Genomic DNA, 115,424 nt, shown 5'->3' with positions numbered 1-115,424 from the left:
AGTTTTTCTTGCCTATTTATTATGTACCAATTTTATAGCAATGTTTTTTAGTACTTACACAGTACATCGAAAAGATTTCCGTTTCGAAATGTGTCTCCTATTCAAAGTATACACCTTGCCTGGATTCGCTGATGTATTTACCCATACATCCTCAAATATTTGTGAATGTAGTGCGCTCGAAGCACAGGAATACCACATGGCGCAATTAGTTTTAAAAACGCTCATTCTTTTAAAAGTAATTCAACTTCGTATGGAACTAACTTGCGAAAACGTACATAAATACCCGATATATCGTAGATGCGCCTCATTTGTAGGGTAACTTATGAGTATCGTACCTGACATCACTTGTACATATTAGGGACTTTAATGAGCTCAACAAAATACGTGTTAAATGACGTTCCATCCAGGTGCGTTCTTAATATCCCGCTCCCGTTGCATATTTGCATCATATGCGAGTTTGTTTTCAGTGGTTGGGGGGTGGGTACTCTCGTTGCTGCACTTCATAACCAATCATAAATTCAAAATTAGTTTTTATTTAAAAAAATGCAAACAAGTCACAGCACATTTTGAGTGGTTCTTGACCAGCCTAAAGAGAAATGATTGATTCAAAAAATTCCAGAAAGTGCCCCTACCCTAATACTGCAGTATTTTAATGATTCGTCGATCATAAATGAACTATTTCAAGCTATGTCTTTCTGGGAAGAGATGCAGTAACATCTTACCCTCAAACGTAAACAAAAAAAATCAAGCAGAAGTGTTTCAAATATAGGTACGCACACAATGATTAAATTATGGACATTAATCGGTTATTAACTTACACAAATATTTGCACGCTGTTTTGCAGGGATACCTGTAAGTTTTTTTTGAGACTTTACAATTCTCAGAACACAGCATGTGTTTTCTATTGTCGGTACAATGATATCCAGGCACATTATAAATATATGGACTATATAGTTTGTTCAATATTTATGTGTTAATATATTTGAAAATTCAGAAGAAACGCTGCGGGCGATACTACTAGAGGGAAACCAGATTAACTTTTTAAAAATATATTCCTGCAAAAATGACGTTAATTTGAACACTAGCTATAGCAGAAGTTTGACATTTCAATTTGCTCGACTTACACAATACTATTTTACTCTTAGTCATCATGTATTATAATCATTTGGTGTAAACGGGAATTTAAATTCCAGTTCCAAAAATGAAAGGCTACAGCTGTCCTCGGTAAAAGACTGCGAGAAACTTGTAAATCATAGGAATGTAACGAATGAGCATTTTGATATACAAGTATAGGATTTATTATTGATTTAAATACCAAAACGAGCAATGAAAACATTTAACAGACAAAATAATTGGTATAATGTTGAATTAGTTGCCCCAAAGGAATAGAAATATTAAATTTATTTTCAAGCACCTCAGCTCCGTTTACAGATTTGCATGCTTATATCGCAACAAACTGCGAATATGATCGCTATAAACTGCGTTGGATTTGTGCCACTTAAAATAATTCCGCAAGTAAAATGTTATAACTAACTGGATTCCTGGTACAAGGTGAAATCTGGTGTACGCCGGACGTTTACAATCTTAAACTACATAGTGGATTACATGAAGCATGTAAACGCTATAGTTTCGTTATAACTAGTATCTCAACCTCGAATTAAAGGAAAGTACCTTTATTTCTAAACACAAAAATCTCTCCTTCCCAGCTATTTATTATTAAAACACGCGAGATTTAAAACTATCACAACCGTCAACCAAAAGGCACATTTCAGATTCTGCAAACATGCAATACGAAATCAAATCTCGCCGCAAAAGAAGGTGAAGGAATAAAATATTTCCAAGTCTACACGGATTCCATTCTTTTTATTAGTTTTCTTTACACATGAATGTATACAAACTGGCAAAAAAAAACAGGATCTGTGACATTCACTTCACAGACGGAACAGAATGAAAGTATATCCATATACAAGCACGATAATATCTTTACAGAATAGACAAAATTTACATATCAGCCCTGAAAAGCGTCATAGAATCACACGCCCCCTCCTATCTCACCCCAAAACCCCATTGCAAACAGATCATAATATACTCCTCGGAGGATCTCTGTCACTTGAACGACGTGGCAACTTCAGGAATTAAAACTCTAGAATCCTACGTTTCTACAAAACGAATGCATTAAAACCTATTCTATAATCTGAGCCGTCTGGAACAAATAACGCAAAACTCTACCATTTAAAATATTCTGTACATGTGATTTATATAGAACCGCTTTAACACCAACGATAAATGTTGGCCACATAGGAATTGAATCGAAGTTTCCTGTACAGAGATGATTTACATACCCAAATTTCAATTGAATTACGAAGTGGCGGGGAGGGGGAGGTCTGTATAGATGAACACACGGATTTTAAACTTCACTCATAATTATTTATCACATTTAAACACTGACGGGGTTTACAAAACACCAGTCTGTGCATCCGAGCCCGGGATTACCACCGTAAACAGGCATCATCACCACAACCAGAGAGGAAAGGGGCGTCTTTGTGCAGCAAAGCCGTTCGCTGATCAAAGAGATGGGAGCTGGTGGTGTGGGTTTTTTTTTGGCACTTCCTCGGAGAGGCGAGAGAGTTGAGGGGCGGGTGGGTCCTTCCCGCCCCGGCCAGCCCGGAGGGAGGCCTTTAGGCGTGAGAGTAGAAGCCGTAAAAGGCCATCTCCTTGGCGCAGTTCTTCTCGCAGTCTCTCGGGGTCAGCGCCTCGCTCTTGAGGGGAGACGAGCTCTCGGGGGCAGCGGCCGGGGCCGGGGCTGGGGCGGGCGGCGGTGGCGGCGGCGCGTCTGCCGAAATGCGCCGCCTCTTAGCCTGCTCGTAAATGCCCGAATCCCCGGAGTCGATGGACTTGATGGAAGACTGCGTCTCGATCCAGGCGGCATCGGGCAGATCCTTTGCTTTAGTGTCCTCGGCCCCGGCCGCTAGGGGCGAGCGATCCGCGCCGGGTCCCGCGCCCGGGCCTAGGCCCTCGGCGGCGGCCGCTGCGGCCGCGGCCGCAGCCGCCTCTTCCAGGTAGGAGTTAGTCGAGGCGCCGCGGCCCCAGGGCAGCACCGAGCTCGATTTGCACGAGTACTGCGGGCTGCGAGCACCCCAGCCCGATGGGTCGGGATAGTAGCCGAGGGGCCGGGTGCCAGCCTGCAATGGCAGAGCCTTCACCCCTACCCCGTACGACAGGATGGCGTTGCCGGCGAAGTCGGTGTCGTAGGCGGAGAAGTCGAGGCGGTTGTTAGCGGGCTGCTGGAGCGGGGTGACGAACCAGCGCTGAGGCGAGGGTGCGGCGGGTTCTTCGGCTTGCTGCGGCGAGAGCAGCCCGTTGCTGTGGGGGACGCTGCGCTCGCCACCCCCGGGCCCGCCGTGGTGGAAGCGGGCCTTGGCGTAGTTGTTGACGAACTGCTCCTGCAGGAAGGACTGGGTGACGGCGTAGCGAGTGCCCGGCACGATCTGGGAGCGCGGCGAGTCGCTCGGGGACGGGGTGAGCCGATCCACCTCGCAGCCCGTGTAGATCCTGAGGGGAAGGGGAGATGGGGGGGGGGGTGGTAAAGAGAGAATGGTGAGTTCTTGTTTTACTGGTGCTACCTCTAAACCAACTCAAACTAATCTCGCAAAGGATTTGGCTTGTTGTCCAAATCAGTAACTAAGCACCCCATGTTGATTTGGTCAGTTATCCCCGGAGCACCTTATAAAATATTTAGAAGTAGATGCGAGTCAGCCTTATGCATTCCTGGACTATTATTGCTTATTGGCATTGAAGGTAACCGCACAAATACAAAACAGATTGCATCCTTTTAGCTTAAATATTAGACGTATTCAACATTATCCAAAATAAGTTCATAAAAATAAAATGCAAATCACTTCCAAAAAAACAATAGTAACCGCAGACCCTAATATTGAGAATATCGACAGACAACAGAATAAATTCAGCAGTTTTAAATTAACAAACTTACGTGTCATAATTATCTCTGAATCCTTTGGCAAAAGGATTGTGGTCTATTTTCAACTGTGTGATCTGTTTAAAATATAAAAAAATTACATTTATATCAAGACACTAGTGACACCAGTTTCTTAGGAAACAAACTATGTGACAAAACATAAGGTATTTGTGTAAATTACGTAAAAGTAATTTTTATAGATTCGTGGGATACAGATATATAATACAGGCTTTGTTCCCCGTGAGATTTTATTCCCTGACTCAAACGATGACATTTTGTAAGTGTAAGAAGTGGAAAACTGGGTAGAATTGTTTTTGTCTTTACAATACCTCATGTACTGTTCAACATTAAGTACAGTTTAACGTTCGGCGTTTTGAGTTAAAAACACTTAAAACAGAGGGAACAGACTAAAATGGCTCATAATTATATACGTTTTTTCTCCTGAAGAGAACTATTCAGCTTTAATTTCTATACTCTGCATTCCCAGTTATCTCCTTACATCTGTATTTTGATATGCTGTAACTGCTATGAACTGCGTTTCTGGAAAGGTGAATGTTTGAACCCTGCCGGGCTGGTTAGAGTCCTCCGCTCCGTCCTCATTGACTTCAACTACGTGTAGTCTTGGCTGGTATTTATGTAAAGACTGCAGAACCACCATCTGTCGGTAAAACAACAGGCAACTGCATTACTTTCATTTCTTAAAACCCATGGCCAGTTAAGCAAAACGCTTACTTTCTCGATATTTTAGCTGCTAAACAATATTTCGTCAAAATAGCACTACTTCCCGCGGATTCAAATCTCATTTAATAAATGCTGAAATTAGCTTTAAAATAAATCTTATCACAGAGAGAACAACGAAATTGCATAAAATAAATCCATTACCTGACCGTTATTGTTTGATGCACCCTTGTTATTGGTCAGCTTTAATTTTCCAAAGGAAATCTCTTGTCTCATCCAGTGAGCACCCGTGTTTGGTGAATCTGGGTGCATATAGATCCTATTGCCTATAAAGGATTAAGAGAAACAGCCGAATAATAGGAGGCCCCTCTAATAAAAGAATAATAAGTACAACAAAACAGTAGATCTAACACGTAACAGGTCTGATTGACACTTGGGGAATAAAAGACAACTCTGGGAAGGAGTTACCAAAATAGTTCGATTGCACAATTAAGTTGTTCCAATTGCCGAACCAAAACTAAAACATTATTGGAAAAACCTGCCTTGTACATTGGTATCCGCTTTTCCACAAGGTACCCATTTTCCTCCTTGAAATCGCCAGTGATTGGGATCGGCTAGAATTATGTCAACAAAAATGTTGTAATGTGCAGTCGGATCTAAACCAGAGATGTTAAAACTCAAAAATGGAAACATCCGCCTGAAATAGAAGGATCGAGATGGAATCAAAAGAAATAAATCAGAAAGGCATTAAAAATTTAAAATATAGATGTGTTTAAGCTTGTTTATGTCAGGGCACATAGTATCAACTCACTGCATTTGACGTAGCCTTGATTCCTAAAATGCTAATACTTACAGATGCTTTTCCAAGAAGTGAAAGAGATGCTACAATAAAACCCTTTCACCGTTGTTAGAATTGCAAGTTTCTTTGCAAAAATGCATTCAAAGACTAGGTAAACAACTCTTTGAAAACAGAATAAATTTTTAAGTACTAGCAGCTGGGGACTCTTGTTCAGACTATCGGCAAATACATTACATGTACATAAATATTTCACAATTTCTATCAAAAATATCTGGCCTCTTGAAGTTCCATTTACCATTGCTTGTATTTCAAATTAATAAAAGTGATCATGTCTGTAAAAATGATTTAATTCTCGCAACTAAAATAAGTTAGTGTCCTGTCCCCGACGTGTTTTAAATACTGGTGACTTTGGCAAGAAATAAAAAGGTCCACTTACCTGCCTTGCTTGGTGATGATCATTTCCGTTTGATGCCTGTGGAATTTAAGCCACAGCGGCCTATTACATAAATACACCTGGGCTTTGCCGGGAACCAGTCCTGGTTGACCAGAAGAGAATTGATAGAAAGGTCCTCCCTGGTAGCTGTGTCCGTACTGTTGAGGATAAGGGTAACCAGTGCCCGGATAGCCTTGGGGAGAAGAATTGGACAGAATGCTATTGTAGGCTCCATTAGTGATTACAGGATGGTGAGCCATGTACCTGCTCGGACTGCTAATGGAAAAAGCAGGATGTGTTGGTCCATGCTGGCCAGTGTAAGGAAACATAGCACTGGGAGCAGCAGCCGGTTGCTGTGGTTGGCTCGATTGTGACAGGATATATCTGTCTGCCGCTGATCCATCGAAATTATGACGAATTTCAGAGACCCCGTCCAAAACAGGAGAGAGCTTGCTTCTCTGGACGTCCCCCGACGCGTCCTTGGAGTCAGGAAAATTGTCTGCCTCTGATTGATTCGTCATCCCCCTGGTAATTTTTTTCAGAGGTGAACTTCTTTCGAGGTTATCACTGGCCGAGATGATGGGATCGTGCAGAGCAAGCTCACTGTTGGGATAAGTGCTGTTCACATTCAGAAATTTCTTAGAGAGCATTATAGATGAAGATAAGCAGTGCTCCAACTGCATAGCTTTACAAGCAAGCACTTCACCCTATAGAAACCCTCAGCAACAGCTAAAACCCAACCCGCTTGAAAGCAATTCTTTAAGCACTCTCACAAAGGGCTTGTACTCGATTTTTCTCCCAAAAGCGATTGGCCAATTGACAGTTTGCAGTAGTAACGAAGGACTCACTTTTGATCTCCCCGGTTGCACAACTAATGAAACGGCTCTTGCTATTGGTTAACAGCTGACAGTAATTTAATTAGACAGACATTAATTAGGATAATCACCTGAGTCCTAATGGCAATGATGGCAAATTGCAAGATGATCTCATTTCAGAGACAGTTTGCGTGTCACTAACAAGGAACTATTCCGCGTTTTTTTGGACAGAGTGGAGTAAATTGTAAAGAACGAGGATCCACTTAAACTGTTTTGGAGTTTGATTTTACGCATTCTCATTGCCTCATCATTAGTATATCTAAAGCGAAACAGACCAGCTGAAGGATAAAAAAACTATTTTACTAAATGGAGACAATTATCCCATGCCACTTACTTGGTGTGGTACTCTTGCAAATCAGAATTGTTCATCATGTGTGCTCTGTACAGAATACTTTTGAAATGCGATAACAGTTTTTGACTTCCTTTATACATGCCGCATAAGCCAATGTTTAGGACTTGCATGAAGTGCTTTAAGGTCTATGAGGGCATCTTCTTTGACAACTTTTTACCAAATCGATGTATTTATGAATCGCAAAAGAAATCTTAAGAGCCGCGCCAGCGATTATGCTGGTTTCTAAATCATTTTGGAAAGAAGTTATTAAAAGTTACGGAAGAATCGCGATTTAAAATAAACAATTAACACAAATGAATCATAGTTTTCAATAAATGAGAAACTATGAAAATGCAAAGTTGTGAAAGAGTACGTAAATGTGAAAATCTAAAGAAATATCACAGCGACGTTCGATTTCTTTCCTTCCCCATGTCCGGTAAAATGCAGGGAGATGTAGTGCGTGCTCACGATGGCGATTTTAAGTTGCGTTTTATATATAAACTCCACCCGAGCAGTTTAGAAAACGTTGCTCAAATAGATCCGAATAATTCTTGTGTATAGTGAGGTCATCAATGGAAACACGTAGATAAATAACACTTTGCATATCTTGTTAGTTACATAGGAACCTGTAAGGTGAAGGTCCTTTAAGTATACTTCATGCATTGTCAAGCATTACATTACTTCAATTACGTTCAATACAAAGTATTATTGATAGTTTTAAATACTGGCCTTTAATTCACTTATACCAAATTTCTTATTTTAAATTACTTTAAATCCATTTTTTGGAATTTTAACTATGCAAGACAGTATTTGTTTCTGATCTTTTCGCCCAAGATAAAGTGAACGCAATCGACTGAATAACCTAATTTTGTTTGCTTTACTAAATATTATTTAAACGTTGCATTCTTTTTTTTTATCATTGTGAAAGTGAAAACCTTATAGTCGGTGAAAATGGTCTTTTAATAATTGTTCGTCGTGGAAAAAAACAGAATTCCCCCGTGATGCTCGAGCTTGAAAAGGGCCAATTATTTTTCTGTATGAAAGTGTCCGTGATAAGGTGAACAGTGACAGTTCTTAATCACTAAAAACTAAAGAACTAAAATGGTATTTGAAATTACTTTTCAGCTGCACCAGCTCCACAATGAGCGTACTGAATGTAGTACGTTCAAGTTCATAACATTATTTTTTTTTTAAAAATCAAAACTTGTCGGTTTTAAAAAACTAATGGTGATTAAAAAGTAACTAAATAGTCGATGTAGTATGGAATTCAGAATCCTTTGCCAACACACTCGACCACCCATTCTCGAAAAAGGAAAGCAATCGTAATTCCCGCGGCCCATAAATATCAGAGTTGAAATTGTCGTTTCGGGATCTTCGTCGCCATCCCTCAGCATTTCAGAATAAATAGTAGAAATCATCAGCAGCGCACCGGAATGAAATAATAAAATCTTTTGTCAATCATTATTTGCCTTTTAAAATGCTTACATTGAAATTTATGAGTGATTAAACCACAACGCTTTCCCGATTTAAGTTGGGGTACAGCAGTTCGTGAATTACAAGCAGAATTTGCTGTTTTGACTCCACATAGTTCAGAGAACTGATTATAAATAATTACTCGCGCACATTATAGTTTCTTTTGTGAGCTTTTTTCAAAATCAAAGTATTTTAATCATTGGTATAACTACCAATAAAAGCGATTGGAGGATGTGTCCACACACACGACTGGTACATTAAGATTTTCTAGATATATAATGAAATTTCATCAGTATCGGAAACAAACCTATTGCATGAATATTCGTACCATTGTCTCCAGCCCATTTCGACACATTACTGTTGCTGAGTTCCCTATCAGTACCGGGGGAGGGAGGGGTGGTTGAAAATATCCACCAGTAGGAGAGTTGAAGGCAATACTTTTTACCTCAGAGAGGCTAACACACGCCTTCATGTAAAGCATATTCAGATATTTCCAAAATCTTTTATTTTAAATACGGTCTCCAAAATTAAACTTATTATGACGAATTTCAAATACAAGACCTTAAGGATTTTCAGTGTTAAAAGCGCCGACGAGACACTCAAGTGCTCATTACATAATATGCAGAATGTCATTCTCACTGTGATTGAATAATTTTACCACGGCGCCAAAACCTTCGATATGCCGATATCCACTGCACCATATTATAAATAAGTTTATATCCTTTCCGTAAATGCATTTCAATTAAATTGCGATGTTTGCTCTTTATTCCAATAAACTATTTATGTTAATATCTGAATAATTGTTTAAAGTATGCAAGATACCGCAAATACCAAATGCGTCAGATGTGTAACTCCAATATACATGTAGATGGTTTTAGACTCTTTATTCCCGCTGATGCAAATCATCAACCCATTACAAATAAATGATAGGAACGTTTTTTTTTAATATTATCTGTGATGAGTATAGAGCTTAGTAGTTTAAAACTGCCAGTCATTGCAAGTTATGGCTGGATTGTATCAAGGTTAATCAAAACATAACATTCTCAAAAAAATCTTGTGCACCTCTTATTCATGAATTAGTGGGTTAATGTACCTTAACGTTTTCTGTGCCAAGCAGTTGGTTGAGAAATGTCATTCTTCACATACGAGATTCTAGTTTGACCTTAGCATCTGCCATATTCACAGCTACGACCCTAGAGGTGTTAGACATGTGCTACCTCTGCAGCACTAAACAACTCTTAATAAACAAGGATGAGAACATCTAACTGATTTTATCTAGCCGAGATTTTAAAAATCCTGCAACGTATCATGTTGAGATCTTCATGATAAATGATAAAACCATTTTTAAGGTAGCACAAATCTGTTTTATGTGACAATAGGAAGTCACATAACAAAGACAGATCCAACTTATTTTATTGACAGTCTGAGATCTAACAATAATATACAAAATGTGTGCAAATACCAAAATCAAACTTGGCCACTCGTTTAAACTTTAAAAAAAGAAAAACAAACTGTATTTGTCCTGACAAATGATTCAAAAACAACAAAGGCATGTACTGCATGGTTGCTCTCAGCTCAGGATGTAATGATGTTGGAAGTCTCTTGTTTTTAAGTAGTCTTCAGCAGCCTCAGCATTACCGAAATTTGAAGAGAAACTGCACACTAAAAAAACAGAATGCCTTAATATCTTATAACATTACAGTTCACTATTTAAATACAACTGTATCCAACATTGCTGCTAAGCACTGTACAATATTTGAAGTCATTACAACATCCACATGCTCTTCCAAATGGCGTTTTGGATCCTAAAAGACAAAAAAAGCGAGCTGTTAACAAAAAAAATCTCCAAGCAAGGTAGTAACTTTGTAAAAATGTCATTTTTTTTTTCTAGATTATCACAAGCTGTGGACACAATAACCAGACCATTATTGTTTTTATTTTCCAGCAAGATGTTAGTCCAGTTTTGTACCACAGGGAAGTGTCTTACAGCTTTAACAACAGTAATTACAAAGTATTGAAAGAGATACTTTAACTGAAAAATTATATTATAAAGGGAAATAGTTTGTGAACATTTTTAATTTCCCCTGGTCTCCAAAATACATCTCAAACAACAGTGCAGAGAAGGAATCCAGGTGGTAGTTCCCAGAAAAATAGATTAATTATACCTGTAATTTAGAATTCAATGAAAGGAGACAGTTTTATTTTTCTTACAGAAAAAAATGTTTTAGTGAAATTATGGAGCAATCAATTTTATTAACTTCCCTATTTCTCAATAACATTCAAAGTGCACAGAACTAAAATTCACATAGTAAGTTAATGAATAGTGGTAAGGTGTACATAACATTTCATTTTTTAAAAAATTGAAGAAGCATTTCTAAGATAGTGTCTTCATGTAGAGTGCAATTTTTTTTAAAAATTTAACTATTTTAAAAAAAGATGATGACATGTTTATGTGATCCATATTCAGTCATTATGCTCTAGCTGTTCAATCACCAGAAAAATATAATTTTTCATTTGAATTTATTTCACAGGCATGGCCAACATTTTAACACCAAACCGGGATTGTAATTTTCCAGAGCTCCAACAAATCTGTTGTTGTTCATATCCAGATACAGCCCAGCTGAACACCTTGCCATGAGACAGATTCCTTGGCCCTGGAAGCTCAATCCACAGAGAATCCAGGTTTAAGTCCAGATGCTGAGGCTCCATTAGACACCCCCATTTACCTGGTGTGGCAGCCCACTCTTCTTCAGGACTTTCACTCAACTTACCTTACTGAATCCACTCCATGTCTAACAGGTCTGCTCAGAAGAAATCACTTACCTTCCAGTCTAGATGGGTCACTATAGGACTCTCAGGACTGTCCAGACACAGCCACTGAGCTCAAAAGCTGGTAAGAAGACTGGGCTGCAGGTGAGACCGAAACAGCATGGGTTCAAATTTCCCCTCCCCACTAATGTCCACGCCACTGAGAACAAAGTAGTTGATGTAAGAGCAAGAATGGCCTACCAAGGAGAATTGAGGGACTGATGTGTGCTATGTCTCACTGAAACGTGTTGTACACCTGTTTCACCTGACTGTTCCATAAAACCTGGGGGCTTCTCAATTCACTGGAGCACATGGTATCCAGTTAAAGGTAGAGTAGTCTGTTTCTAAATCAACACCTCATGGTGTGCGGATGTGATGGTCCTGGCAACTTCCTGCTCACCCAGCTTGGAACACCTAACAGTGAAATGTTACCCATACTACATGCCATGAGAGTTCACGTCAGCTATCCTGATGCTAGTCTACATCCTCCCCCTACCTAGGCAGACATGAAACATGCACTCAAAGAACTATAATTCTTAGTCAACAGCCTTGAAACAGGATACCCTGAGGCTCTATACGTCACTGCAGGTGACTTCAACCTGGCCGACATCAAGTGCAAAATACTACCAGCATGTGTCCTGTCCCACCAGTGGTCCAAACACTCTTGACTATTATATTTACAAGATAAGCATATTGGTGAGAGTCCAGTGTGGCAGGAATGGAGTTTTTGATATGTGCCATTACCAGCCATTCAAAACACTTCATGTTGTTCGGTGTCAGCGCCATTGAGCAAAATGTTCAGTTTAGTTCTGAAAGTGTAGAGTTCTTTGGTACAGGGATGATGGTGGCTGATTTGAAGCATGTGGAGACAGCAACCTGGATGAGTGAAGTGTTGAAGATGCCCGTGAAGATGTCAGTGAGCTGGTGTGTACACTCCCTGAGTATTTGGCCTGGGATGTCGACTCTCTGCAGAGTCCTTCTCACATCTACTGCTGTTGCAGACATTAGCTGTCACCTCAAAGGGAGGTGGCTTTTGTGACCTGTGTTGTGTTGCATGCCTTGAGGCATGCGTAAAAATTGTTTTATGCATCACTGAGCCTCAGGGAGGGAGGTGTCAGTGGTACAGTCATTACTGGCACCCCTGTTTTCCCTTGCATAGTCAGTAATGCCCTTGATGCCCAGCCACGTAAGCCGGGGATCATTATCAGCTAGATGTTCCTGATTTTTTTGTGTGTAGGGGGTCTTTACCCTTGATGCACAAGATGAGATTTCTCCTGGCTGCTCTGTGAGCTGTTCTGTCTCCAGACTTAAAGGCAGCAGCGTCCCAGGCTTTCAGTACAGAGTGCACCTCTGCGTTCAGCCAGCGCTTCTTTCCTTGCCACATGATTCCAACTCTGCATGCCTGCCTATCTCCGGTAACCTTTCACCACCTTGTAGAGCAAAATTTATCCACCTTTGCCTTAAAAATATTCAGAGTATATATATATTGCCCTTTGAGAAAATCCTTCTTGACCTCAAGGGAAGAAAAATCTATCCTAAATGAGTGAGACCTTATATTGAAAGAGTGATTACTATTTCTAAATGTGTTCACAAAGAAGCATTCTCTCCACATCCACCTTGACAAGGCTCTGCAGGGTGTTATCTATTTAAATAAATCTGCCTCTTGCCCTATTAAATGTCAGTGAATATAAGTCTCACATAATCCATCTTTGCTCACAAGACAATCTGCTCCTTCTGAAACATTTCTGAGTTGCTTCCAGTGCTTTAACACTCTTCCTTAAATAAAGAGATCAATGTTGTACACAGATCTCTGGATGGTGAACATAATTGAAGAACAACCCCTTTATTTGTTTTGATTTACCAAAGTATTAAAAGATTAAATTGTTAGCATTCCTGATTATTTGCATCCTACCCTTCTATAAATCTAGCATTTGCACACCCATATCCCTATGCCTTACAAAACTTTGTATTCAAACTGATTAGAACATATACTTTTCTTGCTCTTTACAGTGAAAATGTACATTTGCATTTTCCCACACAATGTATTCTATTTGCCTGATCTTTGCCCATTCACTTAACCAATCTATATACCTCAATATCCTTATGTCCTACTTGTAACATATTTTCTTACCTATCTCATTATCAGGAAATTTAGCAACCATACCTCCATATCTCCTAGTGGCTTTGCTTTACATATTGTCTTCTAAAACTGTAACGTGCCTTGTGACATCTTAATATGTTGTCACTGTTCCCTTTCACCAAAAACCCTGGAGGTCTTGAAAGGATTCCTGTGGCAATATACTTGCAAGTTTTCTCCTGACATCTTCATTGTTTTGATATCCTTTAGTGTGGAAACTAGAATTTCAACAATGTAAATTTAACCATACTTCCCTATATTTGCATTTTATCCCTCTAAAAACATAGCTTAATGCCTATTATATCCTTTATCACTTTTGTTGCCATTGTTACTGATTTAAGATTCAGTCTTCCCACCTGAGTTTCCATTAAGATACCTTATCTTTCATATCAGCTTGCACTTCATCTCACTTGCCATTTATCCATTTACTCCATATACTCATTTTTATATTTTGGAGTATTCTCTCCATGGGGGTGGTAATAGGGACAAGCTCCCACGACCTATTTATTAAATGTTCCCAATGGCATGCACCTCAAATAGCCTCTGATAACCAGCCAGCTCCTGGCCTTCACATGTGGCAGAACTACGCCCGGCGGAACTGTTTCTCTGACAGGAGAAGGGGCAAAGGTGGGCTACTGACGCCTTAAAGCCAGTTGCTTCGGGCAGATGGGGCTCATTAGCCATGGTTGGCAGCTCAGCTAGAAGAAGAAAAACTCTGATCTCAAACCTCTGCTGCCTTGAGGCTATACCCACTCATGGGGAAGGCTTCAGGTGTAAACCCCGAATGAAAAATCCAGAGCTGGAGTCCCTAAGGCAGTCCCACATTGAGTTAAATGCTAACTGGCAAATCATGTGACGCTGCTGGTACCAAACTGTATTGGTCTCTGCTGTTCCTTTGAGTTCATCAGATGCGTGGAGAGGGGGAGCTTGCTACATGGGCAACAGCTTTCTCTCCATATTGTACTACCCAGGATGCGAACCTAGACAGCTACGACGCAGTATCCATGGTCAATTCTGACGGACGGAGGCCCTCACTCTCCATATTATTAGTTCTACCCACAAAATTTCATACATTCTACAACACTAAAAACTGCAGGCTGCAGGCTTTCATCAACCAGTGCCTGCGAAGAATCCTAAACATTAGATGGGCTGACAAAGTAACCAACCAGATACTGTGGGAAAGCACCAACCAGGAATCCATACAGATACAAAAAGTAAATGGAAATGGAGGAGGATTGGCCACACCTTGAGGAAGTGGCAACATCAACATCACTGGGCAGGTATTAAAATGGAATATCCAAAAGAACACATGGAGGAGAGACATCAAGGCTGAAATGAGATGATGAGGACATTCCTAGCCTACCTTGAGAAACTGGCTCAGAAAAGAGTATGATGAAAATGGGAGGTCATCAATGGCTTATGCTCTTATGGAAGCTAAGGACCAGGACTAAGACAACATCAGAACACTATACCTCAAAAATGATCATATCATTTATTAAATTATTTACAGAAATAGTGAAGGACAATATGATTTCTGTTGGTCTCCAGGTACAGCAAAGTGCTAAATCCATCAAACAATCCATTCTAATTTGCCCGCAGACTCTACCCACCTTGATCTTTGTTACAAGTAACTAGTACCTTACTGAAGGCATTAAGAAAGTTAAGTGGTACTTACTACACTGCCCTCGGCCCCATTTACATCATTGAAATAATTGAGATAAAATATTTTTAAACCCAGTATCTTTCCACCACTGCATTTAAGACAATTAATGAAGAATTTCCTAAAAAACAAAAGGAAAAACTGCAGACACGAGAAATCTAAAATAAAATCAGAAAATGCTGAAAAGACACATGGTCACACAGCATCTCAGAAAAGAGAAACAGTGAATGGTTTAGGTCTGACACCCTTTGTCAGAACTGGAAGTTCTTTAAGGGTTTTCTCAATTACCTGGATCCCATCTGAAAATAGAATTTACAGCTGCGGGTCATTAGTCCATATAGTTTACTAAGTATCTGGGAAAAAAAGTGCTACAAAGGCTGAGCTTGTTAGGCTGCATTTGTGGAGAAAAGACAATATTTTCTGTCAACAATCTTTCAATGGAACTTTTGTTTCTTCTCCGCAGAAATTTTCTGATCAGCTGAGTATTTTTACTATTTTCTATTTTATTCCTTTTATGATTGTCACATCTGTAAAATGCTGAACATGCTGAAAACACTCAAGTCAGGCTTTATATGTGGAAAGAGAAACAAAGTGAAAATTTCAGGTCAAATATTCATGGTCATAATTAGGAATGATAAGAAAATAGGTTACTTTTGCAGTAAGGGTGGTGAAGGAATTGTGAACAAAACGAGGGAATAAGACAAAAGTGATTCAGTTGAGAGGCTTATGGGGTCAGTTAGAGAGATATGAATTCATAAGCTTATGAAGGAACACAGAAATATGATATGAGAGAATTTACTCAGCTAGATCGATAGGAAATCCCCAGCAGGAGACACAAGAGGTTGTAGATGCTGGAATCATAAGCAACAAACAATTTGCTGGAAGAGCTCAGTAGGTCAAGCAGCATCTGTGGGAGTATAGGAACTGCTGACATCTTGGTTGATGTAGTGTTTTAATCCAAAATGTTGAAAATTCCTTTCCTCTCAGAGATGCTGCTCAAGCTGCTGAGTTCTTCTAGCATATTGTCTGGAAGTCCCTAGCAGGTCAGGCTATATTAAAGAAGAAAGAAAAGCTGGGCCAATATTATAGGTGGATGACCAAAAACAGAAGTGGTTCATGGAAGAAAGTTAAAGTTGTAGAATTTGATATTGAGTCTATAAGGCTACAATGAAACCAAACAGAGGAGGAGCTATTCTTCAAGCTTACAATGGATTTTGCAATAGCAGTGCTGAATGGAGAATGAAGTGTCAAGCTGCAAGAAACGCAAACTCTCCCCTGTAAGCTGAATTCAGGAGCTCTGTAAAGTAATCATCTAATCTAGAATGTAGAACACACATGTACAACACAGTATGGGCCCTTCAGCCCACCATGTTGTGTTTTGCATCTCCAATGTAGAGAAGACCACACTGTCAGCAATGAACACAGTACATTAAATTTGAACAGGTCTTAGATTCAAGATTGTTTATTGTCATTCTTCAGTACACGAGTGTAAAGGAGGACGAAATGATTATTGCTCTGGATCCAGTGGAGCATTAATAAAACACAATAAGCATGAAGAACATAAAAAAAACAAAAAACAATATAAATATAGAAGCAATCTTATAAAACACAATGTACAACTGACTGTGGATCGATTAGCTTGTATACATAGACACTGTATTCACATAAAGTGACAGCAAGGGCCGGAATGGCTGATGAGTATGTCGTGGCGGGGTGGGTTAATGGGTGAAGGTATTGATCAGCCTGATGAATTGGTGGAAGTAACTGTTTCTGAGCCCATGGTCTTCGTGTGGATGCTCTTTCCTGATGGGAGTGGGATGAACAGTCCATGAGCAGGGTGGGTTGCTGGCCTTTTTCTGGCGCCTTTCTGTATATATGACCTTGATGGCAGGTAGGCTAGCTCCTATCCACTGCAGCAGTTTCTATATTACACAGTTTTGCAGCATGTTACGATGCTCACAACTGCGCATCTGTAAAATGTGATTATTGATGAGCATAGTTCAGCTCTTTGCAGCCTCCTCAGATGGTTAATTTCTCAGAACTTAGGTTAAGGTTAAGTGTGGAGTAATGCCTCCACACTTGTTGAGCTTACATACTGGCAGAAAGCAGCAGAATATATGATGTAAAACTTCTTTCTGCCTTTGCATTGCCAATTTACGTTGGAACAGGAGTCATAGAGTCAAGGAGCAACACACGTGGATACAGACCCTTCAGTCCTTGCCAACCACAGTGCCCACCCAGCTAGTCCCAATTCAGCCCATGTTCCTCCAAGCCCTTTCTCTGCATGTAACTATACAAGTGCTTCTTAAATGACAGTATTGCACTTACCTCAAACATTTCTACTGGCAGCTCATTCAAATACTCACCACCCTCTGCATGAAAATGTCCCCTTCAGATCCCTTTCAAATCTTTCCCTTTTCAACATAACTCTGGGCCCCCCAGAGTTTAGACTTCCCTATCCGGGGAAAGGACTGCTCCTTCTCACATTATCTCTGTGTTATGTCATTTTAAACATTTCTCTAAGGTTACTCCTCATTCCCCACGTTCCAAAGAATAAAGACCAAGCCTAGACAACCTCTCCCTATAACTCAGGCCCTCCAGTCCTGTCAACATCCTCATAAATCTTGTCTGCACTCTTTCCAGTTTAACTTATAACAGGGTAACCAAAACTGTACAGTGCTCTGAGTGCAACCTCATTAATGACCTATACAACTGCAACATAATGTCCCAACTCCTACATTCAGTACCCGTCTGATAAAGGTCAGCGCGCTAAATGCCTTTTTAACCACTGTCTACCCTTGATGCTGTTTTCACTGAACGATGTATATGAACTCCTATTCCATTATAGACTCCCCAGTGCCCTACCATTCACAGTGTAAGCCTACACTTGTTTGACTTTCCAAAACACATTAGCGCACAATAATCTGTATTGAATTTCCTTTGCCACACCTTAGCTCACTTCCCTAACTGATCAGGATCCATTTATAATCTATGATAATCTTCTATAATATCATGACCTAATCTCATGTCAATCACAAACTTACTGATCAAATCTTGTCAATTAACATCAGTTACTTTCTCTTTCTAGCTACCCTTATGTTATAGAACCTCCTGGGATTTTCCTTAACCAAATCCATCTCATACCCTCTTTCTCAACTTTTTTATAGCCAAGGGATTCACTTGATCCTGACCTCCTAAATCCAATGTATAGTTCCTCCTTTCTTTTTTGACCAGACCCTCAATGCCTCTCGTCAAGGTTCCCTGAATTTGCCAGGTTTACCTTTCATCATAACAGGAACATGTTGCTCTTCATCACTTGCTATCACAGTTTTAAAAGCCTCCCACTTACCATTCATTCCTTTCCCATCAAACAGACTCACCGAATCTGCTAGATCCGGTCTAAATTCCCCAAAATTAACCCATGCTACAGTTCAGGACCCTAATCTTTTCACCTGCCCTTCATAAATATCATAAAACTAATAGAATTATCATCATTAGAGCCAAAGAGTTCCTGACTGCCACTTCAGTTACTTGCCCTGCCTCTTCCCTAAGAAGAGCTCCAGTATTGCGCCCCCTAAATAAGGCCCTCTATGTACAGTGCCTATAGAAAGTATTCACCCCCCTTGGAAGTTTTCATGTTTTATTGTTTTACAACGTTCAATCACAGTGGATTTAATTTGGCTTTTTTGACATTGATCAAAAGAAAAAGAAACTCTTGTGTCAAAGTGAAAACAGATCTCAACAGAGTGCTCTAAATTAATTAAATAAAAAACACAAAATAATTGATTGCAAAGTTTCACCCCTCCTCCCAACCCACCCCACCCCACCTTGAATACAAAACACCAAATCATCACTGATGCATCCAATTGGTTTTAGAACTCACAAAATTAGTTAAATGGATATCTGTGTTTGGAGGCCTGCATGCAGTCAGTGTTTCAATTGACTATAGTAAAAATACACCTGTATCTGGAAGGTCCAACTGCTGGTGAGTCAGCATCCTGGCAAGAACTATCGCATGAAGACAAAAGAACACCCCTAGAACGTCCACAAAAAGGTTATTGAATAGCACAAGTCAGGAGACAGATACAAGAAAAATTCCAAGTCACTGAATGTCCCTTGGAGTACAATCAAGTCAATCATCTAGAAATGGAATGACTATGGCACAGCTGTAAATCTGCCGAGAGCAGGCCATCCTCAGAAACTCAGTGACCCTGCAAGGGGACTAGTGAGGGAGGCCACCAAGACCTATGACAACTCTGGAAGAGTTACAAGCTTAGTGGCTGGGATAGGAGAGACTACACATACAAAAACTGTTGCCCAGGAGCTTCACCAGTCACAGTTTTATGGTACAGTGGCAAAGAGAAAGCCACTGCCGGAAAAAAAATTCACATGAAATCTTGGCTACTTTTCCAGAAGGCACACTACAGACTCTGAAGTCAGCTGGAAGCAGGTTCTATGGTCTGATGAAAACAAAATTGAGCGTTTTGGCCATCAGACTGAACGCTATGTTTGGTGTAAGCCAAACACTACACATCATTGAAAACACACCATTCCTATCATGAAGCATGGTGGTGGCTGCATCAAGCTGTGGGGAAGTTTCACTGTAGCAGGCCCTGGAAGGCTTGTGAAAGTAAAAGATAAAATGGATGCAGCAAAATACAGGGAAAGCCTGGAGGAAAACCTGATGCAGTCTACAAGAGAAATAAAACTTGGGAGAAGATTTGTTTTCCAGCAAAATAATATCCCTAAGCATAAAGCCAAAGCTACAAAAACAACAAAGTTAATGTCCTGCAGTGGCCAAGTCAGAGTCCAGATCTCAATCCACTTAAGAATTTGTGGCTGGACTTGAAAAGGGCTATTCACACACAATCACTAGGCATTCTGACAGAGTTTGAGCAGTCTTGTAAAGAAGAATGGGGAAAAATTACAGCGTCCAGATGTCCAAAGCTGATAGAGATCTATCCACACAGACTCAAGGTGCATCTACTAAATACTGACTTAAGGGTGAATCTTTATTCAATCAATTATTTTGTGTTTTATTTTTGTAATTAATTTAGATCACTTTGTAGAGATCTGTTTTCACTTTGATACGAGTCCTTTTCTGTTGATCAGTGTCAAAAAAAAAGCCAAATTAAATCCAGTGGTTCAATATTGTAAGACAATAAAACATGAAAACTTCCAAGGGGGGGTGAATGCTTTTTAAAGGCACTGTATTGACTCAGGAGACTTGCTGGATAAATTTGACAAATTCCACCCCCTTCAGGCCTTTTACACTGAGTGGTCCAGTCAACACCAGGAAGAACATCTCCTATTGAAACAAGGCAACCTACATCAAATGCTGGAGGAACTCAGCAGGCCAGACAGCATCTATGGAAAAGAGTTAACTGTCAATGTTTTGGGCCAAGACCCTCATCAGGACTGGATCTAGCAGAGATTGATCGGGTGAGTCTGTCTGAAGGGAAAGGAATGAATGGCAAGTGGAAGGCTTTTAAAATTGTGATAGCAAGTGTCCAAGAGCAACATGTTCCTGTTATGATGAAGGGTAAACCTGGCAAGTTCAGGGAACCTTGACTGACAAGAGGTATTGAAGCTCTGGTCAAAGAAGGAACTATAGAATGGTGCTAGAAAGTTGGTGAACCCTGTACAATTTTCTCTATTTCTGCATAAATATGACCGAAAATGTGGTCAGATCTTCATGCAAGTCTGAAAACTAGATAAAGGGAGCCCAATTAAATAAATAACACAAAAAACATTATACTTGCTCATTTATTTATTGTGAAAAATGATCTAATATTACATGTATTTATTGGAAAAAGTATGTCAACCTTTACTTTCAGTAAATAGTGTGACCACCCCCCCTCGCCCCACCGTACAGCAATAACTTCAACCAAACATTTCCGACAACCACTAATCAGACCTGCACATCAGCTTGGAGAAATTTTAGTCCATTTCTCCTTACAAAACTGCTTCAACTCTAGGATGTTGGTGGGCTCCCCTGCATGAACTGCTTGCTTCAGGTCCCTGCACAACATTTCTATAGGATTAAGGTCAGGACTTTGACTCGGCCATTCCAAAACACAAATTTTCATCATTTTACACCATTCTGTTGTTGATTTACCTTTCAAAGGTGCAACTTAATGTCACAGAAATGTATGCAATATACGAAGTGCTTTTGAGGCATTTGCCTTCATCTTTCTGATCATTGTCTTGTTGCATTATCCAACTTCTATTAAGCTTCAGGTGATGGACTGCTACCCTGACAATCTCTTCTGAAATGTTTTAATATACTTTTGAACTCATTGTTCCCTCAACAACTGCAGGCGGTCTAGGCACTGAGGCAGCAAAGCAGCCCCAAAACATGATGCTCCCTCCACCATGCTTCACAGTTGGGATGAGGTTTTGGTGTTGGTGTGCAGGGCCCTTTTTCCTCCAAACATAGCAATGTGCAGTTCTGCCAAAAAGTTCATCTTTTGTCTCATCTGTCCACGGAACATCATCCCAAAAGCATTGGGGAACATCCAGGTGGTCTTTTTGCAAACTTGAGATGTGCAGCAATATTTTTTTTGGAGAGCAGTTGATTCCTCCATGGTGTTCTTCCAGGAACACCATTCTTGTTCTGTTTTTCTTATAGTGGAATATGAACAGAGACTTTAGCAAGTTGTAGAGATTTCTGCAGGTATTTTGCAGTTCCTCTTGGGTTCTTTTTCACTTCCTTCAGCATTGCATGTCGTGCTCTTGGTGTGATTTTTACAGGATGCCCACTCCTAGGAAGAGTAGCAACAGTATTGAATTTCTTCCAATTGTAGACAATTTCTCTTACCGTGGACTGATGAACACTCAGGTCTTTAGAAATGCTTTTGAAGTCTTTTCCAACTTCCTGCATCTCTACAATTCTTCTAAGGTCCTCTGAAAGTTGTTTTAATCGAGGCATGGTGCACATGAACAGATCTTTCTTGAGAAGAACATGCTCTGTCAGTAACCTGACTTTGTGTGTCTTTTTTTTAATATATATAGAGATAGATAGATAGATAGAGAGAGAGAGAGAGAGAGAGAGAGAGAGAGAGAGAGAGAGAGAGAGAGAGAGAGAGAGAGAGAGAGAGAGAGAGAGAGAGAGAGAGAGAGAGAGAGAGAGAGAGATAGAGAGATAGAGAGATAGAGATAGAGATAGAGAGAGAGAGAGAGAGATAGATAGATAGATAGATAGATAGATAGATAGAGATAGAGAGATAGAGAGAGAGAGAGAGAGATAGAGAGGCACCTCTCCAATCCACACCTCCAATCTCATATCATTGATTGGAACACCTGACTCCAAATAACTTTTGTAAAAGGCATTGCCCCAGAGGTTCACATACTTTATCCAACAAATACATGTAATATTGGATCAATTTTCCTCAATAAGTAAATGAAGAATAATTTTTGGTGTTCTCTTATCCAGTTTTAGGACTTATGTGAATATCTTATTACATTTTAGGTCATATTTATACAGAAGTAGAGAAAATTCTACAGGGTTCACAAACTTTCTGGCACCATTGTACATCAGATTTAAGAGGTCAGGATCAGGTGTATTTGTTGGCTATAAAAATGTTACTTAAATGTCAATGAGTCCTGATGAAGGGTCTCAGCCTGAAATGTCGACTGTTTACTCTTTTCCATAGATGCTGCCTGACCTGCTGAGTTCCCTCAGCATTTTGTTGCTTTGGATTTTCAACATCTGCAGATTTTCTTGTGTTTGTGTTCCTATTAATACAACCCCATTATTCTTATAACCATGAGCAATTTCAGAGCAATAGCACTGAACTTAATAAAAGTAGGAAGGTTGTGGTATTGCTTTTAAAAAATGGTTAAATCATAGTTGGAACAGTGTGTACAGTCCCAGTCACCACTCTAGATATAAGAAAGGTGCAGAAGAATATACCTTGGCTGATTCACTTATGAGGAGAGGCTGGGCTTGTTTTCCTTGGAGCAGGGGAAGAGGAGGGGCATAGAGAGAGTAGATAGCAGGATCTTTCTTAATATATAACGCAGGTGTTGTAAACTAGAAGGCAAGGAGAAGTTCCCAACCTAGGGTCCAAGGACCCCTCGGTTAATGGTAGGCGTCCATAGCATTAAAAAGGTTGAAATCCCCTGACCTAGAGGATGGATGGAACCGGAAGTGCAGTGCCTAAATAAGTGATGGAAGTTGGTTCTCTCACACTTATTATCTAGACAAGCACTTAAATTGCCAAGACATAGAATGCTACAGACCAAGTGCCAATGGTCAGCATAGACATGATAGCCAAAAGATCTGTTTCTGTGGTCTATTACTCTACGATCATCAGAATTAGGAAAACTTCAAATTGCGCATAATTTGGGGGGAATGGCCCATATTAGGGGTTCCTAATTTTTTTTATGCAGTGGAGCCTTACCATTAATTGAGGGGTCCGTGGACCCCAGATTGGGAACCCGTGGTCTAAATGGAATGGTACTGAAGGATGTCAAACTGTAAAACTAACCAAAAAAGGACAAGCATTCTGGACTTGAAAATGAAGACAAACGGTGAGAGAAGTCATTATTTATAAAATTTTAAAAGTAATGAAACCATATGTAAAGCACTATCAAAGAAAGACAGATTGCTCAGAATGAGCATCTACATTTCCTTGAAAAGATTTGCAATAACATGATAACTTTCACAACAGCAAAGAACAACATCAAGATGAAACAAAAAGTTTTGTTTCAAATCATTAAGGGTACCGACAGCATGAAAACGCACAGGCTATCTTTCTGTTGTTGATGTCAGTAATGAAGTTTACTCAACTAAAATGCATGGCCAGGTGGTTAGAAGTATTCTTAGAAAACTTTAGTACAGAATAAAATGTTCTGTCTCAGAGAGTATTTCAGACAATAGGGTTTCAGGAAGTTCTCATAAAATATATGAAGTTATGATGTACTGGTACATCATCTCACCACACCAACTGTTGTAGGTGTTATGAACTTATTTTGAGGCTAAAGATTACAAACTTAGATCAACTTCCATTATACAAAAGATCAATGTCAAAGAAGATTTGACATCTCTAGTAATAATGATGATGGTTGGAAGCACTCCTTTCAGAAAATTTCCTGCTCAAATCCCAATCCAGAAACTTGAGCAAAAAAGTCTAGGCTGATGCTCAACTGAGAAATAATAGTGTACTGTTACACCAAGGGCCCATCTGCACTGTCATGTGGACTTAGAAGATCTCATGACACTATCAAAGAATTGGGGAGTTGTCCCCTGAGTCCAAGATAACCCTTATCCCTAAAGCAACATTCCATTAACAGAATATCTAGCCATTATCACCTTGCACTTTATGGCGGTTTGTTGCATGTAAAATGTACTTACAATACTTCATTCAATAAAAATGCTTTGTGGTGTTCTAAAAGACGTGCAAAATGCTCTACATAAATGTACATTACTCATTGTTTTGTATGTTAAGTTCATACAATTTTCATCCAACGTTTTAAAAGTTCAAGGGCTGCATTCAAATACAATTCACCCTAATCATCAAATTGTGTACTATTAAACTGATAATGTGAAATTATCATTCAGATGGTCCATACTCACTTGTTTTCCAACATTTTTAATTGCTAGTTGTTCAGGAGTCATTTTATCCTCTTCTTCCACAGCCTGTCAGAGAAAAATATTTAAGTGTACATAGTTTATCTCAAAACATCCTTTAAGGAAACTTACTGTAAAGTTCAAAAATAGAAGAGGAAGTATTTCTGATCTACAATATATTTATTCTACAGAGCAGTGTAGGATTTCTTCCTTTACCTTATTGTAGTTCTTTGCCAATTCTAGCATTTCTTTCACAACAGTTTCATTAAGTTTACAATGCTCACTGTAGTCCTGAAGTGTCAGTCCTTCCATCCAACTTTTTTTATGCAAGTTCAACAACATCTGCAGTGATGAATAAAAGCAAAGGTAACCTATTAATTGAACAGCAGGAAAGAGAATTTCAGCACGAATAAATTTTTAAAAAAATGTTAAATAATTCAATGATCCCATGTGCTCCTAAACACAAATTCTGTATACAGTTGTGCAAAACAAGATTGTTGTTTTAGTGTGCCAGGTAATCAAATTCTTGTGATGATAATCAAGGAATATTGTGTACTTTACACACCACTACTTTTAACCATCAACACTAACCACTAAATCACTGTGTAGAAAAGCCGATATTGAACAGCCCACATTCTGCCATCAGAAACCTTACTTATCAATTGTCTCGAAGTGCAATAGAAGACAATTGTCTCCTAACCATAATGGAAGCCCAGCTGTGAAAAAAAGTTGTAAGGAGTTGGGGCAGGTTAGTGAGGGCAGGAGGGAGGGGGTGAGTAGGCAATCTGCAAGAAACTGGGCAGTTGCATGTGGGGTTGGGAGAGTGGAAACCAGTGGGATGGAAGTGTTGCGGGGGGAGGGGGGTAGCAATGGGAGGGCACAGTGGAGGCCATGCATTTGTTGGGATGGGGCATAGGCTGTGGATGCCTGCAGGCAGGGGAAGAAGGAGGGGGAAGAACAGAGCAGGGGATGGGAGGGAGAGCACACATAGTTAGATGGGGAAGGAGGTATGTGCATCCTTGGGAAGGGCCATTGTGTGCAGAGAAGGAATATGTGGAACAGTCAGGAGCAACTCTTCAGTTTAACAATTCTAAAACTGTAAAATGGGTTCTGTTGACTAGTCAGAAGAATTACCTTAATTTTGGTTGGTTGTTGTCTATTTTGTTTTAAATTAGACATTGGTCTTATTTGGTCTTTATCAATACAGGCAAAACATAGTTAAGTTAGCAGTAATTTTAAAGTAGCAAAAAGCAGATGTACAGCAGAGATCTCGCCAATTTTCTGTCTGGCCAGCTGAGTGCCATTCTTCCTTCTCTCAGGGAAAAACTGAAGCCACACTGGATTTGATGATTTGTATTCCCTTCACATTTCCCTCTCCATTTGTTCATCATTGCTTTTCAAAGGGCTACCAATATCTGCCTCATATTAGACACACGGTGATTTGTTATGTTTAACAACTTTGCATTTTAGGGCATTGCTTCTGTACTGCATTTCAACATTATTAAGTGTAAAGATCACTCAGAAAATGGAAGTATACCAAAAGTCATCTTGGGTTAAATGTTGGTCAAGATGGCATGGTTTATAATACTCCACTGAAATTAGTTTCCATTCTTTCATGAGGTTAAGACTCCGGAATTATACTGCTTACTTTGTACAAGGTTAATAAGGGTGGGAGGGTGCACCCTCATATTAACTGCAGGCCAAATCTCAGCCAACCTCCCCTCCTGCATTTAACCAATGTCTATTTACTGGGATTGCTGCTACTGCTGCGACTTTGCATTAGTGGTGGAGTGAGTAAATGACTGTGGATGTGATGTCTACCCAGCTGGAGGCTTTGTCTGTATGGTTCTTGAATGCTGAAGTTGCAATCAGCCAGGCAAGTGGACACCATTCCATCACACTTCTAACTTGAACTTTATAGATGGTGGACAGGCTTTGGGGAATTAGATGAGTTACTTGATGCAGGATTCCTAGCCTTTGACCTTCATGGGGCTACATTGTGTAAATGGCTACTCCTGTGCAATTTATGGTCAAAGGTAACCCCCAAGATATTAAGAGTGGTGGTAATGCAATTGATGGTATCAATGATTGTAATACCATTGAACATCAGCAGCTAACAGTTGCACTTACACTTGTCACTGCCCGGTATTTGTATAGCAAAAATATTTCTTGCCATCCATCAGTCCAGCCTGGATACTGTCCAGGTCTAGTTGCTTTGCAAGTGTTGAGTTGCTGAATATTGTGCAGTCATCAGCAAACACCTGACCTTATAACTGAAGGACGATCATTGATGAATCAACGGGAAATGGTTGGGCCTGGGACACTACTTAGAGGAACTCTTACAGAAACATCCAGTGCCAGAGATGATTGACCCACAACCATCTTCATAAGTACTAGGTTTGTTTCCAACCAGCAGAAGGCCTCCCCAATTCCATGACTTTGGCAAAAGCCATTGTTAAGCAAATGTCACTTGATGGCACTATTGGTTATCCTTTCCATTACTATGCTGATGATAAACAGCAGACTAATGGGATAGGAATTGGTCAGCGTGGGTCCTGCGTCTTGTGGATAGTTTTTCTCATTCTCAGGTAGATGCCAGTGCTGTAGCTGTTGTAGAATAGCTTGGACAAGGGCACAGCGAGCCCTGGAGCTCAAGTCTTCAGTATTATTGCCGGAATATTGTTCAATAATAAGCCTCTGCTGTTTCCAAAGCCTTCAGCTGTTTCTTGATATCACATGGAGCAAAGAGAATTGGCTGAGGACTGGTATCTATCATGCTGATGATCACTGGAGGAGACCAAGATGGATCATCTACTCGGCACTTCCTGGCTGAAGATGCTCGCAAATGCTTCAGCTTTCTCTTCTGCACCCATCTCAAATTTCACCTAATGACAAAGTATTTGTAAATTGGGATACATATGTATTTATATCTCTCGTTTTCTAAAAAACAATATTAATGCAATCATATGAAAATAGAACATATATAGTTGAAAGAAATGTTTGTGAACCATTTGCAATTACCTGGTTTTCTGCATTAATTACTCGTAATTACCAAAATCTCATCCCAACTGTGAAGCATGGTGGAAAGCGCATCATGGTTTGGGGCTGCTCTGCTGTCTCAGGGCCTGGACAGCTTGCAATCGTCGAGGGAACAATGAATTCAAAATTGTATCAATATATTTTACAGGAGAGTGTCAGGGTAGCGATCCTTCACCCGAAACTTAACAGAAGTTGGATGATGCAACAAGACAATGATCCAAAACACAAGAGTAAATCAATAACAGAATGGTTAAAAAAGAAGGAAATTTGTGTTTTGGAATAGGCAGGTCAGAGTCCAGGCCTTAATGAGATGCTGTGGCATAACCTGAAGAGGGCTGTTCATGCAAGGAATCCCAGAAATACTGATGAACTGGAACAGTTTTGTGTGGAGGAATGGTCTAAAATTCCTCTTCGTCGTTGTGCAAATCTAATCCGCAGCTACAGGAAATGTTTGGTGGAGGTTATTACTGCTAAAAGAGGTCCTACCGGTTCTTAAATACAGGGGTTCACATACCATTTTTCAGCTTGGATTGTGAATGATTAAACAATGTGTTCAATAAAGACATGAAAAGTACAATTACTTGTGTTATTAGTTTAGGCAGATTGTGTTTGTCTGTTATTGTGACTTTGATGAAGATCAGACCACATTTTATGAGCAATTAATGCAGAAAACCAAGTAATTGCAAAGGGTTGACAAACTTTTTCTTGCCACTGTACTATAAAACAGAATGAGGCTGAATCTTCAAAACATCTCTTTCCACAAGCACAGAGCTTTCAGAGGATTGACTATTTTTCCAAAAACTAATGCAAAAAAATTTAGGAATTAAAAAGTAAAAATATTACAAGAGTTTTCCATGATCTTAAGGAAACAAAGAGCAACAAATTCAAAAGAAGGCAATTCAGTCAATTATTCTTTATGGGACCTTACTCTACTTCTCATTGCTCTGAAAATATTTCATCTTCCATTTTTATTAAGGTCTTCATAAGAGGCAATCAATGAGCTTTTTTCCAAACACATATCTATCAATAAGATCAAAACACAGAGGTCTAACTGTACAAAATGGACTCAATATTACATTTCAAAACTTTCTGGAGCTATACAGGAATGAATTAATTAATAGAACAGATTAGGAGAAATGGGGGAATTGAGTGGGATAAGTGGTCCAAAATTTTTAAGTATTTAATAAATAACTGTTAAATTACTAATATCAAAGCAGCCACCATCATGCCAATCATACAAATTACATTGCTCTCATTTCTTAAACTTTTTCCTTTCGTGAGTATTTATTCAACTACAGTGGATTCCAGTTAATTAAGCCATCAGTTAATCAGGCCAGCCACTTAGGCTAAGTCCGCACTATGCCGGATAATTTTGAAAACTCCGGTTTCGAGTAAAAACAACAGGCGTCCACACTAAGCGTTTTTCAAAATATCTCTGTCCACATTAGACGGATGTTTGGGCGAATCTCCTCCTACTGGGCATGCGCAGGACACACAGAAAACAAGTGAAGAGGAAACGGTATACTTGGTGCATGTTTGTCCAGTTACAGAGTAGAAAAACTTAAAAGGAATTGCTCTTGGCTCTTGCGCAGGAGGACTTAAAACTAAAAAAAAAATACTGGAGCGTATGGAGGCAACCGACAGGGAGTTCATGGACAGTATGACCCAGCTGACGACGAACATTGAAAAACTGACGAACTCTGTTGCATTAATAAAACACCTTGTTAAATGTATAAAACATGTCTGCATCAGTGTTATCTTGTATTTCCACACAATGTTACATTAGGCTGTTACACATCTATTGTCAGAGAAGTATTTGCATAAATAGGTAAACCACCTTGGTTCCCCATGGAATTTAAACTGGAGGTGGCAGAGGGTGTTTTCTGTCCTTACCAAGCAAGGACAGAAAACAGGGCAAAGTGAGTATACTTATTTGTTCTGTAAGCTATGCGTCAAAGTACTTGGTGAGTACATTTCTAACTCTTCTGGCTTCAGTCTCATTCCGTCTGTTCTGAAATTGTTAGGTTCTGCGAAGCGCAGAATCAAATATCATTGTGATGATTGTATGCTCTAGTACCAATTGTTTGGCGACAATAAAGTAATAATAATAATAAGAAGAAAACAATGAAATGCTGCGCTGCTGCCATCTGTTGCAGCACGTCATGACAGCGGTTTTAAGAAGCTCCGTTTACCATGTCCACATTAGGCGTTTTCAGATTTATTCACTCTGGAGACCGTTTCTGAAAATCTCCGTTTTCGGGGGATGAAAACACCATTTTAGTGTGGACAGAGGGTCAAAACGAAGAGAAAAGGCTTCGTTTTCAAAATTATCCGGCGTAGTGTGGACGTAGCCTTATTTGGGACAACTCTTAAAGAACAGACATTTATCAAGAAAATAGCTGGGATTACCTTCACTTATTTGGGACACAATGCGCCACTGGGGCAGGAGACTGTTGCCAAACAGTTTCTAACTAGCATCAGACATGCAAACTCCGTGACAGTTTGATACAACACCGAACTTAGAGGGAACATTTTTAAAATAACAACAGTTGCATGTGCTTCTGCTTAAAAAGCACTGATTTTTGTCACTGATAGTTGACAAGAAATTAGCAGTAGACAATTCACAACTGTTTTGCTCACTGCAGTTTCAAGCATTCAGGTTTGACAATGCCAGAAATGGGCTGGAGTGAAATTGAAATTATTTCACTCCTTCAACAAGTTAGGAACTATTTAGAATTTGAAGGCATTGACAATCATGTTGAATGAAGATTTGGAGGATGCAATCGTCAAAAGCATTACATGAAGGCACTGTCTGTATCGCTCCTGGCTGAGCATAGAGGACCAATGATCCATCTGTTTCTATATCAGTGCTGTGATCACATGAAAAGAGGCAATCGTTCTGTTCCATAATGGTCATGTTTCCCCCAATGCATGGCACAAAAGTATTAAGCTCTACTGAGCAAACAGCCATTTCTTTCTGGTTGTCTAATCAATATCCTCCTGAGAAGATAACACTCTAGCTGGATTGGTTCCAAGGTGGCCTTTGAGAGACTGGCAGACTACATTATCCAAAATATGATTAAGATATTCTCACATCATTCCATTCTATTGCTTATTGACTTGGGGGCATGGAATCATTACAAAATTGCAGAAATAATCTCATTCATAAGGCCAGTGATGTTGTGGAGATGGAACTGGACTCTCTCACGGTGGTGTCTGAAAAGAGGATACTGTCTAAGTTGCATGCCATTTTGGTCAATGTCTCCCATCCACTACATAATGTACTGGGTGGGCACAGGAGTACATTCAGCCAGAGACTCATTCCACCGAGATGCAACACAGAGCGTCATAGAAAGTCATTCCTGCCTGTGGCCATCAAACTTTACAACTCCTCCCTTGGAGGGTCAGACACCTTGAACCAATAGGCTGGTCCTGAACTTATTTCCTGGCATAATTTACATATTACTATTTAACTATTTATGGTTTTATTACTATTTATTATTTATGGTGAAACTCTAACAAAAACCAATTTCCCCCAGGATCAATAAAGTATGACTATGACTATACTCAAAAAAGGTACAATGATTCAAAATACACATGCACAAGGAACTTATGTTATTTCAGTTAATGACCGTCTCTTCACCGGTTATTTCATTTCCTTTCAAACAATTCAGATAGTGGGAGTGGTCATTGGGTGAGCGGGTCAGTGTTAGAGTGGGGGAGTTCAGGATTTTGCTCATATAGGTGTAACGCCTTGGTTAAGATTTTTACTGTTATGCTGTAGGTATTTCATTTTAGCAGTTCTATAAGAGCTGTCTGTTCTGCTTTCAGCATGTTTAGTTTTGAGCTAAAGATAAGGGGTTATGATGTTCATGCTTAGGAACGTAGTGTCATCCAGTCAAGATGGTAGAATTGGAAGAAGATTCTAGAGAATGCTGGGCAGAGGGGTTTTTGTGACGTACACTGGTATGGGTCAAGTTTTTTTTGGCAGGAGCTGGGAGAAGACAGGAAGGAAGATGGCTGAGGATATGGTCCCTGTTGCACAAGGTGCTTTGTGCAGAGGCAAGGCTTCAAGAAGGAAGGACCAATGCTCCTGTGGAGGAGTCCGTTTGTTTGAGATGGATTTCGAGAAATATTTGGAAGGTGGTGTCCGCTTTCATGCAGACTATGGGTCTAGTGCGCGAGTTAAAGACAACTTCAAGATGAGCTCCAAGGTAAGTGCATATTAGGACTGTGTTAACCGTAATGGGCCCCTTTTTATTTTTTGCGTCTTTTTCTTTTCCTACTAACTGTTCGATAAAGCCAAAATTTGTAAATATGCTTTCTTTATAATTGCATGCAGTGTACTGTTATTTCTGGTGGGTAATTGCAAGTGGGCAACATTTACACAGTATTCCCTCAGATTGCGGTGCACAGTCAACACATCCCGGCTCTCCTGGTCTGGTGGGCCCCAAGTCATATTGACCTTAGACGTATGGAATTTGAGAAAAGTGGTTTTCTCACCACTGAGTCCATTGGCCTGTCAGCAAGGGGCTGACGACCTGCATCTCCAGAGATGCCCTGTAAAAAGGGGTTTCACAGGCATTGGCAAGGAGAGGCAGCAGCTGTAGGTAGGTTTTTTTATTTTAAATTTTCTTTCTTTCTTATTGCACAGTTAGAACAGGATACAGACTGGAGAGTTCATCTACCGAGGCTGTATGGGTAAAACTGAGGAATAAGAAAGGGAGGACGGCATTAATAGAATTATGTTACAGACCACTGAACAATATGTGGGATTTAGAACAGCAAATTTGTAGAGAGATTGGGCACTGATGCAAGAAACATAAGGCTGCGATAATAGATGATTTTAAGTATTGACTGGGACTCCCATACTTTAAAAAGGCTGGGTGGGAAACAGTTTGCCAAATGTATTCTGGAAATCAGTAAATAGATTGCGATACAAGATCTACTATTAAGGCATGAGACAGGCCAGGTGACAAGTTTTTGTAGGGTAACACTTTGCATATAATGATCATAATGTCATTAATTTCAAGATAATTATGGAAAAGAATAAATCTGGTCCTTGGGTTGCGATTTTAAATTGGGGAAAGGCCAATTTTCATGGTATAGGAAGGATCTGGCAAATGAGGATTGGGACAGGTTGTTTTCTGGCAAAGGTGCACTTGGTAAGTGGGAGGCATTCAAAAGTGAAATGTTGAGAGTACTGAGTTTTTATGTCCTGTCAGAATAAAAGACAAGGATAAGACATTTAAGGAACCTTAGTTTTCGATACTGAGTCCCTGGTTAAGAAAAAGAATGAGGTGCATTGCAGTTATAGACAGGCAGGAACAAATGAGGTACTTAAGTATAAAAAATGCAGAACAGCACTGAGGGATGAAACCAGGAGGGTGAAAAGAAAGCATGAGGTTGCTCTAGCAGACAAGGCAAAGCTGAATCCAAAGGGATTCTACAGATATATTAAGAGCAAAAGGATAGCAAGTAACAAAATTAATCCTCTGGAAGATCTGACTGGTCATCTATGCAATGAGCTGAAAGTGATGGGGGAGGTCTTAAATAGATTTTTTTTCACCTGTATTTCCTCCAGAGACAGACACAGAGTCTATAGAAGTAAGGCAAAGCAGTAGTGAGCTAACAATAGACAATAGGTACAGGAGTAGGCCATTCAGCGCTTCGAGCCAGCACCGCCATTCACTGTGATCATGGCTGATCATCCACTATCAGTATCCAATTCCTGCCTTATCCCCATAACCACTGATTCCGCTATCTTTAAGAGCTCTATCCATATCTTTCTTGAAAGCATCCAGAGACTTGGCCTCCACAGCCTTCTGTGGCACAGCATTCCATATATCCACCACTCTCTGGGTGAAAAAGTTTTTCCTCAACTCCGTTCTAAATGGCCTACCCCTAATTCTTAAACTGTGGCCTCTGGTTCTGGACTCACCCATCAACGGGAACATGCTTCCTGCCTGCAGCGTGTCCGATCCCTTAATAATCTTATATGTTTCAATAAGATCCCCTCTCAGCCTTCTAAATTCCAGAGTATACAAGCCCAGTTGCTCCAATCTTTCGACATATGACAGTCCCGCCATCCCAGGAATTAACCTTGTGAACCTACGCTGCACTCCCTCAATAGCAAGAATGTCCTTCCTCAAATTTGGAGACCAAAACTGCACACAGTACTCCAGGTGTGGTCTCACCAGGGCCCTGTACAGCTGCAGAAGGACGTCTTTGCTCTTGTACTCAATTCCCCTTGTTATGAAGGCCAGCATGCCATTAGCTTTTTTCACTGCCTGCTGTACTTGCATGCTTGCTTTCAGTGACTGATGTACAAGAACACCTAGATCTCATTGTATTTCCCCTTTTCCTAACTTGACTCCATTTAGATAATAATCTGCCTTCCCGTTCTTACCACCAAAGTGGATAACCTCACATTTATCCACATTAAACTGCATCTGTCATGCATCTGCCCACTCACCCAGCCTGTCCAAGTCACCCTGCATTCTCATAACATCCTCTTCACATTTCACACAGCCTCCCAGCTTTGTGTCATCGGCAAATTTGCTAATGTTACTTTTAATTCCCTCATCTAAATCATTAATATATATTGTAAACAGCTGCGGTCCCAGCACTGAACCCTGCGGTAGCCCACTGGTCACCACCTGCCATTCCGAAAGGGACCCGTTAATCGCTACTCTTTGTTTTCTGTCAACCAGCCAATTTTCAATCCACGTCAGTACTCTGCCCCCAATACCATGTGCCCTAATTTTGCCCACTAATCTCCTATGTGGGACTTTATCAAAGTCTTTCTGAAAGTCCAGGTACACTACATCCACTGGCTCTCCCTTGTCCATTTTCATCGTTACATCCTCAAAAAATTCCAGAAGAGTAGTCAAGCATGATTTCCCCTTCGTAAATCCATGCTGACTCGGACCAATCATATACACATTACAGAGGAGGTGTTTACTGTCCTAAGGCAAGTTAGGGAGGCTAAATCCCCAAGGCCTGTCAAGGTGTTCCACTGGACCCTGTGGGAAGCTAGTGCAGAAACTGCAGGGGCCCTAGCAGAGATACTTAAAAACATCCTTAGCCCTGGGTGAGATGCTGGAGGATTGGATGATAGCTAACGTCGTTCCACTGTTTAAGCAAGACTCTAAGAATAAGACAGGACAATGAGCCTGACATCAGTGCTGGTTAAGTTATTGGAAAGTATGCTAAGGGACCGGATATATAAGTATTTGGATACACAGGGACTGCTTAGGGATACCAATCTAATAGAGTTTATCGCTGAAGTTACCAGGAAAGTTTATGAAGGCAAGGCAGTGGATGCTGTCCACAATGACTTTAGCAAGGCATTAGACAAGGTCCTGTATGGGAGGTTGGTCAAGAAGGTTCAGTCATTTGCATTCAAGATGAGGTAGTAAATTAGATTAGAAATTGGCCTTGTGGGAGAAACCAGAGAGGGATAGTAGATGGTTGCCTCTCTGACCAGAGGCCTGTGACTAGTGGTGTGCCGCAGGAGTAAATTCTGGGTCCATTGTTGTTTGTCTTCTATATCAATGATCTGGATGATAATGAAGTAAACTGCATCAGTAAGTGTGCATTTGACACCAAGACTGAGGGTGCATTAGACACCGATGAAGACTATCAAAGCTTGCAGTGAGATCTGGACCAAATGGAAAAATGGACTGAAGAATGGCAGATGGAATTTAATGCAGGTAAGTGTGAGGTTACTGCACTTTCAGAGGACAAACCAGCGTAGGACTTGCACAGTGAGCAGTAGGACACTTCGGATTGTGGTAGAACAGAAGAATCTCAGAATATAAATCCATAATTCTTTGAAAGTGGCATCACAGGTTGATAAGAGTCGTAAAGAAATCTTTTGACACATTGGCCTTCATCAATCAAAGCACTGAGTACAGAGGTTGGGATTTATGTTGAAGTTGTAAGGCCCAATTTGGAGTACTGTATTGTGTGCATTTTTGGTCACCTACCTACAGGAAAGATGTCAATAAGATTGAAACAGTGCAGTGAAACAGTGCACAGAAAACTAACAAGGATGTTGCCAGGACTTGAATTATAGGTAAAGATTGAAAAGGTTAAGATTTTATTCCCGAGAGTGTAGAAGAATGAAGGGAAATTTGATAAAGGTATACAACATTATGAGGGATATAGACAGGACAAATGCAAGCAGGCTTTTTCCATTGAGGCTGCTGAGACTACAAGTGGAGTTCATGTGTTAAAGGTGAAAGGTCAAAAGTTGAACAAGAACACAAGGTCGAACTTCACTCAAAGGATGGCGAGAGTGGAACAAACAGCCAGCAGAAGTGGTGGGTATGGGTTCAATAATTTCAACATTTAAGAGAAATTTGTATAGGGACATGGATGGGAGGGGTGCGGAGGGCTATGGTCGGGGTACAGGTTGATGGGACTAGGCAGATTAATAGTTCGACACGGATTAGGTGGACCGCATCACCTGTTCTGTGCTGTGGTGTTTCACCACTCTGTGGCTCTAGTGAAATATCCAAATGAAGGATGGCTGATCATTGTAAGTTAGGACACCATGTGGAATCTGCTCTTCTTTCATACTGCATCATTCATTTCTAGATCAGCTGAAGAATTGTAAATCAAGATTAACAACTTCTCTGTTACTTGATCAAGGAAACAGATTAAGTTTTCTCATGGTACAAATACTCGATCCTAAATCTACATTAATACCAAACTTCTGGATAACGTAGATTATTTCTAGTTTATTTGGCATCAAATCTTTTTATTCACTTGGCTTTAGAAGACAAGTTGTTGTGAAACTTAAAGAATTCTCTGTAATCTATTGTACAAGATGGCGCCAGTGAACAACGTAACTAATGGTGACATTGGTGTAAGTGTCTTGGGTCTTGGGCAAGGCTTGATTGGCGCTGTTTGTGGAATGGAGTTGTTTTTAGTGGACACTGCAGTTCATGTTATACGTGTTTCTGGTTACATCTTTTTTTAATTGCTATTTTGCATGAATTTGATCAGGGCATTTCAACACTGACTGGCTCTGCGGTCTGCACTCAACGAACGACACACTGGTAAATTGAATTGAACTGAACTACACTGAACATTCCTGGGACTCTGCAGCTTGATGTTTAATATTCTGTGTTATTCGCTCATTTTTTGCTGTTTGCACAATTTGTTCTTTTTTTTTTGCACATTGGGTGCTTGATACTTTCTTTGAAAAGGTTCCATGCTCTTTCTTTGTTTCGTGGCAAGACCAATTTCAGGGTGGTATACTGCATATATACTTCAATTATAAATGTTCTTTGAATCCTTGTATGAAACACAGTGCTCCGTGCTCTATTTTAGTACTCTTCCTTCGGGCTTATAAAGTATGCTATGTACACCAAGCAGAGGTAGACTTAGAGCAATTTCCATTCTTGGTTACTCAGAAAATCCACTGAGAGTCATTTGTAACCCAAAGGTGACCAACAAGATTTTCAACAAAATTGGCCTACAACCTATCCTAACTATATTGGACAGTTACAGTCATCTGCTGTTGGTTACTCTCCATGGCCAACTGAAGACCATGGTGCAGAAAAAGATCAATGTTCCCAAACAGCTACAAGGCCAACGAACCACATAAGAAATTCAGCTCTCTCATCATTAAATCAACAATTGTTTTTTATGGAGAATCCAGCTCAAAGTTGTTATAGTCATAAAATCCAGGCTGAGATCCACAGATGAGCCAGGCAGCAGAGGATCTGCCTACCTTCACCGGAGAGTAAACCCATCGCCATCATGAGAAATCTTGTTCATCGGGGAAAAGAAAATAAATTATTTAACAAGCACCTGAGTGTAGAGATCCAGCAGACAGCCCAGACCTAAAGTACAGATGATGAATGAGGAGCACACAGAAAAGTTATCACCTCACCAACAGCCTTTGCATGCACAAGCCCTTCAGCCCCCACACCCAAGGTCCCATCACACTGACGGCCAGAAAAGTGGGAGGAACTCATCAGGAACTGATGGAAAGAACATTTCTAAGACCTTCTCAATCATACTCTGTTCTTGATTCCAGTGCACTTGTCTCCATGGAGGCCTACCTGGACGAGGCTTGTCCTTACTCCTAATTGATACTAAGTCAAAGCCATATTCTATCAAAAAAATACCATAACCTTGAGAGCAGACAATATCCCTGCTGAAACCTTAAAATTCAGCATGGAAATACTCAGTCACAATTCCATAGTTTCATTGCCCATATATGAACAGAAGATCACAACCAACTTCAAGAAAGAAATTAAATTTGACTTTAGGAACGACACAGGAGTCTTTATGCCTACAAAAGGGAAAATGATTGACAGGTTTGCCACTAACAGTCTTCTTTCAGTGGCTGAAGGATTGTATCCTGAATCACAATGTGGATTTCATCCATCATGAGCCATAGTGAATATAGTCTTCGCTTCATTACAGCCTCAAGAGAAGTTGCAAGGACCAGCACCGACTGGTCTACTCTACACGCTGTCTTCGACCTCACTAAAACCTCGACTCCATCATTTGGAAGGAACCACAAAACATCCTCATCAAATTTGGCTGCCTAAAAGAATTTGTCTCCACCTTAAACTTGTTTCACAACAGCATACAAGCCACTTAACTGGAGCCATCCTCAGTTACGACTGGTTTCAAACATACCTTTGTCATGGCCTATCAGTATTCTCAATTTTTCATGCTTTAACAGTGCACATCACTTTCAACAAGTTTCCCCACAGAAGTGAAGCTAACCTTTTGAACTAATGGAAAGCTGTTCAATCCAGAACCAAGGTTACTTCAGTAGCCAAGCTGCCCCAGCTCATAACTACTCAAAGTGGAGAAGATGCATCCCAGATGGTACCCTGAACATCAAGGGTAAATGCTGGGAGTGCACTGAAGTGGAAGGAGACAGACAAATTGCCACCCACTCCAGCAGCCACCTCCTGCCCCAACTGCAGAAACACTTGCAGTTTCATCACTGGCTTCATTAACCAGATCATAACCCACAAAACTGAAGTGACACAGGTGGGCCACCTTCAATCTTGATGGGCTACCTAAGGGAGAAAGGAAGGTAAGATAGAGCACCTGCTATTACACGGCAAACCTAGCGAGTTTACGGTCATGTGAGGTGCGAAAAGCCATTCATTGTTAACTTCTTGGCAACCTAAAATACTACATGCTAAATGTGCTAAGGAATGCAAATATTAAAAATACATATCAAAAGTACAAAACTAAAAGTAATAATGAAAATTACCTTTTGCTCAAGTTCATTCTTCCGATAATTGATGGTAATAGAGTAGTAGTGTCTGTTTAATCCGTGAATCAATGCCTAGAAGTACAAAAATCACAACTTTACAACTGAAATGGGAACGGCTACATGACTAAGCTAACCTGAATATTTTGGTTATTTCAATTTATCTGCTGAAAAAAACTGACAGAAGGTGTATTTGGCAACAAATTGATGCTCAAACACGTTTCAAAAGCATACACAATTTGTATTTCTCACATCAAATTTGCAATATCACAGTCAATTATGACCAGATTTGAAAATAATTTGTACACTGAAATTCATTCATAAATTCATTTGAGATAAAAATCTGAATTTATGCTATTTAATGTATTTTAAAAACCCAGAGCTATTTTGTCTACAGAGGGTTACTTGGGTGATATATTTTGACTTTAGATTAATACGCTGAACCACACAACCCCAAACTTCTCTGAATCAATGATCGAGGAGTTGGAGGAGGATGCATAAATTGTTCTTTAATTTTTTCTTTGCCACAGGAAGCATCTGGCCTCACCAGAACGTGGTCGGGATGAAGTTTCCATTGAATTGTGCAACAAGATCCAGCAGAAGCTGAAAAATATTCATCCTTTCAAGTATACAGAGAATGTTTTTCCCCTTTCTCTGGAGACTTGCACATCATGACCCAATAAACACAAATCCATCTGGATCTCAAAATGTTAAAAAAGGTCCAGGTGACCATATCAGTATAGAAGGGAAATACATACCTTACCATATTTACTCCACACCGAGAGCACTTTGTACCTAGTGACCAGGTACTTGCCTGCCATTGAGAGGAAGCACCACTCTCATGTCTTGAACCTTGTTGGCAGTCTGCTCCAGGTAATCTTTAGCATACACCCTCAACTCCTCCAAAACATTCCTGCCAACTTTTAGTAGTCAGGAAAAGAGCAGTGGTCATCCAGATGCCAAAAAATGCACCTCGTTCTTGTAATTGGCTCTGGCCCTGGTATTGTCACCATGCTTATGCACCTTTGTCTGTAAAACTCTTTTAAGGTAAATACAGGCTGAGGTAAAACCTGTCCCTAGTGTAGCAAAGGTTGAACATTGCAGTGGAATATTCCATTCAGCTGTACCTTACTTGTCATTCACAGTACAAGTTTCTGCAGAAACTTTCCTTTGACCGCAAATCCATCAGGCAGCAGTCAGCACAGAAATTCCTGCAGGACACATAGGAGATGGGGACAATGGATCTTGCGGGATGGTTTTCCAGGCAGAATGTCAAAGTCATTAGGCAGTATGCCTCCCCATAATACATAAAAGACTTTGGTTGGGTGGCAGTGGGAGAAGCCCCATCAGATTCGTCCTGCACAGTTACAGTCTCATTCCCAACTCTCTCCTTTTTTTGCCAAGTTGATCTGGAGAAGGATACAGTGACCTCTGTTGAGGCATACTGTGTGCACTCAGAACTCCAGGCTCTTCCCAGGAAAGCATACCAAGATAAACATCAACTACTGCCGGAAGATCATCAAATAGGTGCAAGCTATTTTGTTCTGCACAAACTAGCTGACCTGTTCGCCTAGGGCACCTGAAAGAGTGAGTGTAGTTAAACTTGGTCCAGCCACAACAAAGGCAGGTCTCAGCCCGAAACGTCAACTGTACTGTTTTCCATAAATGCTGCCTGGCCTGCTGAGTTCTTTGTGTGTATTGTGTTGTCTTATGTGTGTTGCTTGGATCTCCAGCATCTGCAAATTCTCTCTTGTTTGTGAGGAAAGGAGTATAGCATAGGGTCCTCCTGCCACTGGACACTGAGGGGACGGGCTCTGTGCAACAGCCAAGCATACATTTTATGGGTGCTTTGTTTAAAAAGGAAACATGACTGGCATTGGAGCAATGTAAAAAAAATACTGTAATGATGTACTGATGCATTTCCTGTATATATTTCTTTTAAGAAAAAAGTACATTTATTGAAATAAAATAATGTCTTCAATGGAGTGCCTCAAAGACACTCAAACTGGCCTGTTACAAGGCTTTTTAAAATGCTTGATATAATGCTAGTTATACAATGTGTGAAGCTCACCAACAAATTGCCGAAAAGGGAGTTGAAAATAGTTCCATTATACAATGTTTTTAGTGAATTAAGTTTAAAGAATAACCTAATGCAGTTTAAATATCATTTTTGCAGCCGAGATGTGTAACTCACATACATGCCATTATTTACCAATAGCACAGTAGAGTTGTCTACGTCTATTTTGCAGGCCGAGCTGCTGCAATCACAGATCAGGAACTAGGTCAAAACATTGACATTGACAGCAACAGCAAGCTATTTGTAAATATTGATGTGTGGAATTCTTTAAAAAGTGTAAGAAATAATTTTAAGACATTCCTTGAAAAGTTGTGCTCCATATATCATCAATAACTTTGTTAATCTACCCGTAGAAAAAATTAAGTAATTGTTTCTTTTGATATCTTACAGGGTTGAGACAATTTCCTCCTGTATTAAGCAAAAAACTTCTTTTCCTGTTAAAAATGCTAAGTTTAACATTTAGTTTATAGCATAAGCATCAAGTTCATGCTGCGGAACAAGCAACCTTTAGGAATAAACCAGCTGTGCACTGTAAACAACACAAAAATAGTTTAATTAAGTGATGATCCAACTGCATAAAATGGCTTTTCTACTTGTATACAGATACACAATTCAATTAGTTTAGAATAAATATCCAGAGGACAAGGTCCTAATTTCAATGATCAAACATATGCTCTTTCCGAAAAGTTTCTGTTATTGTAATTAATGAGTAAAATTGATGGAGGCTTTCAACATTAATTACTAATGGAAGTGGTGTGAAAAATATCTTTGCAAATACATTCACACACGTTTTAATTACAATTAATCCATTGCTTTGCCGTTGACTAGTGAGGCTTATTGTTATTGGATCTACTTGGACTCTTCAGCACAACTCACAATTCACCATAAAATTTGGAATATGTGCAAGATATTAAATAAAATCAATTAAATACAGTGGATTCCTGTTAATTGGGCTATCGGTTAATCGGGTGGCTGCTGATTTAGAACAAAAACAAATTGAGAAAACAGCTGGGATTCCCTTTTTTTTTATTTGGGACATGAGCCCCCTTAATTGGGGCAGGAAACTGTCAGTGACGTGCACTTGTTAAACACTGCACTGTACTTAGACCAAGCAGTTGTGTAGGTTGAGTGTGCTTGTGTTATGTTATCCAATTGGGCCAAGGGTCACCAACTCAAAAAGCAGTGATTTTTTGATAATTTTTTTAAAATTTTGACATAAAAACATTTTTGAGATCCTTGCCAAAATGCCATGAAACGATTTGACACTAGCCAAAAGAGTTACCCTACTGGTCCAAATTAAAAGCCATATGCCTAACACCACTCATCATCACATGGCAGAGATAACTAAAGTGCTGAAATCTACAATTGCACGCTTGATACATCAGCAAGATAAACATAAGAAGAATTGGGCATTATGCAGAAACAACAAGAACATCCCAAAAACTAAAGAGTGAAGGTAAGGATCCAGGTGTTGAAGAGGCTCTCAATCAATGGTTTCCCATTGTAACTGGACAAGGTGTGCGGGTCAGAGGAGCTAACTAAGAAGCTGAGTCATGAAGACTTTAAAGCAACAGATAGTTGGTTGCCTCGTTGGAAACATAGGCAGCACATTAAAGTCAAGAAAGCATATGGCGAAAAAGGTATTGCTGATGCTGCAAGTGTAGAAACATGGAAATCTGTAAAACTCCCTGAATTGCTTCAAAATTTTGTGCTGATGATATTTACAATGTCGTTGGAACAGGATTTTTTATCATGGCATGCTGAACCGTTCCCTTTGCTACAAACATGCAGCACGATCAGGTTCCAAGAAAGCAATGGATCGCATAACTTTGTTGTATTGCTTAAATACGTCAGGAATTGATAAAAATAAATTGTTGGTTATTGGGAAAAGCATTAAACGTCGACACTTTAAGGGGCTAAGAATGGATAGTTTACCAATCGAGTACTATGCTAGTAAGAATGTGTGGATGACAAGATGATCCTAGCCACCAATGGCAACATCCTGCAGACACCTCACAAAACTACTACTACCACAACAACTACATCTTTTGAATATACTTCTCCTGAACTGTGATCAACTGCACCCTGTAACTTCCATTTTGCTGATGTATTTTTTGGGCTGACTGAGCGATCTGGTGCTTTTGCTACCTCCTGGGGAATTCGCATAGGTTCAGAGCAGAGTGTGGTAGAACGCAAACCCAAGATTGGCTCCATTACTCCTCGCCAATGAAAGCGATGAACAAGATTGAAATTGACAAGGATAAGAGCAGAAGGCGAGCAGGTGTTCAGCACCCTCTGCCTGTGTTTGACCGCTTTCCCTCTTGCTGCTGCTGGAAGAAGGTTCAGGTTCGATCGCCTTGACAGCATGGCTCATGGCTGTGGGCCTTTGCGGTTCATAGTTTAACATCCTCAGTGCTGAACGCACTCCGCAGTTGTGGACTTGTTTTTGGAGGACTCTGCAGTTCACGTTCCATGTGTTTCTGGTTTCTCTTTCTTGCTATGTGCGCGGTTTGATCAAGGCACTCTGGCACAGAATTGGCTCCGTGGCTGAGACCTGCAGTTGTTGACACGCCACTAAACTGAACTGACTCATTCCTGGACCGTTTTGGGTACTCTGCAGCTTGATGCTCAATATTCTATGTGTTATTTGCTAGCTTTTTGCTGTTTCTGTGATTTGTTCTCCACCCCCTCCCCCACAAGTTGAGTGTTTGATGTTTTCTTTAAACGGGTTCCATGATGTTTTGTTTGGTGGTTGCCTGCAAAAGGACGAATCTCAGGGCTGTATACTGCATACATACTTTGATAATAAATATACTTTGAATGACTTCCAAAAATTTTAAGAAATGGCTGATGAGTTGGATATGGAGCGGAAATCAAGCAAAATTCTTTTGCTTCTTGACGATTGTGCAGTATACCCTAACGTAGAATGTTTGAGAAACATCCAACTGGAATTTCTGCCTGCCAATACAACACCTTGGTGCAGCCAATGGATATGGGAATCAGGAAATTTATTGTTGGATTACGACACTACTTCATGCAGGAAGGCAATGAAGGCAGTCCATTATCTGCACTAGGTGTCTGCACTGATTTTGTTTATTTGCAAGTCAATCAAAAGAACATATCAGTGTACACTTGATGAATTCCTCCATCAGTAACCATTGCGAACAAATAGTTTTACAGTACTCTAGTAATATTGGTAGTGTTCTAATTTGTTCTGTATTTCATTTAAAACCATACTGTTCCGCACCAGCGCCGGCAAAGGAGTTACCACTCAGTGCTGAACTTAACATACGACTGCCTTAGGAACTCAAGCTCCAAATTTCCCTTGGGGTTTACTCTTGAAGCCTTCCCCATGAGTGGGTATAGCCACAAGGTAGCCGGTTTGAGATCAGAGTTTTTCTTCTTCTAGATGAGCTACCAACCATGGCTGTCCAAAGCAAGTAGCTTTAAGGCACCTTAAAACTGGTTTTGCTCAGTGTCCTATCAGTAGAAATGGTTCCACTGGGCTGAGTAGCTGAGCTACAAGTGAAAACCAGGAGATGAACTTGGTTGTTAAGTGGTTATTTGAGACTTATGCCATTGGGAGCATTTAATAAATAGTGGGAGCTTATCCCCACTACCAGCCCCAGTTATAACAACCTTAAGAAACTTGTTTTCTCCATAATGAGACTAAGACAGGAGCAGAATTAGGCCACTTGGTTCATCAAATCTGGTCCGCTGTTACCCTTCTCAACACCAATCTCCTGGCTTCTCCTTGCAACCTATGATGCCCTGATTAACCAAGGCGGCAGGAAACAAAAGCCTCCCAAGTTGATGGGTAATATGGGGACTGTGGCTTTGCCAGCCATCAAGGTTAACTCTGTCATTTCAAGGATCAGGGTTGTGCAATTTAATTAATTACATGGGCCAGTCCTAATTATATTCAAGCCATATACATGGTATCCTTAAACCAAGTCAAGTGTCCTTTGTCTAGCAAATTTGTCTTTAAGGATATGTGTGGAACAAAATTTCTCACAAGTATGATGCAGCCCACTCTGACTTGCAACAGAGAATGTTAATTTGGTGAGTATTCTGAAAGTTGTTAAAACAAACTCCTTCAATGCATTTCAGCTAAGATTTCGGTGGAAGGAACAACTGCTTCGTGGGATGGAATGAATGTCAATCAAGGTGCTTCCTGACCTAGACAGCCTTATGCTTCTTCAGTTTGAATGTCCTTGTAACTCACTCATCCAGCGTGAGAAAGGCAGAATGTAGGCCATTCACTACCTCAACTACAAAAGACTCTTAAGAATCATATTAAGTGCCTTGCCATAGAGCGACTAAGTCTCTAGCTGGCTACTCTAGCCACAGTATTTTAATATTTTAAGTTATTTTAAGATCTTTAATTATTTTGGAATAGAAAGGGGCATGAACAGTCTTATATGAAAAGCAATGCTTATGTACAGCTGCTATTATTAATACAAAGAGCAAAAAATACTTCACTTGCATTTGATAAGCTCCAACCACAACCAACCATTATCTGTTGTAATAATACGGAACAATGTCATGAAATTAACAACAGAGGTCATTACAGCACAGCCAGAAAAGGGTCATGGAACTAGTCTCATGAAACGTGCATGCATGGACTTGTCCATGCCCAGTCAAAACCCTTGGCACATTTCTGCTCATTATCTTTCACAGTTTCATAGACTTTCATAAAAGTACAACTTAAAATACAAGATAAATAGAAGATTTAATGCTTGTTATTGTAGAAATAACACTTTATCTTTGTTATATCAATTAATTTTAGGAGAACTTAACAAAAATGGGTTCCAATACAACCAAACGGGACAAGTGTTACTGGTACAAAATTCAAGTCCGGAGGGAATAAAATATCTAATTTGCTATTCCAATAAATCTGTAAAATATATAGTGTGCATTCACAAATCATACAAGGTATTTCTTTACATCTGGATAAATGTACCTGGATAGATGGTTTGTTGAGATGACCAAGATTTGAAGTTGTCTGCCTCGGCTCATGTCCTAACACCATCATATTTGCATTGATCAGTCTAAAGGCATCAATAACAACCTAGTCAAAAGAAAGAAAAAATAATTTTTCAGTTGAGGAAAATGATAGAACATTGGTGTCACATCTGGTTCTGGCTCCTATCCAGACAAAGACTTAATGAAAAGCTAAGCAGAAGGAATTTCCTGCTGATTATGCCATCAGCACACGACTTTATAACTTGTAATGCAAGGTGACATCAATTAAACACATAATTTGTATGCAACATCAATAGGGGAATATATAGTTCTGAAAGTATGCTTGCTCATCTTCTGACCAATCTACCTGAAAAAAATACTAATAATTTTTATCTTCCAAAATTACGTAGTACAATTTATCTTAATAGAACAACTAAAAATAAATCCTTACATATATTAATCAACCGGATAGCATCTAATCAATATGAATGACAGCGAGCAAATAAAACTGAAAGTGAGCACAGGCTAAGGGATTATACATAAAGCCCAGCCCTGTCACATCAGTGAAATGATCACAATACTCGAAATGACAACAAAATTATAGCCACCAAAGAATTCCCTCTTGCATTCCACTCTAGTCATAAGCCTTTGCTTACCCTGTTCAACATAAGAGTCTGTTCCTTGTCTAACAGATTAAGATGACCCTCATCAGAGTCACAAACAGGACAAAAACAAAGAATAATAAACTGAAAGCAAGGTCATCTGTGACTTATGACAAGTTACTTTGTATCTAGCTTTACAACATCAACATAATATTAATATGGATACATTTACGGTATCAGACGATAGACTACCTAGTACTATTCACCAATAACAAATGAAAACTTTATGGAAATATTTTTCAACTTTCTGTTTTTCAAAATAAAAAATTACAAATGGTATCCTATTTCCATCTAAATATCCAAGCCTGGAACAAGACTTGTCTCTGCTGACATTGGAAGCAATCTTCCCTCAGTTCAAGACTTTTTACATCGAAGCAAATCAGTTTCTGCTTTGGAAGAGAGAACAACCACTATCCTCAGAGAAATGTTTGGACAATCATTGTGTTTATTAAGTCCTTATTAACTCATTTTACCCTGAGATATGGGTACTCAGTGTCCCAGGTGGCTTCAGCTCCCTTTCCTCCAGAGTGATCTGCTTTAAATTACATTCTCATTACTTCTATTTTTATGATAATTGTATGAAATATTGAGTTTAATTTCAGATTGCAAATCTTGAAATCACTGCGAATCAGGAACAAACTGCACTGAAGACAGATACAAGGCAAAAGTATATTTAAAATCAGAATTGGTTAATTAAACCTCGGTGCTTGTTTAACTATTACAGATGATTAAGTGAAAGAAATTCTCATATTTAATACAAATTGAATAAGATCCAATCAATATAAAAATAGTAATATAAATGAAATCTACAATATTTGTAAGCATATTATGTATCTGTTCAAATTTAGACTGCATGGGTTCCACACAAATGCTTACGATCATTTTTCAGATAACTTTAATAGACTTTGTACTTTTTTTCAGTTTTTAACATTTTTTCTGCCATTGAATACTGTTGGAAAAATTGTAACATTGCCTCTGGGTGGTATTCAGTTCATGAGTTTGAGATTGGTATGTTACCTAAAACACTCGCAAATTTCTACAGAGTACCATAGAGAGCATTCTAACTGGCTGCATCACTATGTGGAAGTGGGTGCGGGCGGGGGCTACTGCACAGGATTGAAGCTAGCTGTGGAGAGTCGTAAAATTAGTTAGCTCCATCATGGGTACCAGCCTCAGTACTATCCACGGTATCTTCAAGGAGCGATGCCTCAAAAAGGCAGCATCCATCATTAAGGACCCCTACCACCAAGGACATGCCCTGTTCTCACTGTTACCATCAGGAAGGAGGCACACATTCAATAATACTGAAATAGCTTCTTCCCCTCTGTCATCTGGTTTCTGAATGGACATTGAACCCATGATCACTAGCTCACTGCTTTTTTTTTTAAATTTCTGTTTTTGCACTACTTAACTATTTAGTATACATACTTACTGGAATTCACAAGTTTTTTTAATGCTGGTGATATTAAACCTGATTCTGTTGTTGAAGCAAAATAACTTTACAATACACATGGAAAATACAACCAAAATAATGCTCAAAAAGTTGATACAATCTCAGGCCTAATTAGATACTTAAATAGCCACAACCTAATTCAGAAACAAAATAGTGCAGACTGAAAGCAAGGTCTGAAAGTGTTAGAAAGAGCAAATCAGATAATAGCTATGTAATGAGAAACAGACTTCTTAATCAGAAATGGGATAAATTTTATTAATGTGCATGTCTGTGGAGTGGTGGCGGAATGGGAATGGGAGGAGAGAACAAAAGGAAATGTCTATGATGGAATGAGATTAAACAGCAAAACTCAGAACGTGGTCAATATTAGTAGGTTGTTTGGAAAAGCTCTACCTTAAATATGATCATAGCTATCATTCAGTTCAGTACACTATTCCCATATCCCTTGATTCCTTTGGCATAAAAAGATATTTATCTCCACTTTGAATACCTTATAAAAAAAAAACTGGCATTCACTGCCTTTTGTTGTAGAGAATTCCAGTCTTATTTGGCTGAAATTTCTCCTCATCTTGGTTCTAAATGGCATTCTCATATAAGAAGGTTTTTAAGATGCCCAAGCCATTGGGAATATCCTCCCTGCAAGTAGTCTGTAGAGTCCTGTTGTACATTTATAGCAGAGTATGAGATCTAACTTCAATCTTCCATCCTTTATTGACAGAGACAGGCCCAATGTCTCCTTATGTTAGTCTCACCATCCCATGAAAATCAGTCTACATTGCATTCCTTCTATGATCAGAATATCCTTCCTAAAATAAGGAGACAAAGATTGCACACAAAACTCTAGGTAGGCCCTCAACAACTATAGGAACAACTACTTTCCTTCTCTACTCAAACAAACTTGCAATGAAGGCCAACAGACCATTTGCTTTCCTATACTTGAACATTTATTTTCAACATAACAAAAAAAACTGGTCTTCCTGCACTTTCTCCCTTCCCAATCCATCACCATTTAGATACTAATGGCTGTTTTCAGAACCAAAGTGGATAATTTCGCATTGATCCATATATTTTGCATCAACCAACTAACCAATATTTAAATCATAATGGGGTGTCTTTGCTTCCTCCTCTTCCTTTAATGACCATATTCAATTGCTGAATCCTCCTTACAGGTCACATACCATCCTTACCTTCTCTGCACAAATACCTTTCTCTGCAAACTTAGAGATGCCTAAGGGAAGTCATGGTTTCTCAGCTTGTGTTTCAGGGATGGCCACCACACACAGCCTCAACTAGTTCAGGATAAGACAGAGGAGGAAAATCAGGCCATTCAGCACATCAAGTCCACACTGCCATTAATCATGGCGTTTTTTTTTCCCAACCCCATTCTCCCACCTTCTCCTTATACCTCTTATAGTCTTTACCAATCAAGAATCTATCAATCTCTGCCTTAAATATGTCCAATTAGTTGGCCTGCATAGACCTTTGCGAAAACAAATTCCAGATTCACCACAATCTGACCGATGAAATTACTCTTTGCAACAGCCACAAAATGCTGGAGCAACTAGGCAGGCCGGGCAGCATCTAGAAAAAGATTACAGTAGACATTTTGGGCTGAAACCCCTTGGCAGGACTTAATTACTCCTTATTGCTCTTTTAAAGGGGCATCCCGTACTCTGAGGCTGCACTCCCAGATCCTGGACTCTGCCCTCCATGACCACTCCATCCAGGCTTTTCATTACTTGGTAGGTTTTAATGAGAACACCCCCCCCCCCTTTCTTTTGAATTTCTTCAAGTACAGGGTCAGAGACATAAAATGCTTTTTATATGTTAAGCTTTTTGTTCCTGGGATCATTCTTGTGAAAACCCTATGGACCTTCTCCAGGGCCACATTCTTCCTCATCTACAGGTCCCAAAATTGCTCTCAATATTGCAAATACAGTCTAATCAATGCCTTAAAGCAGCTCAGCAGCATATACCTGATTTATATTCTAGTCCTTTTGAAATGTATGCAAACATGGCACGTGCCTTCTTTACTACTGGTTCAACCAGCAAGATAACCTTAACAGAATCCTGAACTAGGACTCCAAAGTCACTTCGCACCTCTTAATTCTCTCCCCATTCAGCAAGTAGCCTATACCATTATTCTTCCTACCAAAATGCACGGCCCTTTGCTGTATTCTATCTTCCACTTCTGTGTCCACTCTTCCAATCTGAGAGGTCCTTCTGCAGATTCTCTGCCTCACAATAGTACCTATCCTTCCACCTCTCTTGGTATCTTTCTACAAACACTGCCGCAATGCCATTACTTCGTATTTATCCAGATCATTAATGTAAAGTGTCCCAACACTGACACTTTGAAACTTCATGGTTCACCGGCCATTCTTCTATCCATGCTTATTCCTTGCCTCTGACACCATGGGCTCTTATCTTGTTTAGCAGAATTGCATTTGGCAACTTGTTAAAGGCTTCTTGAAAATCAAAGTAATGTCCTATCTGATCTCATTTGAATATTAATCTGATTGTTACTTCCTCAAAGAATGCTAACAAATTTATCAAGGAAGATCTTCCCTTAATAAAACTGTGCTTACTTTACTCCCAAATTTAATCCATTAATTGGGTTGTCATCCAAAAAGCTCTAGAACTGTCAAGTAGTAGAGGAATTTTCAGGTTGAGTCAATCTCAAACCAGTGTTCAACAGTGGGAGATGACATCTTGAAGGAGTGAACTTGAGAAAAGGATACCATTAGACAAATATCTATGACGAGAGGGAGGGAGGTCAACTGAGAAGCTCTGAATGGTAATAGTCACATGAAAGATTCCAGGCAAGAGACATAAAGAAGTTACACTTAAGTGGAAAGAAGGGCAACATCATTCTACGAAGGATATTGCAGTAGCCACCAAATAGCGAGGGGGAAATAAAGGAGAAAATCTGCAGGAAATGCGGATGAAGTTTAGAGTGCTAATGTTGGGGGCTCCAGTTATCCAAATACTGACTGATTTAAAAGGCACAGCAAAAGGAAATTTCCAAAAAGATGCACAAGAGAAATTTTTGATCATTATGCTTCCTGTCCAAAAAGGAGGTGTTGTTGGATCTGCTTCTGGGGGAATGAGAAGTAGCGAAGAGAAGTGGCAGTAGCGAAGAGTTGAACAACGTTGATTAGATAATAAGTTTTTGGATAACTCAAAAGGAAATCAAAAGTTCCATTAATGAGAAAATAGAAATTTTGATGAAGAGAAGGGGTGGAATGGATCAAAAATTTTAAGAAAGGAGTAATCAATACAGTAGCTAATGCCACAGCTGGAATACCAAATGAGTATCAGGCTCCATAAAGGAAAATGATGCTGTCAAAATGTTGTTAAAAGGGGAGGAAGGACAAATGAAGGATGGAGTAAAAATTGATAAGGAGGAAGTACCATAAAGGCTCAAATACAAATCTCTTGGTCCAGATACAGAGCACTCCAGGTTGCTGAAATAAGTGGGGATGGAATTTGCAGAAGATTCCAAATGGTTGAGAAATGGCCAAAAAAACATGTCCTGCAACTTGAAGTCAGTCAGTTTAATTGATGTGGAAATCTTTTGTAAACAATAATTACAGAAAAAAAATAAGTGAATGAGCACTTGAGTCAAGAAGGAAAAGCCAGTAGATTTATGGAAGACAAATAATGTTTATCTCATCTGACTGAATTTTACAATGAGAAAAGAGAGGTGAATGATGTAAATAAGGATTTGTTTATATAAATATTTGGAAGGCTTTTGCTAATGTCTCATACAACAGACCAAGTAACAAATTTAAGGACTATGGATTAAATTCTTTTCCAGATATGCAAGTGATGTTTTCCCCAAGGAGTGCTGGAATCAATGCTTTTTATATGTATTTATTAAAGACATGGACACTGTAAAATGTTCAAATATGAAAATGGCATGGGGTTTAAACAGTGAAGAACATAGTAACAGGCGACAAGATGTAACAGAAGGCAACAACAGGCTGCTCCTGTATCTCCTGAATAAGTGATACATAACACTACTTATGTACAGAATGCAAAGTTCAAAGTACATTATCAAAGTATATACTGTTGGCCCTCCTTATCCACGAGTTCTGCATGCGCGGATTCAACCAAACGCGGATTGGGAAAACCTGGAAGTTCTCTCTCCAGCACTTGTTGTTTGTTATTATTGAGCCTCCTCCAAAGCATCCTTATTCCCTAAACAATACAGTGTAACAACTACTTAGAGCATTTCCATTGTATTAGGTATTATAAGTACTGTAATCTAGAGATAATTAAAACATGAGCATTGTTTGCTTCGCGCCTCGTTCATTCACTACTTGTGTTGTAAGCGAGAAGAAGGAGTTTAAGACTAGTAAGGGATGGCTGGCTAGCTATGTAAAGCACTACAGCCTCAAGAGGTTAACGATCACAGGAGAATCAGGATCGGCTGATGCCGAGGCGATATCAGCGTTCCCAGAAGAGCTATGATAGTTGCCTCTGTACTGAACATGCACAGACTTTTTTTCCTTGGCATTATTCCCTAAACAATATATTATACCAACAACTTACATAGCAATTTTTATTGTATTGGGTATTATAAGTAATCTAGAGATGATTTAAAGTGTACAGATGTGCGTAGGCTATATGCAAATACTACGTCATTTTATATAAGGGACTTGAGTATCCTCATATTTTGGTATCCACGGAGGGTCCTGGAACCAATCCCCCGCGGATAAGGAGGGCAGACTGTATACATTATACAACCTTGAGATTTGTCTCCTTACGGGCAGTTACAAAACAAAGAAACCCCAAAAGAACACATTATGGACTGTCAAACACCCAAAGCGCAGAGAGGAAAAAAATGTGCAAACAATAAAAGCAAGCAAATAACATTCCGAACTGAAAACATATTTGTGAATAAAGATCTTGGGCTTTTTTTTTTAAGATCAATTGTTAATATTATTTTTCATAAAACAGCAACAAATTTCAAGTGTAGTTCAAATGAGCAATTTCACTCTGTACAATTCAAAGTGAAGCTTGCAAAGAAACTTCACAACTGGCAAAACAGACAACTTTCAGTGTGATTACTCTACAATATCAGGAATTTCAGTTCAGTGGCGTAGGGGCAGCTATTCAGCTTGAAAAATTTAAATGGATTTGTGCAATTCACATATATTTAGTAATCAAAGCAAACTATGATTCCTTTGAGGAAAACAGTACAAATTCAAATTATCCCCAAAAAAACCCTATTCAGGCCTATTATTTCAAAGAAAAGCTGTATTGTAATTGCTAATTTTGGTGGAAAAATAACTCTGTTCTTCCCTAAGCAATCATAACCCTTAATTCAGGCACATTACTATAATAGACTCATTAATGGCCAGCACTTTAATGAACACAAGGTAAGCAAGGTGTTAATTACACTACAGTGCTTCAGAAATGGCCCTTATGGAACTCCTTTTAATCACAGATAACCAATTTATTTCAAGCTTTTTTGGCAAATCATGATGCAAATCAAAATAAAAGCTACAGAAAACATTAGAAAACACGTCAAAAGTGTGAATAGTGAAATTTAGATTTAGAGACATATGATAGAAATTAATGTGTGCTGTATTATTTTAAGTATAAAAAGGAGCAATAACTTTACACGAGCAAGTTGATTTAATAGGTTTGCACATAGAATGGTGGTGAAGAGAAAGAAGACGTGGACTGCTCAACTCTGCTCGCAAATTAAAGTTACTTATCTGAAACATTCAACTTCCTACTGAGCTGAAGAGCAAAAAAAAATGTAACTTCAGTGATACCTGTGAATTTGAAGCATTAAAATTTGTAAAATGATTGGATAATATTTTATTCCTGCAATCATTACTGGATAAGTAAGTATTTATTGTCCATTCCTAATTGCTCTTCTGAGATGATGATATCTTGCTTTCTTGAAACTTTGCAGACCTCTTGGCAATGATACACCCAGAGTAGTTGTGTAGGAAGTGATAGCATGTAGTTCTGATATATTTCAACTCAGGACAATAAGCAATTGTGGAGGGGAACTTCTATAATCTATTGTTCCCATTCCTCTCATAGAGATGAGAAATAGTGAGTTGCTGTTGAATAAGGGGAGTTATGGTTATGCATATTGTAGATTATAGCCAAGATATAGTGTTGGTTGCGTAGCAGGGTGGAGGTATGGGTATACCAGAGGAGGTGTAAGGCGCTCCTTCCCTCCGCTAGCCTGCAGATCACCCTTGGGCAAGGTGTAGCATCAGCTTAGCCCCCTGATCAGGGTCGCATGAAGCCATGGGAGCAGGTGATGGATGGCTGTATGAGCAGCTGGTGCATATCACAAGTCCCGGTTATGTGACCATTGACGCCAGGCAGACAACCTCTGAACAGCATTGATAATGGCTGGGGTCACCCATCTTGTAAAGACATTGCCCAGAAAAAGGCAATACTTCTGTAGAACAATTGGCCAACAACAATAATGGTCAATGAAAAGACATGATCGCCACGGCACATAATGAACGAAAGATAGTGTTGGTGAAAGGGTAGAGTGCTAATTATTTAGGCTGTAGTGAGTATTGCAACAACATACCCATAATTTTTCCATGGCATTAAAAATCAAGGCTATTTAAACAATGAACTTGCATTTTATTCAAAATTACTGAACTATAGAACATCTAAGAAGAACTTTTTCTTTCTACCATACCCAGTTTGGACATAACCTACACCTAACAGTTCCATATAAACACAGCTCAAAGTGCACAATTACGAATCTGGCTCATCTTTCATGAAATTCATAAATGTGCACGAACTGTGACTGCCCACTATGGTAAGAACAATAGAATATTTTACTCTTCAAAACCCAAATGTCTATTAACCTGAATTTTTAATTACTATTTAAGTTTTCCAAAGTTGTAACTACAAAAACCTGCACTTAACAGACTCATTATCAGTTCTGTTCATTCAGGAAGGAACTAATTTTGTTTGTTGCTGCTGATTAGCACTGTATGTAGCCGGGCACACCAATAGATTTTTATTTCTCAGGTTTGCTAAATTCATGTTAAAGGTCTATTTTCCTGTTGAATAAATTTAATTCTTATGCTACTATCTATTTCATAGAACTAGACTTTAATGGCACCTTTAGTCTAAGCAGCATCCACAGATCAAAATATAGGACTAAGTGGGGGCTGATGATGCTATTTACATGTGTGATTCCTGCTGTCTTCTTGTTAGTAGCTTTAATATAATGGAAGACCTTGTCTGATTTGTAATTAACACATCTTTATTGGAGAGATGTTCAAAAGTGATTGCTGTGAATTTACTGGTGGCAAGATAAACACTAGCATACAGCATTTTCTGTTTTGAGAGCATTTTTGTAAAAAAACAAAGATCAATAAATTGCAATGTAATAACCAAACAGACTGAATCATAATTATGTAACCCTATATTTTGCATAATATATGCACCCACTACAACCTTGCAAATATAATTAGCTTATAGCAGTAGAGACTTGGTTGGCTTTCTTTACAAACTGTCATTTCTGGAAGCAGATGTTGCACGTCAGTCACAAATACATCTCTTTTTTTTTTGGTTTCTCTATAATACCATGCCAAAAAAAGCACATTTTGCAGAATTAAGCTGCCTAAAGTTCAGAGTAACAGGACGAACAGTAGACAAAATGTGGAGATCATTAACATACATTTCTTAAAGTTGTACTATTTAAAATCTAAATAAAATAAAGAAAAAAACCTCTTAGTCCTATATTTGAAACAGAGAAAAATTAGAGCATAAAATAATAAAAGGCATTACGCGAATCTGTCAAGCTAGCAAAAAGATTAATGTCCCATCTAAAATTTCTTTTATCACCCACAACTGACCAGTTATCGGCTACTCAGTTTGCAGCAGCTTACTTTAAAAATTAAGGGAAATGTGTGACCTTGAAAGAGCAAGCTGGGTTTTGTGGCCATTTGGTTTTTTTATGCTGCAATGCACTGTCAAGCATTCAGAAGTGAAAAACATCATCCCCTGTCCTCAGTAAGCCCACAGCATAAAAAATTCAGATAAATCTTACTTTTCAAGCCATTTCTGATGAAAAGCACATAGAAATGAAACTGACTTATGCCAAATGAATATCATTGAAAGACTGTGATTGTGAGCTTAGACTTTGAAACAGTGAAATAATTTATAAAACATCGATTTTAGCTGAGGAAAAGAGATTCCTGTGTGCATTTCTTGTATTTTCCTTGGAGACTTCTTAGCCCCATGTCCCCATTACTATAAACTTTAAAGGAGTGGATAGTGAGGTGGGAATAAATTTGGCATTGGAGCCAAGAGGTTTCATTGGGAAAGTTGAAGTGGTCTGCAGTTATACACATTAATCCAATTGAAAGCACATCATTATGCTTACTACATCTTATAATTTCAAAGAACTCAAACAAAATTTCTCAACAAGGGGAAGAAGAAGCATGATTAAAAACATCATCAGTACAATGCTTTAGTCATCAGACCATAAGACATATCAGCAGAATTAGTCCATTCAGTCCATCGAGTCTGCTCCACCATTCCATCGCGGCTGATGTATTGTCCCTCTCAATCCCATTCTTGTGCCTTCTCCCCATGACCTGACTAATCAAGAACCTCTCAACCTCTGCTTTGAATATACTCCATAACTTAGCCTCCACAGCCATCAGTGGCAATGAATTCCATAGATTCACCATCCTCTGGCTAAAGAAATTCCTCCTCACTGCCATTCTAAATGGATGTCGCTCTATTCTGAGGGTGATCCCTTCTATCCCATACTCCCCCACTGTAGGAAACGTCATCTCCATATCTGCTCTATCTAGGTCTTTCAATGCTCAATGAGATTCCCCACTCATTCTTCAAAACCCCAGTGAGTAAGGCCCGATCAAATGCTCCTCAAATGTTAACCCTTTCATTCCTGGGATCATTCCCGTGAACCTTCTCTGGACCCCCTTTCAATGGAGGTACATCTTTTCCTAGTAGATAAGAGGCCCAAAACTGTTCACAATACCTCAAATGCAGGCCGACCAATGCCTTACAAAGCCTCAGCATTATGTCCTTGCTTTTATATTCCAGTCCTCTCAAAATTAATGTTGACCTTTCAACTTGCTTTCCTTACCACTGACTCTATCTGCAATTAACTTTCAGGGAATCTTGCACGAGGACTACCAAGTCCCTTTGCACCTCTGATCCTTGAATTTTCTCCCTATTTCGAAAATAGACCTTTAGTCCATCTACCAAAGTGTATGACCATGTACTTCCTTCCCTATGCTATATATCATTACTAATGCCTGCAGAATCTCTTCAGCCACCTTTCTCAGAATTTCAGGGTGTAGTCCATCTGGTCCTAGTGATTGAAGGTAGAAAGGTCTATCTTCAGACCTTTCAGCATCTCAAGCACCTTCTCCAGTATCCACTTCTGCCCCGTGACACTCTTGGATTTCTGGCATACTGTTAAGTGTCCTCCACAGTGAAGAATGAAGAAAAATACTTAAGTTGATCTGCCATTCCTCTGTCTCCTCCTCCACCCCATAATACCTCTCCAGTGGCATTTTCCAGCAAACCGACATCCACTCTCTAATCTCTTCACTCTTTAGGCATCTGCGAAAACATTTGGTGTCCTCTTTTATTTTATTGGCTAGCTTTCCTTCATTTTTCATCTTTTCTCTCATTTTTCTTCGTTGCATTCCGCTGGTTTTTAAAAGCTTCCCAATCCTCTATCTTCCCAATAATTTTTGCTGTATCTTATGCCCTTTCTTTTCATTTTATGCTGTCTTTGACTTTTGTTGTGAACCATGTTGTCTCATCCTCCCTTTAGAGTATTTTTTCATTTGGAATGTACCTATCCTGCAACTTCCGAATCGCCCCAGAAGTACCACACGTTACCATTTTGCCGTCATCCCTGCTGGAGTCCCCTTCCAATCAATTTTGTCTGCCTCCTCTCATGCCTTTGAAATTCCCTTTACTCCACTGTAATATTGATACATCGGACTTTATCCTCTGGCATCAAATACCCGCAAAGCATACATCATGCTGCAGTCTCATCAGCCTTCAAACTTTCGTTTGAACTAACTGCTATACCCAAGTGACTGCAATGTTGCATGATGATTAACAGATGTTGATTTTGAAAAGAATTGGACAAATTTGTCTTTCTTCACAACAATGATAATTAGATAGATAAATAATTAGCTTTATTTGTCACATGTACATCGAAGCATACAGTGAAATGTGTTGTTTTTGTCAAATCAAATCTACAAGGATTCTGATGGGGAACCCTCAGGTGCCGCCACAATCATGGTATGCCCACAACTCACTAACCCTAACCTCTTTTTGGAATGTGGGAGAAACTGGAGCACCCAGAGAGAAGCCACGTAGTCATGGGGAGAACATGCACATTCCGTACAGGCAGCAGTGGGAATTGAACCCTCATCTTACAGTTGGCACTGTGAAGCAATGCACTAACTGTTATGCTATGATACCACCATATGCCAAATGCACCATTTTCAATGCAAACTGAGTTAAATGGTTCTTCATTGAACAAACTACAATTTCAAGAGATTTGAATAATAGGTTTTCCTAATGGTTTTACAGTTACGCCTTTTCCTAATATTCAAGTTTTTGCCCATACACAACAGCTTCCATAATTGGAACAAAATTTATAGTGAAGTTAAATCAATATTTTATGCATGTTAGTTTAGACAACATTCCAAAAAAATTACACCTGAATAACCACATAATTAATTGGGATTAATGACAATAACTGCATTTATTACACACAATTATAAATTAAAGTAACACAATTAAATTATTTTTGAAATGGATATTAAAAAAATGCTGGAAACATACAGGAAATCAGACAGCATTGCTAGAATGAAAAACAGTTAGTTCAGGTGTGAGACCCTGGGAAATATAGAGTCACAGCTTAAAGTTAGCTTTCAGTGAATAGTAAGGGAGGGATAATTAGAAAAAAGGCAATTTCAGTGATTGGGCGAGACCAAATGGGTCAACGGGGGCAGTTATAAACACATTAAACTTCTTTATCTGCATATAGCGTGTTGTAAATGGTAAAGCAATGGGAAATGACCAGATGAGACTATACAAATAAAGTAAGAAAAACTGAGCAAAATGATGACAGACAGAAATGGCCAGTTCTATTTAGACAGTAAGAACGAGCTACCTAAAATTGGAGAATTCAATAGAGAATTTGGAAGGCTGGAAAGATGCCCAGGAAGTAGATACAGCAATGTTCAAGTTTAATGTCATTCAACTGTACACACGCACACCACCAAACAAGACATTGTTCCTCGGAATGCAGTGCACAACAAAGTACATATAACTCACACACAACACAAAGTAATATTACCACAAATAAATTAATAACAAGGCGCATATACGATACAAGCTAAAAAGTAAACATACAGTGCTGCTGGCACTTCATACGTAATGAGATCTAGGTGGTGGCAGGGTGCTCAACAGTCTTACTGTTGAAGGGGGAAGAAGTTGTTTCTCATCATAACAGCTCTTGAACTCATGCTACGCTACCTCCTGTGTGATGGTAGAGGATCAGAGATTATTGAACTGATGGGAGGGATCACTAAGAATTCTAAGTACCCTGTGTAGGCAGCACTCTTGATAAATATCTCTATATGGTGCGAGAGACCCCAACGATCCTCTCAGCAGTCCTTGCAATCTTTTGTAGGGACTTGTGGTCAGATGCCTTGCAATGTCCGTACCAGACGGTGATGCAGCTAGTCAGGACACACTCGATGGTACTCCTGTAAAAGTTGGTTGAAATGGGGGGGTGGAAGCTTCACTTGCCTTAGTCTCCTCAGGTGAGTAAAGATGCTGCTGCGCTTTCTTGACCTAAGAAATGGTGTTGAGGGATCAGGTAAGATTGTAAGATCGTCTGTTATCTGCACCCAGTCATCAGTAAACTTGCTGATTCGGTTTGAATTGGATCTAGCAACGTATTCATGCATCAGCATTGTGAACTGCAGCAGGCTGAGCACGCAGCCCGGGGAGCGCCAGTGCTCAGCGTGACCTAGCTGAAGATGTTTCTGCCAACATGGACTGACCTTCACCTTTCTGTCAAGTAGTCCAGGACCCAGTTACAGGGAGATGTGTTGAGACCAAGTGAGAAGAGCTTATCCATCAGCTTCCAAGGTATGATTGTATTGAATGCCAAGCTGAAGTCAATAGCAGAGCCCTGGCATAGATTTTTCCAGGTGAGACTGGACGGAGTGGAGGGCAGAGACTATGGCATCATCAGTGGACTGATTTGAGTGATAAGCGACAGTTGTTGATTAGCTGGGCAGACTTGCATGGTCTGAATGCTCTGCCACATGCGTCTCGTGTCTCTGATGACACAGAAACACAAAATAATCTGCAGATGCTGGGGTCAAAGCAACACTCAACACACTGGAGGAACTCAGCAGGTCGGGCAGCATCCGTGGAAAAGATCAGTCGACGTTTCGGGCCAGAACAAAAAACGTTTCGGACGCTTCAGTCCTGACGAAGGGTTCCAGCCCGAAACGTCGACCGAGCTTTTCCACGGATGCTGCCCAACCTGCTGAGTTCCTCCAGCGTGTTGTGAGTGTTTCTGATGACACAGCAATGACTGTGTGCCTTCCTAATAGCGTGGAAAAGCACAGCTCTTTCTGACCTGAGAGCTGTTTTATCCCCTGATCTGAAGGCAACATCCTGATCTTTCTGCTCTGCTCAGATCTCTGCTGTCAACCATGGTCTCTGATTTTCCCTCAGACAGACATGTCTAATAACGGTGACATCCTCAATGCACTGCTCTGTGTAGCCAGTTCCAGATCTCACGTATTCATCGATGTTGATGGGATGGTCATAGGTAGCCTCATCCCTGAACACGTTGTAGTCCGTGTTTTCAAAACAGTCCTGCAACATTGAGGCTTCTCCTTTTGGCCAGGTCTTTATCTCCCTTTGTACTGGTTTGACGTGTTATCAGTGGTCCGTATGTAGGAATTAGCATAGTAGATAAGTGATCGGAGAATCTGAAGAAGGGACGAGGAGCAGTTTCGTATTTTGGTATAAACCAGGTCCAATTTGTTCTCACCTCTGCAAAGTCAATACGCTGACAGAATTTAGGCAGGACTGATTTTAAGTTAGCATGGTTAAAGTCACCAGCAACACTAAAGGAGTCACGCTGTGCTTCCCCAGCATCAGTAGAAGGAGAAATGTAAGCAGCCATGATCACAATAGCAATGAACTCCTTTCGTAAATAAAAGGGCCTGTACTTCACCATTATGGACCCTACCATAGGCAAACGGTGGGTCATCACTACCTAAGTGTTCACATACCAGATCTTATTAACGTAGATACATACACCTTCACTGCTGGTCTTGCCAGAGATTGCAGGAATTCTGTCCATCAGAAAAGAGAAGAAACTCTTCAGCTGGACAGGTGCTTCAGAGGTGCTATTGTGGAGCTACATTTCCGTCAGAAAGAGCACACAGCTGTCCTTCATCTCACAATGATTCAGTCTCAGACTCAGGTAATCTAGTTTATTCTCTAGCAATCAAACATTTGAAAGCACTCTCACACGAATACCCACGCGCTTTCCTCTCTTTTGATTCTTTGTGCACAGTTTCTGATGGCGTCTCCCCTGGGTGGCAGTAGCAGGAGACAACACGATGCGCAATAAGCCCATGCCGCCGAGTTCATCTGATATCCAACAATTCACTATTGAGGTAGACAGTGTCCTTAATATCCAGTGGTGTCTTGCGATTACAGTTGCAGCCAAAGTGGATTTGCCACCATCTCAAATTTCCTCAAGCTTTCAGTGGGTCTTATTGTCACTGTGTAGAAAGCCACAGACAAAAGGTCAGAATGGAAGTTGCTTGGTGAATTAAAGTGGCAAGCAACTGCAAGCTCAGGTATCACCCAAAACAATCACCCAATTTGTATCTAAATTCTTCATTGTAAAGGAGGCTACATTTGTGAACACAAAATGCAGTACAGTGAACTAGAGTGAACTGCTGCTTCACCTGGAAGGAATGTCTAGTTCCATGGAAGAGATGGGCATTGCATCCCCTACCATGACTCGTGGCTGGTGGGAATGTAAGAATGGATCAGAGAATCACAAAGGCAGTGATATCTTGGAAATGCTGAAGGGGACGAGAAGGAAATGTGTGGATAGAAATTATTTGAAAAGTAGTTCCCCATGCAATGGGTGATGTAAACAAACCAATGAATTATTAATGTATTGACATTCTATTCAAAAAACTAATAATTCTTTTTCACGATACCAATAACTTTCGATAGTTTTAAAATAAATAATTTCTTCTATTTAAAAGAGCCATTATTAAATGGGTTTCATGCATGAAGTAGAAGTGCTCAGTTTTCAGAACTCTGTAGGTTAATTGTATTTACCTAATTTTTATGAACAAAGTGACTACTTTCCAGTGACAAACAACAAAAGAAAGTACTTTATACCTTATTAATAACAATCAATACTAACAACACTGACAATGGAGAGGCGAGCAAAGGGTGGTCGAAGCAAGCAGAGGCACAGGCGAGGCACAGTCATGGCAAGAGGAGATGGGGTTGAAGCAGAGTCAAGCCGGGTTGTGGCATCCCTGAAAGCAAGGAAAGTCCCAGTGTCTGATCAATTTAAATGCCAGGCTGAATTAGAAAGCTTGGATATGGGCTGAATTGTGGTGGTGTGGTCCGAGCCCCAGAGCAGTCTGAGAGCAAGGAACAACCTGATGTTTGAACAACTTAAGTGTTGGGCCAAGTTGAAAAGGACAGGGTGTTGGGACTGGAAGCAAGGGAACGAGCGATTCTGTTCTCTGCTTACAACTTTTGCTCAGCCCTACCTGGACTGCACCGCTGACTGCAGTGATGCCCGAGTTCGTGTCTGTGGTCACGCGATGTTTACTTGGCTTTGGAATGAACTGTGGCTGTTGCCTGCACCAGCTGCAGTGATGCCTGGCTTTGTGTATTCTCCTACCCTCACCTCATTTCACCTCTAATTCTCATTTTCTCTTCAGTCCACATTCCCTCTCTCCTCAGTCCATTTTGCCAGGCAGCAATATGCAAAGCCCGTTAATAATAGTAGCAACCACAGATGGCAACAGGTCAGGTTAATATTGCCCTCATTTCTCATCCTTCAAGGTTGTCATGGGCTGTCAAGGTCACATAGATGGGTAGATACTGTGGCTGGGGAACTCGGGGGTGTTTGTATCTGATGGTCTGGGTGGTGGACACAGGTAATTTTCTCCCAGTATTAATCCATTCAATTAACAGTGAATTTATACTCGTGTTCATCACTGGTGTTAACAGCAATTAACTTGATATGCCAAATATAAATTAATAGAACCAGTGAGCATCAGAAAAAAAAGGCCGGCTGGTGGCGCAATGGCATCAGTGCCGGACTTCGGAGCGGAGGCTCCCGAGTTCGAATCCAAGTCGGGCCACCCCCCCGAGCACACTTTCCATCCGTGCCAGGTTGAGCGTCGGGCTAGCCACTCGGCCTCATAAAAAAGGGTCGAGTCAGGAACATTCATATCGTGAGCTGGTTAATCCGAAAGGAGACAAATCCTGACACCACGTGTCAGACAAGAATGGCTGACTGGTGAGACACGCTAAAAAAAAGTTTTAAAAAAAATAGATGAAGGAAAGACATCATCACTTGAAAATGGTGGGTCAGTCTTGAAGTGCAAAAACAAGAAATTCTGTAGCTGCTGGAAATCCAAGGCAACACACACAAACTGCTGGATGAACTCAGCAGGCCAGGCAGCATCTATGGAAATGAAAAAACAATTGAGGTTTCGGGCCAAGACCCTTCTGCATACTGAAAAGAGAGGGGGAAGAGACGAGAATAAAAAGATGGGGGAGGGGAAGGAGGATCACTAGATGGTGATAGGTGAAGCTAGGTGGATGGGAAAGGTTAAGCCTGGGGAAGAAGGAATCTGATAAGAGAGGAGAGTAGACCACAGGAGAAAGGGAAGGAGTAGGGACACCAGGGGGAGGTGATAGGCAGAAGACGTAACAGGCAAGAGCAGGGTATAGAAAAGAAGAAGGGGAGGAGTTTTTTTTACTGAAGGAGAAATCGGTAACACATTCTTTGTTTCACAAGTGAATGTTCTGAAATCATCTGTTAAAAGTGCCACTAAAGACAAATAAAAAGATTAAGCCATTTGACACAAGGGGAATGCAGCCACATGTACTAAGAGGCAATTAGGGACAAAAACTGTGGAGTGAAAATGTATTTACAGACTTGAGGTGTTGACAGTGGTGTAGTGTGATTTTTTATTTTATTTATTTATTGACATACAGTGAGGAGTAGGCCTTTCAGGCCCTTTGAACCATGACACCCAGCAATCCCCCAATTTAATCCCAGCCTAATCACAGTACAATCTACAATAACTAAATTAACCTATCAACCGATACGTCTTTGGACCATGGGAGGCAACCAGAGCACCTGGGGGGAAACCCACATGCTCATGGGGAGAACGTACAAACTTCTTACAGGAAGCGGTGGAAATTGAATCCGAATCACTGGTACTGTATAGTGTTATGCTAACCACTACGCTACCTTGCCACCCAGGGAACATAAAATACAACAGTGTAGTGGATAACACGATGCTAGCTTGGGGTGTTCTGGAGTCCAATCCTGCTGCCATTCTGTAAGGAGTCTCTGTGCATCTTCCCCGAGGAATGCGTGGGTTTTTCCCCAGGTGCTCCAGTTCCCTCTCGCAATCAAAAGGTGTACCAGGTAGGTTAATTGGTTATTGTAAATTGTCCCATAGTTAGGTTGGGGTTAATCAGGGTTGTGGGTTGTTGGGAATGTGTTGTTTGCAGAGCCAGAAGTGTCTACTCTGTGCTGTGTCACTAGATAGACAGAAAGAAATAAATTGTACCAAAATTGCTATCAATACCAAATTAAAGAAAATAGTCAGCTGTGAAGAAAAATGTAAGGAATTTAAATAAAATGTAAGAAATCTGAATGAAGAATTTAGGAAACAAAACCAAAAATGTCAATCAATACTACACAGACATGGAGATAAACACCAAATACCTTCAATGGTTGAAAACAAAGGAGATGAAACTAGAATTAACTGTTAAAACAATATGGATATTAGAGAAAATGCTTTGAATTATTAAAATAAAGCTATGTGATTGGCTACATATATGTTTGCAAATGCTAAATCTGTATGAAGAATATGGGAATTGGAGACAGCTCCAATGTTAGCTATGATCAATTATATCAAATTACTATGATCCTGTTATTACTACAAACATAAATGTAGATAATGTACAATTTCTAAGGTTTCAAAGTTGCCATCAACTATGACTTCCAAGTGACAATTCTTGAAGTATATAGTTGCAGAGTATTCAACTATGAAGCACGCATCAGTGACTTCTGATGTTCTCACTTGATGGTTACACTTATACTTTCCTGCAATAAATAACTGGAAAAAAGTAGGAAGCCATAATTCCCATTTTTTTTTAAGCCCTTCTTAGCCAAGTGTGCGCTAACATCTTTACTTTCTTAGGAGAGGTTCAGCTTGTCATCCAGCACTCTAACAGTGCATCTGCAGAAGATAACGGCAGTTCGAATGTGCAGGGATACAAGAAGCTGGAGCAAGTAATGGATTCTACCCATTCACAGAGTTGTCCCTTCCCACCACTGGTGGTATCTACTGGAGATGTTACCGCAAGAAGGTAGAAAAGCCTGAAGTCCGACACCACCAGGTTCAAAAACGGTTGTAGCTACTTCCTTTTAATCGCTAGGGTCTTGAACCAGCCAACAAAACCCTTGTCACTACAGTTTAGCAACACTATGACCACACTGACCACCTTGCACTAAAATGGAGTTTTTTGCTCTAATTGTTTCTCCTTGTAAACTTATATACAATTTACTGTATGTTTGTATTTTTTTGTGAATGCTGCCTAAAATCAATTCAATATATGCTGTGAATCTGTGATGCTGGTGCAAGGAAGGTTCCCATTGCACCTGTGTGTCCATGTATTTGTGCATATGACATTAAGCTCAGCTTTGACTTTACCAACTGCAGCATCTAAAGGTTTGAACTGCTAAGTTCAGACCAGGGAGTGAACCTGGAATCTGTGTGCAATGGCGTGAAATGGCAATAAATTACTTAACCATTGTAAATTATTTTAACAAAAAGGAATCACGAATTGGGAATCTGCATTTTAATTCCATATATTATTTTCATAAAATATTCCTTCATTAAGCTGTCAAATACTCCAAAATCAGTATTTCAAAAATAAATTTGAATACAAAAATAAAATTTTGGATCACGTGTATATGCAGAACGCTTCCTCAGCTGGTGTCTAGGACCATTTTGTGCTGTTCAAGAGGAACCTATTTTTATCCAATACAAATCCTAGATTGAAGATATTTGAAACCGCAGTAAAGTTGGTGATATGCAGCTTTGCATGACTGAACTAAGTAGCATTTATAAAAGACAACAAATTCAAGTTTTCAAAAAATATTACAATGATCAATGAATAATCGACATTTTTTTTTACAAAATGAGGCAACACTTCCAGTGTGAAGATTGGCAAAATATTGAGATCTACTTCTTTATGGGGTACATGGTGCTGTGAGACCAAGGCATAATGTACATAAATTGCAATAAGGCTGATTTGTTGGTACAAGCATTATTAATTAGTTCACATATCAAATTTGAACAAGCTACGCAAATGCTACATATCCCATGAATTCTTTAGCAACACATCATTATCAAAATATTATCAAGATAATCAGTTCAACTAGCAATTTCTTCTTTGTGCTACAGGCCAAGCTAATTTGACCTTCGCCCTTTTGCTTCTCCATGAACAGAAATATCTGAAACTTTTAATACCATATACCTCACCCCAAAAAGCAAATGTCCGATCCAAAAAAAACTAGATATTAACACCATCCTATAATTGAATAATATATATAAACAAAGTCACACAAAAAAATGTGCACAATTTCCAATTAATCAATCTGAAGAATAATTACAATTTGCACAGCTGTTTACAACATAATAAGACGATATAAATTCAGATTTTGAATATACCTATCCAATTATTAGTAGAATACAATTTCCATTTCCATTTTCTCTGGCAGAGAAGGGGATGGTGCGGCACGTGCACAAGCCTTGTCAAAAGCTAGCAAATGAAACCAATGTGCAAAAGAGAAAAAATGGCTCCCAGTGATGAACAATATACATTCTATTGATGCTAATCAAGATAAATTTTTATGCATTTGATTTATTACATAATGCCTCAAAGGTACTAATGTAACTTTGCACAATGGGACATCAAACACTTCCATTCTGGGAGGAAAACTCAGCTAGTTTTAAAAGTACATTTAAAACACTTTGTATAGCTTTCATATATTGCCTTTCAGAAATTTAGTAAAAATGAATGGTAACTACTGTACTATAAAACTAGTTTAAGTGCAATAAATAGATTTCCAGTAACAAAAATAACAAATCATTAATAATGACTTCATTAACTTTCACATCAGAATGGCCATACATGCTGCAACAAGACAACTCAGCAGTAGTTTAAGCCAGTAATCCGCCTAGTCAATTTCTTTACATTCTGCTCTCTTTATAACATACCCTCCCTGTGGTAGAGCAAAATCGAATTGCCTCTCACATTTGCAGACAGCTCTGAGAAGGTGATAATAGACCTGCTCCCTGCTGTCATGAGACAGGAAATAGGAAAATGGCATATGGGGCCAGAAGAGAATAAAAAAGAAAGGAACAGAACAACAACAGAAACAACAGAACAACACACTACAACAAAGGTGAATTGTACCCCAAACGGCGTATGCTAAACATTTCCAATTATCTGACTTCCAAGTATATTAAAGTGACAGATATTATTGGAAATGGTCATTTCATGTTTAAAATTTTGAATTCATTTTTATACAAGGTATTCTAAACTGGATAATAATATATTCAGCAAGTTAATATCTTGCCATCGATGTTCTTTATTATTTACTAGTCAGTACATTAGTTTAACAATCAAAGAACTCAAGCATAAATGAGATAGGTCCTCAAATCTCTGGAGTAATAGTCTTCAACTTTGACAATATATTTAAGAATGAGTTCAGTAAACTGGGCATCATAATGTGCAGCCATTGTAGTAATGCTAAAGGTATACTGTCTATTCTTAGGTATAATCAATTTGGTAAATTTATATTTGATTTATATCGGGTTCCAAAGCCACCCATTCCAATTCAACCTTACATCAGCAGTTAGATGAACAAAAATTTACAGTAACTATGAAATATTCACCTCACTGGTAAACATGCTTTGTTTCACATTAAAAAACTAATAGACCCTAATGTGATCGGTCTAATTAGAATTGAGCTTCATAATTACCAAAGGAAACAAATTATTTGTCATTCTATCATTATAACCAGTTTCTAAAAATAAGGCAAAGGGGTATGTTTATCAAGTGCTCAAGCTTTACTACATGCCTCAAAAGAATCAATGTAGGTTTGTTCTAATTTTTTCATAGTGGTGCTCTTTTCAAGACAAAAGGTCAAATACAGATTTGGACAGAAAGTAAGAAATATAAATTAAGACTACAGTTCAATAACTCAAATCATTAAAAAAACTTTAAAAAAGAAAATTTAATACATATGTAATGCATACTTAAATATGTGAAATTTCAAGGAAAATGATCGTTTCATATATGACCCAGCTCACATGCAATTAGACTTCAATGTATACTTATCATTCTTTAACAATATAATGAAAAGGTGCACTTTATATAAAAAAATAAAGTACTTCCAGTACTTTAAAAGAAATATTTTGTGTGCATTTAACAAATAGAAGAATTAATGTCACATAAACAGTACATTTACTAAGAATCTAATCATACCTTCCCCTTTACGCTCTGAATAGGATCCACTACGACAGCAACAGCTCGTTCCGACAGGGCTTCAAAGCTCTGCTGAGTGTTGATGTCAACTCCTGAAAGCCAGCATCCAAAGCCAGGGTGACTATGGTACCAGCCAACAACCATTTCAGGCCTAAAACAGAGCAAATGGTTAAGTGTTTTTATTTAGAAAATAAAAGGCCAAATACTGCTATGAGCAAAGGAGGCAAAAAATAAATTAAGCTTAACAAAAAGGACAACTCAAGCATTATAATATGATAAAGTATGAAAAATGGAACTCATTCAACATACATTTATGATGGTGTGGAAGTGAAGAAAGTGTGTCATACAAGTGCTATCATTAAAAAGATGTGCATTAGCAGTGGTAGATCATGCTTTCAATTTTTCACCCTGTTACCACACCTTCCCCGAGCCAGTTTTTACCCTTTCAGCACTTGAGAGTAAATATCCACCCTTCAAATATCAATTAAAGCAGCAGTGGGACCAGGAACTCAGTCAAGAAGCAATTTACACTATTCTGCAGTGCTGCTGAGCCTTTTGTTAACATTAATTTTTAAGCTTTTTCACAGTGAAGGTATTTGAACAAGCATTCGACAACTGTTGATAGGTATAAAATGAAAGTACAAAAGATACATAACAAAATATCAACTTCAGAAATGTAAACAAAAATATTTATACATTGACTACAAATAAAATTAATTATGTTACATAAATTAAAATTTTATAAAGAAAAGGGTATTCTGACTGTAGATTTGCGATGAACATTTTATCATGTATCCTACCTGCCAGTCTGTTTCAGCATGTCCAGCATTTTGGCTTGAAATACAGGGTCAACTGCTTCAACGCTAACACCCTAAGGGAAAAAAAGGCAAAACCCTTTACTGAACGGTAAAAAAATGTTTACATTCAACTTTGACAAAATCGTGAACAGAAACTTTATCTTAATCAATTATGTCTTGGGGAAAGGAGGCAAAAATGTTGCTCACCGTGCCTGACTGAGGCATTGCAAAAACATCAATAACACGGACAGTATAGTCATCAACGAATTCACCAAGCATGAGGCCCATGACTTCCATTGGAACGCCAGCTCGTCCATGTTTCAACATCTGCACATCCCAAAGACAACAAAAGAAAATTATATCTCAAAATTTTCAACTCAGTAAGAGAACAATTTTCAATGCGTTAAACACCACCATATAACACTAAGTCTACAACTTAAGTTCTGTGCTCAGTACCTTTGCATATCTGATTAAAGTTTTATTAACGAATACCATGTACTGTTATGGAGTAGCACGGTAGTGTAGTGGTTAGCACAACGCTTTACAGTACAGGCGACCCGGGGTTCAATTCCTGCCACTGCCTGTAAGGAGTTAGTACATTCTCCCCGTGACCTTGTGGGTTTGCTCTGGGTGCTCTGGTTTCCTCCCACATTCCAAAGATGTATTGGCTGATAGGTTAATTAGTCATTGTAAACTGTCATATTAAAAATTGGAGTACTGTTGGGCGGTGAGGCTCAAAGGGGCTGTAAAGGCCTATTCTGCGCTGAATCTCAATATATAAATAAAAATAAAAGAAAGTTCAGCAAATAAAATATTACATTTAAAACCAATATACAGAAAATGACCTCGAAAAGCATGAACTTATTACATTCTAAATAACAAAAAAATTAATAAGTATGATCAAAGGTCTATGAAATTTAAACTTACTTTTAGTAGAGCAAGTGAAGATATATAAACCTGCTCTGCTGTATCAACAGCTGGGGCATCAGTCGGTGGGCCCTAAAATACACAAGTGAAACAAGTTTTCTAACCATGTAGTAGCCAAACTTAGTCACTTACTATTTTATCCTTCACATAATATGATCATGGAGATCATCTGCAGCAAATAACAAAAAGGTGACAATTAAATGTTAAACTAGATTTTACATTAGATCACAACTTGATCCTAACATTTGCAATATATCAATCTGTATTCTGAAATTTCACACCTTATGCTTAAAATCCTCACTTATATGGAAGTTCCCAATGAAACAAATCACTTAAAAGTTGATCATTTTAAAAATATGTAACAATTCATTCACTCTTTCAAAAGGATTAACCAGTAATAATAGACATTAGCTAAGTTTTTAAAAAATACACCTACTACTAATTGTGCATAAGTAAGGTAGAAGGAGGAATTTGATTTCCTCAACAAGCACCTGGTTGAGTGCTCAGAAAGAATGTCACATTAATGTTACCTTGTCACAAATGTCAAAAACTGATTTAGCAATTCCTGCATGGTTAAAACAAAGTTGTAAATGCAAATACCACTAATCTAATATGAATAATCTGTCCTGATGAAAGGTTTCTGCCCGAAATGTCGACTGTTTACTCTCCTCCATAGGTGCTGCCTGACCTGCTGATTTCCTCCAGCATTTTGTGTGTATTGCTTTGGATTTCCAGCATCTGCAGAATTTTTCTTGTTTATGAATAAGCTTTACTGTAACGAACAGCAATTTCTTTCCTCTGCAGTTACAACTAAAAGACATCCAAATGAGGGATGTGGGAGCACTTACAGGAACAGCCTGAGCTACAGCTTGTGAAAATGCACCAACATCCCCTAGGTATAACAGCTGTGAACAAAATATACCACAAGATGTCTTACCAGCCATTCCAACAATAAAGCTCTTCAAATATTTAATGCTCATTTATCACAAACATTTGGATACAAATCCATGTACTTTCACTGTTACTTTACAAACAGAAGCCTCATTAAATTGTAAGGATGATTTTCATACCAGAATAAAATACAATGCAAAATGCTGCGATAACTGTTTTATTAAAGCGACAGTACTCAGCACCTTAACTGCACAATTAAACTGTACTCACAAAGCTGAACCTTATTTGATTAGACCTCAGACACTAACAGGCAATAAAGAATCTTTCAGACAAACTAATTTAGTTCATTTTCAAAGAGTAAATTACACAATGCAAATGTCAAACATCTACCTGTATAATAAGGTATAACCACACAGTGAATCAGAGTTTAAAAATGCGAGATGGAAGATGCAAACCCATGTAGTACAAAAAAAATGCCTGATCAGTCTGATGGTTAACTATATCAAAATAATCAAATATGTAATCAGGAAATAAGCCAAATTATTAAATAGCCCCCTACCCCACCACCAGGCATTAAATTAACAGGCAATATTGTTAACCAAATTCTTTTTACGCAGATTAGTTATAAAATAAAAGGAATTTTACACAAAAAATTGGAGAACAGTTGATCTGTTATTTTTGTGGCTGGTCTTTGCTTGTACAATTTATAATTTATATTTCTTTGTGATAATTCGAATTTGATGACACCACTGAATCATGGACACTTTGAATAAAACTGGTGACCATTTTGAAACTAACCTATTGAAGCATTTGAAAATGTTTCAAATATCTCTATTAAATCTCTGTGTCTTCTCTTTATATACCTTTCATTTAACTGTTGTTTCTGAGCTACTTTACACGATTCTAGATATTTAGTGCAATGACTGGCCAATAGACCACTTCATGCATCTTGAGATATTCATGAATATAACCCTGCCACAGACACTGGGAAGAAAATATGAAACAATGTTTTATGTCTTCCTTTCAAGGTTACTTTCCATCTCAGGTTTTCCAAAATTCCAAAACACATCTAAGCCTTCCAGAAAGTCAACCAAATAATGAACTCCCATGTGAACTTACACTGAGTTCTAAGTTGCCCCTTTCTCCTACTGCACTGAGTAAGGACTTGGTGAAGGGCCAATGATGAAAAATAGTTCTGATGATTTAAAAACACCTAATTGACAATGAATGTCAATCTTCGAACCAACACTATTACAGTTTCAGTACCTCATAATCCATAAACCAGGTAAACCCTCTTTCTCTCAAACGACAATGCTTTTAATTTTGGAGTCATGCATCCAGCTTTCCACTATTAATGGTTTCTCAGTTTTATGGAGAACCAAGAATCTCGACTCTCAGCATTCCTTTAAATAGTTATCTTTTTGAATATGAATTTTATTTTTCCATCCTCAGCTAATATACATTATGATTCCCAATAAGAAATGTTAATACTATATTTATGATGTTTCCCATTTTTGTGATTGCCATTATTTACATTGGATGGACCAGAATGGCCTGTCAATTTTAAAGACAACCAGGACACTAATAGAATTTCAGCTTGAAGTGATTGGATAATGAAACATGTCATTAAGTTACTTCTTTACAAATTTGAGATCTGAGTTTTCAAACCAGCATAAGCTGAATGACCTCTTTGCCAAGTCCAAGAAACTGCCATGAAATGAACCTTTGCATTTAACCACAAATAGATGCCCAAATATGAACCAACTTATTTTTAGCAATCACAAATAATGGCTTATGTAAAGAAGGATAACATCAACAAATGTATTAGAAAACGCTAATCTCAAATTGAGAACATCGTTAAGATACCATACAACAAAAGGGAGGATTCCTCCTGATCCTACTGTTAATGATTGAAGTTGAAAACAAAATACAAATAGCAATTCACCCCCATCTTCACTTCAGGAGTTGATTTTACAACATAAATGATCGAAGAAGGGGAGTTTTTAAAGAAGGTATTTCATCTTATAGTTTGGTTTAAAAAGATGCCAGGCTGCTAAATTGACAGGTGATCCAAGTCCAACAGATCCACCCCTGTAGAACCAACTGTCATTTTAATGATTCAGAAGGCACCAGTGTGCCAATTCTAAGTGCTGGTGTAGGTCACAGAAGTGGGCCTTGTAGATTACCAGAATAGTCCCCTTGTGCTCTATTCCAATATATCCCTTATTCTTTTAATCCACCACCCAGCCCCCATGAAAATCTTCTTCTGATTATAAAAAAAACTGATAGTTTAAAAAGAAAAAAATAAAATTTGAATTCCTGTAATACTTGAAATATCCTTGTTCCATTCATGGCAAATACCAACCCCTCAGCAGTGATCGGCAAAAATATGACAGCAGAAAGGCCAAAAATCAGTGGGAAGGCCTCTTAAATAATTGGAAGCAAGGTTAGAGAGCAAAAAGGAAACAATCTGGAGGAAGTCTGATAAAATGGCAAAAGCAGAATCCCTCATCACATTTAACATATAGTTGGATGTACATTTGAAGAACTGTGACCCATAGGGTTACAGACCTAATGCTGGAAACAGAATTTTGCTGGTTAGCATTTGGAACTATTGCAGACACAAATGAATTTTTGCTATAAATACAAGGCATGAACAGTTCAAACTTTCATTCATAGAGAATATAAACTTAATCATACTAGGACGAAGATTGACACATGTAGCTAGATTTCAATCTGAGTTGATAACCAGGAGACATTTTGGACTGGACAAGACGTGAGCCCTCAATTCAATTCAAGTTGAATTGTCATTCAACCATACATGAATACCCAAGCATACAGCCAAACGAGACAGCATTACTCTGGGGCCAAGGTGCAAAACACAGTACCAGCAGTCACACAGCATAAAGCCACATAGCGTGTACAAGACAGCAAGCACAATACTCAAAACCAATGGAAACACAAGAGACAGCAAAAAATATTCAGTTGGTTGAACAGCAAATAGTGACATCCTGTGATTTTATAATATATGTCTACATCAGGATGAAGTGAGACTCAAGAGTAACGAGTTTGTGTTGTTTCCAGATTGGCGATGAACAGTAAGATCACAAGAGTTAGGAGTGGGAGGAGAGTGTTGGAGGAGGGTGTTGGTGGAATCCTTTTAATATCTCAATCATGATTTCTTTTCGGTCATATCTGCAGATCATAAAAACTTCATTTGGTGGTAAAGATGATGACATTCAGAGCTCTGTCCTAGTTAATATTGGACTATCTGTCCCATTGCAGCAGTGTCTTGCTGAATGAGAGGTGAGCAACCTGCCCCATTTCTGACATAACCTTTTGGTTGTGATGGGGGTCAAAATCTGAGCCACATTTTAAGGGTGTTTCTACACTCCCCTTGTGTTCTACAGTGAGACCAGAGAAGTCCCCATAATGCTGATGACTGAAGACACTGCTGTCATTGCCTGGTCTAAAGTACAGGCCTGAGCTTTCACTTCATCAGCCACCTTACAATTTGTACTTGTATAGCACCTTATTGAAATAAGCTTCATCAAAAAGTAGTACTATCTTTAGCTTTGAATTTGCTGCTAAGAGAGTTAACCAAAGCTTAGTTAAAAAAAGTCAGTTTTAATAATTAAATATACAGAAACAGCAGCTTTAGGAATTAGATCAATTAATAGTGGAATGATATGTGCATGTTAGGTCAAAAACATTTCAGATCCAGGAGGATCTAGTTTGTAAGCTAGATGGTAAAGACAGTGTTAAAAGGAGACAAGCTCATCAAAAAGAGGATGAGTACTTTAGCAACACTGATCAGACAAAGGTGATTTGAGCACATTTGAGGATTTCAATGGCAGATGAGCTGAGGTAGGCATGGATGAAGGCACTTAAGAAAGAGTGAAGCTCGCAGTCACTGTGATGGAGAACATTAGAGCAAACAGGTGCAGGACTTGATCATTCAGACCCTCAAAACTGCACAACTACTCTCCATGGTCATGGCTGATCGGATCCAAGAGGAGAACTCTTCTCTGCCATTTTCTTATATAAAATTGGTGACAAAGTCATGTAGCAAGGGTGAAAATTGAATCTTTTGTCCCCTTCAATTAGAAGTTGAAATTGAATGTTGGAAAAACCTTTCACAATATAAACACTGAACGGGTTTTCTGAAACTAAACAGGGAAATAAAACTGTGGGAGATTATCCCAGATGTTTGAATGTTCTTACCCAAGGAGAAGCATGCAGTCGAGTAAGATATGAATGTAAATCATGGCTCTAAAGGCATTGCCAAGTCTGGAAAAGAAGCTGTTGGTAGAAGTTCTCTGGCTATGATTAGATAGGGAAAAAATGGAAACAAGGTGGAGCTGCTGGAGTGGGGAACAGATGCTGGATGAGAATGATGTGATCATCAGCGATAAACACTAACAAAAAATCCCAATAGGGAAGATCAAGAAAGAAGTCACTTAGCCCCACACTAAATTTTATTTGAGTCCAGTTGGAAGCTGGCACATGTTGCTTTATGAGAGTGTATTCTCAATGGAGGACAAAAATAATCATAATCCTCACCTTAGGAAAGAAAGGCAGCTGAGAATGGTTGCTCCCAGCAGCAAGATCTCAAAGCTGCAATGACTGGCTCCCAAATAAGTCACAAAATTGTTTCATAAGTAAATAAATTTCCTATAATTCTAGTTGGATTCTATACAAGCCCTCACCATTACTTTTGCCCTTCACCTTTCCTGCAGAGTTACATAAAGTGGGCAACTACAATCAACTAAAATCAGGTGTAGACTGATAAGTAGATTTTTAACCCGGTGACATTTGTTGTTAGCATTCAAATGTGTCGATACCTTCAGTGCTTCAATGCCAAATGTGAGCACATCACAGTGCTCAAATTTAATAGACTTCTATCAAAGTGATTACCTCACATTTTTTGCTCACCATTTGTTTCAGCATTTGAGGGAAATAAAAGGGAACAGGAAAAGAGCAAAGCAATGGAACCGAAAGGATTGTTCTGCAATAAGCTGGCAGTTTCCTTGCCGCTGCGTTAATAGTGTCGCTCTATGATATGGTTCTTTATCTTTTTTTGAGAAACCACATTGCATTATGTAGCCTTTGGAACACAAATCTGATGAAGGAATACCCAAAATACTAAACGTATAGTGTTCCAACAAATGCCACTCATCCTGCTGAGATCTGCCAGCATTTTCTTTTTTTAATTTCACTTTTAAAATTTCCACATATTTTGCTTTCATGCAATCTAAGTAACACATTATCAACAAGCTAATCAAATGTATAGGAAAATGCAGCACATTGTAATATAGCAGGCAGCTTCTTGTTTGGAATTCAGTCCAGTGTACACAGAAAATGTAAGTGTAGAGATCAGGGCAATTTGCCTAACCAGGGTATCATAATTAGATTGTGGCAAAACTTTACTCCACTCACCTGCGGTCAAATTTAAGATTAAATCAGCTAAACTGATTCAGAGATAAGGATGTCGTGTGCCCCTGTTAAAATACACAGCTGTATCTATTTATTTTAGCAATGCAGCATAAATGTAGATCAAGCAGATGTTTTCCCCTCAACACCTCAGTTTTGGAAAAGAACTCTGCTTATGTGGTCAGTAAGTAAATCAATAAATATAATTTACTAATTAGTTACCTCTGTGGCTCATTAGTAACAATTAGGGTAACATTACAAATATAATTTGAAATAGAGGATTCAATTACCACTTCCAATCTTCTAACTTTTTTTAGATACCAGATTTTCAAACTAGAAATCAGTTATACTGTACCTGCTAATTTAGTATTTGTAATCCAATGGATTTCAATAAAATTTTGTTGGGCCAAAATATATTCATCACTAGCTGATGACATGCTCCTCCCGGGTCAGATCATCTCTAACTTCATACCTATGCATTAAAACACTGAAGTCAATAACAGGCTGAAAATAAGAGCATCTGACCACCTGTGTTATTGCTGCCAATCTTAAAAGTGGAGCTCAGACAAATTGAGCCCAAAGGACAGAAATATCATATCTAGCCCAAACACATTATTGGCCTGGATCACAGAGAAACAGGATACTTACAATGGAGTCACCAATCATCAAAAAGTAAGCCCAGTTAAATATTCACAAACAAGAAAAAATCTGCAGATGCTGGAGATCCGAACAACACACACAAAATGCTGGAGGAACTCAGCAGGCCAGGCAAAGAGTATAGTCCTGCCAAAGAAAGCCTTCTGGCCAAAGGGTCTCAGCCCAAAACGTTGACTGTACTCTTTTCCATAGATGCTGCTTGGCCTGCTGAGTTCCTCCAGCATTTTGTGTGTGTTGCCCAGTTGTATATTTTATATAACCTTTTATATAAACTCATAATATTTACTGGCTGAAACTATTTTAAATACATTTATTTTCTTTTAATTATCCATCTATTTTGCTTATACATCTGGTTATCGGAGATATTTATGAAAGACTTATAACATCTTTGACTGCAGTGAGCTATTAAAAAGCCAGAGGGGCACTTGAGAGGCGGGAGCTCAGGATTTATCACCCGGGACCTAGTTACCATTTGCAACCCAGTTCACAGAGTGGCCAAAGTAGCCAGCACTTAAACTCAACTGGCACCTCGTCAAACATTGGGAGTGGCAGCAGGTGGGAGCATGTTATTTTAGAACAGAAGGCAGCGCAAAACAAAATTAAACTTTAAAAGAAATACAAATGTTATACATAGAAAACATGTTTCAAAAGAACACCGAATGCCTTCACGGACGAAGATCAAATTCATAATTTAAAATGTAACCTAGCATTTAATTCTTCAAGATCAGGCATGACTGCAAATCGTGAACAGCTAAAAATTTTAAGATCCATCTAGCTCAAAAGAATTTCTGCTTCAACTATGTGTCATGCACTATATATCATACATAGGAGCTTTTTGAAAAGCTCCTGTCTGTTCATATTTCATAGACATTCACGTAATGGGACTCATCTGATAAAGATATGTGATTAATCAGACAATATGTACCAGATGCTTTTTTTTAAATCAGATTTTGATTTTCTTTTCACCATTTACTAATAGATCACAATTATGACAGCTTTAACAACATTGATTACAATTCCTATATTGCAACACTTTTCAGTCCAAAAATTACTGTGAGATGTCTTGAGATTGTAAAAGGCAATGAAAAATCCAAGCAATTTTCTTCCTCCAACGAATTTACAGTACCACAATCAGTTATGTTCAGTTAATTCATTTCAAGATTTGCAGTTTTTTTTTGGGGGGGGGGGTTAATATTTTAACTTCCGGTAATTTCTTTCCCCCCTTAAGCAGGAACATTAAGTTTTTAAATCCCCAAACAAAAATAATCAGTGCAAAACCTCAAATGCCCATGACCAGTAGCAAATCTCTAAAGAGTCCAAACTCACTCTTCAGATGTATCTAATCAATATATCTCAGCGACTGAGTCTGCCAAGTTTATAATAACAAGAGCGGAGTCAAAACAGGGAATGGAAAAGGAGAGAAGGGGGTCAGAAAATTACTGGAGATGTTCACGTCATAGATGGGAGGCTACCCCGATGGAATATTAGGTGTTGCTCCTCCAGCCTGAGAGTGGCCTCATCGTGGCATATTCATGAAATATGTTGTCTTGCAGTAGCAGTACACTGCAATACAAAACACATCTATATACAGTGCCTATAAAAAGTATTCACCCCCCTTGAAAGTTTTCATGTTCTGTTGTTTTACATCATTGAATCACAGTGGATTTAATTTGGCTTTTTTTTATTACACTGATCAACAGAAAAAGACTCTCATTTCAAAATAAAACAGCTCTCTACAAAGTGATCGAAATTAATTACAAATATAAAACACAAAATAAGTGACCGCAAAAGTATTCACCCCCTTTAATATGACACACCAAATCATAACTGGTGCAGTCAAATAGTTTTAGAAGTCACATAGATAGTTAAATAGAGATCACTGTGTGCAGTCAAGCTGTTTCAATTGATTGTAGTAAAAATATACCCGTTTATGTAAGGTTCAACCACTGGTGAATCAGTATCCTGGCAAAAACTACATCATGAAGACAAAAGAATACTCCAAGCAACTCCACGAAAAGGTTACTGAAAAGCACAAGTCTGGAGATAGATACAAGAAAATTTCCAAGTCACTGAATGTCCCTTGGAGTATAGGTAAGTCAATCATCAAGAAATGGAAAGGATATGGCACAGCTGTAAATCTGCCTAGAGCAGGCTGTCCTTAAAAATTGAGTGGCTGAGCAAGAAGGGGACTAGTGAGGGAGGCCACCAAGAGACCCAACAACTCTGGAGGAGTTACAAGCTTCAATGGCTGAAATGGGAGAGACAGCGGATACAACAACTATTGCCCAGTGCTTCACCAGTCACAGCTTTATGGGAGAGAGGCAAAGAGAAAGCCATCTATTGAAAAAAAATTCACATGAAATCTTGGCTAGTTTGCCAGAAGGCATGTGGGAGACTCTGAAATCATCTGGAAGAAGGTTCTATGGTCTGATGAAACCAAAATTGAGCTTTTTGGCCATCAGACTAAATGTTAGGTTTGGCGTAAGCCAAACACTACACGCCATCGAAAACACACCATCCCTACTGTGAAGCATGGCGGTGGCTGCATCATGCTGTGGGGATGCTTCACTGCAGCAGGCCCTGGAAAGCTTGTGAAGGTAGAGGGCAAAATGAATGCAGCAAAATATAGGGAAAATCTGGAGGAAAACCTGATGTAGTCTGCAAGAGAACTGTAACTTGGGAGATTTGTTTTCCTGCATGACAATGACACTAAGCATAAAGCCAAAGATAGACGGGAATGGCTTAAAAATAACAAAGTTAATGTCCTGAAGTGGCCAAGTCAGAGTCCAGACCTCAGTCCAACTAAGAATTTGTGGCTGGACTTAAAAAGGGCTGTTTACTCACGATGCTCATGCAATCTGACAGAGCTTGAGCAGTTTTGTATAGAAGAATGGGGGAAAACTGCAGTGTCCAGATATGCAAAGGTGATAGAGACCTACCCACCCAGACTCAAGGCTGTAATTGCATCTACTAAATACTGACTTGAATCCTTATTCAATCAATTATTTTGTGTTTTATATCTGTAATTAATTTAGATCACTTTGTAGAGATCTGTTTGCACTTTGACACAAGAGTATTTTTTCTGTGATCAGTGTCAAAAAAGCCAAATTAAATCCAGTGATTCAATGTCATAAAACAATAAAACATGAAAATTTCCCGGGGAGGGGGTGACTATTTTTATAGGCACTGTATATATAATTAAATTAAATAAGTAGTGCAAAAAGAGAACAAAAAAGAAAAACTTAGTGAGGTAGTGTTCATGGGTTCATTGTCCGTTCAGAAATCTGATAGCAGTGGGGAAGGAACTATTCCTAAAACACTGAGTATGTGTCTTCAGACTCCTGTACCACCTCCTTGATGGTAGCAATGAGAAGAGGGCATGTCCTGAGTGATGCCCTTAATGACGGATGCCAACTTTTTGAGGCATCGCTTTTTGAAGTTGTCCTCAATGTCGGGGAGGCAAGTGCCCTTAATGGAGATGGCTGAGTTTGCAACTTTCTGCATCTTTATCGATCTTGTGCAGTGGCCCCTCCGTACCAGACGGTGATGAAACCAGCCAGAATGTTCTTCACGGTACATCTGTTCAAATTTGTGAAGAGTCCATGGACTAAAACGTTGGAATGAAAAGGGCAGTGGAATTAAAATGGTTAGCCATGGGTAAACTCTGCTTGTCATGGACAGAGCAAAGGTGCTCGACAAAGTGCACCCCCAATCTTCAGCAGGTCTCACCACTGCAGAGGTGGTCACACTGGCAGCACAATACAATAGATCACCTGAGAGACTTGCCGCAGCTGGATGGACCATTGAGGGCCCTGAATGGTGGTGAGGGAGAAGGTGATGGCAGGTGGAGCACTTCACAGGGATAAATGCCAGGACAGAGATCAGTGGGAAGGGGCGAATGGACAAACGAGTCATGGACAGAATGGTCCCTGAAGAAAGCAGGTGGTGGGAGGAGAGGTAACGATGTGTTTGGTGGTAGGATCCTGTTTGAAGTCAAGTTGCCAAGTTCATGCAATTTGATTCTATTAGTACATGTATTAGTACATGTTGTTCATTTGTATAAAAGCAGTTGTCCTCAGTGGATAAATCCAGAAAGAACATGTATGCTAAACCAATGAAACAAAAATATTTTCTATAAGCCTCATTGAATATCCAAGAAAGCTTTCAAAGCTTTTATGGGAAAAGAGGCAACAGGTATTAGTCACATCACTTCAAAACATGTTCTGTCAAAGCTTTTCCAACTTTGCTAATCGGTGATCTATCTACTGTGGCTCTTTGTTGGTGAGCATTGTGAAGAAACAAAATATTCTAACAAAGTCAAAATGTTAAACCAAAAGTCTGACATTAGACTTGAATTTTTAGTTGTTCTTGAAATAGTATGCTGAGCATGTGGATGTGACACGTGGGATAATGTGAACCTAAACACACATAGGTATACACACACACACACATATACATACACACACACACACACACACACACACACACACACACACACACACACACAATTAAACAATGCTCACTCCCTTTATGGGTAGGTTGTAATCTCTACATTTAATGGCTAGGACCATGACTAAGTATTTATTATGAAGTCATTTTTTTTTCCAATTCCAGGTGTGAAACTGAAGAACTCATGGCTGGGTAAAGGACATGTTCAAAAATTTGCTGCACAGTTGCAACCACTTTTCAGAGATGTCACTGAGGTGGTTGGTTGGTTACGAGGTGAGAGTTAGCTTCTATCCAAACATTTCAGTACCTGGTCTTTTTGACCTGATATTGGTGAAGCAAAATTCAAAAGAACTGGAAATCAAGGCTTCAGTGATTTCAGATTCTATCTGTTTTGAACTTTGAATGATATCCACGCATTGGTTGTCCAAATGCTACATAGCGCTGTACTGTGCACTATTCAAGGGACAAAGTAGGAGCTACGTTTTAATGTGTTGATCCAAAAAGTTAAGGAAGATTTGACATTTTATCTCTAGTCTATATTAAGTCATCTGCTCTCATTGGGATGAAGTTATAATTCATCCTAAAATTTAACAGTAAGTTGAAAGTACTTTTGCAGTAGTAATAAGTGTTGAATTATACCAAAATTTGATATTGGTATGCTCTTCCTTCCCAAGACAAATAGCAGTTTTGTTGATATTCATTCAGGAGATGCATACGTAATGCTTAGCCATGTGAAGAAGCTGCTTGAAAGCAAATGAATCTGTAGACCTGCAGGAATAATTAGCCTTAAGAATGGCCAAGAAAGAAAAATGAAACAAAGAAAAATACAAAATGCATTCATATTGCAAAGAAGAATGTTTGATATATTTACTAACACTATGAATTTGCAAAGATTCAAATTAATTCAACTACATTCAGCATCTTGCCTAATTCTACGAAAGCAGGATTAGAAATGCCTTGATAAAACCGTACATCGTAGCCTTTTGTCTGGTTCACCCCAATCCATCAACCCACCTGCACACCTCCTGCAAGCACTGCATGTTACAATGAACTGTTCAAGCTGCTTGGCACATAATTGCGTAAATTATGTTGTTCCTAGCAATTAGCCAAGTTGCAATGCATTTGAGCATGACTGTATGGCTTGCAAGGCTGAGTCATTTCTGACTCTCCACACACAGATCACTGTTACAAACTGTTACTCAGTGAACTGACCTTCATGGCAATAATCATAACCCTGTCCACCTCTGGTGATTCAATAAAACCTAGAAAGGTAGCTAATTTTAAGCTTACATTCATCATTAAGGGAGAAAAATCAACTTCCTCCCTCTTACAGGAGAATGATATGGCACTATAACAATTAAAACCATTCATTTGATACCTTGCATGCCTTACTGCATTGGGAAACAAATTCTTAGACATGTCTGAAAAGATATGTGATGCCATTGTGCATCCCAAGGAAACAGAAAAGCACAAGCATCAGCTCCTTCATTTACAGTAATATATGAACCCATAAAAACCTCCAGTTTCATTCGGGCTGCTCTTGTTGACAAAGTGTTAAAAAAGGCTTTTGCCATTATAACAGCATAAAGCTAACACCTCAAAGTGTTATCTGCTCAGTCCTTTTAGCAAATTTATTAACACTATTAGTTAGATTACTCCACCTTTTCCATGGTGTGAACCGGTATCAATTATTTAGCCAATTCTATTCTATGTTAATAAAATACCTGCTGATTAAACATATACCAAAGTGTCACTTTGTGCTACACAGAACATTGACACTATTTATTTTAGTTTAAATAAATGCTACAGTCAGAAGCTGGTGCAAGATTGTGATGACAGAAGTTGTGAAAAATAAAAAAAAATGTATGCACCAAAAGTCCTTGTATTTCTGTGTGAATGTGAATATAGGACAGTGGAAGCAGAACAGAAAATAATACATTCATATCTCACAATTTTGCCACTGTTTAGTGGATCACTTGCAAAATTTAAACAGCAAATGTGTCAATATTTAACCTGACATGAAGCAAAATTGACTACTGTATCTTCTATATTCCACAGCAACTGCAATTCAAAAGTACTTCTCTGGCAGTAAAGCAGTTTAAGGTGCAGAAAAGGTGCCATATTTGTCTCCTTACGGGTATAGATCACTAACAAAAAAAGAAGCAGTACTTTATTCTTTACCAGACTTCTAAAATGGAAAAAAAGTGTTTGTCTCCCCAGATTTAAATGATTTGACAAAGGACTTCACAACCAAGAAGATAATTCAGAGATATAAACATCTGCGAAGAAATAAAAGGCCGACATTTCAGGCTAAAGATCTTTCTTCAGAAGAAAGAGATTTTGCTGCTGCTTACCAGAAAGCACCGAAGCATTTATTTCCCATCTATTATGGAACAATTACAGCTTACACCAATAATTCTTGAGATTTTACAATTTATATTATTTTCTATCCTCAGAAATAGGAGAGGATAAAAAAATATTCATAATAGAGTACATTCAAGGATGAATTTTCCTGACCAAGAATCAGAGCCTCAGATTAAGAGATTTTGGCCAACAGAACAAACTAGAAGAAATTTCTTCATCCAGAAAGCAGTGAATTATTAGAAATTTTTTTATCCAAGATGGCAAGGGATGCTCAGTTACCAAGTTTATTCAAGACAGAAGATCGACAGATTTTTGGTATTAAGGGAATTGGTGGATATTGAGTTGGTAGGGGGAAGTGGCACTGAGTTAAATTAGTGAAAGGAGCCATTTCGTTTACTCCTGATTTTGTTTCTTGGGTTCTCTGTTCAGCATTGCAAAGGATCCAGTTAACTACTTCCTTCAAATGTTTAATTCAGCACTGCGGTTCAGAATATTCAACAGATAAATTTGAAAGGCGCAACATTGATGAATGACTGTCATGCCGATTCTCATCTTTTATAACAGTGAATTACTATTTTTAAATTTTGAAGTCCAAAGATTTTCAAATCTGCATTAAAAAAAATTGGGAGTCGGTAATATTAAAGTGGATCAATGTTCTCATAGCTGTTTGTATTTTACATGAAATGATTATACTATTCACTTCAGTTCTTAGTCTGTGATCTCTGTATTCTATTTTATAATCTAATTGAAAGCACTAATTTACAAATGGTATACATTATATTTTCAATATCTAGTTCATGCTTTCAATTATGCTGATAATTTTCTTGATAAGAACAACCCCTCATATAAATTACTGTTACTTGCTAAACTAAAGACCTGTGGGTTTAATTGTATTACACCAAATGTAAAAAATGAATATCTCACAACCAGACATCAATAAACAATTTTTTCAAAAGAAAAATGGAAAATGTAAAGTTATTAATGGTGCCATTAGTAAGTACAAATCTACATTAAAATCTCTATTTAGTGTAGCAAATCAAACCTGGAAAAACAGGCTGTCTTAATATCAGCGAATGTAAACTACTTCTGCTATCCCTAGTTCAATGATGAGTTGAGGCAACCTGTTATAGGAGGTGTTAATTGGCAAATGCTGTACAAGTCGGGAGCATGTTCCCTGTCGTCCTGGCCCAGCAAGGCTAGGTCATTAAAGTGGAAATGAATTCTTTCAGGCTTCCTTAACCCCTTAAAGGCTCAATTTGCTTCCACTACTCAGATGAAAAACTAAACACTCATTTTATATCACACATTCAATAAACTTTTGAAATAAATTAAGTAGACACCATGATAGCAAATCGGGATAAACATGGTCTGCACATGATGGAAAATATTTCAGGAAGTAAGTGACAGAAAACCTCAACGGAACTCTTCATTCCAGAATTTAAACAACAATTACAAGTCACTATCCACTAGAAAGCCATAGATTATGCAAATTTGTAACCAGAATGTAATTGTATTATCTCAAACAGACTGCAAAATTTTACTAAATATTTCTTATACTATTTACTTCCCATTACATTTTTAGCTGGCTAACCAAGAATTCTAACACTCAAACAACTCTTCCAAATGAGCTTTTTACTCCCAAAATTGAAGCGTGCCTTTAGCTGTTCTGTATCTGGGGAATTTCTAACCCAAATCCAGGAACTAGCTGCTAAAATACTGAACTATTATAACCTCTGGGAGGATTCCTTACTTAAACCAGAATGAATCTCTTATCAAGCTTCAATTTAAACAATAAACTAACAGACAGATTCGTAAATGGCAAATGGATACCAGCAAAGAAATAATAACTCTCCTCATACAATACAAATCTCAGACATTTCTGAATATAATTCTTAGTGTTAGCTTATCACTGAACATCTGAAAGGTCTTCCCTGGCCTATTACACCAGTTTCAGGTGGTTTCAGAAACCAACTTTGAAGTCACACTACACAGCACTTTTCTAAATGTAATCAGGCACGCTAATATGTTAGATTCCATTGGTTGTTTTTGTTCCAATTGTACAATATATCAAGTCACTACCAGAAAGCATTACAAACTATTAAAATACTTAATCTAATTGGCATATCAGTAAGTGCAAAAAAAAATTGAGCAATACTATAGTTTAAAAATCAGTAACTTAACAGTTTACAATGAGTTTCTCAATGTCTTTCAGACATGAACAAAAAACAGCTTATGAATCATGCAACATTATACTTATTCGCAGACAATTCCCCTGTAGCTCTTTAATATATTCTGGATCTGACAATTAGATCAATAGAGGAATACTAAAGTATTCTTCGCATGCATGGGATAAGTAACTATAAAAGTAGCCTGAAGCTGCTGCTAGAGTAAATAGTATGAAAATACACCTAAAATATCCACAATTTTGGGGATATTGTTTTAACTAAGATCAATTTCTAAAGAATATGGGAACTGATAAGAACCAGTCCTCTGAAGACGCCATAGCCCCAGCCCTCTCCTCCCTCCTGTCCCGCCTAGAAAATGATGCCTCATATGCCAGGATGCTCATCGACTTCAACTCGGCGTTTAACACAATCATCCCTCAGAGGCTGGAGGGTAAACTGTCCCTGTTGGGACTCAACACCCCTCTCTGTAACTGGATCTTGGACTTCTTGAAAGAAAGACCACAATTAGTCCGAGTTGGCAGCAAGATCTCAAGCTCCATTACGCTGAACACTGGTACCCTCCCACACCTCAGGGGTGTTGGCTCAGCCCACTGCTGCCTCCGCTGCTGACTCACGATTGCGCTGCCGGATTCAGCTCAAACTGCATCATCAAGTTCATTGATGATACAGTGGTCAGCCTCGTTAACAACAATGATGAGTCAGCATACAGAGAGGAGGTAGACAGGCTTATCAAATGGTGTGAGAACAACAACTTGTGTCTCAATGTGATCAAGACAAAAGAGATGACTGTGGACTTCAGGAAGGCACAGGTCAACCACTCTACATTGCACATCAATGGCTCTGCCATGAAGAGAGTGAAGAGCACAAAGTTCCATGCTGTGCATATAACTAACAATTTAACCTGGATCCACAACACGTCTTCACTAGACAAAGCAGCACAGCAGTATCTACACTTTCTGAGGATATTGAGGCATGCAAGGCTCCCCACTGCCCCCCCCCCCACCAGCAACCTTCTACAGGAGCACCATCGAGTGTCCTGTCTGGCTACATCTTCGTGTGGTACGGAAGCTGCAATGCATCAGACTGCAACACCCTACAGAGGGCAGTAAAACCAGCTGAGAAGATCACCAGGGTCTCCCTCCTCCCAATTTGTGAGATTTAACAGAAGTGCTTCAGACAAAGAGCCTGAAGCATTGCTGAGGATCCCTACCACCCATCTCACAACCTCTCAAACTCACTACCGTCACGAAGGAGGTATAGAAGCATTAGGACTTGGGGCTGCCAGACTCGGTAACAGCCTCTTCCTTCAGGTTGTGAGACTAATGAATACCACCACTGAGGTCTCGTCATTTGGACAGTGAGCTGTTTACCTGTGCTGCACACTACATGCATTTTGAATATTTTATTAACTTATTTATGGCAATATTTTGGTTTATATGCTGTGTGTGATATATGTTTTGTGAGTGCACAATGGCCCGAAGGAACATAGTTTCATTTGGTTGTACATATGTACAGTCAGATGACAATAAACTTGAACATGAACTAGAAATTGATTAATTTCTCCTCTGTACCCATTTCATGTGGGCAAACAAGCCTTTCAGCAAAATTTCAGCCAAAGAAATACTAACCAATTTCAGCAGAAACTAATTTTTTTTTTAATTGTCTTAATGTTAATTTAATAAGAAGATGGGGACACCAACCTGTCCAAGTCCAGGCATACCACCTCCTAGTCGTAAAAGTCTGTCCATTTTTCTGAAAACAAAAACACACAGAAGTAATTAACCACAAAACTTTTAAACTCAATTATCATCTATATAATTCACCTTCAATCTTTCCTTATGTCAAAAATATTGGTGGTAATTACAACACAACATCAGATTTCCTGTTAATTAGCACCACATACTAATTCAAGAACCTGTCTTCCTTGCTAATTAACAGACCCAATTTCACCGCTTTTGTTTTTTTGTTGGGTTATCCCCAATTTCATAACAGTATTTCACAAGTGAAAACCACCTCAAAAGTTCCTACTGATGATCACAATGTTTATACTTGCCACTGAAAATATTAGATGTGGGTTTTTGATTATATAGTTCAATCATATTAAAAAGATTCCCTTTTCCTAACTGAAGCATTCCTTTCAAGTACTAGATATATTACGACAACTTGTACAGTCTGCACAAATAGGAATCGTCACTTTCAAATTAAAAATTGTACATCTAATTAGTAAGCTCTGTGTTAATTAACTTACAGCTTGTCAGTTATCATCAATATTGCATGCAATGATGGTGTGATCAGATAGAAGTCTCAAGATACACAGTCTTAAAGCTTTAATATGGCATTATAAGATTTTGCAGTGCACAAAACAGATTTCTTTCAACATTTCCTAAGGAAGTGTATGTTATCAAAAGAAGCATGTTTATTATTCAAAAATGTTACTGAACACATTGGGTTGGATTGTCCAGATACAGCTTGCAACCAGGACTCATCACCTTAGGCTCATACTTATCTTTTACACTTACGGATGACCAAACGAGTTATTTCTCCATACCCACCAGACAATTTCAAGCAGTGATTGACTAGGTATTTTAAACTGACATTCTGTCCAAACCCCAAAATGATCTGATGACTTTTGCCACCTTTAAATGATTTTTTAATATCTCTAAGATATTTAAGTTCCATACAAATAGATTCAAGTAGCTACAAATAATAAAATAAACTCAAGCACTTAGATATTTCCCCCTACTAGATTTGTAACCCTATTAAATTGAATGAGGTGTTCTCTATTTGACTCAAGTACTTCTCAAATCATTTTACTTATTTATCTAATTTTGCTAATTCAATAAATCTAAATCTGCCTTTTATCCACAAGAGTGGCTCCTGGATGAAAGGACTGTCCAAAAGAGTTTGTAAGAATAAGAGGTGGTCTCAGTGATCTGAGCAAGATCAACAAGATTGATGCTGAAAAGCTGTTACCTCTTGTCGGAGGATCTAGAACCCGGGAAAAGGTTCTGAAAGGCTGAAAAAAAAGTTACTCAAGAGGACTGTACACCCATAATTCGGAAGGCCACAGATACTCAGTGGCCACTTTATTAGACCATAAGAACATGAGACATAGGAGCAAAATTAGGCCATTTGGCCCATCAAACCTGCTCCACCATTTATTAGTCCTCTCAACCCTATTCTCCTGCCTTCACCTATAACTATGCCTTCTAGTTCTCTCAAAATGAATGCTAACACTGCATTTGCCTTCCTTACCACCGAGTCAACCTGGAAGTTACTTTTAGAGAATCATGCATGAGGACTCCCAAGGCTCTTTGTACCTCTGATTTTTAAATTTTCTACCCTTTTATGGTCTACATCTTTACTCCTTTTACCACAGTGCATGGCCATACACTTCCCGACACTATATTCCATCTGCCACTTCTTCGCCCATTATTGTAATCTGCCCAAGTCCTACTGCAGATTCCCGAATTCCTCAACTCTATCTGCTCCTCCACCCATCTTCATATCATCCACAAACCTGGCTACAAAGCCATCAATTCCATCATCCAAATCATTGACATTTAAGAGAAGAAGCGTGTCAAAGGTGGCAACCCCTGCGAAACACTGCATCATTGGAAAGCAACCAGGAAAGACCCCCTTTATTCCCACTGTGCCTCCTGCCGGTCAGCAAGCTTCTATCCATGCTAATATGTTTCCTGTAATACCATAGGCTTGTATCTTGTTAAACAATCTCATGTATGGCACCTTATCACAAGCCTACTAAAAATCCAAGTGAACGACATCCATTGACTCTCCTTTGGCTATCCTGTTTGTTATTTCCTCAAATAATTCCATCAGATTTTGACAGGCAAGATTTCCCCTTAACAAAACCATGCCAACTTTGGCCTATTTTATCATATGCCTCCAAGTACCACCAGTGATCTAAGTGGTACTTGGCGGCATATGATAAAATAGCTGTTAATACAGGAGTACACCCGCTTGTTAATGTAAATATCTAATCAGCCAATCACATGGCAGCAACTCAATGCATAAATGCATGCAGACACAGTCAAGAGGTTCAGTTGTTGTTCAGACCAAACTTCAGAATGAGGAAGAAATGTGATCTAGATGACTTTGACTGTGGAATGACTTTTGGTGTTAGCAGGGGTGGTTTGAGTAACTCCGAAACTGCTGATCTCCTGTGACTTCCATGTACAACAGTCTCGTTTCAGAAAATGGTGCGAAAAACAAGAAAAAACATCCAGTGAGTGGCAGCACCATAGTGAAAATGCTTTGTTAATGAGAGGTTTGGGAATACCCAGACTGGGTCAAGCTAACAGGAATGTGACAGTAGTTCAAATAACCACATTACAACAGTGGTGTGCAGAAGAGCATCTATGAATGCACAAATCAAACCTTGAAGTGGATGTGCTACAGCAGCAGAAAAACACAAACACACAGTATGTATCTAATAATATAGCCACAGAGCATATATTTTATTGAGATTGATACACTTTTGAACATCGCGACAACCAGGATTAGACCTGAGTCACAAGATCACTTTTGATATCGATTAAATGACAAAACAGGCTTGAGGAGTGAAATGTCTTATTTGTGCACTTTAAAAAGGGCCTTAAAAATAAACATTTTATCAAGAAGATTTCAATAATTTTAAACACAGAATATTCTACCAATCAACAGCTGTTATATTGCAGATCAACTCCTCAATGTACAGTCCCAAGCATGGCTGCGAAAGGCGGAGGATTGGGCAAGGAGCCAGCAACTCCATCTCATAAAAACCCAGTGCTATAGAAATGCCAAAAGAAGCCCCGAAGCCCTCATCCCTGGGAGAGGCAAGATCTTTGTCTAGAACGGGTGCTTCCAACCAGGGGTCCATGAACCCCCTCTGTTAATAGTATAGGGCTCCATGGCATAAAAAGGATAGGGAGCCCTGGTCTAGAAGATGGGCTAAAACTTGGCACAACTTGAAAGACTAGCTCAGGACAGAAAACTCTGGTGAGCTGCTGTTGGGGACAATTGCCCCAATAGGGGTGATGGAGGTAAGTAAGTACATTGCAAATGAGCAAAAGTATTCTATTTCAGTCATCTTATATCAAGCTGCACAAAATAGCTGTTTTGAAACTGCTAAAGTAAAGATATTAAGGGGAAATTACCAACCATCAGTTTATTTAATTTTCCTGGGGGTTACAATAACCGGACAACCTTTTTGATTTATCCAGCCACTTTTTACTCCCAGAATGCATCTGGAATTATTTAAAACAATTTATATTTGCACACTTAATTTGACAGTTCAGGACCTGCAGTTTATTCCTGAAGTACCAAAATCATGTGTGAATGTGTTTCTGAAACACCAGTTTAACTTACAAAATGCATTCAAGTAACTAAATTAGCACATAGCATACTAACAGTCATTGTTAGTACTAGCTAGTTGACCCAATCCCAGCTGTGCAACAGCAATTTTATATGTATAAATTTCGATTAAAATTTATTTGATAAACCTTTCCCAGAGCACTGCTCAAAGGCAATTATATTTACTTATTAAATAATCAGTAGTTACACCATGTTGGTAGAATTTGAATTTTGCTTTATATCCTTTTGATACAGTTCAGATATTTTTATTTAATAGTGTTTGGCAAAAATCAGTTGGTTCTTGTTCAAAAGACGCACCAGTTTTCCATCTCTAATGAATATATAGAGCTCTCTCTGACATTTTCTGTTCCTCAGATCACTACTCTCATCACCACTTCCCTCCAAACAGAACTCAGTTCTTCTAGTTCTCATCTTTCGGCTTACAGTCAGCCGCTTAATCCAGTCATTTCCGCCAAATGCAATGAGATCCCACTAGCATCCACATCATTTGCTCCCCATTCCACTCTGCCTTCTACAGGGACCACTACCTCCATTTCTGGTATGCTCACCCCTCACCACATACTCCTCCCTGACCCTTAACATTTTCTCCTGCAACCACAATCGTTCTTACACTCCTCACAAAGCACCATCCTGAGACCTAAACAACCCTTGCAAGTTAGGAAAAGATTCATGTGCTTTCCTTCAACTTTGTCAACTGCATTTGCATACATCTAATTTAGTGGTGTCTGGCTGGCATATAGTCATAGTCATACTTTATTGATCCCGAGGGAAATTGGTTTTCGTTACAGTTGCACCATAAATAATAAATAGTAATAGAACCATAAGTAGTTAAATAGTAATATGTAAATTATGCCAGGAAATTATGAAATAAGTCCAGGACCAGCCTATTGGCTCAGGGTGTCTGACCCTCCAAGGGAGGACTTGTAAAGTTTGATGGCCACAGGCAGGAATGACTTCCTATCATATCAAGCCAATATGGAAGGGAACTGAAAATTCTTCCACTAATGGGGCTGGAATTGCCTGATTATGCAGGTGAGTGGGTTGTTTGAGAGTTGGTGTACTCTGCTCCTTCCACTGCTTGCACGTGTGCTCCTGATGCAAGCTCCTCTACTTTGACTGAGCTTGAGCTCAAGATTCCTGATCCCAAGAGTCAGTAGGATTTTTACATTTCTTCAAAGTGTTTCTTTGAGTGCATCTTTAAACCATTTCCACTATAAACTGTTCCATGACAGAACTTGGTATAAAGCATCCGTTTCAGATATGCAGTATCAGGCAAGTGAGTAAGGTGACCTGCCCAACACAACCAACAAAGGCCTCAATAATGGGGAATTATAGTCTGAGGAAGGCTGTCAGCATTGGTTTACTGGTCTATCCAGGGAACTTGGAGAATTTGCAGAGGCAGCATTGGTGATATATTTCCAAAGCCTTTAGGCAGTTAAGTTTCAAATCATACAGGGCAACAGAGATTACTGTTACAAGGTAGATTATAACTTTTATATCAGTCTGAGGTTATGTCATGAAATACCCCTTTCAAAGTAAACCTATTATCAAAGACGTATATGTCACCATATAGTACAGCATATACCCACCTTTGCTGTACCACAAGTACCTAATGCAACGTTCCCCAGTCTTGAAAGTGCCAACTCACCATCTATCCAGAGTGAATAAATGGTATTTTGAACAGAGTTAAGAAGCAATGGACTGTTGTGGAGAGAAGATTTTAAATTTCCACTTAACATTTTATGGAAAAGTTTGTCCTTACTGGTTTAATTCTAATTTTATCATTTGCAACTGCTCAAAATAAGTGAGTTTCTTTGTATCTGCACCATAAAATCCTTTCAACATTTCAAACAACTAAATAAAATTCTAAATGCCGTATTTTCCCATTCTAGCAGGCCTTTATTCTCCTAAAGCATTCCTGGCCTCAATGGGTCTTCAACCTGAATGAACAGCAAGTCCCATTCTCCTACTTTTGGATTCAGATAACTTCTGAGATCATGTTCCTCTTATACAAATGTACACTTTGAATAATTACTAGGATCAAGGTGTAATACACAACTACTTCTTTAAACACATACAAGGTTCAAAGTAAATTTATTATCAAAGTATGTATACCAAATACAAGCTCGAGATTCATCTTCTTGCAGACAGCCACAAAACAGAAACACAATAGAATCCACACAAAAAAACACAATAACCAATTAACATCCAATGTGCAAAAAAGAACAAATTGTGAAAATAATGAAAAATGTAAACAAATAATAATAGGAAGAACATGAACTGCAGAGACCTCAAAAGAGAGCCCACTGTTGCGGAATTTGTTCAGTACTGAGGTGAGTGAAGCCAGTCCAGGAGTCCGATGGCTGCAGGTCAACAACTGCTCCTGAACCTGATGACATGGGACCCAAGGGTCCTGCATCTCCCACCAAATGGTAGTATTGAGAAGAGAGGGAGGAGTCAAACTGAGGATGATGGCGAGATGTGAGGCCGCGATGCTTCAAGCCGCACAGAGCAATGAGGCTGACCATCAGACCGCCTCCCACTCTTGGGCCTCAATACTTTAATCTAGCTCAGCACATAAATCGACAGAGTAGAGGAGTTGAGCATCGGTTTATTTTCCGCTCTCGGGATTTGACGCTTTATTCTGGCCCAAAGTCTGTTCCAGCAATGTGCGCTCAGCAAATCCTGCAGGAGATTGTGAAATCACTAGTTTGGTTAGACTGTTCAAAAGTGCATCTCTTAAAGGGTAATTACAGACTGTGGATTGCAGTGATCGTAATCCAGAAGTATTCTTAGTAGAATAGCTAGTCATTTTGTGAGCTGCCCACAAAACATCACCAGTGCCATTTTGTCAACACGGTTCTTATCATTCAAATTATATTTCCCTTGACACTGCACTCTGGAATTCAAGACTAATGTCAAATTCAGATGAAATAAATTAGAAGATAGAGATTAAAAGGACCAGAATGTACAGATTTAGCTTGCACCTGTCACATACCAGCAGTCCACACAGATGATCAGTATTTAGCAACTCTGTGCAAACCTGAGAATCATGCACAAACACTGAAATTGTGAATATCTATAGAGGTGACCACCTGGAATTCTTCAAATATTCCTCCAACTTTGGATTCTCCTGGAGTCCAACAGGAAATTCAAGCAATTTGTCCAACACTTCTGCTGACAATGCTATTCACTGATCCTGCAACAGGTCAGGATTAACTCAGAAATAGTGAGCACTTATTTGAATGAAGAACTGTAATTAACTTGTTTGTGATTTAATTGGTTTAACATAAATGTATTTAGTTAAATGTTTTCTACTAATGAAGTGTTTTAATTTGAATTTTTTATGATCAATTAGCATTTTTAATTTTATTAGCTTAAATGCTTTTAAACAACCAAAACATTCGCATATTTTCAATGTCTTTTTCAGCCCACAAGTTTTGGGACAAGATTTTATTAGCTGTCAACCCAACTTTCTAAATTGGGCTGAGATTGCATTTAGAAAGACTTTGTCCTGAACATTACCAATCAGCATGTAGCTGACTTAAGTGAGGAAATTTGTGCCAGGGAGTAGTTCCACATATAGACAGGTAAACATGAATGCAGGATGTTAACCAGTCCGTGCAATCACCATTTGAAAGATATTATAAAATCTGAAGTTTAAAAAAAATGAACAAGTGGCAAGTGGAATTTAGCTCAGAGAAGTGTGACTTGTTGCATCTTGAAGTTAAACTAGGATTTGTGCAGTAAATGACAGGACCTTGGGCAGTGTTGTAGAGCAGGGACCCAAGGGTACCAGTAAGTAGTTCTCTGAAAGTGGAAACAAAGATAGATAGCTTAGTGAAGAAGGTATTTAGCACATTTGCCTTCACTAGCCAGGGCACACAGAGCAAGAGTTGTTGTGTCATTTTACAACTGTTAAAGCGCAGTGCAGATAGACAGTAAGGTCATAAGGCAGAATGTTAAGATTCCATTTTAACCGTACTAGGGAGTCGTTAAATAAATTTGTAACAGCAGGATAGAAACTATCTTTGAGCTTCATGCTTTCAGGCTTTTGTATCTTTTACCCATTAGGAGAGTGGAAGAGGGAATGTCCAGGTCGCTCTTGGGATAAGATATTTAGTAATGCTGGCTATTTTATCAGGGCAGCAAAGTGCAGACAGAGGGGAGGCTAGTTTCTGTGAGATAATGAACTGCAACTCTTTGCAGTTTTTTTGCAGTCTCTTGCAGAGCAGTTGTCATACCAAGCCATGAAGCATTCAATAAGAAATTTCCATAACCTCCTCAAGAAGTAGAGTGCTGGTAGGCTTCCTTGGCATCTATGTAGTTGCACCACATTAGGCTGTTGCTGACACTCACTCTCAACAACTTGAAGTTTTCAACCATCTTGAATCATCACCACCGATGTGCACTTCCTCCCCTCCTAAAATCAATGACCAGCTCTCTTGCTCTCTATGTCCTTCTTGTATTCTGACTCATCATTTTTTGCAATATTGCCCACTACGGTGGTGTCATTTGCAAAATTGCAGATAGAGTTGGAGTAGAATTCAGTCATGCAGTTGTGAACGTATTGGGAGTAACGTAGGGGGATGAGGACGCAACCCTGTGAAGCACCTGTGCTGATAATAATCATGGTGGAGATTCTGCTACCTACCCTTACTGATTACAATCTGTTGGTTCGGAAGTCAAGATTCCAATTACAAAGGGAGGTACTGAGACCCAGGTCTAGGAGTTTGGAGATTAGTTTACTTGAAATGATAGTATTGAAGTCAGAGCTGTAGTCAATAAACAACAGACTAACATAAGTGGTCTTACTGTCCAGAGGTAAGTGTAGGGCGAGGAAGGTGGCATTTGCCATAGACCAATTCTGAATGTCAGTGACCTCCTTAAAGAAAATGAGAACCTCAAATTAAATCAAGGAGAGGTTAAAAATGTCTGCAAATAACCCCACCAGCTGATCAGTTTACAATACAAGAACAGACAAGGACAAAATCCAGGCCAGATGCATTCCGCTGGTTAACTCAATGGAACAGTAATCTTTAAGTTTGCAAAAGTGACTGTAGGTTCAGGAACACGGAAGGATGTTGGGATGGGTGGTAACATTCCAGTCCTCCATTAATCTATTCAGGAATGGATATGCAGTTGGCAATAATGCCCGTCTTGGTTTTGTAGCCCTTTTTAGCAGGTAAGCCCTGCCACAACTGATGGCTGGGTTGGGACTCAATTTTGGATTGGTAATGCCTCTTGGCATCTGAGATAGCTTTAGAAGGGTTGGAGCTCAACTTCTTGTACAAGTCAGGGTCACCTGATTTGACTTTAAGTAGGGAGTGGATCTTCCAGTTAATCCATGGTTTCCAGTTTGGGAACAGCCAGATCGTCCTCATAGAACACTTGCCGATAAAGTCCATATCGATGGTGACAGACTCATCTAGGCTGGCTGTTGAGTCTTTGAACATTAAGTATATAGGCCAGATAAAGGCAAACAGTATTAATTTGGGGAGGAAACTTGGTTGACATGGACAAATTGGGTCACAGAACTTGTTTCTCTGTTGTACCAGTCTACGTCTCTTCTACAGTATATAAATTCATAATGATTTATTAAATCCAAAAGTTACAACAATTTGGAAGCAATTTTGATTGGGATAAAGACATTTCTCAGTAATCAGACTGAGGAATTGCAGGATCATTGGCACTGGGAAGCTGTAAACGCAGCATGGCAAGCTTCCATTATTAAATGTAGAAATAAAAATTGAAAATGTTAAAAAAAATTGACAGTACACTGGAACAAAAAACAGCATTGAGGGAGGAAGTACATGCAAACACAAGATCATATACATATGCACACAGCTTTAATTAAAGATCTGATATTTGATAAAACATATAAAGTTATATTTTGGACATGGGTCTTTGCCAAGGCAGAAATGAGAACTATCCTACTTTCGAACAGTTCTGGGGAGATGGTTACAACTTTATAACAGAGGGACTCCCTCAATTTATGACCTTTGAAGTACAGAGGGGAAATCCATAATTTGACAAAAGAGAAATAATGAAACATGTATTTGGTTCCCTAACAGATTCCTGTTGATGAGATCAAACAATGTGAAATGAATTGGAATATGAATTTGGATATTCTATGTCTGCCAACACTAACGTATACATCTCTAATAGATCGCAAAAAATTTTAACCTTAGCATTTTGGAATCGATTTCTTGTTCACATCAATAACAAGTTTCTTAACTTATCAGCAAAATACATTTAACAACCAAAGATTGTCTGCATTCAAATTCAAAACACTTTAGGTCATAATCTCAAAAAATGCCAGTGAACGCAGCAGGCCAGGCAGTATCTATAGAAAGACGTACAGTCGACATTTCCGGCCGAGCCCCTTTGTCAGGACTAAATGAAAGAAGAGATAGTAAGAGATTTGAAAGTATTTTGAAAGATTTGAAAGTAAGATTTCAAATCTCTTACTATCTCTTCTTTCAGTTAGTCTTGACGAAGGGTTTCGGCCTGAAAGGTCAACTGTACGTCTTCCTATAGATGCTGCCTGGCCTGCTGCGTTCACTGGCATTTTTTGTGTGTTGCTTGAATTTCCAGCGTCTGCAGATTTCCTTGTGTTTGCGTTAGATCATAATCTGGTTCCTTAAAAAGTGTGCAACTCTATTTCTAAAGATATTTGAAACTTAAGCATCAATAAAATGCACCTAACCAGTGATTTTCCTTTATAACAAGGATTCCCAACCTTTTTTCTGCCATGACCCCTACCATTATCCAAGGGGTCCATGGACCCCAGGTTGAGAACCCTTGCTTTATTATCTCCATGTTATCATTCTCAATATTCAATTCCCCCTTCTGAGGAAATAAAAGCTTTTGAAATGTTCCATGGCTGTTACATAAATATTCCCACTATTAACATCAGAGTTTGGTCATCCAGTTCTATAATGCTCACCTCCTTAAAGAAAAGAAGTGGAGCTCTAGTATATTCAAAATGTTTTTATCTATCAAAGAAAAAGTAACACATTCACCGCTGACACACTGAGATTACAATCTGTCCAACTACAGAATGTACTGTTATTATTTTTAATACCATTCCATGTGTACTTCCTAAACCTGAAGCAGTCTCTACCAGGGACAAGGGCACCAGATTAATAGGAATAGGAATAAAACCACCAGCAAGTTTCTTTGTTGCACAATGTCCTCACTTGGTCTAAATTGAGAACCAGTGAACCAACTGCAGTGCACCTTCATGTTAAGGACTACACCAATTCATGGTGGACACTCACCATCAGGATACTAAAAGCCATCAGGGATTGGCAAGAAATGGTAGCTCAATGGATCACAAATCCCATGATCAAATGTTCAGAATCAGAATTAAGTTTAATATCATTGGCATTTGTCATGCTGTTGACTTTGCAGCAGCAGCATAATGCAATAACTTTGAGAAAGAACTGAATTAAACCATATATTAAATAGTGAAATTAAATAAATAGTGCAAAAATTAAACTGTTAAAAAGTAGTGAGGCAGTGTTCATGGGTTTAGTGTCCATTCAGAAATCAGATGGCAGAGAGGAAGAAGCTGTTCCTGATCACTGAGCGCGTGTCTTTATGCTTCTGTATCTTCTTCCTGATGATAGCAAAGAGAACAAGGTATGACCAGGGTGATGAAGGTCCTTAATGATGGATGCCACCTTTTTGAAGATGTCCTGGATACTACGGAGGCTAACGCTCATGATGGAGCTAAGTTTATAACTCTCTGCAGCTAACTTCAATCCTATGCAGTAGCAACCCCCCCCCCATACCTAATGGTGATGCAGCCAGATAGAATGCTCTCCACAGTACATCTGCAGAAATTTGAGTGTTTTTTGGAGAAATACCAAACCTTCTCAAATTCCAAATGAAATATAACTGCTGTCATGCCTTCTTTGCAGCTGCATGGATATGTTGGGCCTAGGTTAGATCCTCAGAGATACTGACACCCAGGAATTTGAAATCACCCACTCTTTCCTCTTCTGATCCTTCTATGAGGTCTGGTGTGAATTTCCTTTTCTGAAGTCCACAATCAGTTCTTTGATCTTACTGACTTTGAGTGCAAGGCCGTTTTGCTAGACCACTCAACTAGCTAATACATCTCACTCCTATGCATCCTCTCGTCACCGTCTGAAATTCTGCCAACAATGCTTGTAGAATCAGTAAATTTATAGATGGCATTTGAGCTGTGCCTAACCACACAGTCATGGGTGTAGAGAGAGCAGAACAGTGGGGTAAGCACACATCTGAGGTGTGCTAAATGTTAAAATACCAAGCATAGTACTTAACCACTGGTAATTTATTAAATTACTATATCTTTTACAGTGAATGATTATTCAATGTGTAAAAGTACTGTATAATTCAGATAGCATTATTTCTACATCTTGGCATCCAAGGATTGAAAAAGAATACAGTTTGTAAATATTACAACAAAAAAAACTCCAAATTAAAACTGCAGAATTTCAAGTGAAATTATTCGGAAACATACAATTAAGTAATAAATCTCTTTTCTGCTACATTGTTGACACTATTTATAAACCTAAAAACAGTTGCTCGCAAATTATTTTGTGGTTGGAATTTCAAAACTGCTGGTTTTTCAAAGACAGTTCACACAGTAATCTGGATGTCTGTCACTATGCTGAAGGTGTCATGCTTTATTTAGAATTCAAGGCTGCCAGTTTATCGAGGCTAAATCCCATTGTGCAGGCTTGTTTATCATAATAGAGTTCTGGAATTCAAAGGCTGGAGGATAAACAAGTTATGTGTAAAAATCAGAACAAGCAAGATCATCAATAACATATTATAACTCAAAAATGGTCTTGATCTTTACATAGCACGTAATTCTCCTGGAATTGCTTTCTGTAGAATCTTTCAAGTAGTTTGTACTGCCAACAGTTTGGCCAACTCCATTTACCTTCAAAGCTAGCTCATCTTGGCAATTCTGCTCACGGTTCACCTGTGTTTAAAGCAACAGCATTTGCGATCATGCCTTTCCTCAGGTACTCAAATGTGAGAAAGGGTCTAAATATATCTGAAATCAGGGCGTAACACTCACAATGTAGATGAAGAATATTTGTCGGTGACCAAATCTAGCTCGAAAAAGAAATAACTTTGGTCAGAAAACACAAGGGCCTCTTCTCTTCATGCAATCCCATCATCCTAACCAGATTGCCATTTGGCCCTACTACATCTGCATTGGATTTAACAAACATGACTGCAATGAGAAGATTTCTCAATCAAGAGCAGGGAAATCCAAGAGTACACGCTGCCCGACTGGAGCCCGAGGAGCCTAACATTCAACAGTGGTATCCAGAACTTTACTAAATAGAAAGGAGCAATATTGTAGCATAGTGGTTGGCATAACAGTAATAAATGCCAGCAACCCATGTTCAATTCTGCCACTGTCAGTAAGGAGTCTGTACGTTCTCCCCGCGAACGAGTGGCCTTCCTCCAGGTGCTCTGGTTCCCTCTTATTTTCCAAAGACATACATGTTAGTAGGTTAATCGGTCACAAGAATGTAAGTGGATGGCGTGGGCTCACTGAAAAATAACAAAGTGAAAACTGCACTACGGTCTTCACTCGCATTGAGAGACGCACAAATCTCTGGATAGAAATACCCATACTGGCTTATTCCAAATATCATCGCCTATTATTTCAAGGCCTGCTTTTCCTAAAACCCTCCTCTCCCAGGCCCATACAAAATCTCTGACTCAGCCAAAATCAACCCATAACATCCAATCTACCCATTAAGTTAAATGCACAGTTCAAATCCAGTACCACCTGAAGTTCCTCCTCAAAGTTTCAATCCTGTAACTTGTTTCTACCTATAGCAACCAATAAAACTTGACATCAGTGGAATCAATTGAGAGATTTATAAGCAACTCCATGCAGCTCTGAATATTCAAGAAATGTTTAAAATTCAATGCAGTCATTATAGGGGCTGGTCTTCATGTTGTTTGCTAAAGCCATCACAAGGATTCTGCTGAACTGCCTCTTCCCCATGGACAAAGACCAAATTCCTGAACTGCAGTACAGCTTCAGTGTACAATGGATACAACATTGACGTCATCCCCAGGAAAACTATAGGGAGACAGCATTGTAGTCAATACATAGTCCTTCTCAAAACAAAAAAGCTTTCACATTTATTAACTGAGGGAGATTTCAGAGAACCTGCTGCATATTTGACTATGCTCAAAAATGCACGAGAATACATCTACCATACAATAATGTACAAGTCTACAGTTCCAACCAACTTCATCAAGCTCCATCACATTACCACCAACATAAACATTCTACACACACAACATACCACACTCCTCCAAAGTAAACCCAGAGTGCATCATTTACTAAAAACAATATACCCACCAGAAATGGTTCAGAATGGCAAAGGGCTCAGAATGTAATGTAAATTTTATTATCAAAGTACATATATGTCACCATATATATTACCCTGAGATTCATTTTCTTGTGGGCATATTCAATAAAACTGTAGAATAAAAACCGTAACCGAATCAATGAAAGACCAGCCAACTACGGCATTCAACCAGAGTGTCAAACACACCAAACTGTGCAAATAGGAATAGGAACTCTGTGTCATAGGAAGTCATTCCTGCCTGTGGCCATCAAACTTTACAACTCCTCCCTCAGGGGAGTCAGACACCCTGAGCCAATAGGCTGGTCCTGGACTTATTTCATAACTTACTGGCATAATTTACATATTACTATTTAACTATTTATGGTTCTATTACTATTTATTATTTATGGTGCAACTGTAACGAAAACCAATTTCCCCCGGGATCAGTAAAGTATGACTATGACTAAAATACAAAAGAAGAAGCAATAATAATAAATAAATAAGCATAAATATCAAGACCATGAGGTGAAGAGTCATTGAAAACAGTCCACTGGGGCCGGCTGGTGACGCAACGACTTCGGCACCAGACCCGGGAGCGGAGGTTCCCAGGTTCGAAACCAGTCAGGTCCGCTCCCGAGTACACTTTCCATCCGTGTCAGGTAGAGTGTCGAGATCACAACTCGACCTCGTAAAATAAAGGAAAAATACTGCGAAAATGTCTGCGTGAGGAGTGGCGTATCACACAGTCCCTCTCTCCCTACACCTTGTAAAAGCCATGAAAAAGACATAATCACGGACGCACGCACACACACAGACGCGCACGCACACACACGTACAGACGCGCACGCATGCACACGCAGATGCACATGCACAGACTCGCACTAACGCAGGCACATGCCAAAAAAAAGAAGAAAGTTAGTCCATTGGTTGTGGAAACATTTCAGTGATAGGGCAAGTGAAGTTGAGTGAAGTTATCCTCTGGTTTAAGAACCTGATGGTTGAGGGGTAGTAACTGTTCCTGAACCTGATGGTGAGAGTTCAGAAGCTCTCGTACCTTCTTCCTGATGGCAGCAGCAAGAAGAGAGCAAGTTGGGGTCTTGGGGAGGGGCCTGATGATGGATGCTGCTTTCCTGAGACAGTGTTTCATGTAGATGCACTCAATGGTTGGGAGGGCTTTAACCGCGATGGACTAGACTGCATCCACTACTTTTTGTAGGATTTTAGAGTAGGCAACTTTAATGGTTAGCAAGTACGCACCACTTGGCCAACTCCATTAAGCAGGTCAAATCCTGAAGGAGAATTGCCTACATTGGTTCTGCAGCACGTAAAGAGGAAAGTAACACTAGGGTTAAAAACAATGAACTCATCTTCACAACAGTGACAAATCCCCAATTCTTGTAAGCAAATTCTCATTTTCACACTGACAGCACCATTCGTTGGGTGGTGGGGCATTACAGGAATATAACTAACACAGATTCAAAACAATTCCAAATATATCCAACAGTTACTACAGACTATTAGCAAAAAGAGAAATATACACCACCACAATCCATTGCTGCTTGGTCCAGCATATCCTTCAGTCTATCCTTACCATCAAATTGGAGATGGGCATGCCAGGAGCAGTACTGGCATATCCAAGAAAGAGGCACCAGACTAATAATGCTGTAACACAGAACCCCAAACAATAGAAATATTATGCCAGAGGCAGAACTAAACAACCCCACAACCAACAGATCAAATCAAAGAGCTAAAGTTTCACCACACCTAGTCAAGATTAAGGGTGGATAATTAAACATCTAATTAAAAAAGGCTCCAAAAACATCCTCAGTAGTGACAGTGTCCGAGGAATATGAAGTCAGATGCATTACAACCACGTTCGTCGAGATGTGCAGAGTGAGTAATTTATCTCAGCTTCTTCCAAAGGCCCACTCATCAAAGAAGCCAGTCATGAGGCAGTTTCACTCAGTTTAGACCACAAGACATAGGCGCAGAATCAGGCCATTCAGCCCATCATGTCTGCTCTGCCATTCCATCATGGCTGATTTATTATCTCTCTCAACCCCATTCCTTCTCACTGTAATCTTTGACACCTCTACTACTCAAGAACCTACCAAATCTCCGGTTTAAATATTCCCAGTGACTTGGCCTCCACAGCCATCCAATGCAATGAATTCCACAGATTCACTACCCCCTGGCTAAAGAAACTCCTCTTCATCTGTTCTAAATGGATGTCCCTCTATTCTGAGACTGTGCCCTCTGGTTCTAGACTCATCCACTATAAAAAACATTCTCTCCATATCCACACTACCTAGGCCTTTTGATATTCCATAGGGTTCAATGAGATCCCCCCCATCCTCATTCTTCTGAAATCCAGCAAGTAGAGGAGGGAGGAGGGGAAAGAGGCTAGCTGGAAGGTGATAGGTGAAGCCAACTGAGTGGGAAAGGTCAAGGGCTGGAGAAGAAAGAATCTGATACGACAGGAGAGTGGACCACTGGAGAAAAGGAAGGAGGGGACCCAGGGGAAGTAATAGGCAAGAAGTGAAAGGTCACAAAATGATATTAAGATTGAGGATCAGCCGTGAAGGAGTATATGGCCTGCTCCTATTCTGTAACCTCTTTATGTCAATCTTCCAATCTGCATCAGGAAATTTCACAAGCGTACCTAGTCCTTCATCCTAGTCATTTATCGTCAGGTTATTCACTGGATCCGAATACAAATCCTCTACCCAACAACTGTGGATTCTATCACACACATGAACTGCAGCTCATAGCTGTTCATTGACAAATTACAAAAGGCAATGTGAAAGCAACAATCAGGACTGGCTTCATCTATGACCATATTTCCCAAATGAATAAGTTATCAGTGAGGGACACTCACAACACGCTGGAGGAACTCAGCAGGTCGGGCAGCATCCGTGGAAAAGATCAGTTGATGTTTCAGGCCGGAACCCTTCGTCAGGACTGTAGAAGGAAGGGGCAGAGGCCCTATAAGGAAGGTGGGGGGAGGGTGGGAAGGAGAAGGCTGGTAGGTTCCAGGTGAAAAACCAGTAAGGGGAAAGATAAAGGGGTGGGGGAGTGGAAGCAGGGAGTTGATAGGCAGGAAAGGTGAAGAAAGAACAGGGGAAAACACAATGGGTAGTAGAAGGAGGCAGAACCATGAGGGAGGTGATAGGCAGCTGGGGGAGGGGGCAGAGTGAAATAGGGATAGAGGAAGGAAGGGGGAGGGAATTACCAGAAGTTGGAGAATTCTATGTTCATACCAAGGGGCTGGAGACTACCTAGACGGTATATGAGGTGTTGCTCCTCCAACCTTGAGTTTAGCCTCATCATGGCAGTAGAGGAGGCTATGTATAGACATATCCAAATGGGAATGGGAAGCAGAGTTGAAGTGGGTGGCAACCGGGAGATCCTGTCTGTTGTGGCGGACGGAGCGGAGGTGCTCGACATAGAATTCTCCAACTTCTGATAATTCCCTCCCCCTCCCTTTCTCTATCCCTATGTCACTCAGCCCCCTCCCCCAGCTGCCTATCACCTCCCTCATGGTTCCACCTCCTTCTACTACCCATTGCGTTTTCCCCTATTCCTTCTTCACCTTTTCTGCCTATCCCCTCCCCCACCCCTTTATCTTTCCTCTTACTGGTTTTTCACCTGGAACCTACCAGCCTTCTCCTTCCCACCCTCCCCCCACCTTCCTTATAGGGCCTCTGCCCCTTCCATCTACAGTCCTGACGAAGGGTTCCGGCCTGAAACGTCGACCGATCTTTTCCACGGATGCTGCCCGATCTGCTGAGTTCCTCCAGCGTGTTGTGAGTGTTGCTTTGACCCCAGCATCTGCAGAGTATTTTGTGTTCATGTATCACTGAGGAACAAGGTTTAAAGGTAAAGATATGGAAGAGAGTAAGGAAGAACTTGTAAACCAGAAAATGACAGCAATGCTTGGCCATGAGTTAATATCAGTCAGCAAAAACAAGGCTGACACACGAATAGAACTTTGTGCAATTTGGGATGGGAATGGAGTGTTACGGCAACCTCAGTATTATGGTAGTCCTTGGTACAGCTCTAAAGATAATGATGCAGAAATTACCACCAAAGTTTTGAATTAAAACAGTTTGGGACACTAGGTGGTGTCGAAAATTGCTCTGTAAAGTTATTTTCAAGCTACCTTATCCCTCATCTCCTACTTGTCATACAAATCTTCAAGACCCAATATTCCACAAGCTTGCTTCCCTCATCAAAGCCCTCCCTGAACTTCAAGACAGTTAAAAATTAACCATTATGTCTCCTTAGAAGCAGCAGCGGTCCTCCTTAGGGTCATACTTTGGTTTTTAAATCTAAATTCCTCCACGGGTACTGAATTGTTACAACTTAGCTTCGTCAACGCGCCCTGTCCACTATCACCGTTAAACTCTGCTGATAGATGCCACTGCCAGTCTTTTGCTGCCCCGAACTGCAGCCACTCATTCAGCTGTGCTTGACCTACGATCACCTCAGTAATACTTCCTCCAACCCCACTCCCGGCTCCCTCATCAACCTGCACCATCCCTCCGAGCTCCCGGCGCCTTCTGTGATTTAAAATCTCGTTAGTGATGGTATTTCAGTTTGCAGACACAGCAGTGTTACATCACGCAATACTCATGATAATGAGTCTGAGATGCCGGTGTACAAGCCCGAGTCAGTGAGCAGGAGGCGGCGGGGACTCACTCGCCTCCAGTCCCAGTGAGTAGCTCCCTGGGCCCCGAGCCATGCTCGGCACCAACTCCCCCAAAACTCATTTCAAGCAAGTTCAGTCGTAAATACCACTCAGCCTCAACTCCCGCCTTCCCCTGGCCCCTCGAATCCAGGCCGCACAGTATTTTTCATTTAACGTAGAATTAGATGCATTAAACTCACCACACACGCTCGGTGGGGCCTCGCCAATGAATCAGCCGAACTTGGTGCTCACTCTGCTTCCGGGCCAAGTGATCATATCCGCTTTCACCAGATGTGACTCAACCTGTGGAGACAAAGCAGAGGGTCTACAGCTGTTGAAAAACGTGAAACAAAACTATTAAGTGCTGGATTCACGCAGGTAACATCCGAAGAGAGGGCATTTGTGCCCCTTTCAGCAGTCTGTCAGTGGCCTTAAGGTGGTAGATGATACAGTTAAGAATGCTATCACTTTAGCAAACCGCTTGTGCCCTGACCAGAATCTTTAGTTTAACTCAGCCATTGTGCTGTGACTTCATCCACTTAGTACCGCTCTACGTTGGAGCAGCCGAAAATACTCCAAAAGGAATGAAACAAAATGTTAAAAATCTGAAATACAAAAACAAATCCCTTGACAGATTCCGCAGGCTAGTCAGCATCCATGGTGAGAGAAACAAAGAAACAAGCCTGACGAACTGGGATAAGTGCTGTGTATGAAAAGACGTGTACATATCCAGGATAATTTTTTTTTTCTTGTCATCAGTTCTTGCTGATGACCTTTCTCAAGAATTTTAGTAGATTGTCCAAAGCGGAGTTTGGTCAGCCGGTATGCTGCAAAAGCCAAAGGTCAGCACCACGTCCAAAAGCATTAATAAAATATATCCTTCAAAGCCTCCACAATATGGTTTGTCTTCTATTTACAGTGACTGAATTAATAATTTGCCACTAAAGTCAAGACCACCATTTTGAAAATGTAGCTTTTTTTAATCTTAAGGCTCAAATGCTAAATTAAACATTAAAGTATTGAATTCATGTTTTAATATTTAAAATGCCTACCAAAACATAATTCTATTATCAAACCTTCCCTCTGTTGGTGGCACTATCTTATTTCAATTATATATTCACAAATTTCTTCACTTTCACATATCAGAATTGGCATGTTTCAGTTTCCCAAATTCCACAATTTTAGTTGTATATTATTAATATAAAATCAAAACATTACATAAAATAGGAACAAAATAAATGGTTTAAAAAACATTTAGTATATCAATAATCCCTTTCATGTTCCATTTCATCAAAAGATGAAACAACCAGTTTTTTTAAAAATGTATTAAACTTCTACACATGTACATATTTCTATGGAGGCTATCTTTGATCATGTTTTTCATACAGTTCTCTTTCAATTTTTACACTAAGCTAAATAGTTACAATTTATTTGATGATTATATTTTTCTGTTTCTTAACTATTTCTTTGATAAGTTACATAGAAATTTTAAATGTGTTTAGTTTCTTTGCAATATATGAATATTACATGCAAATTGGTCCCTCAACCACTTTGCTCACTGTTCTCTTAATTTTTTTTAGTAACTTGTTGCAAACATTGTTCCTGGCATTTCAAACTCAGTGGTCTTATTTTCCAGAGAAACTGTTGAGCGCAAGCTAACTTGTTACAACATCCCACCATTCCCAGAACAACTTCACACATGGCTGTGAAATACTTTTATTTATTTATTGGGATACAGTGCTCAGTAGTTCCCTTGAGCCACACTGCCTGGAAATCCCCCAATTTAATTTAGCCAAATCACAGGACAATTTACAATGACCAATTAACCAGTATGTCTTTGGACTGTGGGAGGAAACTGGAGTACCCGGAGGAAATCCACGCGGTCACAGGGAGAATGTACAGACTCCTTATAAGCAGTGGTGGGATTTGAACCAAGGTCGCCTGTGCTGTAAAGTGTTGTGCTAACCACTGTGCTATGGTATTATATGTCAAAGCTTCAGCTCAGTGAAAAATAAATGCAATGTGCTTAGCACACTAAAAAAGCTGCACCAGCTAGCTAGGAATGTATAATTCTATGGAAGCCTGCAACCCTCCTCCCCTTCCAGCTTTAATGATTTAGTTCTAGCGGCTGTATGGAAAATCAATTTCTCTAATGCAGAATTTAATTGAAACAACTCCAAGGAAAATGGAAATAGATAAAACTGGACATGAGCAAAGCTAACCAACCAGAAGTCAACAGGATCAAAATGATCGAGGACAGAGCCCCTGAAAGCGAGCAGCGACAGCTTGATGAGAAACAATAATGTGTTAAGATCACCACTCCACAAGAGACAGAGGAAAGAAATGAGTGGGAAAAGGAAACAGCAGGTAGAAAAAAAACAATAAAGTGGTAAAATCCATAGAAAATTAGAAGCTGAAAGAGAAAGGCTATTGAAATATCCCAGAATAGAGCATAATAGAAATTTTTTAAACAGGCAAATCAATAAAGAACAGCTTTGCAAAAATAAACAGAGTAAAGATATTTATATTCCAATGGCAGTCCAGTTTTAGATCACATATACAGAAAAAAAGAAAGAAAGGATATAGTCACAACCTCAGTACATCCAAAAGCACTTCGCAACTAAAATAAGATGGATTCAGGTTAATTGGGACCAGTACTCAATTAAGCAGCTGCCCCATTAGCCAAAGTTTCATGGAAATAGTTAAAAATGAATTAAAAAATGGATAAACTGAGAAACAAATTACATATTTAAATAAAGTACAGAACAAGTTAGAACACTACCAATACTACTACAGTACTATAAAACTGTGTATTAGTTTCTAATAGTTATCAACAAAGGAATACATCCAGTGTACACTACCATGTTCTTTTGATTGACCGTAAATGAACAAAATGCAGACATCTAGTACAGATAATGGACTGCCTTCATACAATGCTTTCAACGGTTTTGTCATCCGAATTTTCACTTTGATTGTAACATTCAAGATGGTTGTCAAAACCTTCAAATTCTTAGTAGTTCCTAACTTGTTGAAGTAGTGAAATTCTTTCATTTTCACTCCTGGCTGTTTCTGGCATCTCCAATCTTGAATGCTTGAAACCACAGTGAGCAAAACAGTTCTGAATTGTCTTAACGCTTATTTGTTGCCAATTATCAGTGACAAAAATAATCGCTTTTTTAACACAAACACATGCAACTTACTCTATTTAAAAACTGGTCGCACAAAGCACGGTGCAGTGTCTAATGGCCACACAAGTGCACTCAACTAACACGCCTTTAAAACCATTCAGCAACAGTATCCTGCCCCAATTATGCGTCATTATGTCTCAAATAAGTGGCTGCCCCAATTAACTGGAGTGCACTGCAATTACTTTTAATATAGTCAACTCTGTACTGACCAGGGTGGCCACACACCTGTTTTTCAATAAACAGTAAATATTAAAACTCATATCAGTAAATTTTAAAAATTCCAGCACTTTCTTAAGTGGAAATTTGTCTCAAATTTCTGATTTATAATTTTTGTTACATTTCACATTAATGCATAATTTGATTTTGCCAAATGACTATGTACTTGAAAAAAGCTTGTGTATGCATACAGTAAACGTGTAGGTGTTCTGCTGTGCCTCCCAAGAGTGAAACTTCGCTGTGCTCAAAATAGCAATGGTTGTGCTGAACAATCCTGCATTGTGTTTGAACCCAGTTTAAGGATAGCGGAGATGACAAGCTCACCACACTCACCTGCTTTAGCCTTAAACAGCCACCCTCAGAAAAAGGACATGATAATAACAATAATACATTAATAAATATATAGTTATTTATATATTGCTTATTTATTTATTATTATTATTATTATTTCTTTCTCTTTTGGCTGGTTGAACAGCCACATCATTGATTCTGTTGTGGTTCTTAATCTATGGATTTATGCTCACAAGAAAATGAATCTCGGGATTGTATATGATGACATATATGTACTTTGATAATAAATTTACTTCGAACTTTGGCTAGGAGAAGAGTCAGGCATAGCTGGAGCACAGAGGAATCAGGGCTACTTTATGGATACCTACACTGTATTATATGGAGCATATTAGGGCTGGATATGCAGATAGGTCACTGTGGGAATGAGGCCAGGTATGTAATTGGAATGCAGTCAAGAATGAGAGTTGGGGAATGTGGTGGACTCGAAGAAGAAAGGAGTCTGGAGGAGGATGAGGGGATGGCAGAGAAGCTCAGGGATAGAGAGAACAGATTGTGCAAGAGAACATGAACAGGTGTGGAAAAGTGAGGAGCTGTGCAGTGGGCAAGAACACTGAGCCCACAGTGTTTGCATGCATATGCACAAGAAGCACAAATATATCTTTGTTGAGTTGCACCCAAACATGTACCCACCAATGTGAAAGCACTAATATTCATGCTACACAGTCTGGTGTCCTTTGTCCCCCTGCTAAGTATCAAAACCTCTGTCAAATCTAAGCAGTGGTTGTTGTGATAAGGCTACCCCACATAACAAAAAAAACACACATAGGAAGTGGGAAATGGTGCAGACCTCATTAACACTGCTGACAGGTCACGAAAGCATGCTTGTTATTTTAATAAGGATGTTCAAAAAGTATTTAAGTTTTGGCAAAAAGCTTGGTTGGTTGATGACAATAGCAGTGAAATTATTTGAACAAGAGGAAGATGCTTTTGCATATCTTATATTGGCCAAAATGATATTTCTAAATGTTTATTATTAAAAAAAATAGGGGTACTGAACATAGTAAGTATGTAACCCCAGGTGTTTCACATTTTATAAACCATTGTCAACATACGAATTAAAGGGGGATTTAAAGGAGCGTTCATTTATCTCATATAGCGGATACTTTTAAGATGGCGCTAGTGAAGTACAGTGATGACTTGCTGGCAGCACTCAAAACTATTAACTACTTTATTAATCACACTTTTCCTTGAAAACAATCACTGCAATCAATAGCCTGAAACTTCCCTTTCAGAGTTGCGATTTTGAACCACCTGTACGATCTAGCAATTTTGCGATGTGAACTGAAGCCTCAAAGGTGCAGAATGGCTAAGGTATGGCAGGTACTGGCGGAATGAAGGTGGCAGGGCCCAGGCTGGGGCCCGAGAGCGGGGAACGAGCTAATGTTTGGCCATTGCTGGAGCAGATGTTGAGGCAAGTGTCAAGGCAGCAGGGCTCTGGCCTGAGTGAGAGGAACGACCCGCTGCTTGGTCAATTTAAGCACTGGGCCAGATTGAAAAGGTCATGGTGTTGGGGCCAGAGGAGAGGGACAGAATGGTCTTCTGTTCGTTGCTCTGCGAGGCTTACTTGACTTTTCAGTTCAGTGCAGACTGTGGCCTGCAACTAACGGGCTGCTGGATCTGCTGCAGTGATGGCTGGCTTTGTGGCTGTGGACTCACTTTCGTGAACTTCAGTTCTGAATGTTATTTGCTTACTGTTAGTGTTTTTACAATTTTTTTTCCCCTGCACATTGAGTACTTGACGGTCTTTTTCTAATGAGTTCTATTGCGTTTCTTTGTTTCGTGGCTGCTTATAAAGAGACGAACCTCAAGGTTGTATGTAGTATATGTACTTAGATAATAAATGTACTATCCAGTTCTTGTGCATCATTTTGTTCCAGTGACAAGAGTGCCACTGATGAGGAATGCTTTGCGATAAGAGCTTATGAATGCTTTCAGGATTACACTGGTGAAAGACTTCACTGATTTGCAAGCTTTGAGAATTCTAAGTTGCAACAAATGCCCAGAGCACTCTTATCTCTTGGATGGGCTGGAATTTCATTTATTTCTGAAAGTCCATCTACACTCTTATCCCATGCCATATTGTAAACGATTGGGAGACAACAAAAGTTCCAGCATCAATCCTTGCAGTACTCAGCTAGTTACAGCCAGAAGAACAACTCTTCACCACAACCTTCTGCCTCCTGTCACCAAGCCAATTTTGGAACCATTTTGCCAACACCTTGGAATGCGTACTGTATGCCCTAATCCTCTGGACCAGCCTATCCTGTGAAACTTTATCAAAAAGCCTTGCTTTTTGTAAAAGTAAACTTTATCTCAGGTTGATGGTGAATCAGTCCTTGCCTATCCAACTCAATATACTGTAACCTGTGTCTCTTAGGAAATTTTCCAATAATTTCCCTACTATTGTTGAAGGTTCATTGACCTATAGTTTTCAAGCTTTTCCTTACTGTCCTTTTTGAAGAAGGGAACAACATTAGCTATCCTCCAATTTAAGTGGTACCTCATCCATGCTTAATAAAGAAGTAAAGATCTCTGTTTGAGTTCCAGTAATCTTCTTCCTTATTTGCTACAGCACTCTGTCCTTCATAGTCCTTCCAACATAAAACCATAAAACATAAGAGCGGAATTAGACCATTTCGCCCATCAAGTATGCTCTGCCATTTCACCATGGTTGATTTACTATCCCTCTCAACCCCATTCTCTTGCCTTCTCCCCATTTCCTTTGATACCCTTAATAATCAAAACCTATCAACCTCAGCTTTAAATATTAGATTAGATTAGATTAAATATACCCAATGACTTGTCCTGCACAGCCATCCATGGCAATGAATTCCACAGATTCACCACTCTCTGGCAAAAGAAATTCCTCCCAATCTCTTTTCTAATGGGACATCCTTGTATTCTGAGGCTGTGCCCTCTGATCCCAGGGTCCCCCACTACAGAATACATTCTCTCTATTTACAGTCTATCTAGACCTTTCTATTTTCGATAATTTTCATTGAGATTCCCCACTTCCCATGCTTCTAAATTCCAGCAAATTCTTCCCCAGAGCCTTCAAATGCTCTTCATACATTAATCCCTTCATTCCCAGGATAATTCTCATGAACCTCCTCGCAGAGTTCAAAGTTCAGAATGAAGTTGTTATCAAAGTACATACAGTACCATGCAAAAGTCTTTAGGCACACTAGCTATATATATATATAGCTAGTGTCCCTAGGATGTTTGCACTGTCTCGTGGCTGTGCTCCTTGTAGATGTTCTCAGTGGTGGAGAGTTCTTTTCCTGAGATGGACACTGGACCCTCTCCAATGCCAGCACATCCTTTCTTAGATAAGGAGACCAAAACTGCTCACAATACTCCAAGTGTAGTCTGACCATTGGCCTATAATTCCTCAGCGTGACATCCTTGCTTTTATAATCTAGTTCTCCCGAAATGAATGCAAACATTGCATTTGTCTTCCAAACATTGACTCAAATGCAAGTTTACCTTCAGGGAATCCTGAACAAGGACTCTGAAGTCCACTTGCACCTCTGATTTTGGAATTTTCTCCCTGTTTAAAAAATAGGCTGTGCCTTTATTCCTTCTACCAAAGTGATATACGATACACTTCCCTACGCTGTATTCCATCTGCCACTTCTTTGCTCATTTTCCTGATCTGTCTAAGTCCTTCTGCACACTTCCTGCTTCCTCAACACTACTTGCCCTTTCACCTATCTTTATATCATCTGCAAACTTGGCAAGAAAGCCAAGGATTCCGTCATCCAAATCTTTGACATTTAACGTGAAAAGAAGCGGTCCCAACACTGACTCCTGTGGAACACCACTAGTCACAGGCAGCCAATCAGAAAAGGCCCCTTTATTCCCACTCTTTGCCTCCTGCCAGTCAGCCAATCTTCTATACACGCTAGTATCTTTCCTGTAATACCATGGTCTCTCATCTTGTTTCGCAGCTCATGTCAAAGACCTTCTGAAAATCCAAGTAAACAGCATCCACTGACTCTCCTTGTCTAACCTCCTGTTATTTCCTCAAAGAATTCCAACAGATTTGTCATGCAATATTTCACCTAAAGGAAACCATGCTGACATTGTCCTATTTTATCATGTGCCTCCAAGTACCCTGAAACGTCATCTGTAATACAGCATCTTCCCAACCACTGAAGTCAGGCTAACGGGCCTATAATTTCCTGTCTTTTGCCTCTCTTCCTTCTTAAAGAGTAGAGTGGCATTTGCAATATTGCAATCCTCTCCAACCATTCCAGAATCTAGTTATTCTTGAAAGATCAATATAAATGCCTCAACAATCTCTTCAGCTACCTCTTTCAGAACCCTGGGTTGTCGTCCATCTGTACAGGTGTCTTTTCTACCCTTAGGCCTTTCAGCTTCCCAAACACCTCCCCCTTAGTATTAGCAACTACACTCAGTTCTGCCTCATGACAC

The 115,424-nt window shown here is 39.3% G+C and overlaps 2 protein-coding genes across 3 annotated transcripts; both read right to left on the bottom strand.

Annotated features, from left to right (window-relative positions):
- Positions 1 to 1,323: 1,323 nt before the first annotated feature.
- On the bottom strand, positions 1,324 to 6,709 carry LOC134348635 (T-box brain protein 1-like). The gene is made up of 6 exons (XM_063052329.1): positions 5,890 to 6,709; positions 5,197 to 5,351; positions 4,859 to 4,980; positions 4,476 to 4,634; positions 3,992 to 4,053; positions 1,324 to 3,552 (listed from the first exon to the last, which is right to left on the bottom strand). The coding sequence occupies exons 1-6, from the start codon at positions 6,567 to 6,569 to the stop codon at positions 2,679 to 2,681; spliced, it is 2,052 nt and encodes a 683-aa protein (XP_062908399.1). The 5' UTR covers positions 6,570 to 6,709; the 3' UTR covers positions 1,324 to 2,678.
- Positions 6,710 to 8,805: 2,096 nt separating this feature from the next.
- psmd14 (proteasome 26S subunit, non-ATPase 14) lies at positions 8,806 to 107,538 on the bottom strand. Of its 2 annotated transcripts, none has more exons than XM_063052325.1 (11): positions 99,444 to 99,719; positions 88,488 to 88,539; positions 70,808 to 70,879; positions 70,088 to 70,207; positions 69,884 to 69,954; positions 69,084 to 69,234; positions 46,081 to 46,188; positions 39,041 to 39,115; positions 24,961 to 25,086; positions 24,751 to 24,813; positions 8,806 to 10,370 (listed from the first exon to the last, which is right to left on the bottom strand). In XM_063052325.1, exons 2-11 carry the CDS (start codon positions 88,533 to 88,535, stop codon positions 10,272 to 10,274), a joined length of 933 nt encoding a protein of 310 aa, XP_062908395.1. In that variant the 5' UTR covers positions 88,536 to 88,539; positions 99,444 to 99,719; the 3' UTR covers positions 8,806 to 10,271. The 2 variants fall into 2 exon arrangements, with proteins under 2 accessions (XP_062908395.1, XP_062908394.1); XM_063052324.1 differs by lacking the exon at positions 99,444 to 99,719 and adding an exon at positions 107,433 to 107,538 and having other exon boundaries at positions 8,807 to 10,370.
- Between the last annotated feature and the right edge of the window lie 7,886 nt (positions 107,539 to 115,424).

Source organism: Mobula hypostoma, chromosome 6 (assembly GCF_963921235.1).
Source record: "Mobula hypostoma chromosome 6, sMobHyp1.1, whole genome shotgun sequence".
NCBI classification, from domain to species: Eukaryota; Metazoa; Chordata; class Chondrichthyes; order Myliobatiformes; family Myliobatidae; genus Mobula; species Mobula hypostoma.
Note: the sequence above shows the minus strand (reverse complement) of the source record. Positions and strands in the feature narration are given on the sequence as shown.

Excerpts from the sequence above, each read along its gene's own strand:
- LOC134348635 (XM_063052329.1), bottom strand. The coding sequence starts at position 6,569 with ATGCAGTTGGAGCACTGCTTATCTTCATCTATAATGCTCTCTAAGAAA. Across the intron at positions 5,352-5,889 it reads ATCATCACCAAGCAAGGCAG|GCGGATGTTTCCATTTTTGA; the intron begins GTAAGTGGACCT and ends CTTCTATTTCAG. Across the intron at positions 3,553-3,991 it reads TTCAGAGATAATTATGACAC|GATCTACACGGGCTGCGAGG; the intron begins GTAAGTTTGTTA and ends CCTTCCCCTCAG.
- psmd14 (XM_063052324.1), bottom strand. The coding sequence starts at position 88,535 with ATGGACAGACTTTTACGACTAGGAGGTGGTATGCCTGGACTTGGACAG. Across the intron at positions 39,116-46,080 it reads TCAACAAACCATCTATCCAG|GCATTGATTCACGGATTAAA; the intron begins GTACATTTATCC and ends TTGTACTTCTAG. Across the intron at positions 25,087-39,040 it reads AGAATGAACTTGAGCAAAAG|ATGTTGTTGAACTTGCATAA; the intron begins GTAATTTTCATT and ends TCATCACTGCAG.